Source organism: Stomoxys calcitrans, chromosome 5 (genome assembly GCF_963082655.1).
Source record: "Stomoxys calcitrans chromosome 5, idStoCalc2.1, whole genome shotgun sequence".
In the NCBI taxonomy this organism is placed as follows: domain Eukaryota; kingdom Metazoa; phylum Arthropoda; class Insecta; order Diptera; family Muscidae; genus Stomoxys; species Stomoxys calcitrans.
Window position 1 is genome coordinate 17,394,747 of NC_081556.1, and position 142,669 is coordinate 17,537,415.

At 37.2% G+C, this 142,669-nt stretch overlaps 8 protein-coding genes across 14 annotated transcripts; 4 read left to right on the top strand and 4 right to left on the bottom strand.

Annotated features, from left to right (window-relative positions):
* Window positions 1-5,726: 5,726 nt before the first annotated feature.
* Window positions 5,727-14,618, bottom strand: LOC106088192 (condensin complex subunit 1). 2 transcript variants are annotated; one of them, XM_013253582.2, is made up of 6 exons: window positions 14,406-14,618; window positions 13,861-14,332; window positions 12,617-13,739; window positions 12,258-12,553; window positions 11,230-12,190; window positions 5,727-7,316 (listed from the first exon to the last, which is right to left on the bottom strand). In XM_013253582.2, the coding sequence occupies exons 1-6, from the start codon at window positions 14,518-14,520 to the stop codon at window positions 5,871-5,873; spliced, it is 4,413 nt and encodes a 1,470-aa protein (XP_013109036.2). In that variant the 5' UTR covers window positions 14,521-14,618; the 3' UTR covers window positions 5,727-5,870. The 2 variants fall into 2 exon arrangements, with proteins under 2 accessions (XP_013109036.2, XP_013109038.2); XM_013253584.2 differs by lacking the exon at window positions 14,406-14,618 and having other exon boundaries at window positions 12,617-13,605; window positions 13,861-13,922.
* A 1,985-nt stretch (window positions 14,619-16,603) lies between these two features.
* Window positions 16,604-18,869, top strand: LOC106088194 (nucleolar protein 9). Its single transcript, XM_013253588.2, has 2 exons — window positions 16,604-16,859; window positions 16,921-18,869. The coding sequence occupies exons 1-2, from the start codon at window positions 16,661-16,663 to the stop codon at window positions 18,714-18,716; spliced, it is 1,995 nt and encodes a 664-aa protein (XP_013109042.2). The 5' UTR covers window positions 16,604-16,660; the 3' UTR covers window positions 18,717-18,869.
* A 153-nt stretch (window positions 18,870-19,022) lies between these two features.
* LOC106088197 (phospholipase A2) lies at window positions 19,023-19,986 on the top strand. The gene is made up of 2 exons (XM_013253596.2): window positions 19,023-19,592; window positions 19,660-19,986. The coding sequence occupies exons 1-2, from the start codon at window positions 19,276-19,278 to the stop codon at window positions 19,919-19,921; spliced, it is 579 nt and encodes a 192-aa protein (XP_013109050.2). The 5' UTR covers window positions 19,023-19,275; the 3' UTR covers window positions 19,922-19,986.
* A 3,404-nt stretch (window positions 19,987-23,390) lies between these two features.
* Window positions 23,391-63,622, bottom strand: LOC106088196 (uncharacterized). Of its 4 annotated transcripts, XM_013253593.2 has the most exons (5): window positions 52,297-52,457; window positions 52,170-52,233; window positions 33,474-33,904; window positions 24,070-24,303; window positions 23,392-24,000 (listed from the first exon to the last, which is right to left on the bottom strand). In XM_013253593.2, the coding sequence occupies exons 3-5, from the start codon at window positions 33,867-33,869 to the stop codon at window positions 23,512-23,514; spliced, it is 1,119 nt and encodes a 372-aa protein (XP_013109047.2). In that variant the 5' UTR covers window positions 33,870-33,904; window positions 52,170-52,233; window positions 52,297-52,457; the 3' UTR covers window positions 23,392-23,511. The 4 variants fall into 4 exon arrangements, with proteins under 4 accessions (XP_013109048.2, XP_013109049.2, XP_013109047.2 ...); XM_013253594.2 differs by lacking the exons at window positions 52,170-52,233; window positions 52,297-52,457 and adding an exon at window positions 63,268-63,622 and having other exon boundaries at window positions 23,391-24,000; XM_013253595.2 differs by lacking the exon at window positions 52,170-52,233 and having other exon boundaries at window positions 23,391-24,000; window positions 52,297-52,461.
* On the top strand, window positions 27,462-29,542 carry LOC106088195 (probable serine/threonine-protein kinase DDB_G0280133). Of its 3 annotated transcripts, none has more exons than XM_013253590.2 (5): window positions 27,462-27,699; window positions 27,753-28,318; window positions 28,391-28,818; window positions 28,882-29,040; window positions 29,111-29,542. In XM_013253590.2, exons 2-5 carry the CDS (start codon window positions 27,774-27,776, stop codon window positions 29,290-29,292), a joined length of 1,314 nt encoding a protein of 437 aa, XP_013109044.2. In that variant the 5' UTR covers window positions 27,462-27,699; window positions 27,753-27,773; the 3' UTR covers window positions 29,293-29,542. The 3 variants fall into 3 exon arrangements, with proteins under 3 accessions (XP_013109044.2, XP_013109045.2, XP_013109043.2); XM_013253591.2 differs by having other exon boundaries at window positions 27,462-27,690; XM_013253589.2 differs by having other exon boundaries at window positions 27,462-27,690; window positions 27,772-28,318.
* A 31,844-nt stretch (window positions 63,623-95,466) lies between the features above and the next one.
* On the bottom strand, window positions 95,467-113,883 carry LOC106090616 (inositol-3-phosphate synthase). The gene is made up of 4 exons (XM_013256879.2): window positions 113,412-113,883; window positions 97,128-98,069; window positions 96,594-97,061; window positions 95,467-96,523 (listed from the first exon to the last, which is right to left on the bottom strand). Exons 1-4 carry the CDS (start codon window positions 113,538-113,540, stop codon window positions 96,389-96,391), a joined length of 1,674 nt encoding a protein of 557 aa, XP_013112333.2. The 5' UTR covers window positions 113,541-113,883; the 3' UTR covers window positions 95,467-96,388.
* A 12,743-nt stretch (window positions 113,884-126,626) lies between these two features.
* LOC106090609 (WD repeat-containing protein CG11141) lies at window positions 126,627-131,209 on the bottom strand. Its single transcript, XM_013256852.2, has 5 exons — window positions 130,888-131,209; window positions 130,473-130,757; window positions 129,765-130,410; window positions 129,253-129,703; window positions 126,627-127,478 (listed from the first exon to the last, which is right to left on the bottom strand). Exons 1-5 carry the CDS (start codon window positions 131,104-131,106, stop codon window positions 126,851-126,853), a joined length of 2,229 nt encoding a protein of 742 aa, XP_013112306.2. The 5' UTR covers window positions 131,107-131,209; the 3' UTR covers window positions 126,627-126,850.
* A 1,904-nt stretch (window positions 131,210-133,113) lies between these two features.
* LOC106090619 (peroxisomal membrane protein PEX13) lies at window positions 133,114-136,220 on the top strand. The gene is made up of 3 exons (XM_013256882.2): window positions 133,114-134,084; window positions 134,152-134,378; window positions 135,047-136,220. Exons 1-3 carry the CDS (start codon window positions 133,453-133,455, stop codon window positions 135,538-135,540), a joined length of 1,353 nt encoding a protein of 450 aa, XP_013112336.2. The 5' UTR covers window positions 133,114-133,452; the 3' UTR covers window positions 135,541-136,220.
* Window positions 136,221-142,669: the final 6,449 nt, after the last annotated feature.

A 142,669-nucleotide genomic window follows, 5' to 3' on the forward strand; every position in this document is an offset into this window, starting at 1 on the left:
ACAAAATTTCCATGAAATTTTCTCTAAAGACTAAATTTCTGTGAAATTTTCTCTTAAGACGAAATTTCTTTGAAATCTTCTCTAAACACAGAATTTCTAAAAAAAAATTGTCTAAACAAAATCTCCATAAAATTCCACAAAATTCCTTGGAAATTTTCTCCAAAAACAAAATTCCAAGGAAATTTTCAAAATTCCTAGCAAATTTTCTCCAAAGACAAAATTTCACTGAAACTTTCTCCAAAGAAATAAATTTCATGAATTTTTCTCTAAAGACAAAAGTTCATGAAAATTTCCCTTAAGACAAACGTTCCATGAAATTTTCTTTTAAGACAAAGTTTTTATGAAATTTTTCGGCCAAGACAAAATTTTCCCTCCGGATAAAATTTCTGGAAATTTCATGGAAATTTTCTATCAAGACAAAATTTTCTCTGAAGACAAAATTTCTAGGAAATTTTCTCTAAATACAAAATTTGTAGCAATTTTTTTCTATAGACAAAATTTCTAGAAAACTTTCTCTTAAGACAAAATTTCCGTGAAATTTTCTATAAAGATAAAATTTCCAGAAAATTTTCCCTAGACAAATTTTCTAGGAAATGTTCACTAAAGATAAAATTTGGATAAACCTTGGACAAGCAAGTTTAGGCCAATATGTATATTAAGTACCACAAAAATAATAACATAAATTTATTTTTATTTTTGTGGTACCTAACATTTTCGAGCGTTTTATTGGATTAACTTAAAATGTTTGTATGTCCTCAATGCCTTTAATCATAAAGGGAAGGAATTAGATTTAAATAAAGGAGAAGTTAAAAGCGAGTCTCTTATTTTAAAAAATTTTTGTCGGCTTTTGCGCCATAGTACTACCATTTCTTTATCCCTGTAAATTCGAATGGTCGTGTTTCTACATTGTGCCGGTTTCTCTTGTCCCACCTAACCTATCTTGTTATCAGTTTGTTTCTGCATATCATACAGTATCATAAGTCATTCTATCATCACCTTGTATATACTTGTATTTTGTATTTCAAAGGCCACTACAAAAAATGTTTTTTAAAAAATTTGTTCAAATGTAGAACCACGCTTTCCTATATAAAGACCATGGCTGTTTTTGTAAACTTCCCAATTGGAGAGGATTTAGTTACCATCTTCAAAGGTTGTATCCGTTTCATGGCTATGATTATAATATCCATGACTGTATAACAGCAACCAATACGTGAGATACGCGTGGCTGCAGTGTTGGTAACCAGCACTGTGCATTACAATCCACACCCCCTTTCTTTTGTAACGCCTCAGAATGGGAGGTCCTTGGCAACCAGCCAAACGTGCAACGCTGTAATAGCCTTGAATGTGATAACTTTCTACGGTTACCAATAATGATGCTTTCATCACAGCACAATTGTGGTCCAATGCTATAGCCACTACTGGGGGATGATGGTGATGTTGATGACTTGGTGATAGCCAAGTTAAAAGTGTTGTTAATCTACTTAGAGTAGGAAAGATATGGTTATGGGAAAATTCGTGTAATTCTTGGTAAATTGATATGTTTCAGTGGAAGTAAAATTCTGAAAGTCATCTGCCGTCCTTATCTGCATCTGTAATTAATAAATGACACGCGTTCTAGATATCACATTTCAAAATATTTTGACACACGTACGCCCTACACTTTTCCAACTTTTTTTTTTTTGTTTCACAAATATCTAAGAATGGGGTTTCAAGAAACACCACTGTAAGGTCCTAAAGTGCAATCAGAGAAAAAAGAAACAATGAGCTTTTTACCTGTAAATATTTTGCATTGTACACTTTGGCTACCATAGAGGACTGGGTATGCAAGATAACAGGTTAGTATAACAAACAAAGGGCAAATTGCTCAAAATCGGTATCTTAAGAGATACAAATCATAAATATTTTTTTCGAAATTTAGTTTCCAAGGATATTTAGTCCGAAAATTTCGTAAAAAGTAGTTTTAATAGAGAATTTCATAAAAATTTGATTAAAAAAATCGTAGAAAATATGTTTGCATTACCGAGGACAACAATCTTGATGCGATTGGCTGCATAGAATTTTAACTTTGAGAAGGTAACCCATTTATCAAACTGCCCCTTACCATTAAATCTACATCGATCGACTTATGGCGGCAAAGTGTTATCCCATGACGGGAGTGCAACAGGAAGACTTTCCGACATATGGGAAAGTCTAAAAAATTCTCCTGTTAGAAATGTTCGCGATACTTTATCAAAAACAGTATCCCTTCAAGGTATTAAGCGACACAAGCTTTTAAACATTCCAAGATTTGTAGTCGGGGGTACCGAAGGTTTTCGCGACCACATGCCTGTTGACATTCCAAGATATGTAGTCAGGGGTATTCAACTACTTTCGAAGGGAGCTTTGTTGCCACCAGGACGCCCCAGCGAGTAATAGAGGACTACCAGGTCTCTGCTGCGCTAGAAGGGGCTATGCTGAACAGATTTAAGAATGTACTATGATGCCTGGCGAAAATATCGGAAATGTTCTGCGTTGGATAATGCTTAAGACAATTGTGAAGTATTTAACCGTAAAACTTCTCTCCTAAATGGTGTCTCTCTGCGGCACGCCTTTTTATCTAGACCATAAAAAGGTGGTAGTGATCATTGAGCCCAGAACCCAGACAGACAGCTCTCAGTGATATAAAGAAGTATTCTACCTTAATTTACATTTGCACCAATAAACTTTAACAACCAGGAGAAAGTACGAAATGCTATGGATACCACTGATGGTGGTTTCATTATCTACACGGTCCGTAGTACGTCCGCTCTAACTAGAAAGCTCAGCTCCCCTCGATCTCGCAATACATGGAGCACTAAGAGCGGAGTCACCTGTACTTAGTCATACATTGGACTCATTCAAAAAAGAGTTTTCTAGAGCTCATGATAAAAGATCTGACTATGATCTCAAAATATTTGGTTATAGCTGCCAGATAGACCGATCTCCCAATATAGTGTATTGAGCCTATAAAAGGGACATTTTTCATCCGATTTCGATAAATTTCGATTTTGATTTGGCACAGCGCGTTCTGGAAGACCCCTCCACCTATTTGTTGAATATGGTCCAAATCGGACCATATTTAGATATAACTGCAATACAGACCGATCTCCCGCTTTAGAGTATTGAGCTCATAAGAGGAGCATTCTCCGTAGCACTATGGGACTCCTGATTGTACCAAGTCTTCCGGACTTGTTTATATCCTCAAGGCAGGAGAACCAAGCGACTCTCCGTTCAAGGAATATATGCCAATCAGTTTCTCATCTAGAGAGACTATTTGACACGAGTACTAGGGTCCGTCTCGACACTTTACTGCTATGCCGCTCTCTTTTGGTGAATTGGTTTGATACGATGCCGAAAGGCCTAATTATCAACGCATCACTGGCGGAGGGCTCGATTAGGAAGATTGTGACAAGAGGAACTCCGCAAATTAGGGGCTAATGCCCTCTTTTGTTGTTGTTGTAGCCACATTTGCATATGGAGTTAGCGATTCTCGTCAAGCTCCATTAGGTGAGCAAGCTCGCTCCGGTCCAAAGAACCAATCGCCGCGGTACCATGATGGTCATAGATTATTTAAAGGGCCTCATAACTCGTCTTAACATGTCGGGTATCATAGGCACTCCTTATTTAAGCAGGAGCCGGTGCCGCCCGGCCTCTGAGACTCTCCACTCGGTACCGCTTATTGTCCGTTGTTGTTGTAGCCACATATATGCATGTGGAGGTAGTGATCCTTGCTAATCTCCTATAGGGGAGCAAGCTTTCTCCGGTCTATAGGACCGTTCCATAACTCAACTTGTCATATCGAGCAAAATTTGCCCTCAGTATTGAAGGAAGAGCCGGTACCGCCCGGCCTTTCATTGAGATTCTCTACCGTTGATTCTCATCAAGCTCCATTAGGTGAGTTGTTGTAGCAGTGTGTTGTACACTGCGACGGCAGCCTCAATCCGATACGTACAAACGGCTGCCATGGGATTGATTGTCCGCGTCTGCAGTTGCAGCTCCAGACTATTCTACTATCTGAACTCGCCGGGTAGCTCTCAGCTGGGTTCCTCATGATAACGATGAACACCACATAGATTGGTGATCAAAGTTCCAATCTGTGGGAGCATAAAGGCTTCTGGTGTAGCGTCTTTCAGGCGGAGGTCTTCGCAGTCCTAAAGGCACTGGAATGGGTGTTAATGCGGAAAAGGCGGCACAATTGGACTTTAACGATAGAAGTGGGAAGTGAGGCGGCGCAGAAGACTCTAGCGCTGTATCATGTAAAGTCAAGACTGTTTAGAAGATGCAAGGAGCTTCTGCGAACCATGTGGAATGCTGTCAGGCTTTGCTGGGTTCGAGGCCATCAGAAGGTAGAGGGGAATGAGGCGGCCGATGATTGCGCTTTCCTCTTTGCGTGCTTCTTTTTAGGTTGTGGGTAGGTGCTATTGAATTGTCAGTGTGGGGAAGAAAGGAAAGGCGAAGTTAGGAAGTGCAAAGGTAATCGCGCTACAGACTTCAAAAATTGTGATATAGAGATGAAATTTGGCACAGATTCGTATTTCTGATATACGTAGATTCTTCGGTGGGTTCTTCTAAGGCCCTAGATAGAGTTAGGTATAGCTGCGATATAAACCGATCTGTCAGTAAAGTTGTATAAAGATTCCCGAAACTCAAAACGAATAGGTTCGGATCGGATCTTTATTTGAATAAAGCTGCCATGTAGACCAATATGGCGATTTTGGGTTCTAAGCCAATAAAAGCCCTATTTATTAGCCTTTTAATTGAAATTCGGAACAGTAAGTTCTGTTGGAGGCCACCGTGGCGCAGAGGTTAGTATGTCCCCGTATGACGGCGAACGTCTGGGTTCAAATCCCGGCGTGAACATCAACGAAATTTTGTAAGGTATCCCTATCACTATGCGTCACGCCGTTCGGACTCGGCATAAAAAAGGAAGGCCTCTTATCATTCAGCTTAAACTTTTATCGGACTGCACTAAAATTAAATGTTTACCGATTAGGGCAATATGGGTATTAAATGAATGGTAATTGGAAATAGGCCACCGTGGCGAAGAGGTTAGCATGTCCGCCTATGACGCTGAACACCTGGGTTCGAATCCTGGCGAGACCATCAGAAAAAAAATTTCAGCGGTGGTTTTCCCCTCCTAATGCTGGCAACATTTGTAAGGTACTATGCCATGTACAACTTCTCTCCAAAGAGGTGTCGCACTGCGTCTCGCCGTTTGGACTCGGCTATAAAAAGGAGGCTTAAAACTTGAATCGGACTACACTCTTTGATTTGTGAGAAGTTTGCCCCTGTTCCTTAGTGGAATGTTCTTGGGCAAAATTTGTTTGTTTGTTGTAATTGGAAATAGGGTAAGAAACTTATTAAAATTTAGGATCAAGTCCCAGGGGCGCCGTCCCACACCAAAAATTACACCCAAACGGACGTGTAGGCCGATCGAGACAATATGGGATTCAAACGAAAGGTATTTGAGAGTAGCACAAAAAATGATATAAGAATTTTTATATCCGGAGATTCGCCCCAACTAAAATTATGGCTCAAATGGAAATGTATACCACATGGAATTAAATATACGCATTAAATACGGATTAAAATAATTTTCAAACTTGGACCACTTCAAAAAAGGAGCCGTAAAGTTTTATGAGTGTAGCGAAGCCCTATCCTATATTTAGTCTGGTTTCTAGTCGACATAAGAAAAACACATTTAAAGATTTCAATAATCATAATAAGTTGTCAGTTTATTTTGTAAAAAATATGCATGTATGTGCTTGCCTTTGTAGAAATTGCAAAAAATATTGAAAACAACAATACAATGACATAAATAACCTAATTGTACTGGGGGATCGTGATTGTACTTATTTACTTTTTCTCCCTCTTTTGCGCTGTGGCACATCTTCGTCAGAGCTGGCGGTTTCTTGTATGACTCGACTGCGTGAGGCAACACCGCGACGCGGCGTTGCCTTCGCACTGGCACGACGCGGTGTGGGCTGTGCGGCTATCCTTCCCTTCTTCGATGTGCTGGGGGCAGGTTGTTTATCGGAATCACTCGAATTGTCTTCTGAAGAGGATGGCGGCTTTTGTTTTCGTCCTGCAGACTTACCCTTGGCGGTAGATTTTTTGGGAGCCTCATCCTCAGATGAAGATGATGATGATTCTTCTGACGATGGTTCTTTTCTCGTACGATTCCTACGTGTTGTATTCGCTCTTGGAGGAGGTGCTTTGTTTTTATTTTTACCCGTAGCTTTGCCCTTGCCTTTAACCTGTTGGCTATTGCTGGCGCTGGAGCCGGTTTCTGGGGCATTCTCTTTGTCATTTTCCTGGTTCTCATTTTCCTCACCCGGTTGCCTAACCTGTAGGCATTCGTTTATACGAGTTTCCAGTTCCGTTACCAGAGTCTTTAATTCGGGCTTTGCCAATTTTGAGGTATTGCTTATGATCAGCTTGAAGGATTGATGCACCTCATCTATTTGTACCTTGTCCTTGTAGTATTGCAGATTATCGATCAGTTTCTTAATGGTCTTCTCATTGTAGGATAAAAGACTTAGACAATAGGCTATGTCCCGCCATTGTCTTTCCTCACGCGTCACCGGGAAACGCAGACACAATTTCTCCACCAAGGTCTCCACTTGGCGATCCTTCTGTATGAGATTCAATATGTAACGCATAATGATGCGATATTTCTCCTCCTCCAAGTTCAGTGTAGTATCACTTAGCTTGGAGATAATGTCTGGCAGTACATTGTATAGAATATTGGATTTATTGGCTATTTCCTTAAAGAACTGTTGTGTGATATTCTTAATCTCAGCATTATTGTCGACTATGCACATGGCCAAGTCGGCAATTTGTCCTTTCACACGTATCATCTCGTGCAATATCAAATGTGACAACATTTTCACAGCTGTCAGTCTCAGCTCAGTATCGTCCTCATACAAAGTGGAATAAAAATGACCCGTCCAGGGTTCAATGATGTTGGGAAAGCGAAAAGTCAAATCCGAGAGTCCAATCACAATGTTGCACTTAATTTTGATGTTCTTCGAATGCTGCAGTATATTCATAAGGAAGGGCATGTGAGCCTCACAGAAACGCGATGACACGCTCATGAAACGTATGAGAGCCAAAGTAGCAGCCTGCTGCAATGATGCATCCCGATATTTGACTGGATATTTACATATTTCCATGACGTAGGGGAAAATTTTGACCAGCAAAGCATTTGGGGCATACAAAAGAAGTTCTTCGCAGATATGATTTATGAGCTCGGCAATATTATCCTCGGCTGTGGCACCCACAAGATCCTCATCAGGCTGGATAGAATGGTAAGAATTTTGAAACAGATTGCAAAAATTTAAGTATTTCTTTTTATTCAAGCTGTTTTTATCAGCCTTTTTAAAGTACTCTAGCCTAGAGATGAAAAGCTGTGGTTTTAGAAATTTAGATTGGATCAGCATACCAATAGAATAAAGTGAAGCAAGCAATAGTGAAATTAACCCCTGAGAACTCCAATTGCCAAAGTCTACTCAATTTTCCTTGAAAAATTTGATAAACCCTTTGATTTCCATATTTGAGGACTGCTCTGAAGCGCTAACCGATATTAAAATTTCTTTGCAATGTGAGTTTCTACCAACTTAGACCTAAAATAGGAAATTTTTTCGACCAATGTCTCAGGCACGGAGGAGGCACTCTCCCTAGACACCAACAGGAGGAGGCCATTATTTGTCTTTTTGTGTACGAATTGTGCCTGGTCCGTGCCTGTTCCGTGCCTGCTCCGTGCAGAATAATATCGCATCCTAGTCCTATTCTGTTTGTCGGGACTTAATCCATCAACGGTCGGTTTCATGTCAGGGACGTTCAGCGTCATAGATGGACATGCTAACCTCTGCACTTCGACGGCAGTGTTGTGTTCTATTCTTCGTCTGCTTGGTTCTGTTGGATACCCAGATTCAGGAACTCAGGAATTTAGGTGGGATGCGTCAACAGGGAGCTGGTTCTGAGTCGAGCAGGTCTGGCTAGACAGTTAAAAAGGTGACGTGTCGTGCGGTCCCAGATCACAATCTACCTACCGCCGATTAGTATTTATGCACTAAATTATAAGCCTGGCACCATTGCAGGCACGAGATAAGTATGAATAGCACATGGGCTGAAACTTTGAGCTCCGATTTGTGTGGTGATCCTCGTGATCCACGCGAAGTTTAGCTGAGAACTAGCGGGTGAGTCCACAGGTTGCGAATAGTGGATACGGAGTAACTGTAATTGCAGTATCGGACAATCAGCGGTATCGAGTGGATAGTCTCAGTGAGAGGTAGGCCGGTACCGGATCTTGCTTAAATACTGAGTGCCCATGATGTGCGATGTGACAAGGCAAGTTATTAACCCCTATAAATAACCAATGGCCGAGAACGAGCTTGGTAACCTATAGGAGCTAGACGAGGATCGCTACCTTCACATGCAAATTTGGCTACAATAACAACAACAACATCTTATCACAATTTTTCTGCCGCCCGGCTTAAATTCTTGGTAAAAGGAGAAGAAACGCTTGGTTTTGGAAAAGGCGATATATATGCGGGTGATTGCAGCAGTTTGTGAGCCATCTTCATTTCCATAGGAGCCGATTATGTGTACCTAAATGCCCAGATATAACCGTCCACCGGCCAGGGGGTGCCAATTCAGTGTACGTGTTCGTCGTTTTATTTTTTTGTCATGGAAGAGGCACATCCCGGAGTGACTTCTCCGTGTTGGGATTGAACAGAACAACGGGTCCTGCATTACGCATCCAACAATGGCCGTCTCCTCTCGCCATATGCCGGGCTCGGTCTCTATCAGTTAAAAACCCACCTTATCACGAGGTATATGTAAACCATTTCGACGCCGATCTCGTATTACTTTGAGGTGCATCTTGCCCCCAGGTGCCCTCTGCAAATAGGAGTCGCTGTATCATCGATCTCGCGTCAAGGCCTCTTTTCTTTCAACTGATTATCACTTCGATAAAAATTGCCACAGCTCTTCATAATCTGGTTCTGTTCGGTTTGCCAGAACCACCTCCATTTTCCGTGAGGTGTAACCGGTTAATGAAGTGGGTGCATTTCCTATTGCGGATAGTGGGATGCTCCATATACGGAGTAGCTGCAACGACAGTCGCGGACAATCGAGTGGAGTCTCTGTGAGAGGTCGGTCGGCACCGGCTCTTGCTTGAATACTGAATGTTCATGATGTTCGATGTGACAAGGCGAGTTATTGGCATCTTTTAATAAGCAATGGCCACCCTGTTCCGGCGGCGATCCGTCCTTTGAGCTTGACGAGGATCGCCACCTAAACCTGAAAATGTGGCTACAACAACAACAACCGTGAAGGAATTTATGAATATCATCCATGGCGTCAAGGCGCCCAAGTCGCTGGGCTCCGACGGAATCTCTACACTGATACTAAAGAATCCGGATTTACCAGGAGTCGAGTACCTTACAACTATCCTTAAACTGTCTTTAAGCACTCTTGTAGAACCCGCAGGTGGCCAAAGTAATCCCGCTTCAGAAGCTTGGAAATGACCCGAGCAAGCGGAAGTCGTATAGATCGATCTTCCTTCTCTCATTAGTAGCAAAGACGCTTGAGGCAATCCAACGTACCGGTTTGACCCGTTGGAGTCCTTCATCGGCTAGGTCTGCCGCCGCAGTGCACAATACAGTGATACAACAATAACGAGCTTGAGGGACTACTCTTCCCGAGCCTTGTTGGAGAATTCCCATTTGCCGAGCATCATTACTGAATCAGGCTAGGCCATACGATGGGACAGTCTAAGTGGCTCTGGACCACTTGAAATCCTTCGATACGTTCAGTCATGGGACACTTTTGAGGACTTCGCTAACACTTTTCTTCGACCGGTTCTTAAACGTTGGATTACGATAGATATAAGAAGTCGAGAAAACAGTTCCCCACTGCGAGGTGATACCTCCGGCACTACGTATCTTCCAATCCATCCCTCTGCAGACGGCATACAGATCGTATCATATGCGTACGATCAAGGCTTCGGGCCCCCTCTGTTGTGACATCTGCGTGAGGGTTAACCACTACCTTGCCGATCTTGCCGTTTATTTAGCTACCAAAAATTTGACGATATATGCTACCAAAAATTTGACGATATATGCCACCAAACCTTTAGCTACTGTTAACTTCTTAGTCTGCGGAGATGATTTAGAAGTTGAATGTGATAGTCGAAGGTGTAAGAATTTCGACTACTAAATATCCCAAAACACTTGGAGTCACATTTGACAGCCTTTATAAATATTGAAGGAGTTGAAACAAGGTCTTCAAGTCGCTCGCTGGCAGCACTTGGGGTGCTGACAAAGAAACCTTGTTGACTATATACAAAGCAATTGACCGGTCCGGTCATTGATAAACTATGCAGCGCGAGTGTGGACCCGTCAGCTGAAGGACACGCATGGAAATAACATTAAGCTCTACCAGAATGGTACCCTACGACCTGCGACAAGCTGTCTCCTAAGTTCTTATGTGAACCACCTCCATTAGAAAACAATGGTCCTACCCGTTCGAAGGCCCAACTGCTTGCTGTCTAAGCAGCATCTACTGGGTTGCTATCGCTGAGACCATCCAAATAGCCATCTTTTGGATAGGCATCCACCGCTCAGGGATATCAGGGTGGATCTGCTTAATCTAGAGCGTGAGGTAGCATTCATATAGATAACATTCACGCCGACACGGTATCAGAAGTGGGGAACAGCTACTCATTGCAAAAAAAGTGCTTCCCTCGACCAACCAGAAAAGTTCTAGCTCGCGTTTCGGCAGTTGTAGCCCCTCAACTTCTACAGAGCTAGAATTGAAGCCAGCGTGTCATATGTTTGTTCCGTTTGTAATCAGGGACGGACCCAGCCAATCCTACACGATTTAAGACGAGATCCCTTTGGACGCACCCAAACTTATACGTTTATCCTACCGAAACGAGAACTAATAAATATTTCATTCATATTTAAAATCATAAAAAATCCCCTCTTTGCGAAGCATTGATCCAATATGGCAAGGTAAGTTTTTTCTCTACTTTCTTTCCAATAATGTACATACTTCTTGTTGTTATTTTTCTATAAAATTTCAAATCTTTGGAGACTCCTCATCTACTGGACATTTTTTCTTTACCCTAAATCAGAGTGGACTACTTTTTCAAGCGTACGAGTATATCGCAAAGCTCTACTTTCTTTCCAGTTCTGTACTTACCTCTTGTTGTGGTTCCGCTGCTGCACCCGACAAACGTTTGAGTGATTCCGTTGCTGACATATTCAAATTTACTGTCTTCCGGCGATTCGTATTGAAGGTGTTTAAGGCTGATTTCTTCTTTTTTTCCTCGCAATCAGCCAATTCTTGGCGAAATTTCATATTATTATACACATCAATATCCAAAAAGATCATTTCCTTCAGGGTCATATAGCCAATCATAAAGATGAAACGTGTCAGCAGAAATACTGGCATTTTCATTTGTTTCAAAGCACCTCCACCACCCAGTACATTTTGGCTGTGTGGCTGTGTCATTTGTGTGCTGGGTATCTGTTGTGAAAATGGAGTTTCATTTGCCTGCGCTTGTTGTGATGCTGTTATCTCACACAATTTCATGGAAAAGGCTTTGAACTTTTTCAACAGACCTTTTATAATATTTTGCGATATAACATCGGGGGTCTGACACATTTGATAAAAGAATTGCAGCGTTTTCATGGTGATCTTGTCAAAATCCGTTATGCGAGGATGAAAAAAGAATTTTAGAAACATATCGGTAACTTTTTGTACTGGTGGTGAATCGACCTCATAACGTTTATAGAATTTCGAATTGAGAGATTGATCAATGGAATTAAGCCAAAATTCCAAACAGCTTGCATAAATGCGTGGATCCTTTTTGGCACGTTCTCCCAAACCTATGCCTTCGATTATGGTAATATTGGCTGAAGCAATTGAGGACTTGGCATAGGAACACATAATGAGCAATTGCAAGGCCAAGCGTGATTCATTGTCAGTTGTGCCTTCTAGTTTCAAAGTGAAACGCTCAAACAAGACTTGTATGATATGGCCATCAATGTCCTCGTTGGAGACCCATTCACGCACTAAGCATTCCATGGCGGTAAAATGACCATATTCTATGCCCTCCAAAAATTTAGAGAGATTTTGTACGACACGCAAAGCATGGGCTCTGAAAAAGCAAAAGAGAAGAATTTAAGCAAATTGGCTATAACAGCAACAGCAAATTCTTTACTGACCTTCCCGTTTGATCTGTTGTAAATAAAACTTTCTTGTATGCATCCGATACGGCATCACGTTTCTCCTTATCCGAAGACCACACCAAATATAACATTTGACGCATGCCAATTTCGGTGCCTTTAATGCCAAACATATAGCCAGTGGTAAAGAGATCCACTGCTTCATAGACATCGCTATTTGTCTTTGAAAGTAACATCTCCAATAGTTTGGGCATGGCTCTTGAAACAGCTCGTGAAAATTCTATGGAGTCTTGCAAGAATTGCACCGTCTTAATCTGAGTGCCCAACTCCTCATTCTAAAGTTAAACAAAATGACTTTACAAACTCAAAGAAACGGCTTTAGTAATTATTTTACTTACACTATCTTTGCAGCCATTGGCCAAAAATATATATGACTTTAATAGAGCCATGTAGTAGGCACATTGCTCCTCATGGCGCAGCGACAATCTTATTTCCGAATTGCCCGCCACATGATCAGCCTTACGCACCAATACCACCGCTTCCTTGTAGTTCTTTTCCAGCAACATGGTCGAAATACGCTGCACTAGATCCTCATAGTTCTCTTGAGTTTCGGTGGGTTCTTTGTTTTCTTTGAGACTTTCCTCGACAAATGGAAAAATGTCCGGTATGACCAAATTCCATTTGTCCTCTATTTCCTCGGCTTTCTTGCGCTCCTCAGCCAACAATTCGGTAAGCTTCTCCATTTTTTCCACTTCTTCATCATGCTTTTTTTGCAATTCGTCCAAAGTTAGCTTAGCAGAAAATGGGTTACGTTCCAGAAAGGCCTTAATCAACTGTACAGCATGCTTTCGCACCGATGAGGTTCTGTCCTCCAAGCGTTCTACTGCTTCTGACAAGACTTTCAATTGAAAGGAAAGCGGCACCGCTTGTTCTTCCTTCATGTGATGCCAAATTTGTAAAACCTTGGAACGCACATGAGCCGAAACGTCATTAATGTGCATCAATAGATTTTCCAAGAACTCATTGCGCGCTTCTTTCAAATCTTCGGAAAGTTCTTCTGAAGTCAACTCGCCCACAATGGCATCACCCATTATTTGTAAAATACAGTTTCTTAGCAAATACGATTCGCAGTTAAGCAACTCGTCGCACAAAGTTGACAAATGCGGTATCATCAACTTGGGAGCCACCGAGGCCGAATGCATAAGAAAATTGGAAAAGTTACGCGACACATTTGAATCGGCCGAATCCAAGGTCAAACTTTCGACTATCTCTTTTATCAGCACCGAAAAGACACTGGTGATGTTGTAATCCTCATACAAAGTATTGATGCCATTGGCCACAGAGACACCCGCATGTTCGGTGGTGCGCAGAATTTGTAGAATTCGCACTGGAAAATTCATAGCATGTTGATAACGTTTAATGGCAGTGCCGAAAATTTGAAAAATCGTCTCGACAATGTGGCGGTTGTCGGGACGCACATGTAACATTTCCAATGTACGATAGCAAATGTCACAAATTAAACTAAAGAAGGAAATAAACGAAACGACATATATAGGTAAAAACATAAAACAATTAAAAAAAATATGTATACATAAACCAAACAAAAAAAATTTGTCATTTTTACATCCTCTTCACAACTCACTTTACGAAATTCTCTTCCGCCATGGGAGGGCTCCAAAGCTTCTCCAACGGAAACTGCAGTATATTGTACAATTGTACTAAAAACTTGCCACGTTTATGTTCCCAATCAGGATATTGTTCAACTGTATCGGCATTCTTGCCTCTCTTCTTTTGCTGATTGGTCTGCTGCTCCTGTTGCAGACGATGTATATTAGAGTCAATCTTGCGTACAACATTCACATGTAGAAACATGCACATCTTGGTCAAGTTTAAATGTGAGTTGCGTTCCTGACTTGTGGGCGCCTCACTGCGTGCCAGGAAAGGAGCCAGCAAATTGCCCAGTTTGTCAACGGTCAAGTAAAGCAAATCAAAGCTTCGCATCAAATTTGTCATGGCCGAGGAATCGGTGTTTTTGCATTCAACCACAGCATAGAATGTATCGAAATGGTCGAATATATAGAAAGGGTCTCCTTGATGGAGCATTTGTTTGCAAGCTGCAGAAAACACACAAAGAAAAATTTACATTTGGCGGCATTAAATACGATTTGAAAAATAACTTATATTTACCTCGAAGTTTATCGGGTATTTCTCCCGAACTGTACAATTGCTTCACATAGTAATTGTCACCACTGGAGTTGAGCAAATCACTGCTGGCCATAGGCAAATTGAATTGGAAATCCATTTTGAGTATTTTTTGTTTTATCTCTTTTTTTTTTAGTCCTAATAGCAAAATTAAATTTTTGTCCTTTTAATAAGTGGCTGTAAATTTCAGTTGACACACCAAGCATTTATATTTTGACTACCAAGCGATTTTTTTCATAACTGTTATCGATTTATGCAAAAAAAAACGATAAGTCAATTTGAAAATATAACAACAAGGTTGCCAGAAACCAAAAAAATACCGGATTGACGATTTTTTGGCCACATACAGTTAAACCTCGTTAATGCGGTTCTCTCGGGACCGAGCATACGTTGCCATTAGACGCTTTTTTTTGCAAATAAATAAAGAAAAGTGAACCATTGAAGTCATTAAAACATGCAAATACGATGCCGGCAATGGTTTGAAGAGTTGTCACTTTGCTTTACTGTTGTCATTTTTCTCACCATAGGTAGAGTACTACTTTTCCGCCCATTTTTAACCAACGTTTCGCCGAGGTTTTTTATATAGAGTTTGAGCTCGAAATGCTCGAAAATCGCAATTGCTCATATTCTTTGCTTTTATAAGCCGTATTTATTATGGCATCAGATTCTATATATATGATGACATTATCATATCACTCACTCTAATTTGAGATTTCATTAATTGAACATCTAGGTGTTGTCTTGATATTCAGAGACTTGATAAAATTTGCCTTCGGATTGCTCCTTGATCCATGGAGAGCTATCGATAGCACTAGGGGAATATTCCCAATTTGCCGGTGGTTTGACAAGGTTACCACATTTAATTATTTTGGCCAAAATGTTGCCATTAAACATAAAAATTAATACAGCACCAATTAATTTATTAGCTGCTTATGTGCATGTGTACACTCAAATGTAAGTGAGTGGACTGTTTTCAAATTCATGCACCAAACGTGCTCTTTTCAGTACCATACGGTATTGATAGTAAAGCAACTCCGTATGGTACAAAAACAATATCGAATGGTACTCTAATGGATGAAACATAAAATGATTAGTGCCGTTTGATACTAGCCTTATTACCGAACTGGTATTGGTTTTAAATACCAATCTGTTATTGGCTATAGCATTAGACCGTTATTGGTTTTAGTACCAAATCATTATTGATTATTTCACCCCCAGGATTCGCTAATGGAAGGTTAGGTCACTTGCAAAACATAAAGTGGAAAGGCCCCATGAGCATCATTAAGGATGCCAAATCTGCCGATTGCAAATGTCATCGAATAGGAGAAATCGTAAACAAAGAATGAATGTAAAAAGAGAACAAGTTGACATCCTCAATGCCAAGTACTGCCAAAAATTAAAAAAATTTTATATCGGCTGATCACTTGGCTTAACCTCATTCAGTGAGTCCTGTTCCACGCCCGAATGCATCAAAATAAAACCATTGAAAATATCAAATCCCCAAATCGGCAGATCGGTCTATACGGTAGCTATATGTAAATTTGACCCGATTTTAACCTTTTCGGTTCTGATGTCGAAGGCCTTAATAAACTACCCTTTGATGGGTATGATGGGTGGGTAGAAAAATTCTTTAAATACACACCAACAACAAAACAAATATGTATATTATTCGGTACGGGCTATCGTCGACTACCGATGGTTGTAAATTTATTAGCGTTGTCTATCGATGGCGCCTAGGTAAATTTATACAAGGTAAAGACATTAGCCCAGCTGATAAAGTTTACCAATTTGAGAGTTGTATCCAAATCCCACTAGATCAAATGCTTTGTTTAGATTTTAAAGATTTTTCACATTTTGTTCCTTTTTTCACATTTTTATTGTTTTAATTTATATTTTGCACGTTTATGATCATAAATCTCTTGATTGACAACCTAGTGGTAATTTGCGCCACCATTCCCACAGTAGTTTATAGTAGATTTCGTTGTTGTTGGGCTAATGTGTTTACCTTGTATAAATTTGCCTAGTCTATATCGAGTTCTGTCCATGAAAGACCCCACAAAATTGGCAGATAAATCTTCGAATGTGAACGCCCTCTAGAATCAGCAAAGGTTTTTTTCCAACAGGGGGTTTCGCGCAACTGTTGCAAAGTGATTTGATTATGTTGTATAAGAAAAAGAAGCATTTGTTATTGTGGTAAAACGTGCTCATCGCCCCAACTACAGAGATTTTATTTTAATAAAATGGAAACTAATCAAAGTCAAGCTCCCTTTAAACGCAATAAGAAAAAGAGGAAAAATGCACGATTTCTACACAATGCCAAAGGGTTTGCAAAGCAAGGAATCTATGGCAGGGGGACACACATTGATGATGATCAGTACAATTATTTCATCAATATTTTGGATGCCATGAAAAATGGCTTTGAGGATATCGAAGAAAAAGGTAGCTACCTTAGAAGAATTAGATAGCTAAAGACAGTAATTAATATTATTGACGATTTCAGTTACCATGGCCAACAATGTTTTCGAACAGACCAAAGACAAAGAAGTGTACTTGGCCTCAAATCAGATTGTGTGTAAAGTTTTGGAAACTTTGGTGGGTTTTGTGGATGCTACACAACTTGAAGCATATTTTCAAGCATTTGCCGACAGTTTTCGACCAATATGCTCAGATCGTTTTGCCTCACATGTTCTGCAAAAAATGGTAGAAATAGCCTTCTTGAGATCAGTGCAAAAGGATCAACTTAAAAAAGCTAAAAGTGAGGAAAATGAAGAAGAGGAAGAAAAAGATGATGAGCCACCGAGTAGTAAAAAACCGAAACTTAATAAAGATGTTTTAAGTGAAGAACGTTACAATTTGGATACAGAATTCCTCGAGGAACACAAGCAAAACTGTGCCAATTTTGTGCTGAGAGTGGGCAAGTTTATGCTCAACAACTTGGAGGATTTTGTATGGGATCATTGTGCAAATCACATAATGCGCACATGTATATTGTGCCTCTCTGGCATACATGTGGTCAAAGTGGCATTTGAAAAAGGCGGAGCTGATATGGCCAAGAATCGCAAAGTCTATGTGGTTTCGGAAGAGTTTAAAGAGATAGCAAAGGAATTTGCACAGCGTTTGGAAATGTGGCCACAATTTTGCGATTTCCCCTATCAAGAACATTCATCAGCTCTAATGGGAGTATTGTGTATAGCTTTGAAAGTCATTGACAAAAATATGTTGAAACATTTTGGTAAAAAGATATTAATGGAAGCCTTACTCAAAGCCGAGGAAACTGGTGATGAGGAGAAAGAGAAGAAAATTGAAATTTCTGATGAAGAAACTGAGGAGGAACCAAAAGAAGGCATTAAAGGAAATAAAGAAAGCCAAGAATCATCTGAAGTTGCTCAAACAAAGTTACCCAAAGTTTTTCAATATCAATGCTCAGTGATATTACTGGAAACACTTTTAACTGTGGCAGGGCCAAAACTTCTTACACAATTGTATGCCATGCTCTTTGCCAACAAAATGGCATTATTGGCCAAAGAGCCTTCTAGTAATTTTGCCGTTCAGAGATTATTGCAAAATATTAAGGAGAAAGATGACTTTGAAAATGTCTTTCAAGAATTACACGAACACACCGAAGAACTGCTGAAGATTGGCCATACAGGCGTCATAGCTGCCCTATCGTCAGCATGTCTGCGTTTGCAAACCAAACAAGGACAATTTATTTCGGCCCTACAATCCGCCCTTCATGTTAGTGGAGATAAGGAAAAAATGAAATCATTCCTCTTATGCCTGATCAAGCTGAAACCATTCGAAATTTTACAACAGGATAAAACAGCTTTCGTTCATTTGCATGGCTCCTTGGTAATACAAGATATCTTACGTTTTAATAAGCCAATTTTTATGGTAAACTGTATGCTGGAGACTTCAGCCGATTATGTAGTTTCGGTTTTTAATACCCCCAATGGTTCGCATATTTGTGATGCTTTTCTGGAAAGTAAATTTATTGGAGAGAAATCCAGGGAGAAGTTAATCAAACACTTGGAGGGTTTCTATGTAGACTTGGCCATAACAAAATTTGGCTCCAGAGTTATAGAATCATGTTTTGCGGCCGCCTCTGAACCACAAAAAGCCAGAATAGTCAAGGAATTAGCGGATAAATCGAATATGTTGAAGGGAACGCCCTTTGGCAAATTAATCTATCACAAATTGCGGGTGGAAACATATCGTTTATCAGCGGATCAGTGGAAAGCTAGTTTGCAGCAGAAGGAATCGAAGGTTACACAATTGTTTAAGGATATAATAAATTGATTGTTGGAAACCAGAAAAATTTTTTTAGTTAACAACCAAGAAATGTAAGTAGAATGTAATTTGTTGAAATACTTAAATCTAGAATTTATGAATTGCTGCATTGTTAAACAAAAACCAAATTTCCCTATGTTTCTTGTGGCCAAATGCAGAGCTTTTCCCAACAGATGTTTGGTGAAAACAACTGTCATTCTTAAGATTCTGCGCATTTGTTTGTTTTGGTTGTTAATGACCTTGAAATCTTCTTGGCCCCATTCTCCGAATATTTTTTTATATGTAAATAATTTGCAACATTATTAAGCCATAGCGACCTTTCGAAAGAACTTGGAATATTTGTTTACACTAAGCCGCCTAAGAAACGTAATAATTCATAAAAAAACGCTTATCTCTCCCAGAAAAAGCGAAACACCTTAAAGCAATGCCTGCTTATCGCTTGTCGAAAAAAAGGTCAATGTAGAGAAGGGCCAAAGATGGTTGTACTGATTTTGTTTAAATACTTGTAATTGCTTAAAACCAATTTAGTTGCGTTTAGTGCTTCATCTGGTCCACAAGTATAATTATAATGGAATCTCAAACAAAATTTTTGCAAATTTTCATACACCTTGCCTTGCTGGTGAGCTGCATAACATGTTTCAGTGAGGAATCGATATTTGAAGATGAAGACATTTATCGCCTGGCCTTGCCACCGGCCAATGCCTCAACGGGAACCACAGTGCCCGGTACCAAATGGTGTGGTCCCGGCAATACAGCTGCAAATTACAATGATTTGGGTAGACATCGTGACACAGACACATGTTGCCGCGACCATGACCACTGTGATGATATAATTGAGGCCACTACATCTTTGTATGGAATTAGCAATACAGGAATGTTTCCCATGTATGTAGTCGAATAAGTGAATTTAAATGTGCTTGCTTATGAAACAACTCTTAACTCTGTGTTTCAGCTTAAAATGTAGCTGTGAGCAAAAGTTTTTGAATTGCCTTCAAGCTGTCAATAGTGCGATATCCAATACTTTGGGTCACATTTACTTTGGAGCAACCAAACAATGTCTGGGTCAAGGCCATCCCATTGTCAGTTGCAAACAATACATGGAGGGAACATTTCGCAAACGTTGCATACGCTACAAAATCGATGTGAATAGGCCTCTGATCTGGCAGTTGTATGATATACCATTTTATACAACAAATAGCAATAAGCCCAAATAATCCACGATTCAGCTTTCTAATTATTGGTTTGGAATAAACAAATGTTGGGAAAATTCTCTTTTAAATTGGCATTTGGATTCCTAGTGGTTTTTTCAATTGAGTCTACGAGTTGTTTTTGGAGCATGCGTCTATATTAGTGATAGAGGCAGTAGAATTCGAACAATCAACAAAGTGAAGTTGTTGTTTTTGGAATGGCTATGAAGCGTCAACCGAACGAAGTCACACGAAGTTGTTTACACTGTTCGTCAGGGATGGAAAAGTCAGTAAGTACTATATCACCTTTTTCAGAACTTTGTGACGCTGGCAGCAGTGCCTCGCACTTGACCTGAAGTGTCTGCTCAGGAAACCGGATCGGAAACCTCTTCCCTTTCTTCCAGGTTTCCTATCGTTGCCTGGAAGGAAGGGAATAGGTTTCCGATCGGATACCTGAGACGACACTTGAAGTGGAGTGCGAGGCACTGCTACCAGCGGCACAATCTTGCACTGACTGAATCCTAGTATTGCCATCTGGAAGATCATGTTACACGGAGTGGGCCTGGTGGTCTACATTGAGAACCCAAGGAGACAAATCTGTTTTAGACTGCCTGACCATAATATGGTCCTGCAGGCGGAGATCCGGGCAATCACGGAATGCGTGAGGTGGGCACAATCCGCATCGTTTGGGTGTCGTCCCATAACGGAGTAAGGGGGAATGAAAGGGCAGACGATTTGGTTTAACTTGGTTAACTTAAAGCCTTTCGGGCGAGGCAGTCCGAGTTAAGGGCGTGGGCGACGAACGCCCAGTCTGTAGGACGTCGAAAATAGTATGGGGTCATCTAGATCCTGAGAGGACGAGGTTATTACTGAAAGGAAGTAAGAAGGAGGTCACTTATGCAAAATTAGTGCGGCAAGTGATAGCATGTGGGAAAGATAATGAGACGTTGGAGCATTTCCTTTGTCAATGTTCGGCTTTGGTGGTTAAAAGATACCGGTGCTAAGGTAGAGACACAACACCAAACATGAACCAACTTAGGGGCGTGGCATGTAAAACAATAAAGAATTTTGTAAGTAGCACCGAATTCCTAACTTAGATTTTCATTTTCGAGGTTACTGGCTTAGGAGTATGTCCATAGTGGCATGGGGCGGATTAATATCCGCACCCTCTTTTCAACCTAACCTAACCTTCCAGAACTTTCGGAGAACTCGAGGTTTATTGTAATACACCTTCTAACGATTTTGTACCTTTTTTATGCACAATAGGTGTTTTCGCTTTCTTTTTCAGTAAAAATTTGCCAGTACAAACTTGCAGGAGAGTACAGCCTTTACCCTCTTGCTATTTATTTGAATTAAAAACCTGGTTTTCATAAAACAGCTTGTTCGATGTTTCAAATTTCTGCTGGGGAAAAAACCTACGCAAAAAAAATTTGCACAAATTTTTGAGTCCACGAACACACTTAATATTGTTTTTGTAGCCAGATTTTCATCTGAAGGTGGCGATCCTTGTCAAGCTCCTGTGAGTGAACAAGCCCGTTCCGGTCCAAAGAACAAATCGTCGCGGGAATAGGTTGGTCATTGGTTACTTTTTCGACCCGAAGAGTAAATTTTTCATACCATTTCAAATTTATTATTTTGCCCATCTCTGCTGTACGTGTGCTTCTGCTCTTTTTTCCTTTTCTCGCGAGCGAAATATGGGCGGAAATCGCAAATAAAATTTTCAAAATTATATTTTTTTAAATGTTCAATTGAAGTTGCTTTGGAACACCTTGGAGAGCAAACATCACAAGTAATTATAAAATTTGGCAACCCTAATTATTAGAAAACAGCTGTGTTTACAAAAATCTAACCTAACCTAAACAACCGGCAAACAGAAAACTGTTGAAATTTCAAGTACATATTTTCTTGGTTTTATATTCTTTTAAGTTGTTTGGATTTCAAAAACTATTGTATATGGATTCTAGTAGCAGAGGTGAGTACCTTAAAAATGTAGTAAACATTTGTAATATACGAGTATTTATATATTTTATTCTAATGGTTATGTTTGGGGTTTAAACAGTGATGTTAGTTTGTTGGTGAAAATTTCAACACTTTCCATTTTATTTGGAGTAGAAGTAAGAAGGGTTTTTAACAAGTGTTATTAATGATTTTCACTGTTTATTGTTAGTGTGAGTATCTAGTTTTACGGCGTGCAAAATTTGCCCGCAGATTCCTGCAAAATTTTAAATTATTAAATGTTGTTACTGTTGTAGCCACATTTATATGTGGAGTTGGCTATCCTAGTCATATGGATATATACCTAAGCCAATAATCGGCCTGTTGTGCACTCTAAAAACAATAAAGTAACATCTAAAAAGAAATTTTTAAGTTAGGAATTCCGTGCTACTTAAAAAATCCTTAATTGTTTTCAATACCACTCCCCTAAGTTTGTTCATGTCTGGAATTGTGTCTCCACCTAAGTGCCGGTATCTGTTAGACGCGTAAGCCGGGCAATGTCAAAGGAAATGCTCCAACTTCTCATCATCTTCCACGCATGCCCTACACATGTTATTACTTGCCGCACCGATTTTACATAAGTGAGTCCGTAGTCCTATGTGCCCCGTTATGATACCAATAGCTATACGGACCTCCTTCTTACTTCCTTTCAGTAATAGTCTTGTCTTCTCATGATCTGGATCCCCCCATAGGATTTTCGCCGTCCTCTCGACCGTTTCGCTGTTCCACAATGTTGCATGCACATTTATCGCCCACTCCTTTGACTCGGACTGCATCTACCCGAAAGAGTTAACCAAGTTTATTGACGGCAGTCCTCTGGCCTTCACCGCCCGGCACCAAATCGATGGGGATTTTACCATCCTCAGAGAAGGCGTTAATCTCCTTCTTACACTGCAAGAGTGTTTGTGAAATTACCGTCCTGGTTGTTGTTGTTGTTGTAGCAGTGTGTTATACACTGAGGCGGCAGCCCTTGCCGATGAAGAACTCCATCGGGTCAATCCGGTACGTACAACCGGCTGCCATGGGATTGGTCCTGGTTGTTATTGCCCTTATGGCAATTTTACTGTCGATAAGTTCACACTCGACGTCCTTGCGTTAGCACTACACCACTTCACGCATTCCGTGATAGCCCGGATCTCCGCCTACAGGACCGTATTATGGTCAGGCAGTCTAAAAGAGATCTCAGTCCCTGGGTTCTTAATGTAGACCCCTAGGCCCACTCTGTCCTCTAGCTTTGATCCGTGTAACATGATCTTCCCGATGGCAATACTGGGGTTCCCTCAATCCAAGACTAGGCCGAGAGGGCAGCAGTGCCTCGCACTCGACTTCAATGTTCATCTCAGGTATACGATCGGAAACCTCTTCGCTTCCTTCCAGGTTTCCTATAACGATGCCATAACTTATGCATACTTAAAACTCTTATTCCACCCATCCCAAACCAAACCCCCGGCTAAACAATTAAATAAAACAAATGTAAATTTTTAGAAATGTAACTTATACGTAATTTATAATTTGTTCCGAAAATCAATACATCTAGAGACAACTACAAAACTATAAAACATAAATACGGGTTTTTTGGTTTTTTATGCTACAATAATACTTTTTATTTTCAAAAGTTTCCATTATTTCCATTTTAAGTGATACGTTAATTTTCTCAGATTTATTTTCGTATCAAATACAAAATCCCACAATGGATTAGAAACACCATAGCCCGCATCCTGATGGGCAAAATGATGTTGATAATGGTAGCGTTTTAGAAAATAGAAATGCTTAAAACTAGGATTACCATAATGTAGGTAATAGTGAATTAGATCATAACACAGATAGCCTAACAATGCTCCAGCTGTGAGAACTCTTGGTTTTGGTACAAACAGCGATAGTGGAGTATACAGTGAGAGACATATTATGACAGCCGGCAAAGGTGGAAAAACCAAACGCATAGGATCAAAAGGTACTTTGTGGTGTAGTCCATGTATTAGAAAATGTACGGTACATAACCATGGTGGTGTGGTTTCATTGAGTTGCATATGAAATACATGGCGATGTAAAACATATTCCAACAGTGTCCACATAACTATGCCCGCTACGAAGTAGAGTGCCAGCATAGAAGTCTGCAAAGAGAAAAACATACAAATTTGTAATAAGGACACAAGTTATGTAGCTATATGAGAAAAAATTACCATTACTGTATCACGGGCAACCGCTGGCTCTCGAAATTCTGTATAAATTATTGAAGTTATAACAGGAATCCAAAAAGCTGGCACTAACCACCATGGTGTTTTTGTACACATCTCCAAATATGAGGGACCAAATAGTCGCAACGGTCTATCGACTGGTTTGTGTACCCATTCATTGTAATGTGGTGCGATTTTAGGAATCTGTGGCAACATAGCTTTGGACCAGTCCACCAAATACTGAAAATAAATAAAACAAACAAAATAATTATAATGCGTATATATCGTATGATATGAATAGATATTCAATTTATAATTGAAAAAGATGTCTATGTAGAGTAAACAAGTAAAAGCGTACTAAGTTTGGCCGGGTCGAGTCTTATGAACCATCCACTATGCATCACATTTGTCAAGTTCTTTGCCCGATATCTCTTTATAGGCAAACAAAGGTTATATCAGGTTATGAACTGATTCGGGCCATGCTTGGCTTGGATTTTGGAGACCATAGTTGACGCCATTGTGCAAAATTTCAACCAAATCCTATAAGAATTGCGCCCTATAGGGGCTCAAGAAGGAAAATTTGAAGATCAGTCTATATGGGAGCTATATCAGGTTATAGACAGATTCGGACCATACTTAGCGCGAATGTTGAAGGTCCTAGGAAAAGTCATTGTGCAACTCGGTTAGGAATTGCACCCTAAAGGGACTCAAGGATAAAATCGGGAGATGAGTTTATATGGGAGCTATATCAAGTTATAGACCGACCCAGATCATATTTAGCGCGAATGTTAAAGGTCCTAGGAAAAGTCATTGTGCAAAATTAGAGCCAAATCTGTTAAGGATTGCACTCTGTAGGGGTTCAAGAAGTAAAATTGGGAGATCAGTTTATATGGGAGCTATATCTAGTTTTGGAACAATTCCGTTCATACTAAGCACATCTGTTGAATGTCATAGAAAACGTCATAGTACAAAATGTCAGCCAAATCGGATAAGAAATGCGCTCTTTGGAAGCTCAAGAAGTATAATCGGGAGATCGGTTTATATGCGAGCTATATCTAAATATGGAACGATATGGCCCATTTACAATCTCAATCGACAAACATTAATAGGAAGTATTTGTGCAAAATTTCAAGCGCCTAGCTTTACTACTTCGAAAGTAAGCGTATTTTCTACTGGCAGACAAACTAGCAGCTAGATCGACTTAAAATGTCATGGCGATCAAGAATTTATAAACTTTATGGGATCTTAGACCAATATTTCGATGTATTACAAAGGGAATGACGATATTAATATACCCCAACCTATGGTGGAGTGCATATAAATCAAAAAAAGCTTAAGGTATTAAAAAACGGTCGTCATGCGAACCTTGTGTGCCAGTCTCCCAAAATATTTAATTTGAACTCTATAATTTCCTTGTCGGTCTATTTTTTGGCTCGCTGGAGTTTTGAAAGTGGATCGCTCCTTTACACCTGGCCGTAATTTTTGATATTAGAATCGAATTAAATTCAATATTCCCCATGGACATTATACCTATCAATTGAACAGCATATTGCCCTGATCAAGTGGGCCATCGTAGCGCAGGGGTTAGCATGTCCGCCTATGACGCTTAACGCATGAGTTCGAACCCAGCCAAGGAACATCAGAAAACATTATCAGAGCTGGTTATCCTCTCCAATGCTGGCGACATTTGTGCAGTACTGTGCCATGTAAAAACTTTTCCAAAAAGAGGTGTAGCACTGCGGTAAGCCGTTCAGACTCGGCTATAAAAGACTTACATTGGAAAGCACTCATTGATAAGTAAGAAGTTTATCCCTCTTTCTTAATGTAATTTTAATGGGCAAATTTGCATTTGCATTGTCGCGATCACCCTACGTGTCCGCTCTGTGGGTCGCCCCCTTACATTTGAAACCATATTGCCGCAATTGGTATAATTGCTCGCTTGGTTGTTAGGGGGGCTCCATGACTTGTTTTATTTTAACAGGGTTCCACATAGTCGCGATCGTTTGGATTGTTTGTTTGAGCAGGTAGAGTGGACCCCAAGCACTTGGCCCATAATTTAAATGTAAAATACGTACTCTACTTCCAAATCCACTCATTGTCCCGATCGGTCTGCATGTCCTCGTGGTGTCTTTGGGGTTGTTGTGGTTCTGATGAAATCGCATTGGTTAAACAGTAGCTTTATATTTGGTTAATAATGTCTCTTTGTCCTTACCCCAAGTACTGCTGCCTGCCAATATGTAAAGATTTTGTTTCTATTTCTTATGTTCTCGCAGAATGCAGTAGCATGGGCTGACGGCGAGAAGAGGCTGTCGAGGATGATTTTGAGTCGGAATTCTTTGTCCATCGACTATGACTTCAAGCTCTATTGAAACCTCTTACGTTCAGATGGTGTATAGTGTGGCTGACGATTTTGTGGGAGAGATCGGTCTGTATGACTCCCCTTGTTTGGCAAGTTTCTCTGGTTTAAAAATAGAGACCACCGACTCATTTTCTATTCCTCAGATATAACTAGGGTGGAGATCGATAGAAAAGGGGTGTACATCAGCTATTTGAATCCTAAATCGTCTAGAGGTTTGAGCATGAGCATTAATATTTCGTCAGGGCCCATAGATTTTGGTGGTGACAGGCACTTTCCCAAGTGGTGGGACGTTGATTGTCTCCCCCACAATACTTGGTTCCAATTTTAATTCTTAGATCAGTGTTTTCGAGTTATAATAGGGCTAAAGACAAGAACTCGCTTAAATCGGTCCGCACGTTTCAGAAATTTTGCGTTTTTAAGAGTTTGGGATATGGGAGGCAGACCACCTCAACTTCCTTACATAAAATAAGTGTTCAATACAAATCAATCTTCTACTGAATATTAGTGTTTCTAGTTGTTTTTGTGTGATACACACTGAGGCCTATATATCCAAAGCTTAATGCAGATTGAAATAGGCTTATTTTATATTTCTATAAAGGAAATCTGTCAAATAAACCTTTTTCAAATCTACATTAAATTTTGTGAATACGGCCGTTAATATAAATATAGCATTTAAGTTATTTCACATGTACAGGGTGCGCCGAGCGGTGAATTGGGAGGTGGTAAAGAGGGGGCTCATCTGGAGGGGGAATTCCCAAAGTTTGTTTCTGCCTCCAGCCAGTTGTCATCATGTTTTGTTCTAGGAAGCAGTAGGCCTTCGCCGTCGAGAACTTCTTTTATAACGGTCGCTCATTTGTTGCTACGCATCGTGCCTTTTGTTTTTATTGACCTTCCAAATAAAAAACGTTTTCTGGCGCACCCTGTACTTCTTTTACATTTATGTAAGTTGGTTATCCCTTTTTTTATTTCGATGGGTACAAAACTTTGCCATATACCTAATACATAGACACTCGTTGTCGTCATGCGCCGTTATTTAAATGGCGCCCTCAGTGTTGTGTTTGAGTTTGTTCGGGATAGCAGCTGATATGCTATTCCCTCCTTCAATTTGAATTTATAAACAAACGAATTTTCTTTATTTTCTAAAATATATATTTTTTAAAAACTCATAAAAGGGTGCTCATACTTTTGAGTAGTAGCATATGCAATAATGCAACATCAATCATCTTCAAGTGCAATGAAAACGTTAAAAGGCATTTTTCAGGAGCCAAGTAAGTATTGTGAGTGATTGGTTGCCCGGAGCAACAAGATATAATATTGAAAGTGCTAAAAGAAAGTCACCAATTTTGTAGAAATGAACCATCGACGCGACTTTTTACGTGAAAATAAATTGAATTTACGGGAACTACAAAAGAATACCACCAATAAATTAGCGCAACAACAACAGGACTTAGAAAGAAAACAACATAAGCACTTGCACAGATACCACAAAAGTCATGAGCAGCAACCAAATGTGGGCCGACGTTCAGATTCACTGCAACGATATGATGATAACGACAAGGGACAATATCAGTCCTCAAGAATGACTACAGGAAGAGGCACAGATGGGAATATGCCAAATAGAGGAACTGCCGCTGCCGCTGCTGCTCCACAGCGCCAAATGTCTTTTCGCCGCTCCTATAGCCAGCAACGCAATGGAAGTAGAGAAAATATACAACAAACAGCTACCAGAAATGGTAATGAGGCATATGTTTGTAACAATCCCTTAGAGCAAAAGGCAAACAGAGTGCCTCGAAGTGGCAGTGCTATGTCTATAATATCCAAGGCTGAATCCTGCGACAAAGAAATTCAAACTGAGGATATACTTGATGAAGAATTTTTGTACGAAGCCTTAAAGAAGTAAGTAAACCCATGCATATGTGGGGTGTCATTTCTACAATGAATCCTAACAACTTACACCTTACCTTACAGATGTAGTTCCACAGAGGCGGAATTTTCAAATAAACAAATAAGAGAGACGGCAAAGTCCGATACAAAGTCCAATAATTATCGTGATCAAGAACCCTCAAAATATATAAATAATGACAATAAATCACGCGAACGTGTTTCATATGACTACAATCATCGTGATGTTGTGGAAGAACGTCAATCCCATGAACAAATAACCCACTATACGGCACGTTCCCAATGCTCAGAAATGGAAAATAGTAATAAAGTTTCTTTGATGACAGAGCAACATCAAAACCATTATGATGAAGAATTACCAGAGAACTTTCAAAATTTGCAAATAAATGCACATATGCCCAGGGAACAGGAAACTCAGTCAAGTGCCAGAAGCCGCCAAACAATGTTTTCGAATACCAGCAAGAGAAAATCGAATGGAAATTACAAACTAGGCAGTAGGTTTTGATATACTTTAGGAAATCGTTAATTTGTTTTTGTTTTCTCTCTTGATTTAAAAGGTCGCGATGAAATACGTTTGCCTCGCTATCTGGAAAAGGAAAAACGCGAAAAGGAAGAACAGCGCCAACGTGTTATTTCTCAAGATCCCAATTGCCCCTTGGGCCATTATGCTTTATCGGAAGAAGAACGTGTGGCTTTACTAAACGGTGCAAAGAAGAGTAGGGGTTTTGTTTACAAATTTATACTTTTACTAACGGTTTTAATACTTTTTGAACTTAATTCATTTAGAAATGGAATCCCTGGTGCTGGAACTAAATCGCATGCCCATGACCACCGAAACATTACGCATTCGTCGCAGAAAAGTTGAAATAGAGAAGGAACTTTCGCAAATTGAATTGAACATAAGAGCTTTTTCCAAACCAAAGGTTTATGTACCGGCATCCGACTGTGAAACATCCATGCCATATTAGCATTACAAAAAAATGTTAGTTTAATTTAGACAATATCTAAAATTCTTGTAAACAATGGGACATGCAAAAACTAAGAATGTCATCAAATGAAATAACAAGGACCATTAGACAAAAACGATGCAATCAATCATAGGGGGAAAATTGATATTTAATTGCAATGTAAATAATATTTTTTATTTGTTTTTATATTTAATGTGTGTATATATGCCTGATATGACATTAATAAACATACAAACAAATGAAGCCGGTACTTATGTATGTACACTACCTCCATTAATAAAATACTTTTGTAAAATTAATAAAAAAAAAACAATAAATGGACAAATGACTGCTGCGGGCTTTAATGGGAGGATTGAGGATGTCGTATGCTGGTATGTTTAATAATAACCTGTCGACAATCTTAATAGAGTAGTTTATATGCAAACAAATCAGGGACGTAGCCAGTATTTTAATTTGGGAGGTCCTATGTAAGAAACGTTAACATTCGTAAAATATGAATTTGGAGGAGCCACCCCTAGCTACGTTCCTGTTGTTTTTGTAGCAGTGATGTGTACACTGAGGCGGCAGTCCTTGCCAATGAAGGATTTTATCGGGTCAATCCGGTGCGTACAACCGGCTGCCATGGGATTGACAGACACTATCTACGTGTTGTTGTTATAGCCACATTTGCTGTAAGTATACAGATTGATTAATTGTAGGATTATTCTGACCCTGCTACCGCCCAGATCTATCTCCAGGAATAAAGCCGCTTCCATTGAAGTGGTACATAGTGATTCGGCAGTCAGATTAGTAGGTTTTTCCGGGCATGTATATAAGTGATTAGTATCCATGGGGTTCCGTGTTGTATGCTGGCCATATATCAGAGGTGTTATCGTCAAACCCTGAGCAATATGAGTCTTTCTCACCATCTGCTATTGGTGGTGGGCACTCATCAAGGACTATGTTCGGTTGATACGGCTGAGTCGCGTTGGTTACCCTTATTCTGATGAATATCCTGCAAGCCCGTTCTGTATGAAAAGATTGTAAGTAGATCGTTGATGTGCATCCCTAAACTTTCAGATACTCCTCCTGACATATCTCGAAAGGAGAATCTAGCTCAGTGAGTTAAAATACGGCGATTCTCCTGATGTCTCCTGTTTAGTGAGCAATCTCGTTCCGGTCCAAAGGACCGATCACCGCGGGTACAGGGTGGCCATTGGTACTTTAAAGGCGCCAATAACTCGCCTTGTCATATCGAGCATCGAAGGCACTCAGTATATGAGCAAGAGTCGGTGCCACCCGACCTCTCACTGGGACTCTCCACCCGATACCGCTAATTGTCCGCGACTACAGCTACTCCGGATGGAGCATTCCACTATCCGCAACCTGTGGACGCGCCAGGTAGCTCGCAGCTAAGCTTTCATGACAGCATTGAACACCACACAGATCGGATCTTGTGTGGAGCTCACAGCTATCACGTGCCGGATTGTTGCTGTTGTAGCTTCTTTTGTTCTATCTTTCGTCTGCTTAATTCTGTTGAGTGTCAAGATCCAGGAACTCTGGAACTAAGATGGGGTGCGTCCAGAGGGATTCTGGTCATGCTGTCAGTTAAACAGTTGACGTGTATCGTGTGGTCCCTGGTCACAATAGGACATACATCTTGCACGTCGGCATCAATTTTTGCTCTGTAGGAGTTGAGGTGGCTGGTTTTCTCATGTAGATGGTCGTTGTTTCTCATTTGTAGGCAGGCCGTGATGGTTCTCAGGACTGCATTTTCACAAGTCTGTAGGTTTTTCTATCGCGTAGGGCTCACTCCTGCTATCCACGTTGACGTTGGCATAATTCACTACTGGTCGCCCAATCGCTTTATAAGTGGCGGTTGTTTCTTTGTCCATATCCCAAGTGTTGCCTGGCAAAGTTTTGAAGATTTGGTTACGGTTTGTTGTCTTATCGCAGACTGCAGTAAGTATAATGGGCCGACGCCGAGAAGAGGCTGTCTAGAGTCACCTCTAGGATCTTTGGGTGATTTACGGCCGGAATTCTTCGTTAATCGAATACGGCATCAAACTCTAATGAAACCTCTTTCGTCCAGGTGGTAAATAGTGTAGCAGGCGATTTCGTGAGAGAGATTTTCAAGTTGCGACTCCTGAAAAATTCCGCCAGGTCTTTGGTGAAAAATTTTTATTTGTTCTAACAGCTCATTGATTATTCCCCTTCGCTAGAACAGGGCAGTCACATATCCTTATGTGATATTATCTTTACGCCTGTCGGTGGTGGAGGAAGTTTAGACAGGTAGAGGTTAAACAGGAGCGGGAAGAGAACAACTCCTGGGGAACTCCGTGTTTTACTTAACTCTACGGGGCTTGATTTCCTATTTCAAAACTCTATGTATGACTGGCGACCGCATATGTAGTTAACAATCCACCTGGCAGTCGGTTTTAATTACTGGATTGACCCGATAAAGTCCTTCATGTACAAGGGCTGCCGCCTCAGTGTACAACACACCGCTACAACAACAACAACAATCCACCTCTAAGTTATGTAAGGCTGAACAGACTCGTTGATGTCAGTAAATTTAGTGGTGGGACTGACCTTATTAAATGCCTTTGTAAGAGCAAGGGCCACGAAAAAGGTTCGTCCGTGGCTGATATTGTTATCAGTTATCGTGCTGTGCATGTTCCAAAATCTATGTTGGTGGTCTGCTGAATTTAAACCGAGAAGTAGTAGAGCTTCAAATGTCTGGCCGACCGGGGTTAGAAGAGAGATTGGTCTGGCCAAACGACTCATTTCTCAATATAAGCCATGGGGTGTCTGACAGATATTGGGCTCCTTTTCTGCAAAGGAGATTGAGCATTAGCATTGATATTCCGTCAGGGCCCATAGCTTTCGATAGCTTGGCCCTCCTAATGGCCTTGGCTACATCTGCGGTTAAGAATAGCTGTTGTCCTTCTACGACTGGGAGACTCCTTGAATGCTCCTTTTCTCCTTATCACTTAATGGCTTAATGGCTTCCGCGTCTGGTATAAGATATCGCTTGAAGTTTATTGCGACTTGGCGTGTTGTTGGGAGATTTAAACGTCGATCATTGTTTATTGAAGCCTGAGTTTGTTGCAGCTTCCGCCTAGTTGTTTGTAATTGATTTTCCCGATGTTTTAGCAAAATATTTGCAATTTTTTAACTGAAGGCTTACTGCTTTAAAGTCCATTATTTGCAGAATATGTAAATTTTAGAGCTTAAGACAGAAGATGTTTGTTAAAGCAGTAGCTGTATGAGCAAAATGTTACTTCACCAACTTTTTTTGTTTTTATACCCTGTAGGATGGGGGGATTGAATTCTTGAGCCGCTAGAGGGCGCAATTATTATCCGATTTTGCTGAAATTTTGCACGAAGTAGTTTGTTTGGACTTGCAACAACTGGGCCAAGTATGGTCTATATCGGTTCATAACCTGATATAGCTTCCATATAAACCTATCTCGGATCTTGACTTCTTGAGCCACTAGAGGGCGCAATAATTGTTCGATTTGGCTGAAATTTTGCACAGAGTGGTTTGTTTGGACTTCCAGCTACTGTGTCAAGTATGCTTTAAATCAGCTCATAACATAATGTAGATCCCATATAAACCGATCTACTGATTATACTTTTTGAGCTTCTGGAGGGCGCAATTCATTTTCGATTTGGCTGTTATATAAGGAGGTTATATAACATTCGGCCCGGCCGAACTTAGCACGCGTTTACTTGTTTTAATTAATAAAATTTGGTTAAGGTTGTTTTAGGGCTTTCCCGAGTTTTGTCTACATTTTGTATAAAACTGATATACATATGTACATACATACGAGTACATATCAGTTATGACCTAATTGACTATGTATTACAAATACTCAGAAAAAGCACGATAAGAAATTTTTGTAACTCATTGGTCATTGACAATTGGGTTTTGGTTGTATAGTAAATAATAAACAACTAATGTTCGTACGACGCTTATCTTATCTAAGACATACTAGTCAGAATGACTAAAGCTCTTCTAATACACAAAATCGAACAGAAATTAAATTGAAATTATCACTAGATAAGAAAAAACGATAGTCACTATGACATTCCTTATGCGTACAATACTATTTAGTATTGAAAATGCTAAGATAACGTTCAATCAATTACACTAATGAATCATAGCCGGCTGTTTGTAGGAGTGCAGAAACACTTACCTCCATGCTATCGTCTAGGGCATTGTTATTACTTTTGTCATCACTCTCCTCTTCAACAATTTCCATAGTTTCCTTTATGCCATTTGTGTGGTGGTGGTGGTGGCCATTTCTGGTGGATTTCTTTGGTAGATCCTTTATTTGGTACTCCTTCATCAAATACATGGCGGCATCTGAGTGGGGTGGTGCACGCATGAAACGTGCTGTCATATCTGAGTTCTGTAGTCCTTTTAGCGTGTTCACACCCCCGGGATGTTTGCGTAGGAATTTTGTGATGTCATAGTAGTTTTTACGATATTTCACTATGAATTGATTGTTGGTAGCTGCTGTTGCATCTGATGGATTTGCTGATGATGTTGGCTGTGTTTCAATGCCATTACTTTCGGAATTTGGGGGCATTATTTACTGTAGTCTGGAGGTTAGTTTAAGAAACACTGCAAAAGAAAATACACAAAATATCAGAAAAAAAGAAGAAAACAAGTGTTAAATAAAAAATAAGAAGCAAATTCATTTCCAGCAAACAATATATGGAATCAGACTCATTGAGAATTTTTGTGGCAGTTCTTGTGCCACCTTAGCAACAGACCATAGCTGTGGTGGAAATCCGAGAGCTTCAACGGATAACAAATATTTCAAACACACTATGACTCCTCGATTTATGTTGATGCTTTCTTAAGCTTTCTTTGGTGAACATCACTCTTCTTCTTTTTACCATCTTTACTCCCAAATTAGTATCATACTCTCACTCTATATTATTCTGCCTATGCTCTGCCATTCAAAACGAGAGAGCAATGTAAATATGGAGTGGTGAGTTTCACACTTACAACAGCTTGGCTAACAACAACAATAACAATTCATTCATTTGTCATCTACGGTATATTATTGGGTTGCCCAAAAAGTAATTGCGGATTTTTTAAGAGAAAGTAAATGCATTTTTAATAAAACTTAGAATGAACTTTAATCAAATATACTTTTTTACACTTTTTTTCTAAAGCAAGCTAAAAGTAACAGCTGATAACTGACAGAAGAAAGAATGCAATTACAGAGTCAAAAGCTGTGAAAAAATTTGTCAACGCCGACTATATGAAAAATCCTCAATTACTTCTTGGACAACCCAATACATAGCTTAAGTAAGTGGTGAATAAAACACAACAATTGATTCATTTGTCATCTACGGTATATTACATAGCTTAAGTAGTGGTGAATTAGTACACAGTCGATTACTATCGTCAGAAGTGGTGTGATTGAATTTGAAGTTTTGTAAGCCAGCGCCATTGAGTTGAATTACAGCCGCCGAAGACAAACAATCTCAAGAGAATTGTCGCCAAGCGTCGATTGCAGCATAGTCATAAAAAAATTCTTAATTGGCATCCAACAACGTGTAGCATTATATTTTGTGAAAAATGGAAAAATTGTAAAAAGTTTAAAGAAAATTTTAACGGAGCTATTTGACCCTATGACGAAAACCAAGAAACTTGTGAAACTCACCACTCGATATTCACACTGCAGAATAAATACGGTGAGCAGCAAAAGTCATGGTACCCCAACCAATAAAGTAGATATTTTCCTTACGAATTCTTCGAAAATATTAAAAACTTTATACTGGATTAATTTTTAAATTAAATTGCGTATTTATTTGCGTATATATATATATTAATTTTATACTTATACCCAAAGACAAATTTAACAGGTAGGAGCAGTTGGTCAACAACAAAAAATCGAGTGCACTATCTGTCAAAATCAGTAATCAGCGCAACTTTGATTTTGAGTATTTTATTAGTTCGCGTTATTTTTCTTTGCTTGTATGTACTATGTACACACACACAACCGAACGTTATGAAGTCTCGTTGACATATAGTGTACTCGGCGAAGAAAAACTGCACTCAGCTGTTTGCTGTACACTACCTGGGTAAATTTGTCTTGCTTATACCTATTCGTTTAAAATAAATATAAAATTTAGTTATCACTTCATACTAAAATTTTGCATTGCATAAATCATAGTACCCCTGAATATTGTGAATATTTTTTGTGGGATACGATCCGATAAGCATTGAAGTAAGCAATCTGGCATCTTTGTGGCCTTTTGTCACAATGCTTGCGAGAATTATAACGGTGCTTTCCATAGGAATAATTTATTGTAACAAGTGAAAAGGTAGTTTTTAAAATGTCTCGAAAGTATTAACTGTAGAAGACCGAAAAATAATTATAAATACATACAATGGAATGGGGAAATCGTGTTCCGAAATAGCAACAATCCATCCAAGTGGTGAAAAGGTACAAATATGAAAATATAGGGAAAACATTTAAACATGGTGGCGGTGGAGTTATGGTCGGGGGTTTTATGACAGCACGAAGTGTTACACTCATAGAAAAAAGTTTGCAGAAAATAGCAAACACTGTCTGCTGAATATTAGTAGTTAATTTTGCTGCTATTATAGCAGTAATGGATAAAAGCTAGAGGACAGAGTAGGCCTGGGGGTCGACATTGAGAACCCAGGGGCTGAGATCTGGATAGCAGTAATGGATAAAAGCTAGAGGACAGAGTAGGCCTGGGGGTCTACATTGGGAACCCAGGGACTGAGATCTGTCATAGACCATAATACGGTCCCGCAGGCGGAGATCCGGGCGATCACGGAATGCGTGAAGTGGTGTGGTGCTAATGCGAGGACGTCGAGTATGAAAATCTTTACCGACAGTAACATTGCCATAAGGGCAATAACAATCAGGACGGTAAGGTCACAAACAGTCTTGCAGTGTAAGAAGGAGATTAACGCCTGCTCTGAGAATGGCAAAATCGTGTGGGAGCCGGGCCATTACGGAGTAAGGGGAAAAGAAAGGGCGATTTGGCGGTGAAGGCCAGAGGACTGCCGTCAATAAACTCGGTTAACCCGAAGTCTTTCGGGTCGACGCAGTGCGAGTTAAGGCAGTGAGCGACGAATGCGCATGCAACATTGTGGAACAGCGAAACGGTTGGTAGGACGTCGAAAATCCTATGAGGGAACAAGTAAACGTGGGCTAAGTTCGGCTGGGCCGAATCTTATATACCCTCGAGTCCTTTTCCTTGTATCTCTTTTTAGGCAAACAAAGGACAAAAGAAAAGAATTGCTATGCTATTGGAGGTATATCAAGTTATGGTTCGATTAGGACCATAATTGAATTGAATGTTGGAGACCATATTAGAAGTCAATGTGTAAAATTTAAGCCAAATCCATAATAAGAATTGCGCCCTTTAGGGGCTGAAGTAAAATAGGGAGATCGGTTTATAGGGGAGCTGTATCAGGAATTGCGCTAGTGGCTGAAGTAGTCAAGACTCCAGATCGGTTTATATGGCAGCTATACCAGGTATTTGGACCATACTTAGCACAGTTGTTGGAAGTCAAAAACACGTCATGCAAAACTTCAGCCAAATCGGATAATAATTGCGCCCTCTAGAGGCTCAAGAAGTCAAGATCCAAGATCGGTTTATATGGCAGCTACATTAGAATATGGACCTATTGCAACCATACTTAGCATGGTTGTTGGAAATCATAACAAAACAAACATCTCATGCACAATTTCAGCCAAATCGGATAAGAAGTGCACCCTTAATGGCTCATTTAGTCAAGACCCAAGATCGGTTTAAATGGCAGCTATATCAGGTTATGAACCGATTTGATCCATATTCGGCACAGTTGTTGGAAATCATAACAAAACCTCATCCAAAAATGTCTGCCAAATCCTATTGGCCATGGACCGATATGGCCAATTTACAATCCCAACCGAAGTATTTGTGCAAAATTTCAAGCGGCTAGCTTTACTCCTTTGAAAGTTAGAGTGCTTTCGACAGACAGACGGACGGTAATGGCTAGATCGATTTAAAATATCATGACGATCAAGAATATATATTATTTATGGGGTCTTAGAAGAATATTTCGAGGAGTTACAAACAGAATGACGAAATTGGTATGACCCAATCCTATGATGGAGGATGGCCACCGTAGCGCACAGGTTAGCATGTCCCCCTATGACGCTGAACGCCTGGGTTCGAATCCTGGGGAGAACATCATGAAATTGTTCAGTGGTGGTTATCCCCTCCTAATGATGGCGACATTTGGGAGGTACTGTACCATTTGGTATGACAGCCATGTAAAAATTTATCCACAAAGAGGTGTCGCAAATCGGCACGCCGTTCGGACTCGGCTATAAAATGGAGATTCCTTATCATTGAGCTTAAAACTTGAATCGGACAGCACTCATTGATATGAATTTTGCCCCTTTTCCTTAATGCAATGTTCATGGGCAAATTTGCAATTTGCATCCTATAGTGGAGGGTATAAAAATAATCCTTAACATGTTTTTAAAAATTAAGTTCCAAGTAGGGTAGAGTTCGAACCATTTTTAGATTTAGCTGCCATGTAGACCGATCTCCCAATTTACGGTCTTTGGCCCTTAAAGGCCCATATACTAGTCGATTTTCATCGGTCAAAGACTTATTTATTACTTAATGTTATTGAAATTTGGTAGGTACAATGAGTTGTATTAGACCCCTACACACCCTTTCCAAATGTGGGACACTTTTGGACCATGTTTGAATATGGTTTGGCATAAACAGATCTTCCCATTGACGGTTTTGGGCCTATAAAAGGTCCTTTCATCACCCGATTTTGCTCAAATTTGGAACAGTTCGTTGTATTAGACTTGTTGACAGGCGTGCACGACAGTTTGTCAAATTTTTTTTGCTATTTTGACTAACAATTTTCGTTGAGTGTACCTAACAAAAATTGCAAACTCAGTTCATTTGTGTAAATTTTTAGCAGAATCAGTGGAATTGGGTACCCAAGATTCGTTCCGACCAACGTTAACACTTTTTTATTTGTCTGCTTAAAGAAAATCACACTTGGTTCTTTATCACACTTTGAGCCGTTAAATTTGAAAACACTTTCGCTTTTCAATATTTTCACACATAAACACACATTGAATAAATGAAGCTTTCAGAATATGTGCTGGTACTCATGTCAGTGGAATGTGCATGGAGTAATCCCATTTTTTTGTTATCTTTAAAAGTGTATCAAAGTTTTTACTATAAAACAATAGAATGCAAAATTAATTAAAAATGTATTTGTAAAAAATACCTTCCATGTATTATTTATAATGACAAAACAAAAATTAAGTTATAACAACAAAAATCGAAAATGTAGCAGAGTAGCCTTCTTTCTCCCTGCTAACATTTAATCATGACCATTAGTAGGTAATATATTATAGCTGGAAAATATGGATTATATTGCTCAAAAGATTACCCTCCACGCAGAGTACTCACTGATTCGCGTGTGTTAATCGTTTACTCCCCAAGGTGTAGTTAGTGAAATGACTTATAATTGTATATAATGTATATATGTCGCTAAAATATGTTTGGGTTTTAATAATTTTATTTAACAAATTCCTATCGTTAATGTCTTTTTAACTACTCGCACATCAAACCATGAATCACTAATTGTTACCTTGGTCTTGAACATTTCTTAAATTGTTTTTTAATATTGGGTACACATTTGTGTTAAACTGCTTATTTCATATTGCAAAGAGGAGGGGAGCAAATTGTCCTAAAAGTCCTTTATCAGTACGAATCGAAAGCTTGTTAAGAAAAAAGTATCGAAACAAGAGGGTGTATCCGAAAAAAGTGCCATTACATGGGCAAATCCAACAGTGTGATTTCTTTTCGCCTACTTTTGTGCCAGCATTGGGAGTGCTAATATTATAAATTACTATCTTGAGTTGGTGACACCTGCTTTATAACCTTAAGTATGGGCTTCAGCTAATTTTGTGGGCATGGGTGACAAGCAAAATCTTACAACGTCACAAGTAACAAGTAAAAGCGTGCTAAGTTCGACAGGGCCGAATCTTATATACCCTCCACAATAGTTCGCTGTTGTCTAGTTCTTTTCCCGATATCTCTTTTAAGGCAAACAAAGAATAAAAGGAAAGAATTGCAATAATAGTGGACCGATTCGGACCATCATTGAATTTCAGCCAATTTGAGTAAGAATTGCGCCCTTTAGGGGCTCAAGAAGTAAAATAGAGAGATCGGTTTATATGGAAACTGTATCAGGCTATACACCGATTCGGACCATATTTATCACGTATGTTTGAGGTCATGGGAAAAGCCGATGTACAAAATTTCAGCCAAATCGGATAGTAATTACGCCCTCTGGAGGCTCAAGAAGTCATGATCCCAGATCGGTTTATATGGCAGCTATATCAGCTTATGAACCGATTTAGACCATACTTAGCACTATTGTTGGAAGTCATAACCTAACACGTCGTGCAAAATTTCAGCCAAATCGATTGAATCATTTTCGGCACAGTTATTAGAAATCATAAGAAAACACGTCATGCAAAATTTCAGCCTAATCGGATAAGAATTGCGCCCTCTAGTGGCTCAAGAAGTCAAGATTCAAGATCGGTTTATATGGCAGCTATATAACAGTCATAACCTAACACGTCGGGCAAAATTTCAGCCAAATCGGATAGAAATTGCGCCCTCTAGTCGTTCAAAAAGTCAAGACCCCAGATAGGTTTATATGAAAGCAGTCATGGACTGATTTAAACCAAACTCAGCACAGTTATTGAAACTCCTAACAAAACACCTCATGCAAAATTTCAGCCAAATCGGATAAGAATTGTAACCTCTAGTGGCTCAAGAAGTCAAGATCGGTTTACATGGCAGCTATATCAAAACATGAACCGATACAGCCCACTTACAATCCCAATCGACCTACACTAATGAGAAGTTCTTGTGGAAAATTTCAAGCGGCTAGCTTTACTCCTTCGAAAGTTAGCGTGCTTTCAACAGACAGACGGACGGACATGGCTAGATCGACTTAAAATTTCATGACGATCAAGAACATATATATGGGGTCTTAGACGAATATTTCGAGGAGTTACAAATAGAATGACGAAATTATTATACCCCCATACTATGGTGGAGGGTATAAAGATTATTTATTTTTAATGATGAAATTCTATAGCCAAAAATTTGTAATACGCTTCATGCGTAGAAAAGGGTTAGGAATATGTTTGGGAACATGTTACTAGCATATTTAGAAACATTTATACCAGCCGAGTAGAACTTTATACCATGTTTCATTGTACGACTGACTTTCCAACAAAGCCCAAACGGGCTTAAAGTTTGGAAAGCTCAATGATAAGGGGCATCCTTTTTAATGCCGAGTCCGAACGCTGGGCCGCATAGCGGCTTCTCCACCACTTGGTGGAGAAGTTTTAACATGGCAGGATACCTCACAAATGTTGTTGTAGCCACATTTTCATGTGGAGGTGCCGATCCTTGTCAAGCTTCTGTATGTGAGCAAACTCGTTATGGTCCAAGGACCGATCGCTGCGGGAACAAGGTGGCAATTAGTTATTTAAAAGCGTTAATAAATCGCCTTGTCTTTTCGAGCATCATAGGCACTCAGTATTTGTGCAAGAGCCGGTGCCGCCCTGCCTCTTACTGAGACTCTCCACTCGCTTTCGCTGATTAACCGCGACTGCCATTGCAGCTACTCTGTATGGATCATTCCACTATCCGAAACCTTTGGACGCGCCCGGTAGCTTGCAGCTAAGCTTCTCCTGACAGCAATGGTCGGACAGATCAGACCTCAATGTTCCAGCCTGTGTGGTGCTCACAGCTATCCCGTGTCTCACAAATGTAGCCAGCATCAGTAAGGGGACAATCACTACTGAACATTTTTTCTGATATTCACGGTTGGGTTTGAACCCAGGCGTTCATAGGCAGATATGCTTACCTCAGCGTCACGGTGGCCTCGTTTACAATTGCTGTGTTATAAAGTACGTTTCCATTGGCCACTAAATCCGGATTTATGGCTTTTTCGAGATTTAAGTGCTAAATCCAGTATTTTTTCAGGTTTTACTATACAAAAATAAATCACATTTTTGCAGGATTTATTTTTAAATCCCAAATAAACCCGATTCCATAGCTGAATAATCAATAAAAGTATCAAGAATTGTGTATGGTTGTGTGCGATATGCACATTCATATATACGCATGTACGCTTGTGTATGCCACTTAAATCCCCAAAAACGCAATGTAAACGGACAGGATTTGTTTTTGGATTTAGTTAAATCCAGATTTAAAAAATTTCAATGTAAACGTGCTGTTATTTTAGTCCTATCCAGTGCAAGTCAGATGTTCTAACCGTGAGATGCCTTTGGATTTTCAAAATTCATAAAAATAAGAAATGGCGAAGGGTACGCCACAGGTGGGCATTTTATCGCCTCTCCTTTGGGTGACCACCATAAATAACCTATTACGGATGCTGACTGAGGAGGGATTTGATACTTGTTATAATACTTCTTAGGGGTAAGGATCCGAACCAGCTACGCAGAAGGGCCGATTTAAGGGCGTGGGCGACAAACGCGAAACAGTCGGTAAGACGGCGAATATCCTATGGGGTATCCGGATCTTGAGAGGACGAGGCTATTACTGAAAGGAAGTAAGAAGGAGGTCAGTATAGCTTTTGGTGTCATAACGAGACACCTGGGACTACGAACTCATTTATATTAAATCGGTGCAGCAAGTGATAGCATGTGTAGTGCATGCGGGGAAGATGATGAGCGGCTAACAGGCACCGGTACTTAAGTGGGAAATTCACGGAAATCCTAACTTTAATTTTTTTTTCGAGATTACTTTTTAGCTTTTAGTGCGCACAACAAGCCGATTACTGGCTTAGTAGGTGTATTTCCATAATGGCATGGGGCGAAATAAAATCTGCTTCCTCTTTTCAGCCTAACCTAAGGAGTTACAGCGTTTTCTACCTTGAAAATGACCATAAACATTTTCCGCCAAAAAAAAAACTATTATTTCGATTTTGTGTTTGTTATTTGTGAAAAACACTTATCAATTGCGATAAACCTCATTATTTCTCCATAAACATCATTACTGTTTACTTAACTTAACGTTTTCCAAAAAAAGCAAAAAAAAAAATAAAAGTTAAAATTTGAAGAAATGTTTATTTAATGAACCCTTTTCGAATTTCGAACCGTGAAATGCCTTTGAATTTTCGAGAGTTAACAAAATTAAGGAGTTACTGCGTTTTTGACCTTGAACATTTACTCCAAAGAAAAAATCATTATTTCGATTTTGTGCTTGTTTTTTTTTGCGAAAAACATTTAGGAATTGCTATAAACCGCATTATTTCGCCATAAAATTCACTACTGTATACTAAACAGTGTTTGGGACATCTAAACTTAAAAATGTTCGTGAAGCTATCCCCTTTTCCAAAAAAAAAATAAAAAAAAAACATAAAATTTAAAATTTTATGAAATGCTGGTTAATGATTCCCTTTCGAATTTCGAATCCTAAACGTCTATGGATTTTCGAAATTCAAAAAAAAAATAATGAGTTACACCGTTTTCAACCTTAAAAATGAATTTAAACATTTACGCCAAAAAATGGCCCAAAAAAATCATTACTTCGATTTGGTGCTTGTTTTTTGAGGGAAACACTCAGGAATTGCGATAATCCGTATTATTTCGCCATTAATTTCACTACTGTATACTCAACTTTTGGGGCATTGAAAATTAAAACTTTTCATGAGGCTATCCCCTTTTCCAAAAAATTAAAAAAAAAAATAAATAAAAGTTAAAATTTTATGAAATGCGGAAAAAATCCTTTGGATTTTCAAAATTCAAAAAAATTACGGAGTTACACCTTTTTCGGCCTTTGAAATGAATTTGAACATAAACCGCATAAGTTCGCTGTAAATATTACTGCAGGTTTAGTAGTATGAACAATGGCACGTATGTCAGACCAGAGACTCTTCGAAAACAAGACCTTCTTAGAATAATTTATCTGGGAACCCAATTCGGCGCTATGTCATGAACCTGGAGTTTACTTAAGATTCTTAACATTTCGCTAAGCACTTAGACCTAAGTGTAATATAATCAGTTAAGGCATTGAGAGTATTCAGTATAGGCTTTACAGTAATCATTATGCTAGAGGTGTTTTATTTAACCATTAAGTGGATTTTCTCTCTTAGTTTGTGTGTAGAAAATGCCTACTAAGCGGCTAGGCTTATCGCCGTCTATTATCGCCATTATTTAACGACATTTGCTGTAATTGTTTAAAGCTCTATCACACTACATGTTCTTGTCTTATGAGATGCCACTTTTTATGTATCATTGGTATATCATTATGCGTGTCAAAATTGCCAATTTACATACAATTTATCGTTTTTCCTATCACACTGGTATGCTATTTTTGTATGACATAACCTAAAATAGTGAGCAAAAGCTAATTTTTTATGGCTACAAATTGTTAAAGTTGTGAAAATAATTTGGGGTTGCTTTCATTCATTCAAACGAAAACTGCAGATTTCTTTAGGTTTTTTTTCAGAAGAAATAGAGCACCGCTCTACTCGAAAAGATAACAGTGCTATTTTGAAAAGTTATTTTCATATGTTATTTTTATTCGTATCACACTACGTGTGCAACTTTAACAATAGCAAAATTTGACATGTCATAAGACAAGAACATGTAGTGCGATGACACCTTAACCAGTTTGGCGGATTCGCTAGCTTGTGGATAAATAAAACGCTCTTCCCGCCAAATGCTTTATACTTTAACGTTGGCAGCACTGACAATACATCTGAAATAATTGAATATCGACAAAACAAATAAAATAAGTCATTTTAATTCATAAATGTGATTTTATTTAATCCTAAGTAATTTTGCCAATTCAGAACGATTATTCAGCGAATAAATATGTTGCGTTCTTCCTCTTTTAGTTTTGTCGTTCAAAATGAAGCATGCTACCATATCTTTTCGTAACCCGCGATAAGATTAGCCGCTTAGCTAAACGGGGATAGCATTTTTCTCCATACAATCTAAGCGAGAAGGTCCGCTTAATAGGTAAATAAAGCACCCCCATTGTTGGTAAGCATGTAAAATAGAAAACATATGGTGGTATCATTGATTCAGAATCATTCTTCGTCTTCCTTCGGTCGACGGTAAGCCACAGAACTCTAGACATCCAGCATTCCCACCTCCACTACGTTCAGTAGCTCGATCAATGGCATAAATAAAACCTCAACGATCGGTCCGCTCGCCAAAAACGAATCATTTCTGGTATATTTATATACCCTCTCTATTTGTTACTCCTCGAAATATTCCTCTAATACCTCATAAAGTATATATATTCTTGATCATGTTGTCATGTCATTTTAAGTCGATCTAGCCACGTCCGTCCGCCTATCCTTCCGTCCGTCTGTCGAAAGCCCGATAACTTTCGAAGGAGTAAAGCTAGGCGCTTGAAATTTAGCACAAATACTTCTTATTAGCGTTGGTCGGTTGGGATTGTAATTGGGCCATATCGGTCCATGTTTTGATATAGCTGCCATATAAACCGATCTTGGATCTTGAATTCTTGAGCCACCAGAGGGCGCAGTTCTTATCCGATTTGGCAGAAATTTTGCATGAGGTGCTTGCCTATTACTTCCAATAACTGTGCAAAGTATGGTTCAAATCGGTCCATAAGCTGATATAGCTGCCATATAAACCGATCTGGGGTCTTGACTTCTTGAGCCATTAGAGGGCGCAATTTTTATCCGATTTTGTTGAAATTTTGCATAAGGTGTTTTATTATGGTTTCCCACATCTATATTAAGTACTTTGGCAATAGGTCCATAACCTGATATAGTTGTCATATTAACCAATTAGGGATCATGATTTCTTGAGCCACTAGAGGGTGCAATTCCCATCCGATTTGGCAGCAATTTAGCATGACGTGTTTTCTTATGACTTCCAACAACTGTGCTAAGTATGGTCTAAATCGGTCCATAACTTGATATAGATGCTATACAAACTGATCTGGGATCTTGATGTCTTGAGCCTATAGAGGGTGTAATTCTTATCCGATTTGGCTGAAATGTTGCATGAGGTGTTTTGTTATGATTTCCAACAAGTGCGCCAAATATAGTGCAAATCGGTCCATAACCTGATATAGCTCCCATATAAACTGATCTGGGATCATGACTTCTTGAGCCTCTGATTTTAAATCATCATCTTGTTAACCATAACTTGCTTTAGATATATAACTTCATTATCCTTGAAAAAGCCTTCCACTTCTATATACACTCAAATTTTTCCAACTTGCAAATATGCCATTTAGGCCGTGTAGTTAATTTGCCAATACTATTTGCTCGTCAGTCATGCAGACATTTTATGAATTCTTTATAGAATTGATTGCTGTGAGACAAGTATCACACCTGTAAATAATTTATTAGACCTTTCATTCCTCCGTACATGCATGCAATATGTCCATGTAACTCTTGACCTCTTGGACAACTTTTGCAAATAGTCTGGCTGAAATTGTGTTAAAGTTTGAAACCATTTTTTTTTATTAAATGTCTTAAGAGAAAAGTTTATTGGAATGTTTACTCGGAAACAGGTAAAAAACGAAGGAAAAAGTATGTCAAGGATTCGTTTGGAAATCAAACATTAAGTCAATAATAAAGTAGACTCATAGTGGGACACTAAAGAGATTAGGAACTATCAAAAAAGGTATCAGACCCACTCCCCTCAATCGAAAATACATCTGGCGTCATGCCCCAGATATTTTTTCGAACTTGTGGAGTTGAAAATGTTCTTGCCAATCTAGACGTAAATAAATCCCCGGGCCCGGATGGCATATCAACACTTTTCTTGCGCAGGTGTTCTTCGACGCTTGCTCGTCCATTACGCGTTGGTAAGTTGCGAACGTTAAGCCAATACCCGAGAAAGGTGAGGCAAACAACCCTGCGAATTATCGGCCAATTGCGATATGATCCGCTCTCTCCAAGGTTAATCACCATCTTGTGAGGTATTTAGAGTCTAATGGCCTTCTTAGCGACCGCAGAAATCGCTCTACGGGCGACCTTATGGTATTTCTGTCGGAACGTTGGGGTCGCTTAATACACCAGTTTGGTGAGAGTAAGGTTGTGGCTTTGGATATCTCCAAGGCATTGAAAGGGTCTGGCACGGTGCACTACTATCAAAACTTGTCGCATTTGGTGTCGGTAATGTCTTCGTTCGATTTATTTCGAGCTTTCTCAGAGATCGCGCTATACGAGTCGTTATAAATGGATTCTCATCTAACGGGCATAAATTGACCGCAGTTGTACCCCAGGATTCTGTTCTTTCTCCTTTTCTTTTTCTTATTTTCATCAACAATCTCTTGAGTCAGACATCGAATCCGATTTACTCATTTGCGGATGACAGTAATCTTCGTCATTCGTACTCATTCGACTATAGGGTCTTCGAGTCTTCGAGAGATTGAGGACAAGAGGCGGGTTATGGATGACACACTCTACCAGGGTTTGCTGACCATTTCTTAGAGGGGTCGAACGAATCGAGTAGCTTTTAAAGCACGGAAGTTTCAGTGCTGTTTGTTGTCATAAAACGATTCGCTGACCCATTACGATCATCTTTGTCTATTAACGTTATAGATGTTAAAGGATCAGAAGCTGTTGATGTTCTGGGCATGAAAATACAAAGTGATGTCCGTTGGGCTAAACATTTGTTTGACGTATCGAAGGAAGCATTCAAGTGTTTAGAATTCCTTAAACGGTGTAAGAATTACTTCACTCTGTCTGATCTTCTTAACATCTACACCACTTCCATAAGGCCCAAATTGGAGTACAACTCACATGTATGGGTTGGAGCTTCAGAATTAGAAGTGGAGAGCGATGGCGTTGATTGGGGGCAGTAGGGTATCCACCTTTATTGACCCCCTTGAACATCGTCGCAATGTGGGTTATTTGGCGCTGTTCTATCAGTACTTTTATGGTGTGTATTCATCTGATATTCGTCTTCTTATTCCAGATGTAAGGATGTTTGTCAGGGATACTAGGCATTCCAGGAATTCACCGTTGGTAATTGAGTGGCCAGCGGACCGCTTAATGCATTATAGAGAGCATTCTTATTTCGCCCGAACCGTTCATATGTGAAATCGACTTCCGGCTAATGTTTTTCCCACCCACTATGACATCCAGAGATTTAAGACAAATGTCAATAAACACTACATCCATTTCCCCCCTCCAATTCCTAAGTTCCTTTCGCCAACGCAATGCACTGCATTCATAGGGGACATCCCCTGGATGTTGGTTGATAGAAAAAAAGCATTTTCACCACTTATTATCATTTATTGAAACATTCAAAATGAGATCATATTTAAGAGGGGCTTTGTAAAAATATCATACTGGAACTCTTGTCATTCAAAATTGTTTTGTACAACCAGTTAAATCAGATATCTTGTTTCTGGAACTTTAGGCTCATTAGAATTGCCACAGTCTGACAACCACTAACCAACCATTACAACAATTATATTTGGAAAATAATTTCAACTGATGGTATTATTATTTTGAAAATAAATGGTACTAATACCAAATAACATTATGAGCATCTAGTATTGTGGCTGTATGTATTGGTTTAATAAACTGCAGTTGAAGATTCCAACAGCCGATAACTACAACGATATGATGTGAAAATAATAGTTATGCTTATTAAAGGTCGTTTTAGGTTTACATAAATTTAAATAATGGTAGAGGGCTAGGATACAATTTCTTAACAATGATTGACAAACATTTCTTCTTAGACAATTTAAATCTCTGGAGAACGCATGGCTGTCACATATCTTTCCATGTGATTGCAGTTCAAAATTCACTTTTTCTGGGTGCCGGGCCACAGTGATATTCAAGAGAATTATAGAGCAGACGAACTAGAAATTCCCCGTTAACTAAGAGCTTTGAATATGACTTAAGCGACATGTGCCCTATTTCTTGATGACATAATGCCAAAATAATGTATAACCTAATAGGTCAATCGCATTGATTAGAACCAAAGTTTCATCATGTCCCTCAAGGCAGGTCAGTGTCTGATTGGAAAATAAGCTAATAGCCTATTGATTGTAAGTAACGATATCTGCAAAAGCTGTAAGGACATCGATGAAGTTAAAGAAAATGTTCGAGTGGGTCTGATTGCAGACTGCCACTAAAACCTAACTCTTATACAAAATTCGTGTACCTTATGTAAATTTGCCCATGAATAATCCACTAAAGACCAGGGAAAACTTTTCACATATCAATGAGTTCTGCCCGATTCAAGTTTCAGTTCAATGATAAGGGATCTCCTTTTTATAGCCGAGTCCGAACGGCGTATCTCAGAGCTTTTAAAGCACATTGCCCCAAAAAACTTAAGAATTAATGCACGATCGGCATTTTTGTCCGACTAGCAATTTTGGAGAACACTGAGATACACACGTTTGATCCATTTTTCGTTTACCATATACCTATCATGTTTTGATGGGTATCAAAAGCACCTACATTTGATATAAATGGTTGCTGAACTCAACGAACACTGTCACTCGGAACTCATGATATAGAGCGCGGGTTACTCTTACAAGGACTTTTAGAGAAGTTGCTACAATACACAGAAGTCTCAACGAAAAATTGGTCATCAAACTTATGAAGCACAGTGGGATAGGAAAATAAACAAGCAAAAACGTGGCAAGTTTGGCAGGGCCAAATCTAATACACTCTCCATGTATGCCTATGTCAAGGGAAGGTCAGTGGAGAATGTCCTGCACGAGGTTGTGTATAAAATAAAAGAATCCTTCCATGCCAAGACGTACACATTGGCAGTATGTACTGACATCGAGGGGGCTTTTAACAATATGCGGAGTGACACACTAAACCAATCCTTAGACTAGTAGAGAAAGTGACACAGGGCACGATATAGGGGACATTTTGTCGCCGCTCCTATGGGTTTCGCTGTAAATGACTTATTGTGGATGGTGATTGAGGAGGGATTTAAACCCGTCTGCGCTACGCAGACGATGTTACAATAGGGGTAAGGATCCGTATGAGCTATGATGATGAGCCGAAAGGCATACGACTGGGCTAGGCCTTGTGGTCTCAACGTTAACCCAGAGAAGACAGAAATCTGCCTGTTTACGACGAAGACGAAGGTGGTCCAATTGGACGCACCACGTTTTCTGAATAGAACGATTACGATATCTGATAAGGTAAAATATTTAGGAGTGATCTTGGACAGGAAACTGAATTGGAAATGTCACATTCAGAAGCGTACCGAGAAGGCTCTCAGATGTTGGGTACTATGTAGACGGGCCGTAGGCTTGGAATGGGTCCTGCATCCGAGGATAGTCCACTGGCATGATTAGATCAATTCAAAATGTTTGCTGTAACAACAGCAAATCTGCTTAAAATGGGACAGCAACAATTTTTTGCTAAAACAGCAAATATTGTCTGCTGTTTTCAGATGGTAAAAAGGTGCAAAAAGTATAAATAAGTTGGAAGATTTGTACAAAATGTTAACCCAATGGGAAAATAGGAAGCATATCAAACGATATTCAGAAAAAAAAAATTGGAAGAACCAGCTCTATCTGGGGTCTTTATTAAGAACCCAGTGACTGAAATCAGTTTTCGATTGCCTGATCATAATACAGTCCTGCAGGCGGAGATTCGGGAGATTACCGAATACGTGGGATGGTATGGTGCTAAGGCATCGAGTCTGAACATCTTTACGGACAGTAAACTGGCTATTAGGGCAATAATAACCAGGGCGGTAAGGTCACGAGCAGTTTTAGAGTGTAAAGCCGGGTGTTTTGTTCAGATTTTCAATCCGATGCGTGCAAACTCCATATGAAAAAAACGTCGGCGAAACGTTGTCTAAAAATAAGCGGAAAAGTAGTATACTGCTTACAGTGAGGAAAATGGAAAAAAAAAATATTGTAGGGCAACACTTGAAACTATTTCCGGCATCATTTTTTTTGTTTAATTAGTTCCAATGGTTCGTTTTTCTTTATTTGCGAAAAAATATATCAAAAACAAAAAATAAACGCAAATAAAGAAACGTGTTTTTGTATGGAAACAAAAACATTTAATAGCTATACATTTTTCGCTCGCGAAACAATTAAAAATTTTCGCGGCTAATCCGGAAGCAGATGTACGGTCCGCATTGTTTAAGTGCCGGGCCATAGTGGAGTAAGGCGGAATGAAACAGCAGGCGATTTGACAGTGAAAGACGGAGGACTTCGCTTCTAACAACTGTGCCAAGTATGGTCTAAATCGGTTGATAACCTGATATAGCCGCCATATGAACCGACCTTGGGTCTTGACTTCTAGAGCTTCTAGAGGGGGAAATTCTTATCCGATTTGGCTGAAATTTTGCATGAAGTGTTCTGGTATGGCTCCCAACAACTGTGCTGACTAAACCGATCTCCCGATTAGACTTCTTGACCCTCTAGAGGGCGCAATTCCTATTCGGTTTGGCAGAAATTTTGCATTACGTGTTCCGTTATGACTTCCAACAACTGTGCTAAGTATCACTAAGTAATTCCAACAAATAAGCTAAAATCGGTCTATAACTTGATATAGCTGCCATATAAACCAATTTTGAGTCTTGACTTCTTGAGCTTCTAGAGAGCGCAATTCTTATCCGATTTGGCCAAAAATTTTACATGAAGTGTTTTATTTGGACTTCCAACAACTGTGTCAAGCATGGTCTAAGTCAATCAATATCCTAGCCACCATATATGCCGATCTCCCGATTAGACTTCTTGGGCTTCTAGAGGGCGCAATTCTTATCCAATATGGTTGAAATTCGGCATATGTCATTTTGGTATGACTTTCAACAACTGTTCCAAGCATGGTCTAAATCGAACTTGACAAATGCGATTCATGGTAGAGGATATATGAGATTCGGCCCGGCCGGACTTAGCACGCTTTTACTTGTTTCCGGCTCCCTTGAGTAACGTGTCTTTTAAACATAAAATATGAAATAATACATTGACCAAGGTCCATACCTTCATTTCAGCAATATGTGAGCAAAAAATACCTACAAATTTGATAAGCGCCACATGAAGATATAAATACGGAATCTAATCTTTGAACCCCAAGCGTTATGAGCCTTTGCGCTGGCTGGCAATTCAATTAAAGTAAACTATGGCAAAAAACTGGGACATTGCAACACAATTTTATTAAGCAGTTCGTATTGAGTAATTTTAAAATTATCAATTTAACACAATGTATTGCAGTAATTAAAGCTTTGAAGGCACAATAACTAGAAAAAAATTAGTTCCCTGATTCATAACAGTATATTTAAAATTTCCAAAAAATAAACTCTAACTTCTCACTTTATAATATTTTTTTTGTATTTAACCATATTTTGTTGAATTTTTCATAACATAACTATTTAACCATATTTTGTTGAATTTTTCATAACTATAACCTGGACAATCAAAATTTGATAGATGTGACCGATGAGTTCAACTAGTTCACCTTAAATAGTTCACTTATAATTGTAGCATACACCAAATTATTTAATTTAATTTCTTTATTGTGATGAAGACACTTTCAATTCCCCAATTTGTCATGATCGCCAACAACAATTTGCCATGAATTCACTCTTGATTGATATTCAAGATCAATATGCCAGGCTAATGCGTTTTTTTTTTTTTTTTGGTTTTGTTTTGGATTTTTTGTTCTATTCCAATCAAAACAAAATTTGGAATATTTTTGGCTTCCTTCATTTTATTGAGAACGTGAGCGAGTGTGTGCGCCAACAGACTCAAGAAACATCAAGCGCCGCACAATTTTTATTTTGGAAATTTGCATATTGGACAGATAGTCTCAGCCTGCAAGGCATACTCACATTCACACAATGTGCACACACAATCGCCGCACGAATATATAGATGCTGCTGCTGCTGCTGCTAACTTTTAAAGTAAGGAAATTCTATTTGATGACCGATATTACGTATTTATTGAATATTTTTTAACCTTTTTTGTTGGTTGTTCACTTGTGGCTTTTGTGTTTTACTATTTCGGGTCTGCGTTTAGTTTTTTGCCGGTGTTGTGTTACTCAGTACGCGCCAATATAAACTGAAGCATTTGTTCAACCCTAGGCTGGTAGTTAGTTGGCGGCGTCCATGCGACAGTTGAAAAAAAAAAAACACTCACACAACAACAAAACCAGCATTGATACCGTTAAACATTGTGATTATTAGAACTTTTATTAACATCGATAAAAACGACTAATGCTTCGGTGTTTATTACTTGTCAATTTCTTGTGTGTGCTTTTGTATTAAGTGTTGGTAGTTGTGGTTGTGAGTAATATTTGAGTTTAAGTTACAGGTGAACTTGTTAGGGCTGTTGTGTTTTTTTTTTTTGCTATTGCAGAGAGGTAAGCAGCGTTGGGCAAGGTGCTGCCCAACATGTCAAATGAGCCCAAACAGACCCACACACACGCATAAACAAAATGCATATGGCCATGCATTATTTCGAAATAGGAAAATGTGCGTGAGCATGTGTGTCTAGTTGTTTGTATATTTTTATAGCGTACTCTAGTGCGTTTTAGTAATGATAACTCATACATCTGACTATAGTCTGATCTGGACCAGAGAACGGTTTAAATGCCATTTTGATTGCCTATGAATCCATTCGTAAAAATAATGCATATTGTTGTCACCCCACATCATTTCAACAGCTTTCAACATTATTCATTGAAAGAGAATATGACAAAACCTATGCATTGCATTGCTTGTCTTTTGTTTATCTCTCATGCTCTAATGCAACGAATATGCAGCGAATGGTGTGAATCATTTTAGTGTTGATTGAATAAAGCCTTACTGCTTTCAGAGAACGCCTTACAGCCTTGAAAACTTGTTTCTGAACACAAAAACCGCCCCCGACTGTCGCCGATCTCACAAGGAGATGGCTGAACAGTTCAAAATTCTTCTGTTCTGGGTGCCGGGCCACAGAGATATCCCAGGGAATTGTAAAGCGGACGAGCTTGCGAGACTAGGAACTACCCTACACATTTCAGGGATACTGGAATCTGTGGATATGCCTCTAGCGACATCTAAGCTAAGTTTTCTGGACCAGCCCCGAAGGACAACAAATGAAAGATGGTCACAAAGAGGGGGCTGTGAGCATTCCAAAACTATGTGGCCTAATCTAGAATTGAAGAGGTATACAGCTTTGCTTTCATTGGTTCTAGCCAAGGCGTCTCAGTCATTGTGTCCGTCATGACAGGTCACTGTCTAATCGGAAACATGCTGACAGACTAAAGGTTGCCAGCAACGACTTTTGCAGAAGCTGTGAGGACATCGATGAAGAAGAGACTATAGAACACATTCTGTGTGTGGGTCCCGCACTAGCGGTCAATATAAGTTCCATTTTGGCTTTAATTTCTTTGAGAACCTGTCTGATTTAGCGGATGTGAATATTCGCAAGATATTGGTAGGAACTAGAAGGCATCTTCCTTTTTCTGTTGCTGTGGTATCACAATAGACGAAAACGTCTAAGTGAGTCTGGCGGCAGACTGTCACTTATACCTAACCTAACCTACAGCTTTCAAAAGGAATACTTTTAAATACTTGGTTAAATTCTGTCATGACAGGTCACTGTCTAATCGGTAAACACGCTGACAGACTGAAGGATGCCAGCAACGACTTTTGCAGAAGCTGTCAGGACATCGAAGAAGAAGAGACTATAGAACACCTTCTGTGTGTGTGTCCCGCACTAGCAGTCAGAAAGAGTCCGACTTTTGACTTCCATTTCTTTGAGAACCTGTCTGATTTAGCGAATGTGAACGTTAGAAGTTATCTTTCTTTTTCTGTTGCTGTGGTATCACAATAGACGAAAACGTCTACGTGAGTCTTACGGCAGACTGCTACTTAAACCTTACCTACAGCTTTCAAAGGGAATACTTTAAAATACTTCGTTAAAATCCACCACCATAGACTGGGAATAGGTATTGGAGAAGAAAATGCCAAAAGAATTTTGGACCCAAGTGTCTGGGGAGTCGAATTTTAAAGAAATATTTTTTCGCGTTCCCAAACGTATTTTATTAAAATTTAACATTGGCCTATATGTTCGTTTGAAGTTCTCGTATGCAGGAACTTCAAACGAACATATAGGCCAATGTTAAATTTTAATAAAATGCATTTGGGAACGGGAAAAAATATTTCTTTTAAAATTTTGCAAAGAACTAAAATAAATTACGCCCGAATTTTTTACAAAAATCCCCAAAATACCCATTTTGGGCAAAGATGATTTCAAAATCGGCATTTTTTTAGTAAATTTGCTGTGGAAGCTCAAAATTGATGCACATATTCTTCTTATTGGTGTAGGTAGTTGGGGGATGCAAATGGGTCATATCGTCTCAGATTTGGATGTAGCTCCCGATTTGACTTCTTGGGCACCTAGAAGCCGCAATTGTTATCCGATTTCACCGAAATTTCGCACGTATGAATATTCATGACTTTTAAACACTGTGCTAAGTTAGGTTCTAATCGATCTATAACCGCAAATAGCTCCCATATAAACTGGTTTGCAGATTTGACATCTTTAACCCCTAGAAGCTGCAATTTTCGTCTAATTTGTCCGAAATATTGCACGTAGTGTTTTTCTACGACTTTCAACAATCATGGCAAGTATGGTCCAAACCAATAGGTTAGGCTATGCCACTATGGACATTCACCTAAGCCAGTAATCGGCTTGTTGTGCGCTCTAAACACTAAAAAGTAACTTCGAAAAAGAAAATCTTAGTTAGGAATTCCGTGCTACTTACAAAATCCTTAATTGTTTTCCATACCACGCCTCTATGTTGGTTCATGTCTGTTGTTGTGTCTCCACCCTAAGTACTGGTGTCTGTTAGACACGAAAGCCGGGCAATGACATAGAAAATGCTCCAAAGTCTCTTCATCTTCCCTACATGCCCTACATATGCTGTCACTTGCCGCACCGATTTTGCATAAGTGAGCTCGTAGCCCATATAATCGGATATCCCGATTAGTCTTCTTTGGCCGCTAAAAGTCAATGTTTGCCTGATTATGCTGAATTTTAGTACATTTACTACACGTATGCCCTTCAACTAACTTAGCACATTTTTAATTGTTTTTCTTTACCCAAGCCATTACAATCAAGAACATTAATTTCAATGCTCACAATTTTGAACGGTAGCTGTGGGTGTGTGTTTTCTATTCAGTTGCGGTCAATGTGAACCCTCGTGCGTATTGCTTAAAATGCAACATACGTTCGGCAATCATTTTACGCTCATCGGCAAAAACACTTAAAATACTTCAAAGAATTCAATGGAGAGTTTAAAATGTTTGTCTTTGGGAGTCGTAAGCATCAACAACGATTTCCGGTTGTTGTTGTTGTAGCCACATTTTTATGTGGAGGTGGCGATCTCGTCATGCTCCTGATGTGAGCAAGCTCGTTCCGGTCCAATGGACCAATCGCCTCGAGAACAAGGTGTCGATTGGTTATTTAAAGGCGTCAATAACTCGTCATATCGACCATCATAAGTACTCAATATTTGTGCAAGCCGGTGCCGCCAGGCCTCTCACTGAGACTCTCCGCTCGATACCGCTGATTGACCGCAACTGCCGTTGCAGCTTATTCGTATGGAGCATTCCACTATTCGCAACCTGTGGACGCGCCCGGTAGATCGCTGCTAAGCTTTTCGTGAGAGCATTGAACACCACACAGATCGAACCTCAATATTCCAGCCTCTGCGGTGCTCAGAGCTATCCTGTGCCGGGGATAAGGTTTGATTGTGTGAATTGTTTAATGTCTATCGTATGCACTTATTTTTATGGTGACTTGCTGGTGTTCTCTGATACAAACTAATTTACTACAAACACACTGGTTCTTGACCTTGTCGCATTCGGACCATAACCTTATTGTGGCAAAGGTGCGCACAAATCTATGGATACCGAAACTTGCACGAAAATTGGTAGCCCGAAACTAAAGGCATACTTCACTCGTCTGATCCAATTTCTTAACGAATGTACTCCTTGTCCCGATGTTATTGTAGCGCAATGGCAAAATATTGCCCATTGTATGGTAAAAGTCACAATATCTGAACTTGGGTTCATCACAGGATTCACTAATAGAAGGTTAGGTCACTTGCGATAACATAAAGTGGATAGGCCCCATGAACATCATTAAGGTTGTCAAATCTGCCGATTGAAAATGTCATAATATAAGAGAAAACGTAAACAAAGAATGAATGTAGAAAGAGAACAAGTTGACATCCTCAATGCCAAGTACTGCCAAAAACTAAAAAAAATTATGTCGGCTGATGGCTTGGCGTAACCTTATTCAGTGAATCCTGGGTTCATCACTTTACCCTAAAGAAGGTTCTTGATTGAAGGTTTTGAAAGTCAATAGGGAAGCAAAACAACCCTGTGTTCCGCAACAAGGCTCCGAGCGAAGGAAAGGTATCGGCAGTAAAAAAGAGAGAAGAAACGTCGAAGAAATGAAAAGACCTGGACTGGAGCAAATAGAGAGAGGGAGATCGAGAGGTTCTTTGGCGTTCATGTGAAAACAGTGATCTGCCTGTTTACTAGAAAGAGGAAGATAGGTCAATGCGAGAACCCACACATCTAAAACGATTTCAATATCGGATACCTGGGGGCAATCTTGAACAGGAAATTGAGCTATTATATTCAGGAGTGTACAGAGAACGCTTGTAGATTATGTAGATGAGCCATAGGTTCAAATTGCGGAATGAATCCCAAAATATCACTACAAAAGTGTGGTCAGAACAATTAGAGAGTCAGATTAAGAGAACGGCAGTCGTTTCATTTCGAATACCTGAGACGACAAATGAGTTCAAGAGTAAAAAATGAATACTAAAGATGTAAGTATGCATAATACAGGCGCGGCTAGCGAAACTGTGTGCAGTACATGTGACATTGGAACACTATGACAGCTATCCCCAGCTTTTACAAGGAAAACTTCTCACTGTATGGGATCGACCGCTGTGCCAGACTTGAACCAACTTGGAAACATAGGATTTAGGAATATATAAAATGTTTTTCTTTTTATTTCTCTTTCGAGACGAGATTAATGATCAACAAATGTTTGCAATGTAAAAGGAAAACCAGAAGATACAAAATACCAACCATTGTGAGACTCTTTGAGACCTTGATGGGTACATTAGGTGTGAGCCATACATTGGTAAAAGTAGTATTTACCGCATATCTTTTATTCGTTCGAACTATACAGTTGTTTTGACAGACCGAAGGATCGACATGGCTCAATCTTTTGTATTGATCAATGATTAAAACTCACACTCCAGACCTCAATCTACTTAGAATTGCCTGACTATCGAAAATATAGATTGATATTTTCAGGTGTTGCTCACAAAATAACACAGATTAGTATACACCTTACCTTATGGTAGTGGGCATAAACATGGAGCAACATTTCAAATATCATTGAAATGGAATAAGCAACTACTCTTCTGCTCAAAACAATGTTTCCATATTCTTATAATTACACCTCTTTACTTTAATATGGTGTGTTGTCCTACTATGTATTCATATTTTGAGCTGAAATACCATTAATGTTTTTATTCTGTGGCGTAGGAAAGTCATTACCACCCTTTCAGGCTTAGCACACAAAATATTCCACAGATACTTTGTACAACAAGTGAACAAATACATCCCAGCCTTTATGGGATAACCCACATTGCTGTAAATGGATTACATTGGAATACATACTTCATAATTTATGATGTGCCTCCCCAATAACAGCAGATAGCATTCAAATTGATTTGGTCTCGCATAGGCACAAATAACCAACAGTTGAGTCATTAAGAGTTGGGTGGGAGTGCTATTTAATTGCTTTGTATGTAGATGGAAATAGTTTCCATGGCACATTTTGGGTTACCCTGTTGATCCTTAGTCATCCATTTGTCATAAAGCGTTATCGAGTTATGGCATACAGAAATTGGCAGAAAAGTCACACTCACTTTCAACGAGAATAGGGTGCCAAGTGCGGGCCACTCTTATCAATATAACAGTCAATACTATTATCTGTTAGAAATTTCCTAGATAATAGGCTTGTATCAACAAAATATTTAAATGCACAAATAAAGGTCATATTGTACATACATATCTATGTATAACACGGACGCTGAAACAATAGTAACTATGGTATCAGAGATTAGATAAAAGGTCTTGGTTAGTCAAAAAAAAAAGAAACACTTACTATTGTCAAAAGAAATCTATTATGAAAGAAGACGTGTTAACAAGATGCTTATGCATTATTATCTAATTGAATTGGGTGATATGAAGGAAGCCGAAAGACAAGAATCTTATTCTGTTATCGTTTCAACTGGATCGTATGCATATGTTACATTGATAGGAATTAGGTAACATCTTGAACTTAGTAAGCATGCACCCACAGTATGTATATTCTTATTGTGATGGTTTGTATGTTTTATATGGACCTTAAATCAACGATCAATGGTGGAGGGTATATTAGATTCGGCCCAGAACAACTTAACGAACTTATATGTGCAATATTTTATTTATTCCAACTTTAATAGACTTCGTGAACTATAGTTGTTACTCTGTAAACGATTTTTCGAAATAAGCTATTTCTATGATTTTCAATAGCTTTTTAAGTGCTGGTCGTGATCACGTATACCGATTTGTGATACTACCTTGTAATGGCTGGTAATTTTTCGCTTTTAACGAAATTTTTTCGTGATTACCTTTTTAGAGCGACAAAACATTTGCTGATTTCAGTCAGTAGGACATTCCATCATTACTTATGAAAAAATTTCATAAAAGTATTGCATTATCATTCGGATTTTTGTAGTGTTTCAAAAAAGTAACCGGTAAAAACATGTATTTTCACCTGTAAAAACGAATATGGTACCATCCTTAAGGATGAGTATAAAATTCGAAAAGAATCAGGTGCACAGTGTGACAAATGGTATAATGTATTGAATTTTCGAGCATTAAGTTTATCTCGAAAGAGAAATGAACACATCATTAAACCAGTAAGGAAAGGCAAGAGTCGGGCGGTACCGACTTTATAATACCCTACACCTACCCTACAAAGTGGGAGCTATGTCTAATTCTGAACCAATTTTGATGGACCTCGCCGGATGTTTTTAGATGGGTTATTAAAAAATTCGTATCTCATTTGAGTTCAAAATAATGTAAAAACTACGGTTCTCAAGTGACAACATTATTGCAAATTACTCAAAATTTGACGAATATATATTTGGGAGCTATATCTAATTCTAAACCGATTTCGAGCAAAACTTCTCAGATAATGTGGTACTCGTCGAGAAAAGCGTTGTGCAAAATTTTGGCAAGGTTGGTCAAATAATGCGCTTGCGTGGCTCAGGAAGTGAAAATGGGTGATATACATATATAACAGCTATATCTAAATCTGGGCCGATTTCTATAAAATTCACCAGTAATGTCGAGAGTCATAAGAAAATCCTTCCTGCCAAATTTCGAGAGAATCGGTTAACAAATGAGCGCTTTATTGCAATATTTCTCAAAATCGGACGAACATATATATGGGAGCTATATCCAATTCTAAACCGATTTCGAGCAAAACTTTTCATATAATGTGGTACTCGTCGAGGAAAGCGATATACAAAATTTTGGGAAGATTGGTCAATAAAAGAGCTTGCAATGGTTTTAGGAGTAAAAATCGGGCGATATATATATGAGAGCTATATCTGAATCTGAACCGATTTCCATGAAATTCACCAGTAATGTCGAGAGTCAAGAGAAAATCCTTCCTAAAAAATTTCAAGAGAATCGGTTAACAAATGACTATTTTATTGCAGTATTACTGCCAATCGGACGAGCATATATGGCAGCTATATCCAAATCTGAACCGATTTATATGAAATTCAGTTGTAATATCGGAAGTCATGAGAAAATCCTCCTTGCCAAATTTCGAGATAATCGGTTAACAAATGACTATTTTATTGCAGTATTACACAAATCGTACGAACATATATATGGGAGCTATATCCAAATCTTAACCGATTTTTTCCAATTTCAATAGGCTTTGTCTCTAGGCCGAAAAACATGCCCATACCAAATTTGAAGACGACCCGATGAAAATTGCGACCTGTAGTTTGTACACAAATTAACATGGACAGACAGACAGATAGACGGACATGGCTAAATCGAATAAGAAAGTGTTTCTGAGTCGATCGGTATGCTTATCAATGGGTCTATATCTCTTCCTTTTGGGTGTTACAAACAAATCATAATATAATGTATATATAATATAATATTCATCGCCGCAAACAAAATCTTATATAGGGTTGCCCAAAAAGTAATTGCGGATTTTTCATATAGTCGGCGTTGACAAATTTTTTCACAGCTTGTGACTCTGTAATTGCATTCTTTCTTCTGTCAGTTATCAGCTGTTACTTTTAGCTTGCTTTGATTAAACTTCATTCTAAGTTTTATTAAAAATGCATTTACTTTCTTTTAAAAATCCGCAATTACTTTTTGGGCAACCCAATATAAAATTCAATTTGTGTTTGTTTGCCGGCTGAACCGATTACTTTGAAATTTTCACAGATTGTGTAGGTTGGTCTGGAAGGAAACATAGGCTATATAACTTTTTGATATCGGGAGGGGGGCGGAACCTCCCCCTTACCCCAAAAATGAAAGTGGACCGATCGGGATAATATGGGATTCAAATGAAAAGTATTCAAGAGTAGAGTACGAATTTCATAAAAAAAATTGGGTCCAAGTACCTGGGGGGCCACAGGGAATACCCCACAGCCCCAAAACCTCATAAAATAGGTTTATTTGACGATCATGACAATATGGGACTCAAACGAAAAGTATTCGAGAGTAGATTACGAATATGGTCAGGAAAATGCAATATTCTTTATAATTTAATGATATCGAAAGGGGCGGACCCTCCCCGTTACTCCAAAAATGACACCCAAAATCACAAGTGGGCCGATAAAGACAATATGGATATCAAATGAAAGGTATTGAAAGGTAGAATTCGAATATGGTATAAAAAATTGGGTTCAAGTACCCAGGAAGTCGCCCTAACCCCTGAATGTCTAAAAGCAGACAAATTGGTCGTCCATATCAATATGGGTCTTAAATGAAAGGTATTCGGGAGAATATTACGAATTTGGCATACAAAATCAGATCGAAGTGTAGGGGGTCACCCCACTCCCCAAAAGAGCCTCAAATGGGCATATGATCCATCATGACTATATGAGACACGGTTTGTTTGTTTGTTCTGTAGAATCAAAAAGTAATGAAAAATATCCGGCAGTAGATTACAAATATGGCATAAAAAATTAGGTCCATGTAATGTTAGATCGCCCCACCTCCAAATACCCCCAAAATGAGCATATCAGACGACCATGGCTATATGGAATTCAAATGAAATAAAGGGTGATTTTTTTGAGGTTAGGATTTTCATGCATTAGTATTTGACAGATCACGTGGGATTTCAGACATGGTGTCAAAGAGAAAGATGCTCAGTATGCTTTGACATTTCATCATGAATAGACTTACTAACGAGCAACGCTTGCAAATCATTGAATTTTATTACCAAAATCAGTGTTCGGTTCGAAATTGGGAGTAGATTGAAAATATGACATTAAAATTTGCGTACTGGTCAAGGTGGCGCTTTTTCTCCTAAAAGTACGTCGAATAGGTTAATTGACTCATTAAGGCAAAATGGGAATCAAATGAAAGGTATTTGAGAGTAGAAAACTAATTTGATATCCAATTTTGGGGGTAAGCCCTAAATCACTCCTTACACTGAACTTTATTTCCGACTATAGCAATATGGAGCTCAAACTAACGTTATTTGGGAGTAAAGAACGAATTTGATATCTATTTTCAGGGCAAAGTGCCGGTGGCCGCCCCAGCCCCAAAACACCCTCCAAACAGTTCATACCGTTGGGGCTCAAAGTAAAGGGATTTAAGGGTGGACACGAATTTGATATGCATATTTGAGTCGAAATGTCTCCCCTAAAAAGCATTTCTCATTACCATAATATCAAAAATACCAGATCTCGGAGATTGGTAATGCGTTCGTTCGAACAATCACGACAATATAGAGCCATGTATTTGGGGAGCGGCTCCCCACACCAAAATACCTCCCTATTATATGAAAGCTATTTGGGGTGGAAATTTATTGACCGTCAATCACAACTTATTTACCGATCATGCCATTGTGGGACTCATATGAAATGTTTCAGAAAGTAGAGCACGAATCTTATATTTACTTTAAAGGACAAGTGACCACCCTCGAAATAACTCCTAAACCCAACATTTTTAACACTACGGTAATATGGGACTCAAAAGAAAGTCTTTTGGAAGTAGAGTAAAAATTTACCCAGAAACTGAGCAGGGGCAAACTTCTCACACATCGATGAGTGGTTTCCAATTCAAGTTGAGTTTATCAACGATAAGGGACCTTTTTTATAGCCGACGAGTCCGAACGGCGTGCCGCAGTGTGACACCTCTTTTGGGAGAATTTTTTACATGACCATGCATGGCATGGTACCTCGCAAATATCGCCAGCATTAAGAGGAAATAACCATCGTTTTAAATTTTGTCCGAAGTCCTGCCAGGATTCGAACGCAGGCGTTCAGCGTCATAGGCGGACATAGGATACATTATCACGAATTCCATATCCACATTCAGGGCGAAGTGTCCCCACCCTAAAAAGATATTAGATTTTTAAAGAAGGCGCAGCGGAGCGGGTAGTTAGATATAAAGTCTCCTTTTTTTGTCTCAAAAAGAGAGCTCTTGCGGAAAAGCTATACAAGGTTGAAGTTTTACAAATATGGAAGCGCTAGTTTGTAGATAGCCATTACTGAATAGTGTTCACTATATTCCTGACGAAATTCACAGGCATTAAGCATTCTAATCTCAATTTAATATACATAGAAACATTACAGTTACTACACTTTATAGAACCTACCTTAAATTTAAGGATAATAATGTCTTAGTTCAACATTACAAAGCCTTTATGCTTATACACTGCTCAGGTCTTACGATGATTTATTAAACTTCACTTCAAAAAATTTCATAAGGGCGACCTTCAAAATCACTCTCTATAGAAAACACTATTGGCATATAAATATTTCAATAGCTATTATTTTTTACAAATATGTGTGAAATTGTAATGCTCCATTAATTTTCAGTTTTTATGATTTTCAAACTATTCGCTTATAGTTGTTGTCACACTTCAACACTTTTAATTATTTCGCCAATTTCCATAGGCAACAATGAGATGAGAAGTACGCGTTCCTACTACCGTCTTCAATTACAAATAACGCACATATCGATGTGGACTCCAATGCGGATTCGTAAGCACTGCTAGGGCTTCGTTTGAATGAAAATGAAAAATCATAAAACTTAATCATGATACAAGACAAAGTAAGAAAATGAACAATCTTTGTCTTTGCCGCCGCTTCTTCTGCCTCTGTCTGTGGAAGATAATATTCATATTTGTGTATTTTTCTCTCTTGCCATTTGTTGTTTTCTTATTTTAGTTCTCCATTTAGTGCCAATATGGTCAGGTAGGACGTAGTTATATTCGCCGGGTTGACGTAATCTAAACTTTGCAAAAATGACACAAAACAACCGTAGAAAGTGTGAGTGATGTATTAAGGTAGGAAAGAACAAAAAGGAATATTTATGGACATTGTTAGGGTAGATTTAGAAATGTAAGCATGTTCTAAATGTCCTTGAAGGAAGCTATTATGTATCATTAATCTTGGTGAAATTTTATTGAATTAAAATTTTGGAAACTGGCATAAACTTAGACTGAGTTCAATTCACTTAGACCTAGTTAAACTTAGATTGAGTAGGTTGATACGCCTCTTTCTTGGGTGCTTTTATTGAGTTGCTTGGCTGTTTGTTTGTGGTTACACAGAAGAAAATAACTCTTAAAAACAAACAACTACCAACTTTGTATGTAAAACTTTAAATTCTCAACGAATTTTAGCATTGAATCGAAGACAGACTTGCGTACTTCAACAAATAATATAGATACTTGACAGACAAAATTATTGAAATTTTGTTGACGTTCAACAAATTCTTTAGTTAAGGTAGTTGTTAACATTGGCGTACTACCATATAGAGCACAAAACTCCCATGCAATTCATGACTTGCAAATCCAGGTTCGAGTCCCCGGTCGGTTTATTTTTTCATTAAACTTATTTTAGAAAATTCGGCAAAAAAAATATGAATTTCGTATCCAGAAAAAAATGTTGAGTGATTTTACCTTTTTTAAATTTAATTAATTGAGACACTTATTGATTTATTCATCATAAAAGAGATGATGCGTGCAAGACTACCAAACATGAGATCATGAGTACAATACTCTACGGCACTACAATTATTTAAATTTGTTTTTAAGGGTGATAGTAGAGAGTGACAGAGGAAAACCCGAGAGCAGCAGTAAAACGAACGAGACAAAGCAGCACGAGCCGAACAAAGAAAACAAAAACACCACCACCCGAAGCAAAACACATGCGTTGCTTATGGATATATTATTGTTGTTGTTATATGTTGGCTTGCAAAGAGTGCCTTTCAACAACAAATTTGTACTTTGGATTGTTGAGATTCAAAATGAATTGTTGCAGGAAAATTAACAACTTTTGTAGTTGTTCTTTCGACCAAAGTTGTTGTGTTTCAAAATTATTTTTATCTGTGTAATGATGGATTAACGTGAAAAGGGCAGGCCAATATGGCCGTGAAAGCTAGACGACTGCCATCAGTAAACTAGGTGAATGCGAAGGCTTTCGGTGTGATGCAGTCCGAATGAAGGGCGTAGGCAGCGAATTCGCATGTAGCACTGGAGGGCTGTGAGACGGTCGGTAGGACAATAAAAACCCTATGGAGAATCCGGATCGTGGGAAGACAAGACTATTATGGAAAGGATGTAGGAAGAAGGTCAGCTTGGCTTTCGGTTAGCCAGCCTTTACTGCTAACACCCCAGCACCTAAGTGGGGACAACTTTTGGAGTGTGGAATGAAGAACAATAAGGGATTTTTTGAGTAACACTGAGTTCCTGACTTAGAATTCCTGATTCTTAGAATTTTTCGAAATTACTTTTTTAGTATTTGGAGCGCACAACAAGTCTATAACCGGCTTAGGTCCATGACCATTAGACTGTCCCACGCTATAATGGTGAAACATTTTTTTTTTGCAAATAGAGAAACGCATACCCTCCAGTTTTGCTCCTTTTGGTCGCAATAAGCGAGATCGAAATATATTGACGGTCGTTAACGACAATCCCCATCAGACAGAGCCTTGGCAGGAGACTCAATACCGCCCAAAGAACATATCGATTATAAGGACTACACCCTGGCGTCGGAAACGCATACCCTCCAATTTTGCTCCTTTTGGTCGCAAAAAGCGAAATACAAAATATTTTGACGCTCGTTAACGATAATCCACATCAGCCAGAGCCGTGGCAGGAGACTCAATACCGCCTAAAGAACATTTCGATTATATGGACTACACCCTGGCGGCGGTTTTGGAAATTAAAAGGGCTTTTAACAACGTATGCTCTTCTGTCAAAGATGCTGTTTTTTCCTTGGGTTTTTCGACTCAGCGCTCGCAGTGGAAAAATGAGTGTTTCACATCGTCTGCTACCTCTAGCTCCTCATTATTGCTCTTGCTAGTAGAGCATTTGCCCATTCTAAGCGGGCATTTTTGGAAGTAACCATCGCCGGTCAACATTTGCGTAACGTAAAAGCTGACGCCACCGTGCTTCCTATATCTCCCCATTCGTACATCGGGTATAAGCTGTCGCATCCATCTGGCCCGATGCTCATTAGTCCACCATTGCTGCCATCTCTCGATAGTCTCCTATCGTATGGCTGTTTGAATTTCACCCTGAACTTTCGGTATGAATACCACCTTCATCTTCCTCCACGATAAGGGCACATACGAGTACCTGATACACCACGGAAACAATGCGACGTGCCTATCAGCGACATAGTCAACATCTAAGGGTTGATGCCATCTAATCCAAATGACTTATAAGGTTAAAAGGTGTTCGGAGGCCACCGTATCGCAAAGGTAAGCACGTCTGCCTATGACTCTAAACGCCAGGGTTCGAGTCTTAGCAAGAATATCAGAATAATTTGGCGGTGGTGGTTATCTCCTCCTAATGCTCGCGACATTTGTGAGGTACTATGCCTTGTAAAAACTTCTTCCCAAAAAGGTGCACCACTGCGGCGTTCGGACTTGGCTATAAAAAGGAGGACCCTTATCATTGAGCTTAGACTTTAATCCGACAGCCCTCAAAGTTTGCCCCTGTTCAATTATGGAATGTTCATGGCAAATTTGCATTTTTGCTGTTCAATACCCAATGATCTCTCTCATGGGACGTCTTAGACTCAAACACCATTCCACCCTGCAGATTACCATATCTTTATCTCAACCTTCCAAAGTCCTCCCTTGTGAACCTTCTCAATTCTTTCTTATAGACCCTTAATTTCTCCCTACAGACCTCCCATAACTCCCTGCTGTCACTGCCACTGCCGGCATTGAATGCTTTTCTGGCATCCGTTTGGAGTATCCAGAGAGGCTTGTTCCACTATAAATTGTCCTTGCTCTTCCTGGGGTCCTGGCCGGACAAGCTGACTTAAAGGCGTATGCCATCCCAACCTCCATGATCTGGATCCACTACTCGATTTGCTCTACACTAGAAATCTGAGCCGAATCGTAACTAATCCTTCTACTAATTGCCTTGGATTCCTGAAAGGCCCAATAACCTGTTGTCTAAACTCCTCAAAGTATTGGGTTGCCCAAAAAGTAATTGCGGATTTTTTAAAAGAAAGTAAATGCATTTTTAATAAAACTTAGAATGAACTTTAATCAAATATACTTTTTTTACACTTTTTTTCTAAAGCAAGCTAAAAGTAACAGCTGATAACTGACAGAAGAAAGAATGCAATTACAGAGTCACAAGCTGTGAAAAAATTTGTCAATGCCGACTATATGAAAAATCCGCAATTACTTTTTGGGCAACCCGGTTGCTTTTAGTGCAACCAATGCAGAGAATGAGTACCCTGGAGTGCTACCCAAAGTAAGACCTAAAGCCTGCTTCCCATATGAAATCTCAAAGGTGGCATCGGCCCCTCTGTCATATAGTTAAAGACAAACATTTTTCGATGAAAGTTAAATAATAGTTGAAGGTTAGGAAATAGACAATTTTGTATTTTAGTTAAAGACACAGAAATGCCTTAAAAATTACTCGGAGAGTCTTTAAATAGTTATATTTCAAATGTAAAAATTCTATCACCAGTAGTCATTAAATTTAATGAAGGTTTATTTGACAGATTTCCTTTATAGAATTTATTAAGTTTTATGAATAAGATCGTAGGTATTCCAATAGGATTTTAAAAAAATGAGTCATGAGTCATGAAGATACTTGAGATTTATTCAGAGATAGAAATTCAAAACGGAAGGATGTGCCCGTTAGAAGATAGAGGTGAATATTAAAGATTGCATCATGATTTCAAAGATACCCTGCTTTAACTCCTAATCATTACCAAAATTATTGGATCAAGGAAAAATCTTTATCTTTGAGTATTCCTTTTTTGTGTATGTAGCATCTCTATGTTTAAAATATAAATATTTAAGGTTTTATATTTCCTGAACTAATGTACCATGTTGTCGTTTTATCAAAGTCAACTTCTTGACATTCAATGCTATTTTGGCCTTTATTACAAGTTTTTTTAATTTTTAATAATAAGAGGAAAAGTTAAGAATCTATTAACTACCATTTAAGATAAGAATTTATTTTAATCAATTAAAAACTTTTTCATCTAAGGAAATTTTTCCCTAAAAGGTAGAAAATTTTGCATCTTTAGTTCTTTATATTTACCTCTAATCTTTAAAATTGTAAGAAATGAAATCACGCTGAATATAAGAAGAAAATTACATGTTACACATTGGGGTTATTACTAAGCATGCTTCGCCAATGGGTTTATAAACAGTACATATGAAGTGTGTAAAATCGTGCTGCTCATTTCTAACCGAGAACTGTATTTTTTTAACCACATAACATAGCTAATGACTTTGAGATTATATCTCATCAGCGTATGCAATGTGGAAAACAATATATATTTATTTCCCATATTGTTTAAAATTAACACGGTGGTCTGCTACGATCCGTTTTTGATAAGAGTGCAGTGAAATACATTTTTGTGTCTAGCATCCGGCTAGTGGCAATGTTTGCAGTGATTGAAAAAGTAGTTGTAACGATAGGGAAGAATTTCTCAACAAATGATTATAATTTTTTTTTTTAATTAAAACTGTGTACGCCCTCGGAAAAGCAAGTGACCACATTTGTAACGACCAAAATCGGGGGTATAAAATCAAATTCGAGTTTCCAGCATTTAACGACAAACTCGAAAGATATGTAGGCTGAATCAAAGGAAGAGTTTATCATTAAAAATGGAAACCTCGATTTTGAATTAAGACCAACGTTTGTTAAATGCGCTATGAGAAAATGTCCCTGAATTTAATACATAGTAGTTTTTTTCATTGGTTGAGTCGAATGGTTATTAACAAAACGTTTAAAGATTTTTTTCCACAATAAAATATTTGTGGTTTTTATACCCATCCACATAGGATGGGGGTATACTAGTCTAGTCATTCCGTTTGGAACACCTCAAAATATTGATCCAGGACCCCATAAAGTATATATATTCTTGATCGTCTCGACATTCTGAGTCGAACTAGCCATGTCCGTCAGTCCGTCTGTCGAAATCACAATAGTGGTCGAACGCGGAGAGCGAAACCTCACCAGAGGCTAAACAGATCATCTCACGGAGCAATGTTGATGGTTTTTTATCTCCAAGTTCCATTTCACGCAACAAAGGCTTCAACCGCTGCTCTTTCGAATCCATGAAAGGCTCTTGGATACTCTTCTTTAGCGTTTCATACATATTTGTTTCTGGTAGATTGAGAATAAGGTCGCTTACTTCCGAAAGAACGCTTGCGTCTATGGAACCAACAATTGTATGGAATTTGGTTGAATCAGATGTTATTCCAGATGTTATAAATTGGCTTTCGACCTGTTTGAACCATAATGCTGGATTGTTGCGCCAGAATGGCGGAATTGTCACTGGAACTCTTGAAACCTCCACTGGGCCTGTTGGTAGCGGGTCATTCATTATAGAGTTTGACGAAATATTACCATGAGCCAATGGTGAATTCATTCCAGGAATGATTTCTTCAAAATGATTATCTAGGGCTCTGCTGGCGTTTCCGGTTGGCGAATGAAACATTGTCTTATGTGCTTTAACGTGTAGTCGGGGTCACCAATGGACGTGGTAAAAGTGCAAAACGAAATAAAACGCAAACATTTAACAAATTTATGAATATTTTTATTTTTGCTTTCTGACACCTCACTTATATTTTTTCGAATCTATCAAATTTTCTGTACAATAAAAAGAAAATAAAATGACAATCCAATGCCTGCTCAATCTAACATATATTTTAAAACTCAAAAGTGTTATATAAACTAGCAAAGAAAATGAAAACTTAATCTACTTTGTTAAAAATAAATAATTTAAACGATTGAGAATAATAAATGTGGATATACCACAGATACTAAGTATTGATGTAGGTCGTTGGAGATTGCAAATGGTCCATATCGGTTCGGATTTGGATATAGCTCCCATATGAACCGATCTCCTGATTTCATTTCTGGAGCCCCTGGAAGCTGCAATGTATGTCCAATGTGGCTGCAATTTTGCACATAGTGTTCTTTTGTGATTTCCAACGACTGTGTTAAGTGCGGTCCAAATCAGTCAAGAATCTGATATAGCTCCCATATGAACCGATCTCTCGATTTGACTTCTTAAGCCCCTGGAAGCCGCAGTTTTGGTCCGATTTGGCTGCAATTTTGCACATAGTGTTCTTTTGTGATTTCCAACGACTGTATCAAGTCTCAGTCAAGAAGCTGATATAGTCCAAAAATAAGTCAAGAAGCTGATATAGTTCCCATATAAACCGATCTCCAGATTTGACTTCTTGAGCCCCTGTAAGCCGCAATGTTTGCCCTATTTGGCTGCAATTTTGCACATAGTGTTCTGTTATGACTTCCAACAACTATGCCATGTACGGTCCAAATAGGTCAAGAACCTGATATAGTTCCCATATAAACCGATCTTCCGATTTGACTTCTTGAGCCCCTGTAAGCCGCAATGTTTGCCCTATTTGGCTGCAATTTTGCACATAGTGTTCTGTTATGACTTCCAACAACTATGCCATGCACGGTCCAAATAGGTCAAGAACCTGATATAGTTCCCATATAAATCTCCCGATTTGACTTCCTGAGCCCCTTTAAGCCTCAATTTTCATCCCATTTAGCTGAAATTTTGCACATAATGTTCTGTTATGATTTCCAACAACTGTATCAAGTACGGTTCAAATCGGCCAAGGACAGGACTTAGCTCCCATACAAACCAATCTCCCGATTTGATTTCTTGAGTCCTTACAAGCTGCGATTTTTATTCGATTTGGCTAACATTTTGCATATAGTGTTCTGTTATGACTTTCCACAACTGTGCCAAGTACGGTCCAAGTCGGTCTATAACCAGATAAAGCTCACATATTTTAGCAGAATTCATGGTGGTGGGTTTCCAAAACTTAGCCCGGCCGAACTTTGCACGCTTTTACTTGTTAATAATGTGATTGAAGTTAGATTATTACCTTATCACCAGAACCACTTTTATAACTACAATATTTCATTATTAAACTCAATATCAACATACTATCTTAATCATAAATACAATAAGAAATTCAATACTGATAGTCAAAAATTCTCATGTAGAAAAACCTAAACAAATAAAGAGTCTCAGTATTCACACAAAACAAGATAACTAAATATTAAAAATGTTTTCCTTGAGAGAAGAATTTTGGTAATGATTTCAAGCCGAAGAATCAAAACTTCAAAATAAAGAAGCAATCTTTAAATATAAGTAGCTGCATTCTAATGACAGCATCTTTCACTTCAATAATTTTTTTTCGAAACTTGGTAAATGGTTGAATATAATGAATGAATTTGCCCAATGGTTAATTTGTAAATGGTGAAGCAAGTACGGATATTGAAACATGTTCTCATTACTGCACACCGCTGTACACGTGTCTGAGGGTCTTACAAAAGCGAGGAGTCATCCAAATGCGCGAAGACTTCTGTTTAAAATTTTGCAAAAAAAAAAATTTTTATTAATGTAGGTCAGTTTGTATTGCAAATATTGTAGTAATAATCCATTCCCAATTTATGCACTTATCAAAATAAATCCATTAGATAAGCATGCATTGTGAAGTGTACAACTATTGTAAGGTCTACAACCTCTTCAAAAACTCCTATCGGAGTTTTCACCATGACTCACATCGATAAATTTTTGTGGGGATTCCTGAAAGCGGCGTGCGCATTTATTTGCACGTTTCATATTCGACTTCTCTGTTTGTTGTATAATATGGATGAATAATGAAAATGGAATCAAATACTCTAACGTTATCGAAAAAAAATTATTTATTCCATCATATATAAACATAAAAGTGTTATCGCCAAAAAAAATCTTTAAAATTTAAGCAAAATTGATTAGATTTATGTCATGTGTACAATTGAATATTTAATTAGTTCTATTATATTAAACACACACTATCTTAAAATATTAGTGATTAATCGAGCAGAAATTTTTGTTTTAATTAGTGTTAATTTGTACTAAAAAATATCATTGAAGTTTAGGATTGACTTTGGAAAAATAACAAATTGTAGCTTAAATGTTTATATGATAAAAGCAAAAATTCTATGTTTAAAAATAATATTTTTTAAATAATTACAAATCATAAATTTGTCTTCTTGGTTTGGCTCGAGGTCATCGAACAATTTACAAAAACAGGTGTTGGTGTTTTATTTAATTGTTTTATTTGTAATGTTTACTTCCGCCGGTGATCTTTATCAGGGTTTTAATTATAAATTGAACAAACAAGTAATTTTACAAAAAATTAAAAAAAAAACATTTATACATTTGAAAATAACTACATTTTGAAACAAAACAATCGACTTTTCCTTTACAGCGCACAAGTACGACTAAAACTCTCTCATTATACCCTACACCACCACTGTGGTACAGGGTATTGTAGATTTGTGCATTTGTTTTCAACGCTAAGAAGGAGGAAAGCTAAACCCATTGATAAGTATACCGATCGACTCAGAATCACTTTCTGATTCGATTTAGCCATGTCCGTCTGTCTGTCTGTGAGTCCATGTATTCTTGTAATCAAAGTGCAGGTCATATTTTTTGTTCAATCATTACGAAATTTTGCACATATCACTTTTTTGACCCAAGGACGAACGCTATTTATTTTGATAAAAATCGGTTCAGATTTAGATATAGCTCCCATATATTGGGTTGCCCAAAAAGTAATTGCGGATTTTTCATATAGTCGGCGTTGACAAATTTTTTCACAGCTTGTGACTGTAATTGCATTCTTTCTTCTGTCAGTTATCAGCTGTTACTTTTAGCTTGCTTTAGAAAAAAAGTGTAAAAAAAGTATATTTGATTAAAGTTCATTCTAAGTTTTATTAAAAATGCATTTACTTTCTTTTAAAAAATCCGCAATTACTTTTTGGGCAACCCATTATATGTATCGCCCGATTTGCACTTAAATTGCCGTAGTAAGGACAATTTTCAAACAATCTGCACAAAATTTGGCACGGATTGTTTTGCTACTGATCTTAACATATCTGCTAGATTTCATCAAAATCGGTTCAGATTTAGATTTAGCTCCCATATATATGTATCGCCCGATTTGCATTTAAATGGCCGTAGTAGCTAAAATTTTTCACCGATCTGCAACAAATTTGGCACGTATTGTTTTGCTACTGATCTTAACATATCTGCTAGATTTCATCAAAATCGGTTCACATTTGGATGTAGCACCTATACATATTTATCGCCAGATTTGCCTTTATATGGCAGTAATTTTCAAACGATCTGTTTAATAGTCGGTTCAGATTTGGATGTAGCTCTTATATACACATTAATTTATATAATACACGAATTTATAATTGTAGGGTAGGTGTAGGGTATTATATAGTCAGCTCCGCCCGACTTTTGCCTTTCCTTACTGGTTTTTGTCTGTATTTTTGTACCAAATTTTTTACCTGTAATTTTGTGCACAATTGTCTGTGTCTTTCTTAAAGTTCATACGTTTGATTGTAGGGGTGTCAATAATATGTAACATTTCTAACGTAAATCGTCTTTTCGGATTGGATTCTTGTGCTAGTATGCCTACGTCATTAAATTTTGGTGTATGCTCTGTTAAAGTGCAATGTGCTGCAAGTGCCGTTTTATGTTCTAAAGGTTTGTCTTTCATTTTTTGGTCAGATTGGTGAGACGATAATCTTGTTTTTAATTTAGTTTTGGTTGTTCATCATATTTTCATTGTTCATTTGACATAAATTAGTTTCATCCCCGTTACATTTAATCTTATAAACTAAATTTGATTTGTCCTCCTTTTTCATCCTTGATTTTGTCCTGCTGAAAGGGTAAATTCGGGAAATTCTCCAACGGACAACTTGGCACCAGAAGAGATTGTCACTGGTATGTATCACCGGTTGATGATGTATCACCGGTTGAATTACTAGCTGTGTCTGATAGACTGTTCCGCTGGTTTAGGGAGATATACACTGCTTGTATTAAAATGTCATTTATACCTGCGGGATGGAGGGAGACGAAGGTCATTTTCATTCCGGAAGCAGGAAAACCACAATTTTCATTCATACCACACGAAGGCGAAAGATTTCCTATTAGTCTGCCATCCTTTATGCTGAAGGCTCTTTAGAGGTTGATAGAAGCATATCTTAGGGCAAAGATCCCTGAAATCGCCTTTCGCGGCAGCATGCATATAGTAAAGGCAAATCCACTGCAACAGCCTTCACGACCTAGTCGGCTACATAGAGGGTTCGCTCACTGTCAAGGAATATACAATAGTAGCATTTCTTGACATTGAAAGTGCTTTCAATAATGTAAAACCGTCGTCAATCAGGAAGGAGTAGGAGGTTTATTAATAACTTACTTACTAAAAAATGCATTACGGCAGGCTTGGGAACTGCGGATCTGAAAAGATGGGTCAGCCAAGGAACACCTGAAAAAGGTGTACTCTCTCCTTTACTTTGGAATGTAGCCATTAACAATAAATTATTGTCTCTGGAAGAAAAAGGTGTAAAAGTGGTCTCGTATGCTGATGGAAAGTTTCCCAACATTCCAAGAAATTTACTTCAGGAAGTTCAACGTGTAACAGCAAATCCGTGCAAGACAGAAGTAGTTCTTATCAGCTGGAGATACAAGTTGCCTACAGTGGCACCCGTCTCCTTGGAAGAAGAGAATGTCCCATTTACAGAAAGCGCAAAATACCTGGGTGCTGGACAGGAAATTGAACTTCCAATCCAACATTTTGGAAAGAGCAAGAAAGGCAACTCTTGCCCTATACACCTGCAAGAGAGCCATTGGGAAAAGTTGGGGATCTAGACCGCGCGTCATGCATTGAGTATATACTGCAGTTGTCCGACCTATAATGCTATATGGTGTTGTGGTCTGGTGGTTGGCGCTTCAAAAGTCCACCTACTGCTCAATACTTAACCGGATCCAAAGGATGGCTTGTTTGTGCATCACAGCCCCACTGAGGACGACACCATCTGATGCACTGAATTTAATGCTACATCTAATACCTCTGGATACTATGGCCGATGATTCAGGCGGTGTGGATTACAACGATTCTGAGCCGCTTTTTGATAAAAATTACTGTGCCGCTATTCCTGATAGAACCGATTGGAATTACGATATCCCTGGTAACAGAAGTTACATAAAGTTCTATACGGATGGTTCCAAACTAAACGACCAGTTGGGCTTTGGGGTGTACTCTAAAGATCTAGAACTGGTCATATCGAAAAGGTTACCCGACCATTGCAGTGTGTATTAAACGGAGGTCCTTGCAATTAAGGAAGTAGTGGAGTGGTTAAGATATAATGTCATTGCGAGGATTGGCATAAATATCTTCTCAGACAGTCTGGAAAACTTATTTCTGAACACAAAAACGACCCTCGACTGTTGCAGATCTTTTAACGAGATGGCTTAACAGTTCAAAATTCACCTGTTCTGGGTGGCGGGCCACAGAGATATTCCAGGAAATTATAAAGCGGACGAGCTTACAAGGCTAGGAACTACCTTACCCATTTCAGGGAAACTGGAATCTGTGGGTATGCCTCTAGCGACAAGTAAGCTAGTTTATAGGACCAGACCCGAAGGGCAACAAATGATAGGTGGTCACAAAGAGGGGGCTGTGAGCTTTCCAAAAATATGTAGCCTAATCTAGACTTGAAGACTGCTTTGCTGTCATTGGCTAGAACAGACCTCGAAGTCACTGTGTCCGTCATGGCAGGTCACTGTCTAATCGGAAAACATGCTGACAGACTGAAGGTTGCCAGCAACGACTTTGCAGAAGCTATGAGGACCTCGAAGAAGAATAGACTTAAAACAGAAGCTGTGAAGACCTCGAAGAAGAAGAGACTTAAAACACGTTCTGTGTGTATGTCCCGCACTAGCAGTCAGAAGGACCTCTTTGAGAACCTCTCTGATTTAGCGGATGTGTACACTCGAAAGTTATTGGGCTTTTTAAAGCGATCTGGATGGTTCAACGGTAGGAACCAGAAGGCATCTTACCTCTTCTTCTCCTGTGTTATCTCAATGGACGAAAACGTCTAAGTGGGTCTGACGCCACTTAAACCTATCCTAACCTAGTTGATTAATTTTGTATAATATTGATTGATATAAGCCTATAAAGTAGTCCTGAAGGGATTTTCGTTGTTAAAAAGACATCGCACAATTGCTAGCTAGCCCTCACTGTCTTGTCTCCTTTCTTGTGTATGGGACATAGTACGCTGAGGTTCCAATCTTCTTGCCAGATTGAGCAGACGATATGATGCAACACCTCATCAGCCTCCGGTCTTAAATGGCTCAGCCGGCAACCCATTAGTTCATGCTGTCTTATTAATTTTCAGCCGGGTTACAGCTATGTGGACCTCATTCTGACTTGATGGTACACATTCCATACCATCGTCCAAGTCGGATATAAAAAGGAAATCTCACGCGTACAGTTGAAACAGCCGGCCCGATTTGACGGCATTAAAATGTCAGATTTTTGTTTGCATTCTCTTTGTTGTTATTCTCTTTCTCTTATATTCTCTACCCATCTACGCACACTTTCTGCACATGTATACACACACGCAGACAAATTTCTTTGTGTGTGTTGGCAAAACGTCGATTATCTTGATGGTAAGATGTCGATTTTACCCCAGCTTCTGTGATCATCGTTATATTAGATTGAGCCTTGGAGAAAATACTGCAGAATTGGTCCCTCGGCTAAACAGAAGAAGGCGGAAAGGGAAGTGGAAACTACGGAGTATATAGACATGTGGTCAAGCGGATCACGAAGGCCCTGAATGACCTCACTTGTGTCAGCATGCCATAGTGCCAAGTCAAGGGGCAAAAAGCGACCGCCATAGTGGACCCAAGAGCTGGTTGGTCTAAGGAAGGACTGCAGAAAATTCTTCAACAGAGCAAAAGCCACAAGAGAACCACACGATTGGGACATCTATAATACTCATCACCATAATCATTGGGCGCCAGCAGTTGGTAAAAGCGTTCTTTCTTAACACACTTTCTGTATCCTCTGAGCAGTCTTACGAATTTTGTTCAGTTTATTTCCATAAGTATATAGGGATTTAAATGTAAAGATAGTCTCGACATTTTTAAGTTTTACTTGTTTTGGCTCGAAATCATTACCGAAATCCTTCGATTAGGAAAACAACTCTTTTTTGTGTGCAGTTCTTATTCAAATCCCTCAATCTACGCACTTTTCCCACACAAGTGGTAAATCAAGTGTGTAACTCAATATACCAAAAAGCTTTTAAACAAATTAGGTTTTTAGTGAAAGTTAAATATTAGGCTCTTTAAACATAAGGACACACGCTTTCTTAAAGTGTTGAAGGTAGCAACAGGTTTGACATCAGTAGAAGTTCTTTAGTTTCCTTTCGGGTGGTTTTAGGAATGACAAGAACACAAAGTGATATTTATCACGTAATCATATTCTATATGTTTTAGTTTTATTATAATCCTTCATCAGCGTATATGAGCTTTATTTAAGGGAAATATGCGCATTTACTTGAAAAATATTGTATGCATGTAGAGTGCAGAATGTGTGTGTCTTTTTCATCATTGTCTGTGTGAGGAGGCAATCCGGTGCTATTTATTTTAATATTAACAAATTAATTTGATTAATTAATACCGATAGATGAGAGATATATATTTGCGATAACTTCAAAGTGGAAAGAAAGTAATGATAGGCATATTAAGGGTTTGAGAGTAACTACTTAGAGATTATAAATAAATTTATTATAGGTTTCTCTTTTTTGACTCGTGATGGATGATTTCGGGTGTGATAATTTTTTTCCAGTTTTACGCAAGCCTTTTTAAGTGGGTAATTCCGAATTCCCCTTCTACGGCTGATAATAGGCTAATTATATTATATGGACTTTGTGTGAAGCACTCTTACTGCCATGAATCATTTCATATGTCTCATTATTTGCTTTCTTTTTATTTTCTAGCCAATATTTTGTTTGTTGTGATTTTCAATGAATACTGTTTTATTAGGGACTGTTGACAAAATTTGTCATTATAGATTTATTTCGAACTATCGCACATAATCTGGAATCAATCAAATTGATTGTTTATGTTATTCACATAGGGTGTCCAGTAAGCTGCAAGCTTAAAAAAACAGTGATATGGGATCGTTGTAGCTAAATTGTAGCTGCAAAACCTGTCAAATGTCATTTTATATACGGCACAGCTACATTTGTCAAACTAAATTCCAACTTTTTGTATCGAAATCTGAAACGAGTTTTTCCCTAAATTTATTCTTCTTTTAACTAAAAAGGGGATATGTAAAAAATTTCTTGATCATTGGTTAACAAATACGATCTTCAGCACAATGACAAAAAAACGACAGATGAAAATGGCTTTACCAAATTAAAAAAGAATTTCTAAGTCAAATCAATCTCTGCATCACACCGAAACCATAAATCCATAGTTTTAACATGGCATAGTGCCTCACAAATGTCGCCAGCATTAGGAGGGGATAACCACCGCTGAAAAATTTTCTGATGTTCCTGCCAGGATTCGTGCCTAGGCATTCAGCGTCATAGGCAAACATGATAACCTCTGCGCTACGGTGGCCTCCACCCTCTTCCTAGGAAATACTTAATGAAGAACACATCAGAAAATTTTTGAGAGTCAATCCAGTATTTGAAACTCGGCGTTCTGATGGGTCGGTCAACCATATCAACAGCTGGGAGGGTCAAAACAAAAACATTCTATGGGGACGCACCATTATTTTGCGCCAATTCATTCACTTCTCGTAATTTTCTGAGTTTTTTGACTTTACCAAGCTAATATAGCAAACATTTTTCGTTAAAATTATACACCTATTCCCAAAAATTTAATGGTGATTTCGATTGTGCAAAAAAGTGTAGCATTTTTTGCACTGAAATCGAAATTTTGTGTTCATTTGCCCAAAAAATTTAACCCCACCACCGGGTGTAGTGTTCGCTTGTAATGGTTTTGCAAAATTTGTGGAATCTTGGGAAAAAGCGGTAAAATATTAAAAATAAATATATATAAAGTTGGAAAAAGTAAATGCGTTTTATTTACCTAACGGTTTGTTAGATGCATTGCTAGAAAGTTCTTCATCCTACGACGAGGATGCGATTTTTACCGTTTTATTTGATTGAAATCACTACATAGGACATATGAACATATTCGAAATCACTATAATTTAGTGCTTTTTTAGACAGAGTTTTAATCTTTTTTTACAATGCAAAAAGTATAACACTATGACAGGGTTGGGGCAAAATGTTGTCCCATATATGTGTAATATTTTTTCAGAATCGAAATCACCATAATTTAGGGCTTTTTTAGACAGAATTTTAATCTTTTTTTACACTTTTGATGGTAAATTAATTGTAATAGGCACATAGATAAATATTTTGTAGATAAAGAATTTGAACTTCGCACATAGACTGGTTGGTGGTGCTTCTGAATGAAAGAACATGTCGCAAGTAGAATTCTGCTTTCAATGGCATGCAGTTTACTTCGTATACATTTTCCAAATATGCATTATTTGCTTTCCCATGTAGGAAACTATGGCGTAATGCACGTATATAAGGTTTCAGCTGTCCTAGCTTCCAATATTTGCAACTTTCTTTCTTTTATTTCTTTTCTTTTTGCTGTAAGTTTGATTTTTTTAATTCATTTGGTAGTGCTGCTTGTTTTGAAGAAAAATAAAATAATTACCGATACCAATAAGCTTGACATTTGCTGTAGAATGAGAGCACAAAAATTTCTCTGTTATTTCAATCCTCTTTGATAGGCCTGTCGCGTGCGTCTTGATGTCGCTCGAAGTGCCATCTAGCGGAAAATTGCCGAACGTAGTCAGCTGCTTAGGCATGAACCACGATCCCTGTCTGAATGACGGTTGACAGTTGGTTGTGTGTTGTCATTTGGCCCATCAGAGAAAATTCTGGCTGGGAAGAGCACCGGAACAGGAGGAAAAATCTTTCTTTTCCTTTTTAAACGTCGAAGCAGTCGGAGGTGAGAACGAAGTGACTACCAAGAAAAGTACAGTGCCATTAATCAACAGCAACAAGCGCCGTAGAAGAAAATTAAAAAAATCATTTTGGTAAAGGTAGGCATTTGTTTCATTGTATCAAACCTTTCTTTTTATACCCACCTCCGAAGGATGGGGGTATATTCATTTTGTCATTCCGTTTACAACACATCGAAATATCCATTTCGGACCCTATAAAGTATATACATTATTGAACAGCGATATAGTTATGTCCGTCCGTCTGTCTGTTGAAATCACGCTACAGTCTTTAAAAATAGAGATATTGAGCTGAAACTTTGCACACATTCTTTTTTTGTCCATAAGCAGGTTAAGTTCGAAGATGGGCTATATCGGACTATATTTTGTTATAGCCCCCATATAGACCGATCCGCCGATTTAGGGTCTTAGGCCCATAAAAACAACATTTATTATCCCATTTTGCTGAAATTTGGGACAGTCAGTTGTGTTAGGCCACTCGACATCCTTCTTCTATTTGGCCCAGATCAGTCCAGATTTGGACATAGCTGTCATATAGACTGATCCGCCGATTTAGGGTCTTAGACCCATAAAAACCACATTTATTATCCGATGTTGCTGAAATTTGGTAAAGTGAGTTGCGTTAGGCCCTTCGACATCCTTCTTCTATTTGGCCCAGATCGGTCCAGATTTGGATATAGCTGTCATATAGACCGATCCGCCCATTTAGGGTCTTAGGCCCATAAAAACCACATTTATTATCCGATTTTTCTTAAATTTGGGACAGTGAGTTGTGTTAGGCCACTCGACATCTCTTTTTAATTTGGCCCAGATCGTTCCAGATTTGGATATAGCTGTCATATAGACCGATCTCTCGATTTAAGGCTTTGGGCCCATAAAAGGCGCATTTATTGCCGGATGTCGCCGAAATTTGGGACGGTGAGTTAAGTTAGGGCCCTCGATATACTTCTGCAACTTGGCCCAAATCGGTCCAGATTTGGATATAGCTGCCATATGGACCGATATCTCGATTTAAAGTTTTGGCTCCATAAAAGGCGCACTTATAATACGATTTTACTGAAATGATACAGTGACTTATGTTAGGCTTTTCGACATCCATGTCGTATATGGTTGAGATCGGTTTATTTTTAGATATAGCTAAAGGTCAATATTTTGTTATAAACGATTGAACAATGACTTGTACTTATTAGTATTTGGTCCAAATCAGAACATATTTCGATATAGCTGCCATAGGGCATAAGGTATGCATTTTTCGCCATTGACTGTAAATTCCCTGGCAGAAGAGAAGCCTAGATGCAATCAGCTTTACCGTACCCATATACATATTATTAAATGTCTTTCTTTTGTAACATTTTATTTAATTTATTAGAATTTTACTTTTTGTTATGAGTCAAAGAATTTACTTTTGGTTATGAAGGGATTTAAAAATAGCTTTGCGAATAACAGTACATCTAGATTTCACAGATATTTTGATTAATTGAATTTTTGATTTGTTTCCCATATACCTTGAGAAAGAGTCCTTCTTATATGAATAAATAAAAACGATTTTGGAATGTTTATAACGTTTAATGAAGATGAAGTCTTTGATTAAGATCATGTAGATCTTACAATAGAATGAGATAGGAAGGGGATAAGATGAAGAGGTAGGTACGGGGCAACAGATTGGAAAGTTGCTATGGTGGAGCTCTTGCTCCAGAGGGAGGGCTATTTCTCGCTATAAGATCAGGCGAGTAGGCAATCCAGCAGGTAGGTGTGGTGCTTCCTCTTTTTTAATTAGACCTTAGATATTTCGTTTCTTTTTCAGGCCAAACATCCTTTTTTTAGATAAGCCTGGCATGTAAAACTTTTGTTCTTGATAAGTGATACGCTTGCGCAAGAACCAACCCATCCGGCGCGCACTAGCCGCGCATACGCCATCATGCCAGCACAGCGAAAAGTGGTCAGAAAATACATGGAAATCATTGGACCAGGACAGGCCAACGTTTCCTAGTTGCACGGCATTAAGGTAGAGTTACGTACCTCGCGCAGCACTTGTGCGTACTTATGCGTGTATGTCAAAAAAAACGGAATAAGTTAACCAACACTCAACATTGAAAGCGTTTCATGGTGCAAACATAGGATTTAAATATGTTTCTGTTCAAAAATTGTTTTGCAGTCCGTTAATTAGAGAACTTCTTTTATGATTTTAATATTAAACCACATTACTAACCATTTCCATTGAAATTAATACAAATGACATAAATAAGTTGATTTTCAAAAATTCGTTTGAAGCAAAGGCGCATGGTATGTAACTCAACCCAAACGCATGTGGGCACATCTGATCGCTTAACCCTCCGAAGGTTGAGTCTTCCGTTGCCCTTATACGAAGTACAAGGTCCTTACCTTGTATTGAATTTTAAATGAAAACGTTTTTTTTTTAACTTGTTTTTTTTTTGTTTTGATTTATTATTATTTATTAACTATACATGTGTAATGAAAGTTAGCTTTTTTGTATATAACATTATTAATTTTTTGAGTTTTATACATATGAAAAAAGTCTAAAAAACTATTGTTGTGTAGATTGTCTCTTGTCCAAAATATTATCTGTGCAGGTGTAGCATCGATGCATAAGTGTTGAATGTTCTGCACAAACTGGATTGTTACAGGAATGGCAATAGGCCCATGTTTTCCGCTGCCGTCCCTACTCAGAACGGCACAGGCGACATGACGGTCTGTTCATTCTAGACGCAAACAACGGTCTGCCGGTCTTGATAATATCTAAAAAGAAAAAAATTCTGTAGTAATTCTGCTTTTGAATATAAGAATTGCGCTTTCTTACCTTTACATCAAATGTTTCCATTGCGTTCCGTATCCTCTGATATGCGTTGTTCAAAGCTCGTTCCTCTATGTTTGGTATTGCTAATGGTTTTGTCAGCATCAATAGGAATGACCGGGGTTTGTCACTTCTTTTTATTGGCTTCACCTCGTTTCCATTGTCGAATCTAAGGCATTTTTTTATGCATTTCATACGATCTAATGATAATGCGGCTTTATATATTCGACAGCACGTTGGGCTCCATAACTCTTCCAGAGTTCTTGAGTCTAGAACATAAAATGATTGTCAAAAAAGCATCGAACTCTTTCAAAGAGATTGGTTTCCATTCCTTAACGTTAGTTGTATTTGCCAAATTCCATGCTGCGTTCACTTCCCCGCCTTTCAGATTTGATTCGCGTTTTATGATGTGCTCCTTGTCTTCGGTAATGAGCGAGTGGAATATGGTAAAGGGATCATATGTGGTTCCTACCGGTCCCGGAAAACAAGCCAAAAGACAGTGCACTTATTAACGGTTCTTGAAATTTCCCAGGGATTCTTAATTCCATCGCCATCTACCCGGTGTAATAATGCCTTTTATTTCACTTAGCATAGCATACTTTTAGGCTTTTCACTAAATGCATTATGGCGATGTTCAGTTTGTGTAGTTCCCATACTTAGTAAACACAACTGAAACTGTTATAATGGCAAATCGATATTTTTAATTTGTTACAAAATTTGTGGAAATTTTGATATTAATAGTTCATTGAAAATGTTGTTACGATTTTTTTTTACGATTTTATATTTGAGTTCTGAATAGTTCTTCGGAAAATTACCTCCAGCACAAATATTATAAATAGTAAAATTGGACGAGGTATAATTTTAGAAGAAAAGTATGACAATATAATACAAATATTTGTTATAACAGTTAAATTTAACATTCATAATATTTCTAATCAGCTATGCATACGGCCTAGGGGTCTAAATGTTAACCCAGAGAAGACTGAAATCTGCTTGTTCAAGAGAAAGACGAAGGTGAGCCAATTCGACACGTTTTCTCAAAACACGTTTTCTCAAAACAACGATTTCGAATGCGGAATGCTGGAAATTTGTCTTAATTCGAATAAATGAAGGAGTTACAGCGTTTTCGAACTTAAAAGTGACCTTGAAAATTTTGGGCCCAAAATTAATCGATTTTTACGATTTTTTCCATAGGAAACTTTAAAGTATTGATTCAACCAGCACCATTGCGGAAAGAGCTTTACTTCACGAGTCCAATGATGTTATCAGAATTTCGAAAATCTAAGAAAGTTACAGCAATTTCGAACTGACATAGATTTGGGGTGCATTTTTTGGATACCAATTACGCGATTTTGAGCCTATTTTTTGAAGAAAACACTCGGGAATAGAGCTAAACCACATTTTTTGCCTCAAACTTCACTTCTGTATACTTAACTCAAAAAAAATGTTCGCATCAAAATTTTGAAAATTTGGGAAGGTTACCCCCTTTGCTAAAAATAATGCAAAAAAATAAAATATTAAATTTTAAGGAAGTTTGTTTATTTTACGATTCGTGTTCGAATTTCGAACTGCGGATTGCTGGAAATTTGTCTTAATTCGAAAAAATGAAGGAGTTACAGCGTTTTCGAACTTAAAAGTGACCTTGAAAATTTTAGGCCCAAAATAAATCGATTTTTACGATTTTTTCCATAGAAATCTTTGAAGTATTGATTCAACCAGCACCATTGCGAAAAGAGCTTTACTTCACGAGTCCAATGATGTCAGAATTTCGAAAATCTAAGAAAGTTACAGCAATTTCGAACTGACATAGATTCGGGGTGCATTTTTTGGATACCAATTACGCGATTTTGTGCCTATTTTTTGAAGAAAACACTCGGGAATAGAGCAAAACCACATTTTTTGCCTCAAACTTTACTTCTGTATACTCAACTCAAAAAAAATTTTCGCATCAAAATTTTGAAAATTTGGGAAGGCTACCCCCTTTGCTAAAAATAATGCAAAAAAATAAAATGTTAAATTTTAAGGAAGTTTGTTTATTTTACGATTCGTGTTCGAATTTCGAACTGCGGAATGCTGGAAATTTGTCTTAATTCGAATAAATGAAGGAGTTACAGCGTTTTCGAACTTAAAAGTGACCTTGAAAATTTTAGGCCCAAAATAAATCGATTTTTACGATTTTTTCCATAGAAATCTTTGAAGTATTGATTCAACCAGCACCATTGCGAAAAGAGCTTTACTTCACGAGTCCAATGATGTTGTTAGAATTTCGAATTTCGAAAATCTAAGAAAGTTACAGCAATTTCGATTTGACATAGATTCGGGGTGCATTTTTTGGATACCAATTACGCGATTTTGTGCCTATTTTTTGAAGAAAACACTCGGGAATAGAGCAAAACCACATTTTTTGCCTCAAACTTCACTTCTGTATATTTAACTCAAAAAAATGTTCGCATCAAAATTTTGAAAATTTGGGAAGGCTACCCCCTTTGCTAAAAATAATGCAAAAAAATAAAATGTTAAATTTTAAGGAAGTTTGTTTATTTTACGATTCGTGTTCGAATTTCGAACTGCGGAATGCTGGAAATTTGTCTTAATTCGAATAAATGAAGGAGTTACAGCGTTTTCGAACTTAAAAGTGACCTTGAAATTTTTAGGCCCAAAATAAATTGATTTTTACGATTTTTTCCATAGAAATCTTTGAAGTATTGATTCAACCAGCACCATTGCGGAAAGAGCTTTACTTCACGAGTCCAATGATGTTGTCAGAGTTTCGAATTTCGAAAATCTAAGAAAGTTACAGCAATTTCGAATTGACATAGATTCGGGGTGCATTTTTTTGGATACCAATTACGCGATTTGGTGCCTATTTTTTGAAGAAAACACTCGGGAATAGAGCAAAACCACATTTTTTGCCTCAAACTTCACTTCTGTATACTTAACTCAAAAAAAATTTTCGCATCAAAATTTTGAAAATTTGGGAAGGTTACCCCCTTTGCTAAAAATAATGCAAAAAAATAAAATGTTAAATTTTAAAGAAGTTTGTTTATTTTACGATTCGTGTTCGAATTTCGAACTGCGGAATGCTGGAAATTTGTCTTAATTCGAATAAATGAAGGAGTTACAGCGTTTTCGAACTTAAAAGTGACCTTGAAATTTTTAGGCCCAAAATAAATTGATTTTTACGATTTTTTCCATAGAAATCTTTGAAGTATTGATTCAACCAGCACCATTGCGGAAAGAGCTTTACTTCACGAGTCCAATGATGTTGTCAGAATTTCGAATTTCGAAAATCTAAGAAAGTTACAGCAATTTCGAATTGACATAGATTCGGGGTGCATTTTTTGGATACCAATTACGCGATTTTGTGCCTATTTTTTGAAGAAAACACTCGGGAATAGAGCAAAACCACATTTTTTGCCTCAAACTTTACTTCTGTATACTCAACTCAAAAAAAATGTTAGCATCAAAATTTTGAAAATTTGGGAAGGCTACCCCCTTTGCTAAAAATAATGCAAAAAAATAAAATGTTAAATTTTAAAGAAGTTTGTTTATTTTACGATTCGTGTTCGAATTTCGAACTGCGGAATGCTGGAAATTTGTCTTAATTCGAATAAATGAAGGAGTTACAGCGTTTTCGAACTTAAAAGTGACCTTGAAATTTTTAGGCCCAAAATAAATCGATTTTTACGATTTTTTCCATAGAAATCTTTGAAGTATTGATTCAACCAGCACCATTGCGGAAAGAGCTTTACTTCACGAGTCCAATGATGTTGTCAGAATTTCGAATTTCGAAAATCTAAGAAAGTTACAGCAATTTCGAATTGACATAGATTCGGGGTGCATTTTTTGGATACCAATTACGCGATTTTGTGCCTATTTTTTGAAGAAAACACTCGGGAATAGAGCAAAACCACATTTTTCGCCTCAAACTTCACTTCTGTATACTCAACTCAAAAAAAATTTTCGCATCAAAATTTTGAAAATTTGGGAAGGCTACCCCCTTTGCTAAAAATAATGCAAAAAAATAAAATGTTAAATTTTAAGGAAGTTTGTTTATTTTACGATTCTTGTTCGAATTTCGAACTGCGGAATGCTGGAAATTTGTCTTAATTCGAATAAATGAAGGAGTTACAGCGTTTTCGAACTTAAAAGTGACCTTGAAAATTTTAGGCCCAAAATAAATCGATTTTTACGATTTTTTCCATAGAAATCTTTGAAGTATTGATTCAACCAGCACCATTGCGGAAAGAGCTTTACTTCACGATTCCAATGATGTCAGAATTTCGAAAATCTAAGAAAGTTACAGCAATTTCGAACTGACATAGATTTGGGGTGCATTTCTTGGATACCGATTTACGCGATTTTGAGCCTATTTTTTGAAGAAAACACTCGGGAATAGAGCAAAACCACATTTTTTGCCTCAAACTTCACTTCTGTATACTTAACTCAAAAAAAATTTTCGCATCAAAATTTTGAAAATTTGGGAAGGTTACCCCCTTTGCTAAAAATAATGCAAAAAAATAAAATGTTAAATTTTAAGGAAGTTTGTTTATTTTACGATTTGTGTTCGAATTTCGAACTGCGGAATGCTGGAAATTTGTCTTAATTCGAATAAATGAAGGAGTTTCAGCGTTTTCGAACTTAAAAGTGACCTTGAAAATTTTAGGCCCAAAATAAATCGATTTTTACGATTTTTTCCATAGAAATCTTTGAAGTATTGATTCAACCAGCACCATTGCGGAAAGAGCTTTACTTCACGATTCCAATGATGTCAGAATTTCGAAAATCTAAGAAAGTTACAGCAATTTCGAACTGACATAGATTTGGGGTGCATTTCTTGGATACCGATTTACGCGATTTTGAGCCTATTTTTTGAAGAAAACACTCGGGAATAGAGCAAAACCACATTTTTCGCCTCAAACTTCACTTCTGTATACTCAACTCAAAAAAAATTTTCGCATCAAAATTTTGAAAATTTGGGAAGGTTACCCCCTTTGCTAAAAATAATGCAAAAAAATAAAATGTTAAATTTTAAAGAAGTTTGTTTATTTTACGATTCGTGTTCGAATTTCGAACTGCGGAATGCTGGAAATTTGTCTTAATTCGAATAAATGAAGGAGTTACAGCGTTTTCGAACTTAAAAGTGACCTTGAAATTTTTAGGCCCAAAATAAATTGATTTTTACGATTTTTTCCATAGAAATCTTTGAAGTATTGATTCAACCAGCACCATTGCGGAAAGAGCTTTACTTCACGAGTCCAATGATGTTGTCAGAATTTCGAATTTCGAAAATCTAAGAAAGTTACAGCAATTTCGAATTGACATAGATTCGGGGTGCATTTTTTGGATACCAATTACGCGATTTTGTGCCTGTTTTTTGAAGAAAACACTCGGGAATAGAGCAAAACCACATTTTTTGCCTCAAACTTTACTTCTGTATACTCAACTCAAAAAAAATTTTAGCATCAAAATTTTGAAAATTTGGGAAGGCTACCCCCTTTGCTAAAAATAATGCAAAAAAATAAAATGTTAAATTTTAAGGAAGTTTGTTTATTTTACGATTCGTGTTCGAATTTCGAACTGCGGAATGCTGGAAATTTGTCTTAATTCGAATAAATGAAGGAGTTACAGCGTTTTCGAACTTAAAAGTGACCTTGAAAATTTTAGGCCCAAAATAAATCGATTTTTACGATTTTTTCCATAGAAATCTTTGAAGTATTGATTCAACCAGCACCATTGCGGAAAGAGCTTTACTTCACGATTCCAATGATGTCAGAATTTCGAAAATCTAAGAAAGTTACAGCAATTTCGAACTGACATAGATTTGGGGTGCATTTCTTGGATACCGATTTACGCGATTTTGAGCCTATTTTTTGAAGAAAACACTCGGGAATAGAGCAAAACCACATTTTTTGCCTCAAACTTCACTTCTGTATACTTAACTCAAAAAAAATTTTCGCATCAAAATTTTGAAAATTTGGGAAGGTTACCCCCTTTGCTAAAAATAATGCAAAAAAATAAAATGTTAAATTTTAAGGAAGTTTGTTTATTTTACGATTTGTGTTCGAATTTCGAACTGCGGAATGCTGGAAATTTGTCTTAATTCGAATAAATGAAGGAGTTTCAGCGTTTTCGAACTTAAAAGTGACCTTGAAAATTTTAGGCCCAAAATAAATCGATTTTTACGATTTTTTCCATAGAAATCTTTGAAGTATTGATTCAACCAGCACCATTGCGGAAAGAGCTTTACTTCACGATTCCAATGATGTCAGAATTTCGAAAATCTAAGAAAGTTACAGCAATTTCGAACTGACATAGATTTGGGGTGCATTTCTTGGATACCGATTTACGCGATTTTGAGCCTATTTTTTGAAGAAAACACTCGGGAATAGAGCAAAACCACATTTTTCGCCTCAAACTTCACTTCTGTATACTCAACTCAAAAAAAATTTTCGCATCAAAATTTTGAAAATTTGGGAAGGTTACCCCCTTTGCTAAAAATAATGCAAAAAAATAAAATGTTAAATTTTAAAGAAGTTTGTTTATTTTACGATTCGTGTTCGAATTTCGAACTGCGGAATGCTGGAAATTTGTCTTAATTCGAATAAATGAAGGAGTTACAGCGTTTTCGAACTTAAAAGTGACCTTGAAATTTTTAGGCCCAAAATAAATTGATTTTTACGATTTTTTCCATAGAAATCTTTGAAGTATTGATTCAACCAGCACCATTGCGGAAAGAGCTTTACTTCACGAGTCCAATGATGTTGTCAGAATTTCGAATTTCGAAAATCTAAGAAAGTTACAGCAATTTCGAATTGACATAGATTCGGGGTGCATTTTTTGGATACCAATTACGCGATTTTGTGCCTGTTTTTTGAAGAAAACACTCGGGAATAGAGCAAAACCACATTTTTTGCCTCAAACTTTACTTCTGTATACTCAACTCAAAAAAAATTTTAGCATCAAAATTTTGAAAATTTGGGAAGGCTACCCCCTTTGCTAAAAATAATGCAAAAAAATAAAATGTTAAATTTTAAGGAAGTTTGTTTATTTTACGATTCGTGTTCGAATTTCGAACTGCGGAATGCTGGAAATTTGTCTTAATTCGAATAAATGAAGGAGTTACAGCGTTTTCGAACTTAAAAGTGACCTTGAAAATTTTAGGCCCAAAATAAATCGATTTTTACGATTTTTTCCATAGAAATCTTTGAAGTATTGATTCAACCAGCACCATTGCGGAAAGAGCTTTACTTCACGATTCCAATGATGTCAGAATTTCGAAAATCTAAGAAAGTTACAGCAATTTCGAACTGACATAGATTTGGGGTGCATTTCTTGGATACCGATTTACGCGATTTTGAGCCTATTTTTTGAAGAAAACACTCGGGAATAGAGCAAAACCACATTTTTTGCCTCAAACTTCACTTCTGTATACTTAACTCAAAAAAAATTTTCGCATCAAAATTTTGAAAATTGGGGAGGTTACCCCCTTTGCTAAAAATAATGCAAAAAAATAAAATGTTAAATTTTAAGGAAGTTTGTTTATTTTACGATTTGTGTTCGAATTTCGAACTGCGGAATGCTGGAAATTTGTCTTAATTCGAATAAATGAAGGAGTTACAGCGTTTTCGAACTTAAAAGTGACCTTGAAAATTTTAGGCCCAAAATAAATCGATTTTTACGATTTTTTCCATAGAAATCTTTGAAGTATTGATTCAACCAGCACCATTGCGGAAAGAGCTTTACTTCACGATTCCAATGATGTCAGAATTTCGAAAATCTAAGAAAGTTACAGCAATTTCGAACTGACATAGATTTGGGGTGCATTTCTTGGATACCGATTTACGCGATTTTGAGCCTATTTTTTGAAGAAAACACTCGGGAATAGAGCAAAACCACATTTTTTGCCTCAAACTTCACTTCTGTATACTTAACTCAAAAAAAATTTTCGCATCAAAATTTTGAAAATTTGGGAAGGTTACCCCCTTTGCTAAAAATAATGCAAAAAAATAAAATGTTAAATTTTAAGGAAGTTTGTTTATTTTACGATTCGTGTTCGAATTTCGAACTGCGGAATGCTGGAAATTTGTCTTAATTCGAATAAATGAAGGAGTTACAGCGTTTTCGAACTTAAAAGTGACCTTGAAATTTTTAGGCCCAAAATAAATCGATTTTTACGATTTTTCCATAGAAATCTTTGAAGTATTGATTCAACCAGCACCATTGCGGAAAGAGCTTTACTTCACGAGTCCAATGATGTTGTCAGAATTTCGAATTTCGAAAATCTAAGAAAGTTATAGCAATTTCGAATTGACATAGATTCGGGGTGCATTTTTTGGATACCAATTACGCGATTTTGTGCCTATTTTTTGAAGAAAACACTCGGGAATAGAGCAAAACCACATTTTTCGCCTCAAACTTCACTTCTGTATACTCAACTCAAAAAAAATTTTCGCATCAAAATTTTGAAAATTTGGGAAGGCTACCCCCTTTGTTAAAAATAATGCAAAAAAATAAAATGTTAAATTTTAAGGAAGTTTGTTTATTTTACGATTCGTGTTCGAATTTCGAACTGCGGAATGCTGGAAATTTGTCTTAATTCGAATAAATGAAGGAGTTACAGCGTTTTCGAACTTAAAAGTGACCTTGAAAATTTTAGGCCCAAAATAAATCGATTTTTACGATTTTTTCCATAGAAATCTTTGAAGTATTGATTCAACCAGCACCATTGCGGAAAGAGCTTTACTTCACGATTCCAATGATGTCAGAATTTCGAAAATCTAAGAAAGTTACAGCAATTTCGAACTGACATAGATTTGGGGTGCATTTCTTGGATACCGATTTACGTGATTTTGAGCCTATTTTTTGAAGAAAACACTCGGGAATAGAGCAAAACCACATTTTTTGCCTCAAACTTCACTTCTGTATACTTAACTCAAAAAAAATTTTCGCATCAAAATTTTGAAAATTTGGGAAGGTTACCCCCTTTGCTAAAAATAATGCAAAAAAATAAAATGTTAAATTTTAAGGAAGTTTGTTTATTTTACGATTCGTGTTCGAATTTCGAACTGCGGAATGCTGGAAATTTGTCTTAATTCGAATAAATGAAGGAGTTACAGCGTTTTCGAACTTAAAAGTGACCTTGAAATTTTTAGGCCCAAAATAAATCGATTTTTACGATTTTTTCCATAGAAATCTTTGAAGTATTGATTCAACCAGCACCATTGCGGAAAGAGTTTTACTTCACGAGTCCAATGATGTTGTCAGAATTTCGAATTTCGAAAATCTAAGAAAGTTACAGCAATTTCGAATTGACATAGATTCGGGGTGCATTTTTTGGATACCAATTACGCGATTTTGTGCCTATTTTTTGAAGAAAACACTCGGGAATAGAGCAAAACCACATTTTTTGCCTCAAACTTCACTTCTGTATACTCAACTCAAAAAAATTTTCGCATCAAAATTTTGAAAATTTGGGAAGGAGTTACAGCGTTTTCGAACTTAAAAGTGACCTTGAAATTTTTAGGCCCAAAATAAATTGATTTTTACGATTTTTTCCATAGAAATCTTTGAAGTATTGATTCAACCAGCACCATTGCGGAAAGAGCTTTACTTCACGAGTCCAATGATGTTGTCAGATTTTCGAAAATCTAAGAAAGTTACAGCAATTTCGAATTGACATAGATTCGGGGTGCATTTTTTTGGATACCAATTACGCGATTTTGTGCCTATTTTTTGAAGAAAACACTCGGGAATAGAGCAAAACCACATTTTTTGCCTCAAACTTCACTTCTGTATACTTAACTCAAAAAAAATTTTCGCATCAAAATTTTGAAAATTTTCGGAAGGTTACCCCCTTTGCTAAAAATAATGCAAAAAAATAAAATGTTAAATTTTAAGGAAGTTTGCTTATTTTACGATTCGTGTTCGAATTTCGAACTGCGGAATGCTGGAAATTTGTCTTAATTCGAATAAATGAAGGAGTTACAGCGTTTTCGAACTTAAAAGTGACCTTGAAATTTTTAGGCCTAAAATAAATCGATTTTTACGATTTTTTCCATAGAAATCTTTGAAGTATTGATTCAACCAGCACCATTGCGGAAAGAGCTTTACTTCACGAGTCCAATGATGTTTTCAGAGTTTCGAAGTTCGAAAATCTAAGAAAGTTACAGCAATTTCGAATTGACATAGATTCGGGGTGCATTTTTTTGGATACCAATTACGCGATTTTGTGCCTATTTTTTGAAGAAAACACTCGGGAATAGAGCAAAACCACATTTTTTGCCTCAAACTTCACTTCTGTATACTTAACTCAAAAAAAATTTTCGCATCAAAATTTTGAAAATTTTCGGAAGGTTACCCCCTTTGCTAAAAATAATGCAAAAAAATAAAATGTTAAATTTTAAGGAAGTTTGCTTATTTTACGATTCGTGTTCGAATTTCGAACTGCGGAATGCTGGAAATTTGTCTTAATTCGAATAAATGAAGGAGTTACAGCGTTTTCGAACTTAAAAGTGACCTTGAAATTTTTAGGCCTAAAATAAATCGATTTTTACGATTTTTTCCATAGAAATCTTTGAAGTATTGATTCAACCAGCACCATTGCGGAAAGAGCTTTACTTCACGAGTCCAATGATGTTTTCAGAGTTTCGAAGTTCGAAAATCTAAGAAAGTTACAGCAATTTCGAATTGACATAGATTCGGGGTGCATTTTTTTGGATACCAATTACGCGATTTTGTGCCTATTTTTTGAAGAAAACACTCGGGAATAGAGCAAAACCACATTTTTTGCCTCAAACTTCACTTCTGTATACTTAACTCAAAAAAAATTTTCGCATCAAAATTTTGAAAATTTTCGGAAGGTTACCCCCTTTGCTAAAAATAATGCAAAAAAATAAAATGTTAAATTTTAAGGAAGTTTGCTTATTTTACGATTCGTGTTCGAATTTCGAACTGCGGAATGCTGGAAATTTGTCTTAATTCGAATAAATGAAGGAGTTACAGCGTTTTCGAACTTAAAAGTGACCTTGAAATTTTTAGGCCCAAAATAAATCGATTTTTACGATTTTTTCCATAGAAATCTTTGAAGTATTGATTCAACCAGCACCATTGCGGAAAGAGCTTTACTTCACGAGTCCAATGATGTTGTCAGAATTTCGAATTTCGAAAATTTAAGAAAGTTACAGCAATTTCGAATTGACATAGATTCGGGTTGCATTTTTTGGATACCAATTACGCGATTTTGTGCCTATTTTTTGAAGAAAACACTCGGGAATAGAGCAAAACCACATTTTTTGCCTCAAACTTCACTTCTGTATACTTAACTCAAAAAAAATTTTCGCATCAAAATTTTGAAAATTTTCGGAAGGTTACCCCCTTTGCTAAAAATAATGCAAAAAAATAAAATGTTAAATTTTAAGGAAGTTTGCTTATTTTACGATTCGTGTTCGAATTTCGAACTGCGGAATGCTGAAAATTTGTCTTAATTCGAATAAATGAAGGAGTTACAGCGTTTTCGAACTTAAAAGTGACCTTGAAATTTTTAGGCCTAAAATAAATCGATTTTTACGATTTTTTCCATAGAAATCTTTGAAGTATTGATTCAACCAGCACCATTGCGGAAAGAGCTTTACTTCACGAGTCCAATGATGTTGTCAGAGTTTCGAAGTTCGAAAATCTAAGAAAGTTACAGCAATTTCGAATTGACATAGATTCGGGGTGCATTTTTTTGGATACCAATTACGCGATTTTGTGCCTATTTTTTGAAGAAAACACTCGGGAATAGAGCAAAACCACATTTTTTGCCTCAAACTTCACTTCTGTATACTTAACTCAAAAAAAATTTTCGCATCAAAATTTTGAAAATTTTCGGAAGGTTACCCCCTTTGCTAAAAATAATGCAAAAAAATAAAATGTTAAATTTTAAGGAAGTTTGCTTATTTTACGATTCGTGTTCGAATTTCGAACTGCGGAATGCTGGAAATTTGTCTTAATTCGAATAAATGAAGGAGTTACAGCGTTTTCGAACTTAAAAGTGACCTTGAAATTTTTAGGCCCAAAATAAATCGATTTTTTCCATAGAAATCTTTGAAGTATTGATTCAACCAGCACCATTGCGGAAAGAGCTTTACTTCACGAGTCCAATGATGTTGTCAGAATTTCGAATTTCGAAAATCTAAGAAAGTTACAGCAATTTCGAATTGACATAGATTCGGGGTGCATTTTTTTGGATACCAATTACGCGATTTTGTGCCTATTTTTTGAAGAAAACACTCGGGAATAGAGCAAAACCACATTTTTTTGCCCCAAGCGTCACTTCTGTATACTCAAATCAAATCGCATCAAAATTTTGAAAATTTGGGAAGGTTACCCCCTTTGCTAAAAATTATGCAAAAAATAAAATGTTAAATTTTGAGAAAGTTTTTTTATTTTGCGATTCGTGTTCAAATTTGGAACTGCGGAAGTCTGGAAAACAATCTTAAATGGTCTCAGAGGATCGAGACGCTTGAAAATATGTACAGAGTTTGGCTAATAGCCAACTACATACGAAAGTAAATTGTATACTTATCCCACAAATTTCCCCTTTCAAAAAGTTTTTACTCTCCATACTTTTAACATTGAAAATATATCGTTTATTTTTCAAATAAAAAATATTTAAAATATGTCATAATTTTGTATATATGCATTTCTATAGTACATACATTAAGAAAAACTTATGAAACAAAAAAATCAATAAACTTATTTAAGATTATAGGGTAGCTAAAGGAATTGTTTAAAAATCGAAAGAAACTTTGGAAAAATGGCCAAGGGCCATAGATGTACGTCGACCATCATTAAATCATTTTGAAAATTTTAAACTGAAAATTCTGCTATACACAATGGCTAACAGTTAATAGGTTACAAACTTAGCGCTTTCACTTAATTCTAGTTTTAAGGGTAGTATGGGAAGGGGTTTGGGATAGAAACAACTCTAATGAAATCAGGCCTCCAGGTAGTAATGAAATAAAGCATGAAACCATTATGCTGGATACACCAAATTTTTCTGCCCCTATGCCTCAATTGAGTCTTTCATGAGCAAATTTGCGTTTCCAAGTCTTTATTAAGAATAGGCGCGCCGAAAATTTTGGTCTTCATAATGATCTGTTGATCTTTCCTTCAAGCAGTGTATTCATCTTTTGCTCTTTTCTTCAGTCAGTGTACTACTTTATAGTACTTTTGGATGTATCTCTGTTTTTGGAGCCTTTATTTCGCATTTCATGCTTCAGTTTTATTTTATTACATAGTTTTTAACATTTCCCTTGGGGTGTTTTTTTTCTAAGAGCCAAATCGACGGCTGGGTTTTACACCGTACCCAAATACATGCAAAATTTTTTCAAGTGCCACCTAATGTTCAGTCACTTTCAAGTCATAGGCGGTACTGGGGTTTTGTGTTTGAGACTTTCACTACATCTCACAACTCGGTTTTTCTTAGTTTCTAAATAAAATTTGTATACTTAGTGGGATTTTAGACAATATTTAATAAGTTTAGTTAATGTACGCCATTACTAACACCATTGGCAGCATGACCATTGGCTTCCAGTTTTCCATTTCCTATGGCTTTGCCACAAGCAGCGGTTTTTAGTTTTTTGGTGGGTGGCTCATTGGTAATGCTGGAGAAATCAAACTGGAAAAAATAAATTTATGAAAAAAACGATGTATAAGTTTCTCTTCCTCCTCTCTTCTCTTCAACTCACTCTTTGTTCCAAAGTCATGTGGGAATTTGGCGGTAGACCAATGCAGCCTCTCAATAAATTTTCAATGGCTGCACGTTGGCGGAACAGTGAATTAACCACTTGCGAGCCACGTGGCACCAAGGGAGCCTTACACAAATAACTCAGCAAAGAGAGTACTGGTTTAAATGATACCCAGTTGGAACTAACATTTGTGTTGTCCTTGATTTGCACACGTGAGCAGAATTCTCCCAATATAACCAAATCCAAGATCAAGGGTGAGGCCAACAAAGAATCCTCACAGGTATTGTGTATGACAAGTGTGTTGTGGCCTCCCATCATGATTTCCGAGGTGTACTCATCCATGGCCCGTTTGCTGTCGCCCACATAGGGCACATACTTAATGACCACCACATGATCGGGATGTTCTTTGGGTTCATATAAAACACTGTTGGACTCCACCATATCATCCACAACATTACTTTTGGAGATCTGAAACCAAAAAAGCCAAAAAGAGGTAAAAAAATAGTAAACATTTTGTATTTTTCTCCAACTCACCTCCTTTGAACGGAACTGCTGGGGAGCCGATAGATTTTTGCCATCATTGTTACCCAAATGATTGTAGCTTACTATAGAGACAGGTTTTATGCCAGCACCCACCAGAAAATCCACCAACACTGATTTCAATTTAGTCTGACCCGATTTAAAATCATCTCCTGCTATAAACACCCCCTTGTGTTCAGCCAATTCAATCAAACCGGGCACAAAGGTATTCTGTGGCGAACCATTGATGTAGGTACAACCTTCGGCAATACTGGACATAGCAAATATGGTGGAGGGTGAAATTTCCGATTTGTTAGCCTTCAGCGAAGACTCCAATTCCTGCATGGTCATATTCAGTCCCGGTTTGACATCACTGAAACGTTCAGTGTTAGCAGTCCACAATACAAGCACTGTATCCAGATTTTGTTGACTCTTAAAATCTTGTATATCCTTGCGAATTTGTTCATACTGTTCATATCTGGTGCCCTTTATCAAATTGTCAGCTCGATCCGATTGATTTGCAGCAATAAAGTCGGGATCATATATCGATGGTCTGGGTTTCATAGCACTCAAATCGGCATATAATTGGTCTTGCAACTCCACATCTAGCACCTGGGCACGTTTCATGGACTCACCAATGTTCAATGAACTGATATCCCAACCGTCAACAATAATATCATCTGGATTAACCATGGGCACCAGATCCTTCATGGGTGCATAGACATCTTTGCCTTCTTCATCGGATCCTATGAGAATAGTCGATGCTTGGGTGATGGAACCAAACCAGTTGGCCTTCTGAATACCGGTGCGTTTGCGCCATTGCAATTGACGACGATTGGCCTCCAAGGCGGCAGTCAAAGTGGAACCATTGTTGCCACCCCAACCGACAAGCATTAAACCCAATTTGGGTACGCGTCTGTCGGTGCGAATTTTCAAATTGGATGTTTCAGGGAAAACCTGCAAGAAATATGAAGAAAACAGAAACTTCTTAGAATGATATGAAGAGAAGTTTAGGAAAATAAAGAAAACAAGAATTTCCTACATCATAGATCTAGGGACGATAGAGTTTAGAGCAGGTGATATACGCATATTCAAATATAACCACATTTATATACAACCCTTGGTGGAGAAATGGCTAGCACCCGCTTAATCCACCTAATGGAGCATCTAATTGAGTCCCATGTCAAAATCATTCCGCACCGGCAATGTATTTGTTGAGACCTCTTAGAACAACTTTTGCAATGAACATATGCGACCAGTACGCCAAAGACAAGCCCTTTCTAGCATACTCATCCACCATGCACCTCCATCTCTCCTTTCTTCAGAGAATTTTCCATTGTGGTATCGTAATAGCACAACCCTCTACCTCGTTCGCCTCTCTCCAACAAACTGCAGATATTAAGTGGATCCACAATCCCAATTCCGCTCCCAACTACATATTGGAGCCATACGTGAAGATAATCATCCTCAGACACAGTGTCCACCTACACATCTTTCATCGACGCATATCTAAATATGATGACATGTGAAATCACCAGGCAGCTCCACCTTCCCTTCCTCAAATTCAAGGTTCGGCGCTCAAGGTCCCCTCAGAGAATTTTCCATTGCGGTATTGAAAAACACAGATCCTCCATCTATACACTCGTCCGGTGATCTCAATGATCTGCCTATATTAAATGGATTTCCAATACCGCCCCCGACTACATCTTGGACCCGTGAATATCAGATACAGTATCCGCCGACTCAACTTTCCCGTTGGAAATGTTTATTTTGACGATAAGGTCAAGTTGTATGAGACCCAGCCGAAGCAGTGATTTTGGCCGAGGAAGGTGATTAGCTTCGCCCGGCCAACCCTGACGCCACAAGGATAAGTGAACTTAACGAACGGATTGATAGGTTGTTCAAAGCTCACAAACGCAAAATATGCTTGAAGCAAGTCGAAAAGTGCAAAAACAGGCTCTAGAGCAGAAAAATTGTGGTCAACAAAACGATCGCTCAACAACCCATCAGGGATCATATGCCAGGTAGCAATTGCCTTGAATGGACAACCCATACCAGACTCAAAACGGAGCACACAATTGGAGCCAATGCGAGAAGGAGCACCCTAAGAAAGTGTGTAATATTTTTTTTTAGGATAACTATTGAAAAGAAAGTAGAATTAAGGTACCGTTATTAATGTATTGTATATAAGGGTGAAATTTTGTAATAAAGATTAATCAAGTCGAAGTATTGGTTGACCAAAAACTATCCAGCATTTTCACTTGCATTAATTAATGTACAAAACCTTTCTAGGCACTGTTGAGTGACAGCAAATAACCCAACAACTTTTCTGCCAGTGGCGTTTTTAAACGCCGTCAAGCATAGATAGGCAAATCCTGAATCTAGCAGAGATTTAGAGGGTACTTTCACCACGAGGTTGATTTCAGAGAGAAGAGTGGACTAGGAAGACAAAAGAAGGATCAATATACTTGCAATGTGTGGCTACAACAAGAGGCCCTTGTAAGCTTTCTCTGAGCTTCTTTAAATAAGTGGACCAAACCCGTTCTCAACCCACACGCAACCTTGGTGATACAGTCCCGAATATAGACATCAAGGTGCTGAATGTCAGCTCCGCTTCCAAACTGCCTGCGGTGTTGAATAAGCGGCAGAGTGATTTTGTCTCTCGATTTGAGAAGTTTCAAAGACTGTTCCTGTCTTCGAAACTTCTCAAATCGAGTCCTGCTTTCTACAACTTTCCTCCATACCACTGCCTCATATGTCAGCACTGATCGTTAGTTGGCCGTACCGTTTTTACCGAGCGTTATATTGGCGGCATAATTTCGAGCATGAACTTCTACTTAACTAAATTTCTTTTCTCCTTTTTATACTCACCACCACAGGATGGGGGTATAATAATCTAGTCATTCCGTTTGTAGCACCTCGAAATATTGATCTGCTACTTTATAGGGTCAAGTATATATATTCTTGATCGTCTTGATATTCTAAACAGGTCGAACCGATCCCAGGATATTAAGATTAAGATTTGGATATAGACCCCATATAAACCGATTCCAGTATTTGACAGTCCGAGCCCATAGACGCCTCAAATGGGTTATAACAATTAAGATTTGGATATAGCCCCCATATAAACCGATCCCAGTATTTGACATGTTGAGCCCTTAGACGCCTCAATTTTCATTCGATTGGGCTGTAATGTGGCGCAAGGAATTCAGTTGTGACTTGCAACATTATGACTGAAATTGATATGAAACGATCTATAAACTGATACAGACGCCACATAAACTAAGCTCTGGATTTGACTTCTTGAGAAGTTCTAATTTTGATCCGATTTGGCTGAAACATGGCACAAAGACATCTGTTACGATTTTCAACATTCAATTTCGGTTTATAAACTGTTATAGCCCCCATATAAACCGATCACTGGATTTGACTTCTCGAAACCATAGATGCCTCAAATTTCATTCGATTTGGCTGAAATTTACCCCAAGCCGTTGCTGCGACTTCCAACATCCGTGTCGAGTATGATCCGAATCGATCTATAAACTGTTATATCCCCCATATAAACCGATCCCTGGATTTGACTTCTTAAGCCCCTAGCAATCCCAGTTTTCATCCGATTTGGCATAAACTTAGCATAAAGACTTCCGTTACAACTTCCAACATCATTTCCGAATATAATCCGAATCGGTCTATAAACTGCTATAGCCCCCACATAAACCGATTACTGAATTTGATTTCTAGAGCCCCAAGAAGTCCCAATTTTCATACAATTTGGCTGAAATTTGTTCCAAGAACTCCTGTTATGACTTTCAGTATTCGTGCCGATTATGATCCCAATCGGTACATAAACTATTGGGTTGCCCAAAAAGTAATTGCGGATTTTTAAAAGAAAGTCAACGCATTTTTAATAAAACTTAGAAAGAACTTTAATCAAATATACTTTTTTACACTTTTTTTTTCTAAAGCAAGCTAAAAGTAACAGCTGATAACTGACAGAGGAAAGAATGCAATTACAGTGTCACAAGCTGTGAAAAATATGAAAAATCCGCAATTATTTTTTGGGCAACCCAATAATATATCCCCTACATAAACCGATCTTGTATTGGACTTCTTGAGCCCCTAGAAGTCCCAATTTCCATCCGATTTAGCGGAAACTTGGCACAAAGCCTTCTGTTACGACTTCCAACATCCGTGCCAAGTATGATCCGAATCGGTTTTTAGCCCCCATATAAACCGATCCCCAGTTTTGACTTCTTAAAACCATAGAGGCCTCAATCTTATCTAACAAGTGGTGTCGCTAAGAGGCACTCCGTTAGGACTCGGCATAAAAAAGGAGGACCCTTATCATTGAGCTTAAACTTTAATAGGACTGCACTCATTAATATGAGAGAAGTATCCCCTGTTCCTTAATGGGATGTTACCTGAGATATGTGGAAACAGGTTCCTAAAATCGCTTGCTGCTTAGCATAAAATGTTTTGGAAAGATCTAATAAGACTGTAAAGTAAAAAAGTCTATTTTCAATTTCCTACGTATGACGATTTAGCGACAACCACAGTATAAAATGTTTGCTGGGTTGTGTATGTAGAATATTTTCGCTGTCTACATACTTTTGGGCCACCGTAGCGCAGAGGTAAACATGTCCGCCTATGACGTTGAACGAATCCTGGCGAGATCATCAGAAAAAATTTTCTGCGGTGGTCTTCCGCTCCTAATGCTGGCAACATTTGTGAGGTACTATGCCATGTAAAACTTCTCTCCAAAGAGGTATCGCACTGCGGCACGCCGTTCGGACTCGGCTATAAAAAGGAGGCCCCTTACCATTGAGCTTAAACTTGAATCGGACTGCACTCATTGATATGCGAAAAGTTTGCTCCTGTTCCTTAGTGGAATGTTCATGGGCAAAATTTGTTTTGTTTTGTACATACTTTTGGGCACAGTGGTCAATATATACTACAGTCTTGTGTCACCCGACACACGCCCCTTCCAGTGTCATCAATAATTCCGTGAGATTATTCCAAACCAGCATATACATGCCATTAATATTTATTATCAAATGAATTATTTTCTGTCTTAACGTACCTTTTTATCTATTTTGTTAATCATTCGAGGGTCTACCTTTGATTGGTGTCTGGCAGATAAAAGCTACGTGTTCCATAACATATGGAGAGACAGTGTCACTTGGATCTAATGAAATTTAACACCTGCCAAAAACTTGTTATAAATAGCACAGGGGATTTGATTGGCAATTTATTTTTATTTTAAATAATATAAAGTCATTTGTTATGGACAATGACTATCATTCATCTAGAATTATTGCCTTATGGTTTTTGTGTGTTATTTGTTGTAAAACTAATCTCTTATTTACCAAAAATTCAGATATTGGAAATGTGCTAGCAATAAGATAAGGAAAATCGCAAAAAAAAATTACAATTTTTGCATAAGAACACGAATTGCAAATTTTCCCATGAACATTCCATTAAGAAACTGGGGTAAACTTCTTACAAATCAATGAGTACTGTTCGTTTAAATTTTAAGCTCAATGATAAGGGACGTCCTTTTTATAGACGAGTCCGAACGGCGTGCGGCAGTGCGACACCTCTTTGGTGAGAAGTTTTTACATGGCAAAGTATCCCACAAATGTCGCCTACATAAGAAGGGGATGGATTCGAACCCTGGCGTTCAGCGTCATAGACGGATATGGTAACCTCTGCGCTACGGTGGCCTCCGCATAGGAACACGAATATGTACACAAAAAAGATTACACGAAGCTCAACAAGGATTTTGGTAATGATTGCCAGCCATAGAAGCGAATCTTGCACTGAAAAAACTTTTTCCTAATTTTAAAGTTTAGAGCCAAAGATTAGCAAACTTCATTTTTAGATGAACATTCCCTTTATTGAAAAAAATGTCCTTAATATTAAGGATTTTTTTATTTCAAATGGTATGTTAATAAATCCTTAAATTTGCGTCTTGTTACTAAAGATAAAAATCTAAAATGAAGGTCAAAATATCGTTGAAGTAAGGAAATTAACCTTGGGACAAGACAACAGTGAACCGTAGTTAAAGACGCAAAATAGGCTTACAAAAAGGAGCGTCTTTAAATGTTTAACTTTTTATACCCTCCACCATAGGATGGGGTCATTCTGTTTGTAACACCTCGAAATATCTGAGACCCCAGAAAGTATATATATATTCTTGATTGTCATGTCATTTTAAGTCGATCTAGCCATGCCCGTCCGTCAAAGCACGCTAACTTTCGAAGGAGTAAAGCTAGCCGGTTTTGGTATTGTAAATGGCCAAATTGGTCCATGTTTTGATATAGCTGCCATATAAACCGATCTTGGGTCTTGGCTTCTTGAGTCTCTAGAGGGCGCAATTCTCGTCCGATTTGACTGAAATTTTGCACGTGGTGTTTTGGTGTCACTTCCAACAACTGTGTTAAGTATGATCCAAATCGGTTCATAATCTAGTATAGCTGTCATATAAACCCATCTTGGATCTTGATTTCTTGAACCAATAGAGCACGCAATTCTCATCCGATTTGATTAAAATGTTGCATGAGGTGTTTTATTATGACTTCCAACAACTGTGTTAAGAATGGCGCAAATCGGTACATAACCTGATATAGCTGCCATATAAACCGATCTTGGGTCTTGAAATCTTGAGCCTCTAGAGGGCGCAATTCTCGTCCGATTTGACTGAAATTTTTCACGAGTGTATTGGTATCACTTCAAACAACTGTGTTAAGTATGATCCAAATCGGTTCATAATCTAGTATAGCTGTCATATAAACCCATCTTGGATCTTGATTTCTTGAACCAATAGAGCACGCAATTCTCATCCGATTTGATTAAAATGTTGCATGAGGTGTTTTATTATGACTTCCAACAACTGTGTTAAGAATGGCGCAAATCGGTACATAACCTGATATAGCTGCCATATAAACCAATCTGGGATCTTGACTTCTTGAGCCTCTAGAGGGCGCAATTCTCATCCGATTTGGCAGAAATTTTGTACAACGGTTTCTCTCAACATACGTGTCTAATATGGTCTGAATCGATCAATAGCTTGATATAGCTCCCATATAAACCTATCTCCCGATTTTGCTTCTTGAGCCCCTACAAGGCGCAATTGTTATCCGAATGTACTGAAATATTACACAATGATCTCTACAATGTTCAGCATTCATTTATGATCTCAATCGGACTACAACTTGATATAGCTCCAATAGCATTACAGTTCTAATTCAATATTCTTTGTTTGCCTAAAAAGAGATACGGCGCATAGAACCCGACAAATGAGATCCATGGTGAAGGGTATATAAGATTCGGCCCGGCCGAACTTAGCACGCTCTTACTTGTTACTTGTTAAACTTAACTACTATTAATCCCCACAAGCAATTAATATTCAATAATATTAGACATATAGGTCAATCCATCAACTACTTTGAACAATAAGCATATTTCCCCTTAACTTTTAAAAAATTGTTGCTAAGCACTTTTTTGAGTAGTTCGTTGAACTTTCAATTTTAAATTCTGAACGTGTAAAACTCGTAAAAGCAATGTGGAAAAACATACCAATTGGGTTGTATGATATCCAAAACATATGCCAAATGTGTCAGCCATTCTGATGGACTAAACAACTGGAATATGAATTGATTTTTTTTTTTTATTTTCTTCATCTTTGATATTTGAAACGATATGAAATTTAAAAAAAAAAAACCAGTGGCTTATAAGAATTTGTAGTTTGATTTCAATTCAGATCAAGCTCAGAATTTAAATTATCTGTTATCTTACACTAACAAAATACGAATATCACTGTGGAATTTTTTTGGCATAAATGAATAATAAAAGCCAACATCTTTAATGATTCCAGACTAGCCTGGTTTGGTATGGTGTTTCTTCTTAAATGAGAGCAAGTGTTTGTAAAAAAAGTGTTGAAAACAACTGACCTACACCAAAGAGATTTAAAAAAGAGACAATTTTGTTCGTTCGATTTAAAAGAGTAAAGTCCAGTTTAAAATTAAGTTTTTTTAATTATGTTAATAAGAAAGGCAAGTTATAACCAAATTAATGACCATTGCCTTAGAAACCCACAATTTCACAATTTGGCATTTGTTTCTTTATACACTGAATTGCTAAGTTTAAAGATTGGAGGCAAATATGACGAACATGCCCCATTTTCCAATATATTTAAAAAACAATTCCTTTGGCTAAAGATGTTTTACTTGATATAAAAGAATTGTTATTTGAAAAGGTAGTTTAATATATTCTTCAATTTCTTTTTCTTCTTATATATAAAAGAATTTTACTTGATATCAAAGAAATGTTATCTTAAAATGTAGTAAAGTTGGTAGTAAATCTTAAAATCTTTGAATGAAGATTCAAATATCGTTTAATGTTAGGAAATTAACTTTGGTGTAAGTACAACGTTGTATCTTAGTTAAAGATACAAAAATGTTTTAATTTTAAAAACAATGAAAAAAGGCATTAAGTTCGGGCGGGCCGAACTTTGGATATTCACCACCTCAGTTATATATGTAAACCACATTTCGTCATAATTCGATGAAAAATTCATAATTTATGCACCCATAGCAGCTATATCGAAATATGGACCGATTTGGACCAAATTCGGCACGGACATTGAGTGGTCTAATAAATAGAAGTCACTGTTCAATTTGGTAAAACAAAATATCGGCCTTTTGGCGGCCGATGGTCAGATATAGAGCGATCTGAACCATATAGGAAAATGGATTTCGAAAAGCCTAACATAAGTTACTGTGTCAAATGTCAGCGAAATCGGATAATAAATGCGCCTTTTATGGCGCCAAGACTTTAAATCGAGAGATCGGTCTATATGACAGTTATATCCAAAACTCGACTGATCTGGGTCAAATTAAAAAACGTTGTCGAAGGACCTAACACAACTCATTGGCTTAAAGTTCAGCGAAATCGGACAATAAATGCGATATTTATTGGCCTAAGACCCTGAGTCGGAAAATCGGTATATACCGCAGCTATATCCAAATCTGAACCAAATTGCAAAAAAGATGTCGAAAGGCCTAACACAATTCACTGTCCCAAATTCCGGCGAAATCGGACAATAAATGCACCTTTTTTAAGCCCAAGACCTTGGTCTATATGGCAGCTTTATACAAATCTGGACCGATCTGGGCCAAATTGAAGAATAATGTCGAGTGGGCTAACACAACTCACTGTCCGAAATTTCAGCGAAATCGGATAATTAGTGCTGCTTTTATGGCCCTTCGACATTAAACCGACAGATCGGTCCATATGGCAGCTATATCCAAATCTGAACCGATCTGGACCAAATTAAAGAAGATTGTCGAGTGGTCTAACACAACTCACTGCACTAAATTTCAGCAAAATCGGATAATAAATGTGCCTTTTATGGGGCATTACATTAAATCGGCAGATCGCTTTATATGGGGTCTATATCAAGATATAGTCCGATACAGCCCATCTTCGAAGCTCAATATCTCTATTTTTAAAGACTGTAACGTAATTTCAACAGATGGACCGACGGGCATGGCTAGATCGTCTGAGATTTTTGCAACGTTCACCACCATAGAATGGGGGTATACTAATCTAGTCATTCCGTTTGAAACACCTCGAAATGTTAATCTGCGACCCCATAAAATATATATATTCTGGATCCTCTCGACATTCTGATTCGATCTAGCCAAGTCCGTCCGTCCGTCTGTCGAAATCACGACAGCGGTCGAACGCGTAAAGCTACCCGCTTAAAATTTTGCACAGATACTTAATATTGATGTAAAATGGGCCATAGCGGTTCAGATTTGAAAATATAACTCCCATATAAACCAATCTCCCGATTTGACTTCTTGAGCCCCTGGAAGCCACAATTTCTGTTCGATTTGGTCGAAATTTTGCATGTAGCGTTTTGTTATGCCTTCCAACATCTGTGTCAAGTACGGTCCAAATTGGTCTATAATCTGCTATAGCTCCCATATAAACCGATCTCCCGATTTGACTTCTTGAGCCACTGAAAGCCACAATTTTCATACGAGTTGGCTGAAATTTTGCACATTGCATTCGGTTATGACCTCCAACAACTGTGTCGAGTACGGTCCAAATCGGTCCATAACCTGGTCTGGCTGATAATTTTGCACATAGCATTCTGTTATGACCTCTAACAACTGTGTCGAGTACGGTCCAAATCGGTCCATAACATTGTGTAGCTCCCATATAAAACGATCTCCCGTTTTGACTTCTTGAGCCCCTGGAAGCCGCAATTTCTGTTCGATTTTATTGGTTTTAACTTTCAACATCTGTGCCAAGTACGGTCCAAATCGGTCTATATGTAGAATAAAATTATGCCCTTCAACTATATTTAGTTTGTATGAATTTTTAGCAGAATCCATGGTGGTGGGTTCCCAAGATTCGGCCCGGCCGAACTTAGCACGCTTTTACTTGCTTTCTATATTTTTGTAATGAATCCTATATAATATATTACCCATGAAGAAAAACTGCGAAGTATGTCGCAGTATGAAATTTTAAATCGCCAAGTCACTCTAATTGTTTTGTTAGGAAATGGAAGAATGTTTTTAATACCCTCACTTTAATTCCTAAGAATAATTTGCCGTATGTTTCGATTTTTACGCGCGTGTATTAAATAATAAAGTAAACATCAAGTCATCATCATTATTAGAGGAAAATATCATTATCATCGAATGAATACTCATCATAATCAGCCCATATGTAAGCAAAGCGTTTGGACCAAATAACATATATGTACATTAGAGTGGGTCACTTTGTATGAATGACAAAAACAACACACAAAGTGGTTATCGAAATCAGTGTATGATTCAAAGATTTTTGGGGCTTAAAATATATCTGTCGCTACTGTGGTATCGCAATGGTGAGGCTGAGAAAGTGAGTCTCTTAACTAGCCTAACCTAACCTTGCATGGATATTAGAATTCACAACAGAACATCACATGCAGACATTCAGAGAAATGGGATACAGGGTTTCCCCCGGTGGTTAGGCGCTCAAGAAATCAAATTGAAAATACGGCTTAAATTGAAACTGTATCAGGTTCAAAAATTCGGAGGACTCTTCTTTGCTTCTGGATCGTTATCAATGTCATTCAACATTTCCTCAGACATACCCTTGCAATTTTGAGCAAACTTTGCTGTCACACGTCAGTTTTATATCAAATTTTAGAAACAACTTCATGGAATGATGCAGCCTTTATACTAACATCATGTTAAATTTTTCTAATAGTCGACGATATCTCTATATATAAAAGAGTCGCGTGATTGACTGACGACTGATCACTGCCCAGCCCAAACGGCTGAAGGTAGAATGATTAAATTGTGCATGAATGCTGGTCTTGGATCGTTGGCGCAAGATAATGCGGGGTTTAGTGATATTCGTAGATTTAGTTCCTAAAAAGTACCAAATAGTATGCAAATGGTGATATTTTGGCCAATGCGTACCGAAAGGGTTAGAAGTATGAGGAATTATTTGCGCGCAAATTATAGAACGTCTCGAAAAAAAGCTAAATAAAGATCGAAAAATCGTACTGGTTGTGTGAGAAATAGTACATTTGGTGCCTCAATTGATACTATTTGATACTTTTTGGAAGTTGGGTACATTATTTCAACCTAAATTGGGTGAGTAAATGAGTTTTCGAAAATTTGTACATTTGGGTACTTAAAAGTACCAAAGAGGAAACGAAATAGGTTAACTTTGCACATGGCAAACGGGTGGGCGAACGGACTTCGGACTAGAACTTCAAAATTTGGCTTAAAATGAATCTTTTTGAAAAAGGAAAAAATGTTGAAAGTAGTAATGGAAACTAAAGAAAAGGTACGTTTAGTACCGGAATTGGTACCACTTGGTACTATTTTTACGAATTGTGTTAGAGCTCTAAAATTTGGCATGCAAGTGAGAGCTGGCAAACTATCGATTATCGCAACATTCGATATTTTCTATAGTTTTAATAATAAATATCGATACTATCGTTAATTTTCATTCTCCTATATTTCAAGCGAAATGAGAACTAAAAATCAGAAGATCGATTTTTATAGAAGCAATATCAAAGCACAGACCATATAATGTCAAGATTAATAATCAGTTGGAAGTAATGAGAGAAATCATTGTACAAAATGTTAACCTAATCGGATGAAAATTGCGCCCTCTATAGGCGCAATGTACAATATCTTAAAAGATACATTTAGTGTCACATCACTTATTTTTGTCTAATTTTAATTTTGGTAAAAATAATCGTTGTTCGAACAAACACACAATAAGTTGCACCATATAATAAATGTTGTAATCGCAATGTAATTATAGTGCTGTAATTGGTACTATTTGGTACTTTCTTTACACATTGAGCTAAAGTATTTGTAATTTGGGATACAACTATATCTTTACAAATACATATATAGGGCGAATAGAAAATTTTTTGAAATTCAATTCAAAATGGATACAATTACTAGAAGATTTATTTTTTAAATGTTCTTTCTTTACGGATTGAGCTAGAGCTCTTAAATTTGGGACACAGATACAGCTTGAGAGGAGTTTTTTTTTAAATCCATACATTTAGGTATTAAAATGACAAAATGGTACATTCTTTACGGATTGGTCTAAAGCGCTGAAAATTTGGATACAGTTTGACCTTGGCTGTATATAACCCATGGCATGCTATCCGATTAGGTAGCATGTTCGGATTGCCAGTTTGTGGATCGTGGGTTCGATTCCCATCAGACGCCTTTTTCTCAAAATCGGGATATAGTTACACCTTGACCTTGGGTGTAGCATCGGGGATAGCGTAGCGACCGGGGGGTAGTCCATATATATGTATACATATGTCCTTTATTAAACAAGTTGTATCAAGTTGTGGGAGACACCTCGAAACTTGGCGTCCAAGATTTTAGAATGAGCGCAGAAGATCGAGGCGCTTGGAACGCTATTCTACGTTCGGCTAGTGGAACAAATATTCTGTGATAGCCTATTAAAGTAAAGTAAATAAGTAGGTCCTTTATTTACAATTGGAATATATTATGTATACTACAAAAAAATATGACCAATAATAAAAAGTCCAGTGTCAGCAAACTCTCTCCATTATACTCTATCGTTGGCCAAAACCTTGGCTTAATTCCACCATATATTTATGGGTTGATTTCAAAGTTTTTTTCATACAGCGGATCCATGCGATTCTCGGGCTTCCGCTCCTTCGGTTCCAGTCTAGGAAATTTCTTTGCTATATCATAGCGCGGTCGGCGTAGTATTTAACCCAATCAAGTCTACTTTAATGTTGTAATGTTGCTGTCTCGACTTGAGTCGACATTACTTCAAAACTATTTTCTTCACTTTCTCACATTTCACTGGGTTTTGATGTGATAGATCTTTCATAACAAGCGTCATCATTCACATTTTCTAGACAGTTTTTAAAAAGCTTGTACCGCTGAGCGGAATTTTTTCGCAGAGAAGTTTAACATGGCTGAATAACACATAAATATTGCCAGCATTTGAGGGAGGTTAACCACCGCTTGATATACTTTATATCTCGTCACGACTTGAATTTATGATTTTAAAGGCAGACATGCCTAACCTAGTCTTCAAGGGACCTACAGGGATCACGCATAGCAAAAGTTTTTCCAGTATTTCAAATTTGTCTCAATATTCCACCTGTGTACAAATGTCATGTGTTGTCATTAGTTTAGCAGGAATTTTCATTTACTTTTCACACAAGCTGACAAATGCTTTACAGAAACAACACGCTCTTAATATACCAATAACGTAAGCATAGCACCCTTATAAGGCTTTAATAATTGCAAATTATTTATAAATTCCTTTCTTCATAAGTCTTAATATTCTACCCACGCAAATGGACATCATACGAGCTTAATAGCAAATCACTAACCATTTAATATGTAGTTGTTCACCCCACCAGACCAGACAAACATACTTGGCAACAACGTTTCTCATTTCCATAACTTCATGCATTCATACAAATAAACATAAATTCTAACAAGCGGCAATATGGAAAATAGCCGCAACAACAAGTGTTAACGAACGAACGCGCGAACAACCTCAACCCAGACCTAGTAACACTCTCTGGAATTGTTATATAACCTTGAACATGAACCATAATAGCGGCTGAATTCATCACACAATGCCCAGAGGATGTGGGTGAGAGAGAGAAAGAGAGAGAGAGATAGAGATAAAATGAATTCGATACACAAACATACATATACTTTGTAAACTGCATTTGCGGATATTGAGCAGTTGTTTTTGCATATCTCCTACGACTGGGGGCTTATTTTGCTTTTACAATGTAATTGTGTACGAGAGCTGCTGGTTATCAATCGTATGATTTGTTCATAACGCATGTGCGTTATAAAAGAGTCGCCGGTCTGAATGAAGTCGAATGAGAGGAGACGTTATATCGGTGTATGAGCTGGAATGTAATAAAATCAATGGTAGTAATTCCAACTGCGGGAACTTTTATCCCAATTTTTTGCTTTCGTTTGTTTTTACTTTCATTTTCTTTTACGTAGTGTACTCTAGAATATTCTTTGTTTGGTAATTACAATAAACATCAAAACATTCGACCACATGGGATTTAAAGTGGCATTTAATGAAACAACCGATATCTTTCCATGATGAAAAACAGTTTTTAGTCTGTCATCACCTAAGTTATCCAAATGACTTCTAAACTAAAAATATGGTGGTTAATTTTTTCCCAATTTGAACAGTATATAGTCTATTTGACAAGTGCATGGAAATAACATGCGACCGCAATCCGAGACATGTCAATAAAATTGTGACAGCTAATTAGAATGTGATTCGAAGAAACATAAGATAATTGAGAGGAAGTAATAGACTACGCCGCAGCAAAAATATGGTAGTCAAAAGTACATTCCGCCACCACGACATTCATAGGTCCCTGTGCCCGTCACCAGACCGAACAACGGAAACTCATATCGATCATGCTGTTTCATATATGTAAAGAAAGTTTTCATAATATTAATAATTTTTATTGCAAATTGCTATTTTGCAAATTTTACCCATGAACATTCCACTAAGGAACAGGGGCAAACTTCTCACCTAACAATAAGTGCAGTCCGATTTAAGTTTAAGCTCAATGATAAGGGGTCGCCTTTTTATAGCCGAGTCCAAACGCCGTGCCGCAGTGCTACACCTCTTTGGAGAGAAGTTTTACATGGCATAGTACCTCACAAATGTTGCCAGCATTAGGAGGTAAAAGCCACCACTGACAAATTTTTTCTGATGGTCTCGCCAGGATTCGAACCCTGGCGTTCAGCGTCATAGCCGGACATGCTAACCTCTGCGCTATGGTGGCCTCCACCGGAGCAGTCCATTATAATTTGTTAAAATTGACCACTGCGTGGCTTCAAGTTACATTATCTTAATAAAATGAAAAAGAGGATGTGATTGATTTTTTTTATATGCCTTTTCACATACTCTGCGTAATAGAAGAAGATGATCCAGCCAAAGTCCCCAACACCCTTTTAAAGTTTACTCATAGAGGAAAGAACGATATCTTCAAAAGGAAGATCAAATGAAGAGGAGAATATTGAAATTTGGTGTCAGAAATTATAGGAAAGAGGCACACAGCGGCTAAAGCTCTTGGATAATTTGCAAGCTCTCAATTACCAAACTTTTAAAGTTTTGATCGATCTCACGCACTCTCTCGCTCTCTTTTGCTGGCAAATAAATTACGCGTATAATTTCCAGTAAAAAGAGTACGCGAACACTCTTATTCTCACCCGATGCGCTCGCCAATTCATCGAAATCAGCTGATTTTGTAAAGGAAAAACAGCTGATTTCGAAAAATTCACGAACACATCCAGTGACAAAAAAGTTATTGGTTTAGGTTGCACTGTTATTTTATTTCTTCTCACTTATTTAAAATTATTACTTCTTATTTAATTTTACAGATTTTTATCAAAATATTTTTAATTTGATTTAATTTAAAATTGATTAATTTAAACTTTTTAACTATTTTTGAAAATTTTTTCAGATCTTATTGAAAAAAGAATCAGTTCATTCTTACCAGAAGACTTTATTTTTAATTTATAATTTTTTATGTAATTGTATATAAAGTTTTTGTGTATAAAATCATTTAAAGTGATGAAATCATTATTCTAATTAATATTTATTTAATCCAAAAATCAATTTTTTAGTGAAAATTTTCAGAAATCTTTTTTTAATTGCTATTCCTAGCCTTTGGTTCCTTCGACCTATTTTTATTGATTTTATATTATTTCCATTCACACATACCTGAATTTTTCCATTAGCCAATCGTTTGACATTTGAAGTCTGATAGGCATAATCGGTTTCAATATAATCCTCCGTAATTTGTACATTTGGTGAAATGACTTCTAAAGTTTCATTGGTGTTGGGTTTCATTTTTATTTTCTTCGTTTTCTTTTTTCAATAAGCAATACAACAATTTTTATAGGTACAACTTTTGTTTTTAAATCTTCAAGATTTCCTTAATTTTAAATCGAATTAACTTTTTTGGCCTCACTGTGTTTTAAAAGACAGTCTTATCCACAATAAAAAGGTTCTAATTTAATTTCCACCTTTTGCGTTTTACGCTTGGTATAAAAAATATAAAATTTTTCGCTAGTTATTTAACATTCATTTTTTTCACAACACACTCTTTCTTTGTTCCTTAAAATACCACTTTTTTGCCCACAAATTTAGCTGAGATGTTGACGGCTCCGTTGATTTCCAAACAGTTACTGGCCTGGAATGAATACACCACTATTTATGCTAAGCAGCATTCTAGTGAACACATCACACACACACACACACACACACACCTAAAGCCGACTAAATGAACCCAACACGTTATGTATCGTGATTGTTTTCACTTTTGGTTGTTGTTGCTGTGTTTAATAATACTTTTTCCCATCACCACCCGCAAGCAAATTGTGAATTGTTGTGTCCTTCTCAAAATTCTACACAGCTCTTTGTGTTGCCTCTGGCAAATGCCGGTGATTCCCAGTGGGAAAATGGATCCGTTTAGGATTGACATTTCAAATGATATCTTAAAGAATAAAGGTGGTAATTTCATTTGGCAAAAAGTGCACATCGATTACCGACTGTTATACCATATCAAATGAAGTCGGAATGTTACATTTTTGTGTGATTTGTGTTATTTCTTTAAAAAATTAAAAAGTATTACAAAATTATAATGCATTAACTATAAAATTCATTCCGAATACATTGTTAAATGATATATTCTATTTATGCTTCCTTCGAACATATAAAAAGAATTTATTCTTTTCCTAGGACATCTCCCGTGTTAAGAATAGCGTATTCTGAAAACAATAAGCTATAGAGGCTTCTCATATCCCATTGATTACCTTTTCCCACTGGGTTTTTAACATTAAAGTGAGAGCGAGAGAGCGACAATTTTCACACCGGTATACCGGTATTGCCAACAAATATATTTGTTGTCTCTCAGCATGTTAGCAAAATTGTGAGAGCATTGACATTAGCCGTATTTTATAACACAATTGGACTTTAAAATATAAAGGCTGGTACTGTATTCGCTTTTCGATATTTTTCCCCGATTACTTTTTTTAAGATAATAGATTTTAAAGCAAAGCAACTTGCTGATTTCATTTAGTAGTACATTCCCTCATTACTTATGGGAAAATTTTAATAAAATTGTTATTTTATCATTGTGATTTGTGTAGTGTTTCGAAAAAGTAATCGCGAAAAAATGGGTTTTCAACGGTGAAAAACGAACAAGTACCAGACATTAAAAACGAAATTGTTCACCAAACTTACTTAAAATAGGTTTATTTGACAGTTCTATAGAGGGAATCTATCAAATAAATCTATTTCAAATCTACATTATAGTTTGTTAATACCGGTGTAAAGATTGGTACTATATTCGATTTTTGTGATATTTTTCGCTGATTACTTTTTTAAAATAATAGATTTTAAAGCAAAAATTGCTGATTTCGTTCAGTAGGGCATTCCCTCATTACTTATGGAAAATCTTTTTTATAAAATTGCTATTTTATCATTGTTATTTGTGTAGTGTTTTAAAAAGTAATCGCGAAAAGCAAGGGTTTCCAACATAGTACCAACCATAAGGGTGTAAAGCAGTTTTATTAAAGAAGACACCAACGCGTAAAAGCGATGGATAGCTTCAAATATGGCAGCTGGACGTTCAAACTTTTTTCATACAGATATTTCTGAAAAGTGTCAATAAAATAGGAAAAATTACATGTAATGCACTGCAATGTCGAAATCACGATAGCGGTAGTACGAAAAATTTAAATTTTCATAGATAATTCTTATGCATGTAAGTTGTTGGGGATTGCAAATGGGCCATAACGGTTCAGATACGTCTTTAATCGGTCTGCACTCATTGATATGAGAGATGTATCCCCTGTTTCTTAATGGAATGTTCATGGGAATTTTAGTAGTAGTTAAACGCTATCTGTTATGTCTGCAGCTTAAAGACTTCCAACTGAGGACTTTTGTCAGATCGTCGGCTTCTCGTCACACTCAGACTTGTGCGAGCTTTACTGCTACAAAGTAACAATATTTTTGTCATGGCGAATCCTTTAAGCCCCATTTCGCTATCGAATGTTTTTTTCAGCAGGCCAAATTTTCCTAACAGGCTGGACAAAAAACACCCTCTTAACATTCTAGCACTATTTCAATGTCATAGCCGGGAAATAGTCGTACGTATGTCACAAATAGTTTTTTGAGTTGATTGCAACTGCATTATCATGCGGAAAAATCCATACCCACAATGATCAATTTTGCGAATCAAAATTGTGCGTACTGCCATCAAGTGGATAGAGGAAAAGTACTCAGATCTTCAATTGCTTCAAAGTGCCTATCAATGCATTTCTGTAAACGAAAGTGAGAACTGTTGAATGGAAAGTTTTATGCTTTGAATTAAACTTTCAATGAAAATCTGTCGCCTACTGTTGTTATGGTTTTTGATAGGCTGATATAAATGCAGAGAAAAATTTCCACTTAACCAAGCATTTGATTGAAATCAAAAAAGCAGAGATCAAGGATGCGAATGGTTACTAACCAAATATGCATAAAGAATTAGTTGCCTGTCCAGTACACTGGATGAATGACTGTCTTTAATTGCAACATTTCTCATACGACAAGTTCTTTGTTTCGAAATCGAATTTGGAAAGACCTCTATGGATAATTTCATGAAAAGGATGTCATTTTAAACAGGTTACAAATGTGCCCAATTTTTCATGCAAAGATGAAAAGGGAAAACAACAATGATCCTTTTTATAGCATAACAACATTGTTGCCAAGAAAAAGTAGAACAAAGGAGTTTCAATTTGAATGAACCATTTCCTTATTTTTGTAAACCCTAGAATGAATGGTCATGGTGCGATCAGGTAGTTAAACATGAAAAACTGTAATGGAACAAAGTATTTGAAGCGGAAGTAAACTCCCCTTTCGGAGATGAAATTTTTTTTTAAATATTTTAAAAATGCGCAATGTAATAGGGAATTATTTGTGTACGAAATGTGGAATTTGGCAAAGAATACTAATAGTTTCTTACAAAGGGAATATCAGACAGAATATCCGATTCCACGAAGTAAATTTCTCCCTTTATTATCCTTAAACGCAAATCGATCCCTCTATATTTTACAAAACATTATTCTCTCGACAATCATAAGCAAGACAGTGCTTGTGATTTGCTTTCGTATCATGTTATAGCACAAGTTATAACACTGTCTTTATAGCATGATTATTATTCAACAAAAAGTTGCTTTGTAAAATATTAAAAAGTGGGATTTGTTCGATTTTAGTTCGTCGTTACTACCCTATAATAGAGAGCATGATAAAACATTTTTTTGTAGAACAAAAAAAGGAACACGTGATCTTAGACGATATTTATTCATCATGGTCATGGCGTGTCATGCCACAGAGTTTCCGCCAAATCGATAAATTGCCTGGTAGGTTCAATAACCGCCTCCGTGATGAACATATCGCTGGTAAGCAGTTCGAGTGGACTGTGTTACAATCAATACTACGACAAAGGCCATAACAGAAATTGAAATTATTAATTTTCTGTATGCAGGAAGCTGGTCTAGTTTCACCCTGATAATGCATTGAGCTAAAGTGAAAGGGAGAAATTTCCATTCCCAAGAACATTTAGTAAAGGAAATTGAACTATTTTTTAGGGTCTTATCGCATAAAATAAAAATGTAAAAAAAACAAGTAAAAAGGCGTTAGGTTCGGCCGGACCGAACTTTGGATACCCAACAACTCGGATATACATATAAATCACCTTTCGTCAGAATCCGGTGAAAAATGCATAATTTGTGCCCCCATAGCAGCTTTAACGAAATATCGTCCGATTTGGACCAAATTCGACATGCATATTGAGTGGTCTAGTAAGTACAAGTGATTGTTTAATTTTGCAGAACAAAATATTGGTCTTTTTGGTAGCCATACCCAAATATAGATCGATCTGAACCATATACGACACGTAAGTCGAAAAACCTAACATAAGTCACTGTGTCAAATTTCAGCGAAATTGAATTATAAATGCGACTTCTTATGGGCCCAAGAACTTAAATCGAGAGATTGGTCTATATGGCAGCTATATCCAAATCTGATCCGATCTGGGCCAAATTGAAGATGGATATCCAGTGGCCTAACGCAACTCACTGTCCCAAAATCTGTGCAGAGTTTAAGCTCAATATCTCAATTTTTAAAGACTGTAGCGTGATTTGAACAGACAGACGGACGGACTCGGCTAGATCGTATTAGATTTTTACGCTGATCAAGAATATATATACTTTATAGGGTCGGAAAAGGATATTTCGATGTGTTGCAAACGAAATGACAAAATGAATATACCCACATCCTTCGGTGGTGGGTAAAAAAAGAAATCCATTGAACCGAACTTGAGACGAAACTAAGCAGAGAATTTGATAATTCAGTATTGAACTTTGGTATAATTTGTATGTACATATATCGAAGTGGATATCCTTCATTCGAGTATATCCACTTTGACAATTATACCAAAGTTCAACATTAATTTATCAAATTCGCTGCTTAGTTTAGTCTCAAGGTCAGTTCAAGGGGCTCTTTGAACTACTACGTATTTATTATGCAGGCATGAAATAGATTAGTATTAGTGCAGCATTCATCCAGAAATCAAACTTCCATAAAAATTGAAAATCTCCCCACGAACATCTCATTAAGGAACAGCTGGGTACTGTCCTGTGCTAGTTGTAGCTTAATGATTGGGCTTCGACTATCCATGGCGAAACAATTAAAGGTGGTCTGATTTGTACAACAACCATAATTCATATGGTGCAATCCGCCATCTTGCCACCAAACGGGTCGAAGTTTTGCCAACACACACAAAGAAATTTATGTGCATGTGTGTATACGTGTGCGTACATGGGCAGAAAATATGCGAGAAAGAACGAAACTACAAAGAGAATGCAAACAAAAATCTGTCATCTAAATATCGTCAAACCTGGCCGGCTGTTAACAGCTGTTCGCGTCAGACCATCTTTTTTAATCCGCCTTCCGTTACGTATTGATAGAGATGGTCGATGGGTAAATACCCAAAAGGTATTTACCCGGTAAATTGGGCAAATACTCGGGTATTTACCCATTCATATCCAAAAGCTGGGTATTTATAATTTTGCAGATATCTTAAGTATAAAAGCATTTTTCAAAAAATTTTTGATGATTTCGTATTCTTGTATATAAACCTGACTTTCTGATCTCATAAAATCGGATTTTAGTTATATATTGCCGCTATATAGACCCATATACAGACTTAAAGACTTGAGGCAATAAATTGGTAATTTTTCATCCGATTTCGATGAAATTTGAAACAGTGCGATTAGACCTCTACACTTGTTTGTTGAATATCGTTAATTTTTGCCTATGTATTGTTAATCTTGGTACTTTCTTTACATATTTTTGAAATTTTAATCACAATTATTACAAAACTTCAACCTAGTGACTACCTAGGTTTTTGAAAGTCCTACACTAAAAAGGGGGTATCAAAATCGGGGGCGCGTAGCGCACCACCGGGATTCTATATATATAAATAATTTAATTTATTTGTTGAACTTACCTTTACTTAGCCGCTTCGTTTCTTCCTCCTTATCAACTGGCTTTCAAAGTAAGATGTGGGCTGCTAATAGGTCTGTTCGCAAACTTTTCCAGTAAAAAATTGCAGGAGAGTAAGAGCCATTTTACTCTCTTTAAAAAAATTGTAAGCAAAAGTACGCGAACGACTCCCAGTGAAAATTTGCAGAACAACGGCTAATTTTTTTTGGTTAGTTTTTTATTTGCTTGATCGGAAAACAATTTTTTGTAAATAAAAAATGTTGACGATGCTTCTGAGGTATTTTCCTTAGATAAGCGTCAATTTATTGACCCGAGGGTGAAAAGGATAGAAGGGGAGTCATTTATATATCCGTTAACTCCGAGCCGCTGGACAGCCATCAAAAATTACCGTACAATCCATGGCAGCCGGTTGTACATACCGCATTGGCCCGAGGGAGTCTTTCATTGGCCCGATGGATTCTTTCAGTGTACAACACACTGCTACAACAACATCCATACACGAAGCTACGAATGTCATCCATGGCGCCAAATCGGAAACAGCGCTGCTTCCAGACAGAATCTCAACACTGATGCTGAAGAATCTGGATTTGCCTGTAGTCGATTACTTTACAACTGTCTTCAGCCTGAACACTATTACAGTATCCAATGTTTGGAAGATGGGCAGTCTGATCCCGCTTCTGAAACCTGAAAAGGACACGAGCAATGGGGAGTCGTACAGACCGATCTTCCTTCTCTCGTCAGTAGCCAAGACGCATGAGGGACTACTCCTACGGCTCCTCTCGTTGGACAATTTCTATTCGCCAAGCATCAGCATGCATTTCGAAGACTGCATAGGACTACAACTGCTTTACATGCCATTGCCGTATACAAAAGTACATTTGTTGTGCTAACAAAGATACCTTGGACAAACCATCTAATGCTTTTGGATATTGTGGCCAAACAAATTGCTACAATCACTGATGTGAGGCTAAGGGAGTTTTCTATTTGGTCATGTGGCTGTTACGGACACTTTGTTATCATTGAAGATATCTTTATCCGTTCACAATTGGCAGACTAATTTACACTTATTTTTTCTAAGTAGAAATTTGCAGGTTCTCTATTTTCGAACTGTCAAAATTTGCTCTCTCTCTCTCGGCAAATAAAGTACGCGAATGACTTCCAGTAAAAATTTGTGCAAATTTGCACAAATTTTTGAGTTCCCGAACACAGCTTTTATTTGGTACCGTATACCTGGATTTTCACATACTTAAGTCATTGCATACCGCTATCGCTCACATAGAGCGTATGTCGAATGACAGCAATCTCCTATGGTGAGGTGTAAAAATGACGTATCGGGTTGTTTTTTACACTGGTGAGAAAAAAAATCATTTTGCTGTGCCAATCGACCATTTTTTCTTACAGGAAAAAGCTAGAAAATATTGTAATAATTATTTGCTTAATGAATATTTTTCAAAAATGTTTTTCATTACTTCCAACAGTTATATTGCACATGCGAACGTTGCAATATGGAGATATTTTAGGTCTTGCTTTGGAAAGAAGGAAAACACGGCGAGTAAGACGAATAATGTTACTTTAAATGCAAATTTGTTTCTATTTTTTTTCTATTGTTTACATGAAAATGATCATGGCACAATTAACAGGTAGTGTAACGTAAACAGCTGAGGACAATTTTTCTCGCAATGTGCACTATTTGTCAACGAGTTTTGGTAGTGTGTGTCTATTATAGTTAAGAACCATACACGCAAACAACGGCGCGAACTAATACCATACTCAAAATCAGAGCTGCACTAATAATTAATTTTGACAAATAGTGCACTCAATATTTTGTTGTTGGGCCACTACCTGTAAATGAATATATTTTGTTCTATTCTCCTGATACCCCTTTCGTGTATTGCTATTGTTATTGTCAGAACAAGTAAAGGGTGATTTTTTTGAGGTTAGGATTTTCATGCATTAGTATTTGACAGATCACGTGGGATTTCAGACATGGTGTCAAAGAGAAAGATGCTCAGTATGCTTTGACATTTCATCATGAATAGACTTACTAACAAGCAACGCTTGCAAATCATTGAATTTTATTACCAAAATCAGTGTTCGGTTCGAAATGTGTTCATTCACCGTTCAGCGATGAGGCTCATTTCTGGTTGAATGGCTACGTAAATAAGCAAAATTGCCGCATTTGGAGTGAAGAGCAACCAGAAGCCGTTCAAGAACTGCCCATGCATCCCGAAAAATGCACTGTTTGGTGTGGTTTGTACGCTGGTGGAATCATTGGAGCGTATTTTTTCAAAGATGCTGTTGGACGCAACGTTACGGTGAATGAACACATTTCGAACCGAACACTGATTTTGGTAATAAAATTCAATGATTTGCAAGCGTTGCTCGTTAGTAAGTCTATTCATGATGAAATGTCAAAGCATACTGAGCATCTTTCTCTTTGACACCATGTCTGAAATCCCACGTGATCTGTCAAATACTAATGCATGAAAATCCTAACCTCAAAAAAATCACCCTTTAGATGGACTAGCAGAAGGGATTCCAAAAGTTTTTACAAATATTTAAAATGTAAACCCCTTACCATAAATTCCATTTAATTTTTTTAAGAAAAACTTTTTTTAAATATTATTACAATAAAAGCAATTTTTATTATATACTCCCTTGCAGCCAAGCGATATGCAACTCTATCTATTTGTGAATTTTTTGTTTCAGTAAAGGTGTTGTGTCTTCTGCTCGAATTTTCTTTTCGTACTGAAGAAAATGTAATGATATACATACATAAATAATTTTAAGAAAAATACATATACAATATACTTGTGTATATATCTATAATTAAAATAATAAATGATATATATGATAATTAAAATAATAAATATTGGGTTGCCCAAAAAGTAATTGCGGATTTTTCATATAGTCGGCGTTGACAAATTTTTTCACAGCTTGTGACTTTGTAATTGCATTCTTTCTTCTGTCAGTTATCAGCTGTTACTTTTAGCTTGCTTTAGAAAAAAGGTATATTTAATTAAAGTTCATTCTAAGTTTTATCAAAAATGCATTTACTTTCTTTTAAAAAATCCGCAATTACTTTTTGGGCAACCCAATAAAATCAACAACTGACGTAAAAGAGCACGACATTTAAATGGTACAATATGTAAGACGACTTATATATTTGTATATAAATATGTATATATATATACGGTAAAAACAGTATTCGGGAACCCAAAATATATAAGCACCTAAACTATAACTTTGTGATATAAAAATATGGAAAAGTATTTTTTACATTATTATTGCTAGAAAATAATATTTGTTTTTGAATTTTATGTGTATATGGTGTAAGTAGATATCAATATCCATTTGTTGTCTAAACCTACATATAAATAAATTTTTAATTTCAAAATTGACAAAGTTTAATCAAATCAAAAATAAGACAACCACAATTTAAACATAGAAAAAAATCTCTATAAAAAATAACTTTAATCACATATTGTTGAAATATTTGTTTATGATATAGGTATTAAGAAAAAATAAAATATTTCTTATTAGGAAAGTGATATATGCTTGTGATGGTGGGTGAGATATCAATCATGAATAGGTTAAGTTTTTTTTTTTTCTTTATAGTTCTAATATATAATTTTGTTGTGTCTTGCGTACCCCTTACTAATTAAAGCATTATAAGTTAGCCGCATAGTCAATGACAATGAGTAGTTACAAAACCTTTTGGCAATGTATGAGAAATATAGTTCTACACAAGGTCTGGTAAAGTCGCAGTGTCAAAAAGACAATTTCACTTGTTAACATTTTGGCACATTTTAGTGCTACAACGATGCTACATTTTACCCTCCACCATAGGATGGGCGTATACTAATTTCGTCATTCTATTGGTAACGCCTCTAAATATGCGTCTAAGACCCCATAAAGTATATATATTCCTGATCGTCATGTCATTTTAAGTTGATCTAGCCATGTCCATCCGTCTGTCTTTCGAAAGCACTCTAACTTTCGAAGGAGTAAAGCTAGGCGCTTGAAATTTTGCACAAATACTTTTTAGTATAGGTCTGTTGGGTTAGTAAATGGGCCAAATCGGTCCATGTTTTCATATAGCTGCCATATATACCGATCTTGGGTCTTGATTTCTTGAGCCTCTGGAGAGCGCAATTCTCATCCGATTTGACTGAAATTTTTTTGCACGTGGTGTTTTGGTATCGCTTCCAACAACTGTGCTAAGTATGATTTAAATCGGTTCATTACCTGGTATAACGGCCACATAAACCGATCTTGGATCTTGTCTTTTTGAGCCGCTGGAGTGCGCAATTCTCATCCGATTCGGCTAAAATCTTTCATGGGGTGTTTTGTTATGACTTCCAATAACTGTGATAAGTATGGCACAAATCGGTACATAACCTAATATAGCTGCCATATAAACCGATCTGGGATTATGGCTTCTTGAGCCTCTAGAGGGCGCAATTCTCATCCGATTGTGTACAGCGGCTTCTCTCATGACCTTCAAAATAAGTTTTCAATATCGTCTGAATCGATCTATATCTTGATACAGCTCCCATATAAACCGATCTCCCGATTTTGCTTCTTATGAATATGGTCTGAATCGAACTATATCTTGATACAGCTCCCATATAAACTGATCTCCTGATTTTGCTTGTTGAGCCCCTACAATGTGGAATTCTTTTCCGAGTGAACTGAAATATTACAGAACGACTGCTACAATGATCAGCATTCAATTCATTTATGGTCCGAATCGGATTATAACTTAATATAGCTCCAATAGCATACCAGTTCTTATTTATAATTTTCTTTGTTAGCCTAAAAAGAGATCCGAGCAACGAACTCGACAAATGCTATCCATGGTGGGGGGTTTGTAAGATTCGGCCCGGTCGAACTTAGCACGCTCTTGCGTTAGTTTTTACATTGGCATTGCTCAAATTTTCCCAATAACATGTATTAAAGGAACACCAGGAAAACTTCTCTCATATTAATGAGTGCTGCTCGGTTTTTTTTTGGTCAAATACGCTAAGAAAATCAGGCTTTGTCGCCAGAAAACATTGTTGAAACCTACAAAAAGAGGTTTAATGACTAACTAGTAAAAAGGCTTTTAGTTCGGCCGAGCCTAACTTTGGATACTCATCAATCTGATGGCAGCCGGTGTTACATGTACCGGATTGACCCGATGAGGTCTTTCATCGCCAAGGGCTACCGCATCAGTGTATAACACACTGTTACAACAACAACCACCTCGGGTATATATGTTCACCAGCTTTAGTCATAATCCGGAGAACAATGCATCATTTATGAACCCATTGCAGCTTTATATAAATATGGTCCTTTTTGAGCCAAATTCGGCACGGACGTTGAGTGGTCTAATAAATGCAATTCACTGCTTATGTTGTTATAACAGAATATTGGTCAATATGGCAGCAAAAAAGCCTACCTAAGCCACTAAGCCAAATATCAGCGAAATCGGGTAATAAGTGCGCCTATTTTTGTGGGCCCCAGACCTTAAGAGATCGCTCTATATGACAGCTATATCCAAATCTGAACCATATAGGGAACGGATGTCAGAAAGCCTAACATAGGTCCTTGGCCAAATTTCAGCGAAATCGATTAATAAATGCACCTTTTATGGGCCCAATGCCCTAAATTGGTAGATTACTCTATATGACAGCTGTATCCATATATGGACCGATCTGATCCATATATGTAACGGATGTCGAAAATCCTAAAATTGGTACTATGATAAATTTCAGCGAAATCGGCTAATTAATGAACGTTTTATGGGCTCAAGATCTTAGATCTGGAGATCGGTCTATATGGAAGCTATGTCGAAATATAGACCATTGGGGGCCATATTGAACACGGATATTTAAGGCTCTAACATAGCGTACTGTGCAAAATTTCGGCAAAATCGGGTAATAAATGATCCTTTTATGTGCCCAAGATCTTAAATCGGGGGATCAGTATGTATGGCAGCTATTTATATCCCAATAGAGACCAATCTGAACTACATAGGGAACGGATGTTAGGAAGCCTAACATAGATAATTGTGCCAAATTTCAGGGACATTGAATAATAAATGTGAATTTTAAGGCCCCAAGATCCTAAATCACGAGATCAGTCTGTATGGCAGCTATATCCAAATATAGTCCGATCTTGACCATACTCAGTACGAATGTCGAATAGCCTAACGCAAAACTTTGCCAAATTTCAACGAAAGCGGATACTAAATGAGGCTATAATGGGACTAAAACCTTTATCCGGATGATCGCTCTATATGGGGGCTATATCAAGATATAGCCCGATGTAACCCATCTTCGAACTGGACATGCCTATGGACAAAACAAAAATCTGTGCAAAGTTTCGGCTAACTAATTTAATTTTTAAAGCCCGTAGCGTGATTTCAACAGACAGGCGGACAGACGAACATGGCTAGATCGTCTTAGATATTTACCACGATCAAGAATATATATACTTTATAGGGTCGGAAATGAATATGTCGATGTATTGCAAACGAAAAGACAAAACAAGTAAAAGCGTGCTAAGTTCGGCCGGGCCGAATCTTGGGAAACCATCACCATGGATTCTGCTAAAAATTTATAAAAAATAAATTTAGTTGAGGGGCATAATTTAATTCTACATACCAAACTTCTGTCCATCCAGCAAAAATTAAAGCTTCTAGGAACTCATATAAACCAATCTCCCGATTTTACTTTTGAGCCTCTAGAGGGTGTAATTCTGATCCGATTTGGCTGATATTTTGCACATTGACTTTTCCTTTGACCCCCAATATGCATGCCAAATATGGATCGGTCTTAAAACTGATACAGCTCCCATGTAAACCGATCTTTCGATTGATTCTTGTGCCCTTAAAGGGCGAAGTTCTTATATGATTTTACTGTAATTTTGCACAACGATTTTCCCTGTGATCTTAACAATACATTGCCAAATATGGTCTGAATCGGTTTATAATCTGATATAACTCCCAAATAAACCGTCTTGATTTTAATTTTTGAGCCCTTATAGGATGCAATACTAATCCGATTTGGCTGCAATTGTGCACAATGACTTCTTCTTTGGTCTCCAACAGCAAAACCAAGTATGGCTCGAATCGGTCCATAATCTGATTTAGCTCCAATAGCATGTCAATTCTTATCCATTGTCCTTTGCTACTGGGCAAAGAACTTGACAAATGCGTTCTATGGTGGAGGGTATATAAGATTCGCTCGGCCGGAATTAGCACGCGTTTACTTGTTTTATATTTTGCAACATGCTGCACAAAATTTGTGTGAAAATTAATAAGGGACGTAGAAGACACTTCACCAACTACACAATAAGAAAGTAACCAAACGTAAATGCAAACGAAAAATACAATAATCTACGTTCAAATCACTTTTTGTTTTTAATAAATAAAAAAATCACTGGGCAATAATGTGGTTAAGGGTACCTATATAGACACAAAAACCATATATCACCAATGTTAGCTGTGCTCCTATGTTCATAAATAAAACATAAAATAAATGATGTAAACTATAATACTTAATTCGTTTTAGGAATGTCTCCCATAGACTATTGTTGAAATGTGTAGAGTTACGTTCTGTTCAATTATCCAAAAATTCCCACTCACTGGAGGAACCATTTGAAGATTCATTTTCCGATTTGTTATAAGAGTTTGAGGTTGATGGCATTCCAGCTGCCGCCAACAAAGGATCTTTGGCTTTATTAAAATCCAAAAGGAAACTTTCAATTTCCTCGGTTTCTAAATGGGCATTTGTAAAGGTTAGAGGTTTAGAAGTCGTAGCCCTTTCTTCGTTTGTAGAACTATCCACCATCATGGATTTGGTTTCTATTAAATTTGTTGCCCTCAGAGAATGACAAAGGTCTTCTATGGGCAAACCGGCATAATCGGTGACAGTTTGTTCTTCAATATAGTAGATCTTTTTACAAGGAGTTGTTTGTATGCTTGTATCTTTGAAAATATTTTCAGATGGATAAACCGTGTCCAAAGGAGATGCCATAAAAGGAGGCTGCGGCGCCGGTGGTTGTGCTAAATACTTTGATAAACGCAGCTCTTCATCTGTAATGGGCTGCAAATCGACTTCGGGCAAATTAAGTTCTTCAGCCAAATGTTTGGCCTTCTCAGCTATGGTTTGTTTCAGGGTTGTGGGACTTAAAATGTTGGGTAAGTGTTCACTATAGGCTTGTTTCAAATTTAAACTCATAGGCTCACTGTTGAATAGCAAAAAAAGAAAAGAAAACAACAACAAATGATTAAAACTGAGTTTGTTTTTATGATTTTCCCCAAAGACAAAATTTATATAAAATGTTCCCCAAAGGCAAAATTTCCATAAAATTTTCTCCAAAGGCAAAATTTATATGAAATTTTCTCTAAAGACAAAATTTCCATAAAATTTTTTGTAAAGACAAAATTTTAACGTTTTTTTCTCTAAACACAAAATTTTATTGAAATTTTCTCCAATAGAAAAATTTCCATGAAATTTTCTCCAAAGACAAAATTTCTATGAAATTTCCTCTAAAGATAAAATTTCCATGAAATTTTCTCTTAAGACAAAGTTTCCATGAAATTTTCTCTAAAGACAAAATTTCCATGAAATTTTCTTTAAAGACAAAATTTCTATTTAATTTTCTCTAAACCCAAAACATCATTGAAATTTTCTCCAATAGAAAAATTTTCATGAAATTTTCTCCACAGACAAAATTTTCATGAAATTTTCTCCAAAGACAAAATTTCCATGAAATGTTCTTTTAAGACAAAATTTCCATAAAATATTCTCTTAAGACGAAATTTCCATGAAATTTTCTCTTAAGACAAAATTTTAATGAAATTTTCTGTAAAGATAAAAATTCCATGAAATGTTCTATAAAAACAAAATTTCCATGAAATGTTTTTAAAGACAAAATTTTCTTGAAATTTTCTCTAAACACAAAATTTCCATGAAATTTTCTCCAAAAACGAAAATTCCATGAAATTTTCTCTAAATACAAAATTTCCATAAAATTTTATCTATAGACAAAAGTTTTATTTAGTTTTCTCTAAACCCAAAATGTCATTGAAATTTTATCCAATAGAAAAATTATCATAAAATTTTCTCCACAGACAAAATTTTCAAGAAATTTTCTCCAAAGACAAAATTTCCATGAAATGTTTTCTAAAGACAAAATGTCCATGAAATTTTCTCTAAACACAAAATTACAATGAAATTTCCTCTTTAGACAAAATTTCGATGAAATTTTCTCTAAAGACAAAATATCGATAAAAATTTCTCTAAAGACAAAATTTCTCTAAAAAAATTTCTATGAAAATTTTTCTAAAGAAAAAATTATTTAAAATTTCTAAAGACAAAATTACGTAAAATTTCTAAAAACAAAATTACGTAAAATTTCATTGAAATTTTCTCGAATAGAAAAATTTCCTTGAAATTTTCACAAAATTTTAATGAAATTTCTCCAAAGACAAAATTTCAATGAAAATTTTCTCTGAAGCCAGATGAGAAAATTTTCATTATATTTTCTTTAAAGAAAAAATGTTCATAAAATTTTATCTATGGACAAAATGTCCATGAAATATTCTCTCAAGACAAAATTTGCATGAAATTTTCTCTGAAGTCAAAATTTGCATGAAATTTTCTCTGAAGACAAAATTTCCATGAAAAATTTTCATTAAATTTTCTTTAAAGACAAAGTTTCCATAACATTTTCTCTATCGACAAAATTTGCATGAAATTTTCCCTGAAAACAAAATTTCCATGAAATTTTTTCTAAAGACTAAATATTTATCAAATTTTCTTTAAAGACAAAATATCAACGAAATTTTCTCTTAAGACAAAATTTTTATCAAATTTTCTCCAAAGAAAAAATTTCCAGGATATTCCTCAGAGAACAATATTTTCATAAAGACCAAATTTCCATGGAATTTTCTCCAACGACAAAATTTCTCTAAAAACAATATTTGGTATAAATTTATGATTTCTCAGTTACTTACACCTCTACATTGCTATTGCAATAGCTTGCTTCCATTTGTGTTGCTTCAGATGTGTATTCCAATGATTTATCGCGATCCGTTTCAACAATATGACCAATTTCTACAATACCCTCAGCTTTATGTCGATTTTCTCGACTTTTATGTCGCTTCTTTCTTGTGCCGGGTTTAACAATGCCACTATGATGAAGTATATCATCGTCAAAATCCATATCAGATATTTCCCTGAAAACCTCAAGGCGACGATTTTGTTCAGCCTTTGAAGACTCCACAGCAAGTTCAATTGGTATATTCAAATTTAGCGCCTCGATAGGGGGCAATTCAAAACACTCTTCGGCACTGGTAACAGTTTGCCCCTCCTCTGGTTCATATTCTGCAGGAGCCTCGAATGAACCACATATAGAGCCCAAAAGGGGCACTGGCGGTGGTAGAGTAGGATTGTATATTATTTTGGCTGCAATATATTTTCCAAATAAATTACAATGCTTATGGGAAAAATCCTCAGACATACGTACCGATTTTATTTGGCTTTTCGGGCATTGGAGCCAATCTTAATAGTGATCGCTCTCCTTCCAAAACAAATATTTCCTTATTACACACACAAAAATCTATAATTTTGCGAAATCCTTTGGCAACGGCCTCCACTTTTAGACGATCCAAGTTCAATATATATAATGAGCGTTCGTCATGTGTAACAATTAAAGAATCCTGGCCAGCATAGCAATAAATGCTACGGAAATTTTTGGAATCACCCACAGCTGGAAATTCCTCAGGTTGCTGGGAGCTTGTCATTGGCTTCATGTGATTTAAAAAAGAAAATTTTGGATTTAGTATGGGTATTTCCCATGTAGGGCTCTTTGTAATGGCTTCGCGAAACAAAACCGTCTTTTCAACATTGCCCTCGACATCGGCCAGCCAAAAACGCAGATTAGGACGGCCACATACCAAACGTGGCTTTGAAGATTGCTTAAAAAATGTGCCACCACAATCAACCAGCTGTTTACGATCTTTTTTCCCAATTTGCTTAACCACCCAATTTCCGGCCTCTTGGGTGCATATAATGGAACGATAAAGTGTAGAAACCAAAAGGTAACGCTGATGGGAACTTAGTTGGACTATTTCATAAGCCTCGCTAAGAATTTCCGCCGACTTGCTGATGTGCTGTAGTTGATTTAAAGCAAAGGTAAAATTTGAAGTATTTTTCAATAACAACAGCTTCTTACCGTTTGATAATCCAATTCCGTTAAAACTACCACACCTTGGCGGTCTCCCGAATATAGCTTCATGCCATTCTTAGACCATTCGCAACAACTTATGGTGCTTTGATGTAAGTCACGTATGCTATACCTCTCTATAGGCTTCGATTTAGTGCAAGGTGCCACTAAATTCAAATCGGCAGGCAATTCCTTTTGTATTTGGAAAATATCAACCTGTCCTGTAGAATTTCCAGCCGCAACCATATACTCTACGGAATTTACTACTTTCACACAGGTAATGCGTGAGTTACTCTATAAAAAAAAATACATAAAATCATATTAGAAAAAAACAACCCTCTATCTTTCTAACTTATACTGTGAGTCATAGAGGGAACGAACTCACTGTTGTTATTGCCGGCACTCCTTCAAATTTTACACTTACCTCTGCCTTAAGTTTTTGTATTACTCCTGTATAACGATTATACCAAAAAACTATGCCTGCATCGCTGCCCAACGCAATAAATTCATCATCCACCACATCGACGCAGGTGATGCTAAGATCCGCCGGAAACAGTCCACGGTTTATGCGTGTAGGAATTCGATCAAAGACATCGGTCAAAGGTGCCCACTCTCGAATTGCATACAATTCCTTGGAATTCATGTCCTTAAAAGAAAAACAAGTAGATACGTCGAAAAAAACTCAATTAGATTTACAATACTCGGAACACAGAATGTAAGTTTGTCAACAATAAATGACAACATATGTTTTTTACATCACAGTGTTACCGGACTGTAGTCTCAGTGGGGGGGCAATTATTGTAACAGCTATACCTTGTGCGTTGGCGTATGGAATCTGGCAAAAGTTTAAAAACACAGGGAAAAAAGGTAATTGCACTTAACCTTTGTTATATAGAGAGTTAACCAGAGATGAATAGGTCTTTCATATAAAATCAAGAAACATGGCTGAACAATAAAATCAATTCTGTTATTCTCCCAAAAGAAATATCTCCAAAGAATTTAAATCGAATGGTATATTCTTGACAGTCAAGAAATACAAAAACCTATTTCTTGTAATTGCAATGAACACTTTTCTGTATATTGTCCATTAAATAGCCAACTCACTAAAAGTACGGCTTAAGGTTGGTACTATATTCGGTTTTCACAGCGAAAACCGAATATGGAAACTACATGCCCTACACATGCTATCACTTGCCGCACCGATTTTACATAAATGAGCTCGTAGTTCTATGTGACCCGTTATGATACCAATAGCTATACTGACCTCCTTCTTACTTCCTTTCAGTAATAGCCTCGTCTTCTCACGATCTAGATACCCCCATAGGATTTTCGCCGTCCTACCCACCGTTTCGCTGTTACACAATGTTGCATGCGCATTTGTCGCCCACTCCTTTAACTCGGACTGCGTCGACCCGAAAGGCATCGGGTTAACCAAGTTTATTGACGGCAGTCCTCTGGTTTTCACCGCCAAATCATCTGTCCTTTCATTTCCCCTTACTCCGTTATGGCCCGGCACCCAAACGATGCGGATTTTGCCATCCTCAGAGAAGGCGTTAATCTCCTTCTTACACTACAAGACTGTTCGTGAACTTACAGTCCTGGTTGTTATTGCCCTTATGGCAATTTTACAGTCGGTAAAGATGTTCACACTCGACGTCCTCGCGTTAGCACCACACCACTTCACGCATTCCGTGATCGCCCGGATCTTCGCCTGCAGGACCGTATTATGGTCATGCAGTCTAAAACAGATCTCAGTCCCTGGGTTCTCAATGTATACCCCCAGGCCCACTCTGCCCTCTAGCTTTGATCCATCCGTGTAACATGATCTTCCAGATGGCAATATTAGGGTTCCGTCAATCCACGACTGCTTCGATGGCAGCAGTGCCTCGCACTCGATTTCAAGGTTAATCTCAGGTATCCGATCGGAAACCTCTTCACTTCCTTCCAGGTTTCCTATCGTCGCCTCGATTATACCGCGATGGTATAAGATGCTCCCATCCTCATTCCATTCTCCCATCGCCTTAAGTCTCATAGCCGCAGTTGCTGCCTCACACTTAATCTGTATGTCAATGGGTCGGATATCTAGAATGGTCTCCAGTGCCCTAGTAGGCGTGGTCCTTCGCATTGACAGATAGTGCAATTCGCGAGGAAAAATTGTTCTCAGCTGTTTACGGTACACAACCTGGTAATTATGTCATGGATCCACACACACATTTGTGTGTACACATGCACATAAGCAGCTGATAAATTCGTTGGTGCCATACTAATTTTTATATGTAAACGGCAACATTTTGGCCAAAGAAACCCCAAAAATCAATAATGGTTACCTTGTCAAACCAATGAAAGAACGATTTTCGCAAAAATTTCCCAGAAAAATAAGCGTAATCAACTGTTTCCCCCTTTATAAAATAATTCAAGTAGGTTTATTTGACAGATGTCCTTTATAAAACTGTCGAATAAGCCTACTTTAAAGCTGCATTAGGTTTTTTTAATATGGGCATAACTTTTCAATGAAAATCAAAAATTCCACATTAGCAACAAGACAAATCATGTAAACATACCGTTATTCAAATTTTAATTTACTTGTGCGATGCAGTTATTTTTTTTAAGCAATATGGCAATACCTCGAAAAATTGCATATTGCTGTCTTCATCTACGTCTGGCAATACGAGCTGTCTTTCAGCTGGACGAAAAATACAAATTACTCTAAAATCTGTGAAAATTCGAGTTTTGCTTGTTTAAAATGCAAATTGCTAGTTAATAATATAACTGCGTGACGGTTTTCTTTTGAGAGGTTCCAGAAACTGGATAATATAATTATTTGGATTTGATTAATGTCTTGATAAAGAAATTAGTCTTTGTTTATAGTGTAGTAGTAGTTAAAAGTGTCGTGCTAGATAAATCATTACCCCCGCCCTGATCTTGTCTACAGAACAAAGTTCAATTAAATACTTTAGTAAATCAATAGAACTTCACGTCGAGGGTTGACATGTCTGAAAGCGCAGCAATGGCAACTAATTTTCGCAGTCCGTCCATGACGGAACCTAATTTAATGCCACCAGCAACAATAGGTGGTTTTGGTGGAAACAGCATGTCCACAGGGCCGATTTTAAGAACACCAGCAGGAAATGTGCAGTCATTGGCTGCACCCCCTCCATTACCAGTGATACCAAGTGCATATGGAGGCGGAAATTTCAGCAGTAACTATGGAGGATATGGTGGCGGGTATGGCTCGGCAGGGTATGGTGGTTTCGGAAGCTATGGCGGCGGCTTTGGAGGCTACGGAGGTTTTGGTAGCAGCTATGGCGGTTACGGAGGATATGGGGGTGGCTATGGCGGAGGTTATGGCCGTTATGGAGGTGGCATGAACCCTATGGACCCAGAAAGCCGTTTCATACAAATGGCTGAAGCAAGTTCTAGGCCTGCTTTCCAAAGCATTGAATCGCTGGTAATGGCTATTGGAAACATTGCTTCTATGTTGGATTCCACATTTTTTGCACTGACAAGTTCGTTTAGGGCAATTTTGGGAGTGGCTGCGAATTTTGGACGTCTACGTGGTGTGTTTTCTCAATTTTGGCATACATTCGCCTTGTTCCGGGGCATAACGTGGCTATACAGAAAGTAAGTTAATGAAATCACACTGAGGTATGAGTTAATAATTAAGATATATGTATTTGTTTCCCTCTAGGCTACTCTATTGGTTGAAAGTATCTGACATGGATCCCTCATCGGAAACATTTAAAAAAGCTTTTGCCGAAGCCATGAATGAAACATCAGCACAGCAAGGAGCACCCAAATTGCCACGTAAAGGACAATCACCATGGCCAGTACTCGCTTTTCTCAGTTTTATATTCACTGCTCCCTATTTGATAATGAAATTACTGGGAACGGTATCGAACACAGCCCAGGAAGAAGGTAAGAATTCTGTGTACTTTAATTCGAACGATAAGAAGAGAGGACTATGCACATCATATTTATATTTTGTGTATGCGAATCATTGCTTATTTAGTTATCTTTGGTGGCTTTTACGCGTCAAATTAAGATTAAGAGATTAGATAAAGAGCGTTGCGAAGTTTTGCTTCGGTGTTTAATTTACTTAGCTCATGAATACAAATCGTATAATTATACCCAAATGCCATGCTAGACCATGATATTTATTTAAGCGTTGTCAGTATTGGTACTAAGATTTATTTAAACATTTTTATGTGTGTGTTAAACTACAGCAATGACCGAATTGTTACAAGTATGCACGCCTTCTAGCTAATGGGTACAAAATTAGAAGAAATTATGAACATTTCCCTTGCTTCCTTTACAATTTGTATTTTCCCTCTTTTTTAATGCATAATGCTGCGACATTTTTTAATAAAAGTATTTCTGTTAACTTCCTCATCTCTGCACATCGTCTCGTCTTTTGCTATTTGATAAAATTTGCGGACTTTATTTCGATCCCTTTGCTCCTTGATCAGCAACTTTACAATTTTTTTTTTTTTGAATTTTTTATAGACTTTTCATTTCAATCTCAAAATTTGTTATTTTTTTATATACCTCCAACTGATATATTATGTTGCTGTATTCTTTTCCAGCTCGCAATCCCAGCAGATGGGTGCATCCAATCCAGTCCGTAGCTCTATATGATTTCCAAGCTAGAAATCCCTCCGAGCTTACCATATCTGCCGGCCAACGTATTATTATAGCACCCAAAGAAATTCAAAATACATTAGCATTGCTTAACACCGGTTGGGCTATGGCTTCTACAGATGGTCAAAATGCTGGTATTATACCAATTAATTATGTAAAATCACCTCAACAAATGCGTCAGGATCAGATGTCGAAACCAAATATTGATACAGCGCCAGCGCCAGCACCAGTGCAACATCTGCCGGATGTGGCTTCTGTTAATGCATCCGATACCTATGCGGCACCACAACCTGAACTGATGAACCTCTCGGCAAATGCTTTTCCCTCACCTCCAGCAATGGCTAATGCCACACTTGGAGCGGATTTTGAAATAGCTCCTCAGCCAATTGGACCTCCACAAACTTTAGATGTAGCAGCTGCCTTACAAAATGGGATCTAAAACGCAAAACGATTACCAGTCATAGCTATTTAAATATTATATGCAAACAAAATTAAAAAATTATAAACCCAAGTACATTCTATTGTTCGGAATTAAGGTAGTTCGTAGTATATTTTAAGCTTATAATTGCTGTGTTTTATGTTAGTACTATATAGTGCAAATCACGATTAATCGGTTTCTATTATGTTATCGGATGATATCCATATTTCACGCGTACAACTTTGAATTGATATTCCATTCAGAACATCTGACTTGCACTGGATAGAACTAAAATACAAAACAACCAATTTGTGCAAACTCTGTCTTATTTTCCTTACCTCTTTGATATCGGACCTGTAAGACTAAGGTGGCAGCCTTTGTCGATGAAGGAATCCATCGGGTCAATCCGGTACGTACAACCGGCTGCCATAGGATCGGTTGTTGTACCTTGAATTGTGTCTTGCTTAAGTCGACTACTGTGGATATTTTCCTCGTTTGGTATAAGATTGTTTTTTTTTATATGTAAAGTATATGTGTAATGTTGTAGGTATAATTATGTGAGTTATAGGGTCGCGCATAGCTAACGATATAAGTGATGGATTTTGTAACTATAATCGTCCTATTTAATTTTCTATAATATTAAATTAATTTTAATATAATTCAATGAAATGCGATAAATATATAACTCAGTCTTGAATGAATTTCTATTTATTTTATATAACGTCAATACATAGAAGGCCTGCCAAAGAAACAATCGCAGTTTATGATATGCCAAGAGCTTAGGAGGAATAAAATCATAAATTTCGCTTTAAAGACAATTGAGGCCAAGATATAGCTGGGGCTCCTTAGACCAATCCGAACTATACACAACTTAAATAACAGTCTACCATTGCATTAAAAAAAATATTGTAGAACTATCGTGACCAGTAACACCATGTACCATGTATTTCAGCCAAATCGGATAAAAATTGTGGCTTCCAGGGTCTCAAGAATTCAAATCGGGAGATCGGTTTATATCAGATTATACACAGATTTAAACCGTACTTGGCACAGTCGTTGGAAGTCAAAATAGAGCACTATGTAAAAAATTTCGGTCAAATCGGCCGTAAATTGCGGCTTCTAGAGGCTCAGGAAGTCAAATCGGGAAATCGGGTTATATAGGAGCTATATCAGGTTCAAGACCGATTCAAACCGTACTTGGCACATTTGTTGGAAGTCACAACAGAACACTATGTGCAAAATGTCAGCCAAATCGGACAAAAATTGTGGCTTCCATGGGCTCAAGAATTCAAATCGAGAGATCGGTTTATATGGGAGCTATATCAGGTTCTTGACTGATTTGGACCTTGCATGGCACAGTTGTTTAAAGTCATAACAGAGAACAAATTGGGAGATCGATTTATATGGGAGCTATATCTGAACCGATATGGCCCATTTGCAATCTCCAACGACCTACATCAATACAAAGTATCTGTGCAAATTTTCAAGCGGCTAGCTTTACGTGTTTGACCGCTATAGTGATTTCGAATCAGAATTTCGGGACGATCAAGAATATATATACTTTATGGAGTCCCAGATCATTAATTCGAGGTGTTACAAACGGAATGACTAGATTAGTATACCCCTATCCTATGGTGGAACAATTCCAATGTTCGAAAGCAGAATAACTACATAATTTTGTTCTTTTTATACCCACCACCGAAAGATGGGGGTATATTCATGTTGTCATTCCGTTGGCAACACATCGAAATATCCATTTCCGACCCTATAAAACATTTATATGTTCTCGATCGTTGTAAAAATTTAAGACGATCTAGCCATGTCCGGCACAGATCGGTCCAGATTTGGATATAGCTGCCATATAGACCGATCTCTCGATTTATGGTTTTGGACCTATAAAAGGCGCATTTATTGTCCGATTTCGCCGAAATTTGGGACAAGGAGTTAACAATATCGTCCAGATCGATCCAGATTTGGATATAGCTGCCATATAGACCGATATCTCGATTTAAGTTTTTGGGCCCATAAAAGCCACATTTATTATCCGATTTCGCCGAAGTTTGGGACAGTTAGTTGTGTTCGCGCCTTAGACATACTTCTTTAATTTGGCCCAGATCGGTTCAGATTTAGATATAGCTGCCATATAGACCAATCACTCGATTAAAAGTCTTGGCCCCATAAAAAGCACATTTATAATCCAATTTCGCTGAAATTTGACACAGTGACTTATGCTAGGCTTTTCGACATCCGTGTCGTTTGTGGTTCAGATCGGTCTATATTTGGATATGGCTACGAAAACGACCAATATTTTGTTGTGCAAAATTGAACAATGGCTTGTACTTATTAGACCACTCAATATCCATGTCGAATTTGGTCCAAATCGGACCATATTTCGATATAGCTGCTATGGGGGCACAAATTAAGCATTTTTCACCGGATTATAACGAAAGGTGGTGAGTATCCAAATTTCGGCCCGGCCGACTTAACGCCTTTTTAGTTGTTAGATATTTTCAAGACCAGCAGAAGGTGCTGCACCGTCGTTTGCGTCTAGAACTCACAGTCCATCATGTCGCCTATGCCGTTCTGTGTACGGACGGCAGCGGAAAACAATGACCTATTTGCCATTCCTGTAACAATCCAGTTTGTACAGAGCATTCAACACTTATGCATCGACCCTACACCTGCACAGATAATATGTGTTTTAGGATTTTTTCATATAAAACTTGTAAAAAATTAATTATGTTATATATATATAAAAAGTTCTAACATGCATTATACATTTATAATCAGTAAATTATAATAGATCAAAACAAAATATGTAAAAAATGCGTTTTCATAAAAAATTCCATACAAAAAGTACAAGGTCCTTGTACATGTACTTCGTATAAGGGCAACTGATGACTCAACCGTCGGAGGGTTAAACAATATTGTTTTAATGATATGCTACTGTTCTTTTTAACGTTTAATGGAGATTTAACTCTTTTTTATTTTATTTTTTTTTTTGCGTTTTTTTAAATCTTCCCATCCGTACCTCTGATTGCACCAAGTCAGAAAAAAGTTTTTCTTATTATTTTTTTTATTTTATTTGTTGTATTTATATACCGATTTTTATCATTTTTTGTGTTGATTTAATTTTCGATACCTTGTATGCTTAATTTCATTTGATTTCCACCTAGTTTTATTTGTTTTTTTTTTCTTTTTGATGTTTACAACTACTTGTTTTTTGTTTTAATTTTGCTGTTGTTGGTTTTCTTAACTAAATTGTTATTGTAGTTATAATCAAGTTTTGCTTTTTTTGAAAGAGAATCTTACAAACTAAAAAAAAATATTTTTTTATTGTTAGTTTTCAAATTTATATTAATGATAATCAGTTTAAATCTTAAAAATAGGTAAATTTTTGTTTTGTAAATGTTGCAGTAATTCTATATTGATTTTTTTGTCGTTAAATTGTTTTTATGGTTCTTTGTGGTTTCTTTTTTTTTTTGCTTTTAAAAGAGAAGATATATGTATGAATATAGAGTTTTAGTATTTTTGTTGATTTTATTTTTTTGTTGTTTTCTTTTCAAAAAGGTAGGCTTTGTTTTCTTATACGAATTATTTGTTTTATTTCTATATAACGGTTTTTTATTAAACACAAAAAATTGATATAATTACAAATTTGTATATGTATATGCATTATTTTTTAAATAATAATATTTATAATAATAAAAGAGAAGAGCAAATCAACATATTTTATATGTTTTATATTAAATCTGAGGGTATGGGGGGTATATAGAATTTTAAATAATTTTTCTTTTATATAAATTTGTATTGAAATATAAAACCTAAACAACTTAATTTATAAAAGAAATTGCTTTACGATGAAAAACATAACTATTTTTCTTATGCATTATTATGTGTTTTAAGTCTTTCTTTTCCCCTTTTAAAAGATGTTGACTTAAAAACTTTAACAAAATGAATAGTTCTTAACATTTACAAGAAAGCTAGCTGTATTCGAATAATTTAGAAAAGAAATAATTTTTTAATACAAAATTGCACAAAAAATATTTGTATAATTTTTTGGTGCTTGAAAGATTTTGTTATTATTACAAAAACAAGAAGAAAAAAAGAACAAAACAAAAAGTGGATATTTGAAAAATAAAAACATTTTTTGTTTCGGAGGGAATAAAATGACACTGTTATGAAGAATTTCTTATATTGAGTAAAGAAAAGAAGGGAGGGAGCAAGAACGTAACGTTGTACAATCTTTTTAAAATTAGCACTCAATTGTGAACAATTTCGTTGTTATACCCATAACTATCAAATAGTTAAGCGCATTTAAGTTTACAGAAATGTTTCTTTGTTGTCATCGAGCTTTATCACTTCGATAATGTTATTGGAAAGTCGAGATTGTTTTTTATAATTTGAAGAAAACAAAATTGCCGGATTTAGACAATGATGTCTGACAATCTTCCTTCGTAATAACATTCTTGTGGTCATTAAGCTTCATCAAACCCTCTGGGGTTAGCGCAACGCAAAGCTATATATACAAATGGCAGACTGTAACAACCGAATAAAGAAACAGACGGTAACATATAATTTTTTTTTATGTAATTTTGTATAAAACATACATATTTTAAAATAATGAAAATATTTTGAAAATTTTAATTATTACAAAAAACCAGTATCCCTCTTTTCTATACTCAAAAAGGAAACATGTCTTACAATATGCAGTCAACAGTGCTTTGGAAGCAAAAGATTTATTGAAAATGAGTTTGCGGAATAATGATATTAAATTTTGAAGTTCACATTGGTTGTTTTATACGATTTGAAGTAAATTTGTCATATACCTACATAAATCTCTTATTAAACGGCAAATTTGCTTATGAAATTTATATCTATTTTTTCATACATCAGCAAAATATAAAATGACAAAGGAATTCCAACGAATTAGCAAAAAGAATTATTACAGCAAATTGTTGTAGCTTTTTACTGTGTCAACTCTATGCGGAATATAAAAAGGCATTAAGTTCGGCCGGGTCAAACTTTGGATACCCACCACCTCAGGTATATATGTAAACTCTCTCTTTCGTCGCAATCCCGTGAAAAGTGGATAACATATGCACCCAAATTCGGCCCGGACATTGAGTGGTCTACTAAACATAAGTCACTGTTGAATTTTGTATTACAAATTTCAAGAAAATCGGGTAATAGATAAAACTTTTATGAGCTTCAGAACCTTAGTCGGCATATCGGTCTATATGACAGCTATATTTAAATACAGCCCGATCCGAACCATATTTGGGACGGATGTCGGGAGACCTAAAACTATCCACTGTTTAACATCTCAGCGAAATCGGATAAAAAATAAAGCTTTTATGGGCTTCAGAACCTTTATCGGCAGATCGGTCTATATGGCAGCTATATCTAAATATAGTCCGATCAGCACCGTATTAAGCTCGGATATCGGAAGGCTTAAAACAACTCACTGTTTTAAATTTCAGCGAAATCGGGTAATAAATAAAGCTCTTATTGGCTTCAGACCCCTTATCGGCAGATCGGGCTATATGGCAGCTATATCTCAACAAAGTCCGAACTGAGCCATATTTAGGTCGGGTGTCAGAAGGCTAAAAATAACTCACTGTTTCAAATTTTACCGAAATCGGTTAAAAAATAAAGCTTTTATGGGCTTCAGACCCTTTATCGGCAAATCGGTCTATATGCCGGCTATATCTAAATATAGTCCGATCTTAACCATATTTAGGTCAGATGTTGTGAGGCTGAAAATAACCCACTGTTTTAAATTTCAGCAAAATCGGGTAATAAATAAAGCTTTTATGGGTTTCAGACCCTTTATCGGGAGATCGGTCTATATGACGGCTGTATCTAAATATAGTCCGACATGAATCATATTTAGTTCAGATATCAGGAGGCTGAAAATAACCCACTGTTTTAAATTTCAGCCAAATCGGATGAAAAATAAAGTTTTTATGGGCATTAGACCCTTCATCGGAAAATCGGTCTATAAAGTATGCTATATCCAAATATGGTCCGATTTGACCCGTTCAAGAGCTTAACCAGCGGGCATCAAAAAGACGTATCTGTGCAAAATTTCAGCTCAATATCTCAATTTTTGAAGGCTCTAGAGTGATTACAACAGACGGACGGACAGATACAGATAATTTTACGACGATCCGAAATATATATACTTTGTAGGGTCCGAAATTGATATTTCGAAGTGTTGCAAACGGTATGACTAAATGGATATAACCCCTATCCCACGGTGGTGGGTGTAAAAATGCAGTCGATAAGTGATAGTATGAGAAATACAAGTCATGAGAGTATGAGAGATTAAAGTTGTAGTTGTGTGAGAGATAGAGTTTGGCTAGCTTTTTAGCATACCCTCTTAGTAGGAGTTTACAGTTATGTTGAGGTTAGCAAAAATGCATAATATTCGGTTTGAGTATTGGTGTCTGCGGTCATTGAATTTATTAGTTGAAGATGGCGTTGTGGGTGGATGTCATTGTATTTTATTATCAATTGGTAAGAAAAAGTTTGGCAATGCACATATTATAAAGATTATAGTTCAGTAACTTAGTAAATGCATTATAATAAAGTTTGAAGTGAAGCCAATTAAAGTAAATTACGGCTAAGAATCTCACAACATATTTTTTTTTAATTTAAGGGTCGATTATGGATGGCAACCCAACTTCAGTTGCGTTGCCAACGGCCAAATTTGTTACAGAAATTTTCATTTTTGTATTGTATTACATACTTTTTTACAAATTTCTTAGTTGCTGAACTTTAAAAATACTGATAATGAATGAAATTGACAAAAATATCCAACTTTATACTAATTTTAATTTCGTGATTTTGTCTCCTGGCAACGCAACATTAAATTTGTTGTAATACGTTTTTTTGCCGAGTAGGTTTTTGTTTTACTATTAGGAAAAAAATAAAAATAAAACAGAGACAGTTATGAACAATTCTGCTCAGCCATGATAACTATTTGTGTTGGCGTTCTATACACTCAATATATGGAATAAGTTGGTAAGGGTAGTCTAAAGTAGTAATTGTGGTCAGGCATATAACAGTATTTTTGCTTAAATTATGTAGAGGGCCATATAGATTAAAAACGGCTAAACCGATATACCGTTCAAATTTCACGGCG

Excerpts from the sequence above, each read along its gene's own strand:
- LOC106088192 (XM_013253582.2), bottom strand. The coding sequence starts at position 14,520 with ATGGATTTCCAATTCAATTTGCCTATGGCCAGCAGTGATTTGCTCAAC. Across the intron at positions 13,740-13,860 it reads GCGGAAGAGAATTTCGTAAA|TTTAATTTGTGACATTTGCT; the intron begins GTGAGTTGTGAA and ends TTCCTTCTTTAG. Across the intron at positions 12,554-12,616 it reads CCAATGGCTGCAAAGATAGT|AATGAGGAGTTGGGCACTCA; the intron begins GTAAGTAAAATA and ends GTTTAACTTTAG.
- LOC106088194 (XM_013253588.2), top strand. The coding sequence starts at position 16,661 with ATGGAAACTAATCAAAGTCAAGCTCCCTTTAAACGCAATAAGAAAAAG. Across the intron at positions 16,860-16,920 it reads TGAGGATATCGAAGAAAAAG|TTACCATGGCCAACAATGTT; the intron begins GTAGCTACCTTA and ends TGACGATTTCAG.
- LOC106088197 (XM_013253596.2), top strand. The coding sequence starts at position 19,276 with ATGGAATCTCAAACAAAATTTTTGCAAATTTTCATACACCTTGCCTTG. Across the intron at positions 19,593-19,659 it reads AATACAGGAATGTTTCCCAT|CTTAAAATGTAGCTGTGAGC; the intron begins GTATGTAGTCGA and ends TCTGTGTTTCAG.
- LOC106088195 (XM_013253589.2), top strand. The coding sequence starts at position 27,630 with ATGCAACATCAATCATCTTCAAGTGCAATGAAAACGTTAAAAGGCATT. Across the intron at positions 28,319-28,390 it reads TTGTACGAAGCCTTAAAGAA|ATGTAGTTCCACAGAGGCGG; the intron begins GTAAGTAAACCC and ends CTTACCTTACAG. Across the intron at positions 29,041-29,110 it reads ACTAAACGGTGCAAAGAAGA|AAATGGAATCCCTGGTGCTG; the intron begins GTAGGGGTTTTG and ends TAATTCATTTAG.
- LOC106088196 (XM_013253594.2), bottom strand. The coding sequence starts at position 33,869 with ATGCCCCCAAATTCCGAAAGTAATGGCATTGAAACACAGCCAACATCA. Across the intron at positions 24,304-33,473 it reads CCCTAGACGATAGCATGGAG|TATTTGGTGGACTGGTCCAA; the intron begins GTAAGTGTTTCT and ends ATTTATTTTCAG. Across the intron at positions 24,001-24,069 it reads TTGCCCGTGATACAGTAATG|ACTTCTATGCTGGCACTCTA; the intron begins GTAATTTTTTCT and ends TTCTCTTTGCAG.
- LOC106090616 (XM_013256879.2), bottom strand. The coding sequence starts at position 113,540 with ATGAAACCCAACACCAATGAAACTTTAGAAGTCATTTCACCAAATGTA. Across the intron at positions 97,062-97,127 it reads AGCAGTTCCGTTCAAAGGAG|ATCTCCAAAAGTAATGTTGT; the intron begins GTGAGTTGGAGA and ends TTTTGGTTTCAG. Across the intron at positions 96,524-96,593 it reads ACATGACTTTGGAACAAAGA|TTTGATTTCTCCAGCATTAC; the intron begins GTGAGTTGAAGA and ends TATTTTTTCCAG.
- LOC106090609 (XM_013256852.2), bottom strand. The coding sequence starts at position 131,106 with ATGAATTCCAAGGAATTGTATGCAATTCGAGAGTGGGCACCTTTGACC. Across the intron at positions 130,411-130,472 it reads CGGAATTGGATTATCAAACG|CACATCAGCAAGTCGGCGGA; the intron begins GTAAGAAGCTGT and ends AATCAACTACAG. Across the intron at positions 129,704-129,764 it reads CGAAAAGCCAAATAAAATCG|CCAAAATAATATACAATCCT; the intron begins GTACGTATGTCT and ends AATATATTGCAG.
- LOC106090619 (XM_013256882.2), top strand. The coding sequence starts at position 133,453 with ATGTCTGAAAGCGCAGCAATGGCAACTAATTTTCGCAGTCCGTCCATG. Across the intron at positions 134,085-134,151 it reads ATAACGTGGCTATACAGAAA|GCTACTCTATTGGTTGAAAG; the intron begins GTAAGTTAATGA and ends GTTTCCCTCTAG. Across the intron at positions 134,379-135,046 it reads GAACACAGCCCAGGAAGAAG|CTCGCAATCCCAGCAGATGG; the intron begins GTAAGAATTCTG and ends ATTCTTTTCCAG.